This window comes from Hakea prostrata, chromosome 9 (genome assembly GCF_041222555.1).
Source record: "Hakea prostrata isolate BN-2017 chromosome 9, UWA_Hpros_2, whole genome shotgun sequence".
NCBI lineage: Eukaryota > Viridiplantae > Streptophyta > Magnoliopsida > Proteales > Proteaceae > Hakea > Hakea prostrata.
In genome coordinates, this window is record NC_142608.1 from 7,835,069 (window position 1) to 7,979,247 (window position 144,179).

At 37.4% G+C, this 144,179-nt stretch overlaps 8 protein-coding genes, 2 non-coding genes and 2 pseudogenes across 14 annotated transcripts; 9 read left to right on the plus strand and 3 right to left on the minus strand.

Moving 5' to 3' along the window:
* Positions 1-1,953: 1,953 nt before the first annotated feature.
* Positions 1,954-9,189, plus strand: LOC149004442 (G-type lectin S-receptor-like serine/threonine-protein kinase At2g19130 pseudogene; annotated as a pseudogene). The gene is made up of 2 exons (XR_016175589.1): positions 1,954-4,585; positions 9,062-9,189. The product of XR_016175589.1 is annotated as a G-type lectin S-receptor-like serine/threonine-protein kinase At2g19130 pseudogene (transcript).
* Positions 9,190-15,007: 5,818 nt separating this feature from the next.
* LOC149004443 (G-type lectin S-receptor-like serine/threonine-protein kinase At2g19130 pseudogene) lies at positions 15,008-18,072 on the plus strand (annotated as a pseudogene).
* A 9,475-nt stretch (positions 18,073-27,547) lies between these two features.
* LOC149004444 (phosphoinositide binding protein) lies at positions 27,548-35,878 on the plus strand. The gene is made up of 2 exons (XM_089168676.1): positions 27,548-27,938; positions 34,947-35,878. The coding sequence occupies exons 1-2, from the start codon at positions 27,700-27,702 to the stop codon at positions 35,620-35,622; spliced, it is 915 nt and encodes a 304-aa protein (XP_089024802.1). The 5' UTR covers positions 27,548-27,699; the 3' UTR covers positions 35,623-35,878.
* A 3,324-nt stretch (positions 35,879-39,202) lies between these two features.
* Positions 39,203-45,344, plus strand: LOC149004445 (PLAC8 family protein). Of its 2 annotated transcripts, XM_089169413.1 has the most exons (6): positions 39,203-39,405; positions 39,639-39,919; positions 40,389-40,452; positions 41,046-41,210; positions 44,484-44,549; positions 44,724-45,344. In XM_089169413.1, the coding sequence occupies exons 2-6, from the start codon at positions 39,654-39,656 to the stop codon at positions 44,964-44,966; spliced, it is 804 nt and encodes a 267-aa protein (XP_089025539.1). In that variant the 5' UTR covers positions 39,203-39,405; positions 39,639-39,653; the 3' UTR covers positions 44,967-45,344. The 2 variants fall into 2 exon arrangements, with proteins under 2 accessions (XP_089025539.1, XP_089025538.1); XM_089169412.1 differs by having other exon boundaries at positions 39,204-39,919.
* Positions 45,345-48,458: 3,114 nt separating this feature from the next.
* LOC149004446 (uncharacterized) lies at positions 48,459-49,091 on the minus strand. Its single transcript, XM_089168661.1, has one exon. The coding sequence runs from the start codon at positions 49,089-49,091 to the stop codon at positions 48,459-48,461; it is 633 nt and encodes a 210-aa protein (XP_089024787.1).
* Positions 49,092-52,778: 3,687 nt separating this feature from the next.
* Positions 52,779-52,860, plus strand: TRNAS-AGA (transfer RNA serine (anticodon AGA)). The gene has a single exon. It is a non-coding gene; the product is annotated as a tRNA-Ser (tRNA).
* An 8,417-nt stretch (positions 52,861-61,277) lies between these two features.
* On the minus strand, positions 61,278-70,820 carry LOC149004448 (Met-10+ like family protein). 2 transcript variants are annotated; one of them, XR_016175546.1, is made up of 10 exons: positions 69,904-70,820; positions 69,672-69,767; positions 69,235-69,354; positions 68,963-69,129; positions 67,309-67,379; positions 65,193-65,335; positions 64,113-64,224; positions 62,821-62,933; positions 62,472-62,729; positions 61,278-62,097 (listed from the first exon to the last, which is right to left on the minus strand). XR_016175546.1 is itself a non-coding variant. In XM_089168395.1 (9 exons), the coding sequence occupies exons 1-9, from the start codon at positions 70,777-70,779 to the stop codon at positions 62,595-62,597; spliced, it is 1,833 nt and encodes a 610-aa protein (XP_089024521.1). In that variant the 5' UTR covers positions 70,780-70,820; the 3' UTR covers positions 62,106-62,594. The 2 variants fall into 2 exon arrangements, 1 of the variants encoding a protein (XP_089024521.1); XM_089168395.1 differs by lacking the exon at positions 61,278-62,097 and having other exon boundaries at positions 62,106-62,729.
* Positions 70,821-74,244: 3,424 nt separating this feature from the next.
* Positions 74,245-74,327, plus strand: TRNAL-UAA (transfer RNA leucine (anticodon UAA)). Its single transcript has one exon. It is a non-coding gene; the product is annotated as a tRNA-Leu (tRNA).
* Positions 74,328-89,938: 15,611 nt separating this feature from the next.
* On the plus strand, positions 89,939-112,366 carry UBP14 (ubiquitin-specific protease 14). The gene is made up of 19 exons (XM_089167696.1): positions 89,939-90,351; positions 90,466-90,637; positions 91,366-91,478; positions 91,573-91,909; positions 98,190-98,284; positions 99,706-99,839; positions 99,915-99,971; positions 100,082-100,159; positions 102,540-102,594; positions 104,339-104,419; positions 107,870-108,068; positions 108,147-108,204; positions 108,285-108,407; positions 108,820-108,908; positions 108,998-109,087; positions 110,181-110,351; positions 110,469-110,602; positions 110,736-110,865; positions 111,225-112,366. Exons 1-19 carry the CDS (start codon positions 90,244-90,246, stop codon positions 111,401-111,403), a joined length of 2,403 nt encoding a protein of 800 aa, XP_089023822.1. The 5' UTR covers positions 89,939-90,243; the 3' UTR covers positions 111,404-112,366.
* A 1,922-nt stretch (positions 112,367-114,288) lies between these two features.
* On the plus strand, positions 114,289-115,762 carry LOC149004451 (transcription factor MYB14-like). Its single transcript, XM_089169447.1, has 3 exons — positions 114,289-114,490; positions 114,784-114,913; positions 115,009-115,762. The coding sequence occupies exons 1-3, from the start codon at positions 114,358-114,360 to the stop codon at positions 115,493-115,495; spliced, it is 750 nt and encodes a 249-aa protein (XP_089025573.1). The 5' UTR covers positions 114,289-114,357; the 3' UTR covers positions 115,496-115,762.
* Positions 115,763-118,703: 2,941 nt separating this feature from the next.
* Positions 118,704-120,151, plus strand: LOC149004452 (transcription factor MYB15-like). Its single transcript, XM_089169600.1, has 3 exons — positions 118,704-118,981; positions 119,130-119,259; positions 119,392-120,151. Exons 1-3 carry the CDS (start codon positions 118,849-118,851, stop codon positions 119,837-119,839), a joined length of 711 nt encoding a protein of 236 aa, XP_089025726.1. The 5' UTR covers positions 118,704-118,848; the 3' UTR covers positions 119,840-120,151.
* A 5,251-nt stretch (positions 120,152-125,402) lies between these two features.
* LOC149004453 (putative cyclin-D6-1) lies at positions 125,403-128,448 on the minus strand. 2 transcript variants are annotated; one of them, XM_089169693.1, is made up of 7 exons: positions 127,969-128,448; positions 127,785-127,871; positions 127,610-127,705; positions 127,306-127,507; positions 127,078-127,208; positions 126,773-126,961; positions 125,403-126,668 (listed from the first exon to the last, which is right to left on the minus strand). In XM_089169693.1, the coding sequence occupies exons 1-7, from the start codon at positions 128,146-128,148 to the stop codon at positions 126,621-126,623; spliced, it is 933 nt and encodes a 310-aa protein (XP_089025819.1). In that variant the 5' UTR covers positions 128,149-128,448; the 3' UTR covers positions 125,403-126,620. The 2 variants fall into 2 exon arrangements, with proteins under 2 accessions (XP_089025819.1, XP_089025818.1); XM_089169692.1 differs by having other exon boundaries at positions 125,403-126,961.
* Between the last annotated feature and the right edge of the window lie 15,731 nt (positions 128,449-144,179).

Here is a 144,179-nt window from a genome sequence, read left to right on the forward strand (position 1 = left end):
AAACCATTCCACACAATTAAGGGTGTCAAAAGACTCAAAACCTAACCTAAACCGTTAAAACCGGCCCAAATCGAAGCTTAATGGGTTGTGTTTGGGCTAAACAACTTTAGCCCGCACTGGTAGTGCGGGCTGGTCCTGGGCCCGCCCGTGTGTAGCTCGCTCGAACCATTTGGCCCGAAACTAGCCCGAACTTGAACCACGTTATAAATTAATAAATTAAATTTAAATGTAAAAGAAAAGAAAATTCCTAAGTGTCCATTTGTTTTCCTTAATTATTTTGTTTTGGAATATGCAAACAACAAGCCTATCAAAGCCTTCGCCATTTGGAAGATGGGCTCAGTAAATATTTAGCAAGTGTATTATCATTTGAAAATCTTGTAATGCTTTATTTTATCCATTTTTATAAGTGTCAGGAAGGGAGAGGAGAATAACTAGAGACAACCCACTAAAATTCATAAAGATGCTAGCGTTCTTTCGTATATTGTTCTATATTTTTACTTATTTGTGGGGAAAAAAATTTGGTTTTGAACACCCAACACGAGAGACTTGGAGAGAATTTAATGCTTATATGTGTTTACATGCTCTTGATAAATTCCACATATTAACAAGGTACTCAAAACATACCATTAGTAAACCCAAACCCAATTCTAAACCGTTAGCCCAAACCGTTAGTCAGCTAGAACCCAAACTGCACCGGCCTGGCCCGAAACAATTATTTTCTTAATGGGGCGTGTTTGGGCTGATTGTTTTTCAGACTGAAACCAGCCCAACCCGAACCATTGACACCCCCACACACAATAGACCAATCATCAACAAAAACAAATTAATGTTATATACTAATTAAGAAGTAAATCAAATATCATGGATCTCAGAAGGATCTCAAAACCAAATGAGAGTGCGGAAGTGATGACAAAAGTTAATCTAACTTATGGAAAGGGAAAAGTATAATCTCTGGATTCATGAATGCGAGATTTATACCTGTTTGGTTGTGAAAATTTCTAGATTCATAAAATTTAGAGATTCATCTTTTTATACTAAAAATGTAAATCTGTAGGTTTATGTATAAATGGTGAAATCCAAAGATTTCATCTCTATTATAAAAATGCTAAACATTTGTGCATTCACAAAAATCATAGATGAATCCACAGATTTCATTCTACATATTCGATTAACCAAACAGTTAATTTTATAAATTATGACTCCATAGATTTGAAATCTCTAAATATTTGAAATCTCCATACTTATATAACCAAATAGGCTCTCAACTCATCCATAAATTTGAATTTTATTTAAACTCTTGTTTGAATTGGTGACCGTTGGATTACTTATGAGGAAATTGTAGGGAATTATACGGAAAGAAATTAAGAGGATGTGGATCAAGAAAAAAACAAAAAAACAAAAAAAAGGTTAAATTCTTTACATTCGCAAATACAAGCTTTGCTTCAAGTAACGGTGCAAGCCGGGCAACCTTCATGATTGAAGATCATTTCAAAGTTTCCCCATCAATGTGGTCGGCTTTTTCAGTTATCACTCTTCTTACAGTCACGCAACACGATTTTTCTCCAGAAGTCTTTTCTTTCTTTCATAAACACACATCTTTTGGCACTACTTCACATGTTTCTGTCTTTCTAGTTTTTCCTAAGGCCACAATTTTTAATTGCAGCTGAGACTGGGAAAGTGGAATTCTGACTTATCTGGGCTCTCTATAAGAAAGAGGACCTGCGAAGAAGATGACAGCTTCACTGTTCTTCCCCACCGGCTATTTATTATGATATCTATTGAAAACGAGTGAAATGTTGGCATGTATTTCCAAAGCCTAGTACTCAATGGGTATTCTCTCTTGAGTTCTTGTTCAAATATCCACTTTGGGCAGCCGAGAAATTAATGCTAGTGGTCGTTATGATGCCAAGCACTTGTGTTCATCTTGACCAATTCTACTAGAAAAATCTAGCTCATCTCTCCTTGCTTCTGCGAAGATGATGGATGCAAGAGCTAGAGCATCGTTCTGCCTCTGTGTTCTGTTTTTCTGCTTTTCTATCGACACCCGCATCTGTACACGACCTGAAACTAGAGTTGGAGTTCTGTCGGTGGGCGACTCTATTTCTGGAGATCAGACCTTAGTCTCTGAAAAAGGTGGGAACTTCAAATTGGGTTTCTTCAACCCAGGTAAGACTCAGAAGTACTATGTTGGCATCACGTACCATAATATAGCTGACCAAACCATCGTTTGGGTAGCAAATAGAGATAAACCCCTCATCGATAAGTATGCCTCACAACTGAAGCTTTTAGATGATGGGAATTTAGTCATTCTCGATCCCTCCAAAACCGTTGTATGGTCGACCAAATTGAGTTCCACAGCCACGAATTCTGTCGAGGCAGCACTTCTCGATTCTGGAAACTTTGTTTTGAGAAATTCGTCAAACTCCTCTGTTTTAGTTTGGCAGAGCTTTGATCACCCCACTAATACTTGGTTGCCTGGTGGGAAACTTGGGCGTAATAAACGCACTAATGAATCACAGCTCCTCACGTCATGGAAGAACTCAGAGAATCCTGCAACAGGTCTCTTCTTTCTTGAGGCAGATCCTGCTGGAACCAGTCAGTATTTCATATTTTGGAATATGTCTTGGAACTACTGGACAAGTGGAACTTGGGATGGTCATATTTTCAGCTTAGTTCCTGAGATGAGTATTAATTTATTCTACGATTTCAGTTATGTTTCAAACGAGAATGAGAGTTATTTCACTTATAATGTAAAAAATTCCAGTCTTATCTCTAGATTTGTCATGGATGTGTCGGGGCAGATCAAGCAGCTTAGTTGGATTGATGGTGTTGGTTGGAATTTATTTTGGTCCCAACCGAAAGAGCAATGTGGGGTTCATAATCTTTGTGGAGCTTTTGGAGCTTGTAATCAGCAGGCTTCGAGTTCTTGTGGGTGTTTGAAAGGTTTCATTCCTCATCATGCGGCAGATTACACATATCTTAGTGATTGGTCTGGTGGATGCGTGAGAAACACCGAGTTGCAGTGTGTTAAGAATGGTAATGTAAATGGGAAGAAAGACGGGTTCTTGATGATAACCAATGTATCATTGCCCATAAATCCACAATCTTTGGCAGTAGAGAGTGCTCGAGACTGTGAACAGGCTTGCATGGACAACTGTTCTTGTAATGCTTATGCATATGATGGAGACTGCTCTGTCTGGGTAGGAGATCTCATGAATATGGAGCAATTCTCAGATAGCAATCCTAGAGCAAGGAACATGTACGTCAAACTTGCTGCCTCCGAACTTCTGAACTCGACTTCTCAAGATACAAAAAAGCGATCGTCTACCGGTGTTATTGCTGGGGCTACTTCAGGGGCTGTAGCCCTATTAGGTCTTGTGGTAATGCTAATATGCATGAAACACAGAGGGAACTTCTTTCGACATTCAAAGGCAGTGGAGGGTTCTTTGGTTTCATTTTCTTACAAAGATTTACAGAGTGCAACCAAGAACTTCTCTGAAAAGCTAGGGGGAGGAGGATTTGGTTATGTTTTCAAAGGAACATTGCCAGAATCCACTGTTGTAGCTGTGAAGAAGCTTGAAAGCATCAGACAAGGAGAGAAGCAGTTCCGAACTGAAGTGAGCACAATTGGGACCATTCAACATGTTAATCTTGTTCGCCTCCATGGCTTCTGCTCTGAAGGTACTAAAAGGTTGTTGGTCTATGACTTTATGCCAAAGGGCTCCTTAGATTCTCATGTTTTTAAGCAGTCAAGGGACTCTGAGGTTTTGGACTGGAAAACAAGATACCAGATTGCAACTGGGGTAGCTAGAGGATTAACTTATCTGCATGAGAAATGCAGAGAGAGAATCATACACTGTGACATCAAACCTGAGAACATTCTTTTAGATGTTGAATTCTGTCCCAAGGTGTCTGACTTTGGCCTAGCAAAGCTTGTTGGTCGGGAATTCAGTCGGGTTCTGACAACCATAAGAGGAACCAGAGGGTACCTTGCACCAGAGTGGATTTCGGGTGTGGCCATCACAACTAAAGCTGATGTTTACAGCTATGGTATGATGCTATTTGAGATCATATCAGGGAGGAGAAACTCTGATCAACCTGATGGTGAGAGGGTTGGTTTCTTTCCATCTTGGGCAGCAACTAAAATCAATGAAGATGGAGACATTCTTAGCCTTTTGGACAGCAGACTAAAAGGTAATGTTGATCTTGCAGAATTGACAAGAGCTTGTAAAGTTGCTTGTTGGTGTGTGCAGGATGAAGAAATTCATAGGCCATCAATGGGGCTGGTGGTTCAGATACTTGAGGGGGTGGTGGATGTTAGCCCACCTCCAATTCCCAGAACTCTTCAATGTCTCGCCGAGAACCATGAACACGTAGTTTTCTTTGCCAAGCCTAATTCAGACCAGAGTCCACAAGCACAGAGTGCCTCCTCTGGTACTCCCTCTCCGGACAGGAGCACTCCATCATCCACAAGTTGCGAAGCATGAAATTCTGAAACTGGGAAGGAGTTCTTAAGCTGTTACTTCAGTCCAGAGAACAAAATATTTCTGTAGTTTTACATTGAAGTGTAGAACTTTAGTCTTAGGCTCCTGTTAGAAATCATTAAATGGGCAGCAAGTATAAGACTATAGAATTGATGAAATAGAACTTATCTGATTCGAAGAGATATCCAAGTCTTTGTTGAAGTGAAGAAGAAATCGATAACATCACTAAGCATTCGTATGTCATCGAGGAAACAATATGATAACAACAAGAAGAACTTGATCACGGTGAGTTGAGGCGTACATATCAGTACTTTTCCTTAAGGTATTTGAATGCCCCCTATAGTGCAGACTGGGTTTGACCATGGCATCCTCACCTCCAAGATACAACAACTCCTTAGTTCCAATGGCATGCACCCCAATGGAATCTACTTGCAAAGAACGTCCGAAGGTAGTACTCACAAACTCATAAAAAACGCTCACACCTTAATAGAAAATCAAGATACTAATATTTGTGTTAAAATTGTTAGCGTTACTAGGGATCAACTCCTCTCTTTATATAGAAGAGGAAGAGACACCTATAAAGGGTATCTCTAAAACATACCTCTCAGATCATGTCTTTTCCCTTAAGTCTTGTTTGTTAGCCATTCAAACAAGACTTCCATAGACTACCCACTGGCTATTTAGGTATCTAAATAGGGAATAACATTACCTCTAACCCTTCATAGTAGAACACAAAAAATATTTTGAATCTTATAATTTAAAAATAAATTTAAAATTCCAACAATCCCCCACAGATTCAAAATGTTAACAAAACAAAAACATTGAGTTCGTGAGTAAATTTAGACTTAGCAGGACACGTCGTTGGAGGTGTCTTCTGGACTTGAACCTACACTAGGTCTAATGAACTACGCTCGAGTACGGTGAAGTCGGACTTCTTGAACCTTTCCTCTTCAGTGTAGCTGGCTAGCTCACTATCCATATCCCACTTGTCGACGTCCGGACATTCTGAATAATTAATTGGGACATTCTAGGCCTTATCCCCTATCTTGGTCTCATGAGTGTTTAAAGAGTTCACCTTAAGACTCTTATCGAGGGCGGCCACACCCTCTACACTCACTTAGGTTAGCCCGATGTGCACCACAGTTAACACACCCCCACATTTCGTAGGATTTGGCTAATTAAGAGCCCACTGCTCAACCTCTTTCATTGTGGTGGTACTACTTTACCATCTAACCAAAATGAGCAACACAATAGTAGTACTAAACAGGTCCCCTCGTGACTTCGTTTTTACCCTTTGAACCTAATTCAGGATTAAAACCTCTTCACATAGGTAGGGTGTCCATCACAAGACCTATGACACAGGCCTTATAAGCTCATTCCTTCAGATGATATCCTTCAGATGATATCACGTTAGTGATCCAAGGCTTTACATAACTTTTAGTCAAACTATTTCTTTGACTAAACATTTATAGCGATACTTTGTAAGCCTCTCTAGACATATGTATTCAAATATAATGTCACTTCATTGAAGTTTATATGTATCTAAGACATAATGACCATGTCATTTACTTCCATGTAAACAGTTTTTCTAATTCAGACATGGGCATCACCTCACATATAGCATAGAAAGCCATAACCTAGTTAGTAACACTTGGTGGAACTTATAATATTGATTCAAAATCAACCCCCACTACAAGTGTATATACATTTTACCTTTGAGTGGTGGTGCCTCAAAAGCATATGAAACATCTAGTATTTTCTTTCCAATAGACCATATAGTGTTTTCTTCCATGCAAAACTCATTGATTTTACTAGAATTGTCTCTTTCAAGAAGAGATCAACATGAAAATATATATGTGTTCTCAAGAGGAATATAAACCCTTAGAATTTAGGTTTATCACATAAATATATTAGCAGTATGTCTTTCTGGGTAATTACAATCCCACATTTTCATACTAATTTATCCATATCATCTTATAAAACATTGGCATCCATCATGTAGCATGCATCACATGGAAAGAAGAAACTCTTATAAACAAAATCAGATTGATAAACCAAGTAACAACTATCTGATTTGCACACTTTCCAAACGAAGTGAAAGAAAAATCTATATAAAAGATTTCTTGAGAAAGATGATTTTAATTATATATCTCAATGATCTATTGACAACATCATAGATCCCATCCGGATTATATGAATCTGTGTTATATTACCCGATTTTTCAACCATGATTACCATCCTGTAATACTAGCAGCCATGGAAGAACAAGCCCAACATTGTTGCTGCAGGCAGTGGATTTTTACTAGAATTGTCAATCCAGGACCAACAACTTGAACAATGTAACCTATAGACCCATGAAGCAAAACGAAAAACAATGCTAATGCTCTCCCCCTTCCATTGAATTAGACTAAACTGCATGTCCAGGCATGATGATGCTTCTTTTGTATGCTTGCATGGGCCATATGACCAGGCAGTAATCTCTTGCCCAAAATAAAAGAGGCACTTAGTTTAGAGTTTCTGGACCAACAAAAAATACAGACTTCAAGAACTCTTGCTGCTAGGTCATTGGCTTCATCTGACAGATTGGAACATCAAACTATGAAATCAAGGACAATATACCTAAATGTAAGGTATTAATATATAGATGAAAATGTAAGTCACATGCTCCTCATCAGAACGCATACAACAAAATAAACCAAGAAAATTGACTTCTTACTAATGACAACATTGACATTGATCAAGAGTCTATGACACAAGAAATGAGGATTAGTACTGTGGATCCTTGGAGACTCCCTTTTTCTAGAATAATAGAAACAAGAGTACTTTTGCAATCTTAATGGGCCAGCATTAAAGAAAGTTCGTTGGCAAGAGCCACACAGTCCGACCCTTACCAAGTGAGATGGCTCAGATTTTACACCATCATGCAATCATGCACAAAAGGATCGAGCGATGTCTTGCAGAGTTCATGTTCTAAGTTTCTAATGCTGTTTGCTCAGTAATACACATTAATAAAAGAAAACCTTGAATGAAAAATGATTATGACTAAGAGTTTTTACATCTTTGAAACGATGCTACTCAACAAGGACCAACCAACAAACCACTGTTTCTAGAAGAGACCCGGGGAAGGAATCCTTAATGAACTAGTTTAGTGTTGCATTACCGCAACACATGTTAATTCATACAATAAATTCAAAGTATCCACCGATACTACCCGCAAGAAACATCCGAATCCCAGAGAATGTCTCATAGAAGTGGCACCTCTTCCTCCTTTTGGGAAACAGTGGCGCCTCTTCCTCGGAAAGCCCTTTTTCTCTTCGTGTTGTTTCTTGGGCTGCAACACCCTACCGCAACAACAGCAGAGAGGTGGACTTAAAACCAACGAGAACTATCCAACCCTTTGGAGAACCGGCACAAGAGATGGCCCATTCATCGATAAAGAATTCGGCGAGAGCCGAGGCATTCTTCTTGTATGTAGATTACCTTATTTTTCTCTCTGTTTCTATGACCATTTCTTGAGGTTGGATCGCCAATAAATCGTAGAGACAATGCTTATCTAACAGTTAAATCCTTCCTTAATTCGAGATGCCACGATGTTCACTACTAAATAACTTGAACAGAGATCTACCAAAAGGAAAATAACTTAAACAGAGGTCCAATTGGGTGTTGGAATATACATATGACACGGCAGAACCAGCCCTATCTTGAAATTGTTAGAAATCTGATACGGGGTAGTGTCATCCTCCTCAAACACAAACCTTTTTTAGACTTAAAAATCTCTCTTAAATGACTTGGTTAAAGTACCCCATCAGAACATATCTTCCACCAAAGTTCATAGATTCGGGAAGGTATGTGATTAGATAACAATTCTACGGTCCTATACTCATACAAATACCTTAAGCTGTTAGAAATCATTAAATGGGCAGCAAGTATAAGACTATAGAATTGATGAAATAGAACTTATCTGATTCGAAGAGATATCCAAGTCTTTGTTGAAGTGAAGAAGAAATCGATAACATCACTAAGCATTCGTATGTCATCGAGGAAACAATATGATAACAACAAGAAGAACTTGATCACGGTGAGTTGAGGCGTACATATCAGTACTTTTCCTTAAGGTATTTGAATGCCCCCTATAGTGCAGACTGGGTTTGACCATGGCATCCTCACCTCCAAGATACAACAACTCCTTAGTTCCAATGGCATGCACCCCAATGGAATCTACTTGCAAAGAACGTCCGAAGGTAGTACTCACAAACTCATAAAAAACGCTCACACCTTAATAGAAAATCAAGATACTAATATTTGTGTTAAAATTGTTAGCGTTACTAGGGATCAACTCCTCTCTTTATATAGAAGAGGAAGAGACACCTATAAAGGGTATCTCTAAAACATACCTCTCAGATCATGTCTTTTCCCTTAAGTCTTGTTTGTTAGCCATTCAAACAAGACTTCCATAGACTACCCATTGGCTATTTAGGTATCTAAATAGGGAATAACATTACCTCTAACCCTTCATAGTAGAACACAAAAAATATTTTGAATCTTATAATTTAAAAATAAATTTAAAATTCCAACAGGCTCTGAGCTATTTCCTTTATTTTCTATTCACTCTCTATTTTCTTCACTTAAGGGCTTTGCTATGTTCTTTTTAATTCTCTGCTATTTCATGACTATAAATACTAGCTGGAAGTACAACAAAATCACTTTCCTTTCGTTACCTCTTTTCAGGGCTTACTTTATACTCTCAAGTGAATCAAAGTGACGTTCTTTCTGGTTGTTGATTGATATCTAATACATATTTCTATTTAGAAACAAAATCACTTTGTTAATTGGATGCTGAAATACTTAACACCAATCCAGTGGTTTCTCAGTCTAAAATTCAAATATCATATGTAAACTAGTCCATATGGTAGCCAACCTTTCTTGTCCACTTCGAGGGCTTATTTTAGCCGGGACAATCTAGTCACCGAAAAGGAGAAGATCACATGAAGAGGAAGGAAATCTACAATTATTCAAGAACAACAAAAGCCAAAAAGAAATCTAAATCCTCTAGGACACCTTCATTCTTTTACAGGGAAACCCCACTTGCATCCATGCACAGAACAATCTATAAGGCAATGAGGAAAGCTCCTTAAATAGCAAATCTAATAGAACACACGTTACCCATAAGAAAACAAAAATTACATTCAAGTAGTGAGGTCCAAGATACAACAAGAAGCTCTTAACTACAAAAGTCATTGACACAAAATCAACCATCAAAGCAACCCAGAATTGGGAAATCATCATAAACCCATCACCATCAATAGCAAAATCGCTGCTGCTAGCGACCGCCAAAGTCAACAGCAAAGAAAGGGAGGTTTTTTAGGTAAGATGCCAACGGACCAAAGCCTTGGTTGGTTTGAATCTAGGTCTGCAATACATCCCAATTTCATTTGGACAAAAACCGTTTTGCAATTGGTTTGCAAGGGTGCAAGTTTGGCCCTGGCGGCCTGTAAGCCCGAATAGGGCTTGGGCTAAAGATTTTGGTCCTAAGGGAGGGTTAGGGCCAAAATATTCTAGCCCTGAACTAAGGCCAAGGGCGGGCTTGGGATTACCCTTTGGCCCGCCCGACCAGTCCCTACCTATCCCTTATTTTTGGCCCTAGCCTAGGCTTTGATTTTGGACCTAATTCCGGCCCTGATTTTGGCCCTTATTGTGGCCTTGATCATAGCCTTGATTTTGGCCCTAATTTTGATCATGATTTGAGTCTAGATCCTCCACCCACATGGAGATGAATTAATTCCAATCCACACATGTGTAGATGCTTGACACGTGTCAAATTTTAAAAATATGATCCTTAGGAATCATTTTTTTCACTTACCATCATTAGAAGTTGTTGACCAAAAATCTTGATTAATTGGTGTTTTGTGATTGAGATAGTCCGTCTTCTTATCATTCTTTTTGTGGTAAATCATCATCCATCATTCATGCCAAAGCCCTTGTGTATTCTTTTTTGGTCATCTAACCGTTTGAAATTTTATGTGCGAGTTGAACAAAGAAATATTATGAATTTGTTTTCTGTTGAAATATAAAGGACATGTCAATGGCCATATGCATTAATAGGAGGACCATCGTTGTTTGGATTTTTGGGTGAGGTGACAGATGTTGTAGATCTCAAAAACCTTAAAACTATTGGTTATGCATTTCAGATGGGTAATTACAAGTTTGAATTGGAGCATGATATTACATGATTTTCTATTATGCTTTGAAGGTAAGAATTATAGTAAAGATGCAATAAAACTTTTCTTCATTTTAATGGTAACAACAACACTTTTTTGTGATTTCTTTAAATTTATTGTTGATTGAAAATTTAAAACTTTGTGTGGGGTTTTCAATTTCCATCACCAAGGCAATGGCAGACTTTCATAGCTCAATATGGAATTATGAAGTGTGTACTTATTTATGTTTAAAAGTAACACTATGAATTTATTGATTATTTATCATTTTGTAGGAGCTTGAATCATGTTATATTTCTATGAATTTCATTTTTTATTTTACTTGTGATACTAATATGTATTATATTGGCTCAAAAGAAGGACATTCAGGTAAATGGTTGGATTTCAATGGGTTACCAATTTGCCTCGTGAATTGTTTCATCCATTGTTCATTACTTTTGATCCTTTCTAAATTGATGTTGATGAGGGCAGATAGGCGTTTGGTGCCTTCGGTAGTTGAGGGCCAGAAAGGAGAAGGATGAAATTGCAGGGAAAAGGGAAAGATATCACAAAATCACACATTCTCACAGAGTAAAACTCAATAAGGTTCTATTCAATTCACTGTGGGTAATAGTGCAAGTTTGGGTCACTTGTTCAGATGCAATTGTCCAGTTTGATTTAAATGGAAGATGAATAAGCCACTCATATATTTGCTCCTAGTGGATGTGAGAGATGTTCCTCTAATTCTCAAATAGATGTACCTATTCTCCTCTATGCGTTAGAATGAGTCGGGATCACCTCCCCAATGGGAGAGCTGTAAAGTGCTCCCCGAATACTTTTTTACCACACAAAATGATATGGGACCCACATCTGAAATAGTTATATAAAATTTTAATGGTGAATCCAAAATGGGTCCTCTATGGCGCCCCATTTTTGTGATAAAAAAGCGTAGGAGTAGTAGTACAATAGGGAGGTGATCCGGATTCCAGTAGAATTTCTTGACATTTTATCTCTGCATCAGGAAGCCTTGGCCATTGATGTCACCTCAAGCAATACATTTTGAATCCTCAATTTAGGTCATCTTTCGGCTGTCTGTTACCCTCCTGTTGTCAAGTATGGACTTTGTAGAGGTTCAAGTTAGAGTTTATTTGACTTCCAAATGGCAGAGTAATTATGGAACAATCGAGTTTATGTACATCTAAATATGAAGTGGGAAAAAAGCCTAACACACTATTCATGTAAACAGTATTGTAGCAATATTTGCCTTGTGTGACGATGCTTTTTAGAAAATCTTCTTGCCCCATCAAGGGAGAAAGCTTCTACTTAATGGCTATCGAGGTTGTAGTTTCTATTTTCAGTTTTAAAAAAGTAAATTCAATCATAATGGAAACGTAGGTAGTCTCTAATTCCTTTTTGTTATTGTTTTGCTAGATTTATAGGAAACTTCTTTCTTAGTTTTCATAGCTTTTACTTTTTTTCTTTTTTTTTTTGGTACAAAGTATTCTCATTCAAACAAGAGAAGGGGCCGTGAAGAAACCGAGGAAACAGGAAAGCATAAGTTCTTAGTTTTCATACACGGAATAAACGCGGCACTTCGAGCAAGAGCATCAGCTACACAATTGATGCCTCTAGGAATGTAAGAGAAAGAAACATTTAACAGCAAAGTCCCTAGCCTTCTGATGTCTGATATCAACACTATCAGAACAGAAGGAATAATCTTCTCTGGATGTAGGAGGTAATGAATTATCGATTTACAATCACTTTCCACATTCAGATGATCAAAGCCTTCACCAATAGCATGGAGCATTCCATTACGAATCGCCATTGCTTCTCCAATTTCAGCAGAGGGGAAAGATAAAGGATCGAAACTGCCTGCTATTGGGTTGCCAAAGTGATCACGTATGATGAAACCAATCCCACTTTTCATTGATTGGGGGTGAAGGGAAGTATTAGTGTTTAGCTTGTAATATCCCAATGGAGGAGGTTCCCAATGCCTTTCATCGTGTGATGCTGATTGATGTGGAAGAATAATGCAATCCTTCTTGACAGCCGGATCAGTTCGGGCTATAACAAACCGGTGTGGTTCAGTTTTAACGGTTTGGGCTACAAATTGACACCCCTAGTTCTAGGGTTGATTTAGAGATGATGGGGAGGGTTATTGCGTTCAAACAACGGGTTTTGTATTGGTTCTAGACTGAAAAAAGACTCCATTTTCTTTGAATATTTTAATTTCAACAATTTCAGTCCTAGGGTTAGGAATTATTGGCTAATATAAGTGGAGAGTCTTTTAGGGTTTAGGGGTATGGAAGTAGGGTTCAGTGAGGCTGACTTAGGGATGGAAATTGAGAGTTTTAAGTCTGTTTTATTGTTTTGTAATTATAAAAACTAGGTTCCCAAATTGGTTTAGGACTCTTGGTTGGGGTTAGGGTTTAGAAGGGAAGATCATCAAGGTTAGGGGAAAATGCTCCTAAAGTTTGGGACTGGTTTATCGGTTAGGTTGTCATAGATCTAACCTTGAATTTTAGGCCTTAGAAGAAGTCCTAAATCCCAGAAAAATTCCAAAAAGAGAAAAGAGGGTGACTTGGGTTTATGGTTATGGTTTGGATTTTGGGGGATGATGGAGGAAGGAAGAAGGATAAAGGCAAGGGTAGGGTTGCATTTGTTGTTGTAGGAGACTTGAATTGCAGAGTACTTGAAGAAGGAATGCGGCCGCAGGCTTGCAGGTAGGGAAATGATGAAGAAAATGGCAGAAATTAGTTCACACTCAGCTGTGGGATTCCTTCAAGGAACCCACAACTCACTCTTCCTTCAAATCGGTATTTTATTCAATTATTCAAGTCTGAATTGTTACATGGTGCAAGAGGCTATTTATAGCCTTGTTACATTGAAGGAAACTAACTAGAACTTAACAAAGAGAACCTAGTTGGACTCAACTAATGAATCCTATTTGGATTAGAATTACTTTTAATACTATTAGATTTCACTTCTAAATGAGAGAAAATACTCTTAAGTAAGAGTTCCTATAAAAGTAACTTGAAAAATAAGATATCAACTTTATAAAGGAATCCTACTTGAAATTGGATTCCAATTAGATTCCTAATCCACGCCAGCACTCTTAACCATAGATAAAAATAGATTCCAACTCCTAACAGCATAGACAAACAAACTAAACCACTTCAGCCTCAAGGGGATGGTAAAGTGACCAAAGCACCCCTTGGGGAATTCAGCAAGCTCTTGGTGCTACATGATTTGTGTGATGTTTTAGGCCCAAATTATGGGGGTGCCCCATACTTGTCAATCCTAGTTCCATTGACCACCCCCCTCTCCGGATTCACATCCTCTGTAATTCATTTCCCTACAATTCCTTTCTAGGATTGTGTCATATGGCATTAAGTAATCCAACAGTTATCCAATTCAAACTAAATTTAAATGTTATTTAAGGGTCTGTTTGGTTACATGAATCAGAGATTTGAAATCTCTGGATTCATGAATGCGAGATTTGAAATCTCTGGATTCATGAATGCGAGATTTATACTTGTTTGGTTGTGAAAATCTCTAGATTCATGAAATCTAGAGATTCATCTTTTTACACTAAAAATATGAATCTGTAGATTTATGGGAAAATGGTGAAATCCAAAGATTTCATCTCTACTATAAAAATACTAAACATTTGTGCATTCACAAAAATTATACTTATGAATTCCACATATTCGGTTAACCAAACAATTAATTTTATAAATTATAACTCCATAGATTTGAAATCTCCATACTTTATGTAACCAAACAAGCCCTAAACTCATTCATAAATTTGAATTTTATTTAAACACTAATTTGAATTGGGTGATTGTTGGATTACTTAAATGTCACTTGGCATAATCCTATGAAGAAATTGTAGGGAATTATAGGGAAAATAATTAAGTGGATGTAGATCCAACCAAAAAAAAAAGGGTTAAATTCTTTACTTCCACAAACACAAGCTTTGCTTCCGTCTTCCAATCGAGAAAAGGTGTTGATTTTCATATAGCACTTCACATCACATAAGTAAAAGGTTGAAGTAACCGGGCTACTCCCCAAGTAACGGTGCAAGCCGGGCAACCCTTCGTGATTTAAGATCATTTCAAAGTTTCCCCATCACTGTGGTCGGCTTTTGCTGTTATCAGTCTTCTTCCTGTCACGCGACACGATTTTTCTCCAGAAGTCTTTTCTTTCTTTCACAAACACACATCTTTTGGCCCTACTTCACATGTTTCTGTCTTTCTAGTTTTTCTTAAGGCCACAATTTTTTAATTGCAGCCTAGACTGGGAAAGTGGAATTCTGACTTATCTGGGCTCTCTATAAGAAAGAGGACCTGCGAAGAAGATGACAGCTTCACTGTTCTTCCCCACCGCCTATTTACTATGATATCTATTGAAAGCCAGTGAAGGGTTGGCATGTGTTTCCAAAGCCTAGTACTCAATGGGTGTTCTCTCTTGAGTTCTTGTGCAAATATCCACTTTGGGCAGCTGAGAAATTAATGCTAGTGGTTGTTATGATGCCAAGCACTTGTGTTCTTCTTGACCAATTCTACTATAAAAATCTAGTTTATCTCTCCTTGCTTCTGCGAAGATGATGGATGCAATAGCTAGAGCATCGTTCTGCATCTGTGTTCTGTTTTTCTGCTTTTCTATCGACACCCGCATCTGTACACGACCTGAAACTAGAATTGGAGTTCTGTTAGTGGGCGACTCTATTTCTGGCGATCAGACCTTAGTCTCTGAAAAAGGAGGGAACTTCAAATTGGGTTTCTTCAACCCAGGTAAGACTCAGAATTACTATGTTGGTATCACGTACCATAACATAGCTGACCAAACCATCGTCTGGGTAGCAAATAGGGATAAACCCCTCACTGATAAGTATGCCTCACAACTGAAGCTTTTAGATGATGGGAATTTAGTTATTCTCGACCCATCCAAAACCGTCATATGGTCGACTAAATTGAGCCCCACAACCACGAATTCTGTCGAGGCAGCACTTCTGGATTCTGGAAACTTTGTTTTGAGAACTTCGTCAAATTCCTCTGTTTTAGTTTGGCAGAGCTTTGATCACCCCACTAATACTTGGTTGCCTGGTGGGAAACTTGGGCGTAATAAACGCACCAATGAATCACAGCTCCTCACGTCATGGAAGAATTCAGAGAATCCTGCAACAGGTCTCTTCTTTCTTGAGGCAGATCCTGCTGGAACCAGTCAGTATTTCATATTGTGGAATAGGTCTTGGAACTACTGGACAAGTGGAATTTGGGATGGTCATATTTTCAGCTTAGTTCCTGAGATGAATAGTAATTTATTCTACGATTTCAGTTATGTTTCAAACGAGAATGAAAGCTATTTCACTTATAGTTTAAAAAATTCCAGTCTTATCTCTAGATTTGTCATGGATGTGTCGGGGCAGATCAAGCAGCTTAGTTGGATTGATGGGGTTGGTTGGAATTTATTTTGGTCTCAACCGAAACAGCAATGTGAGGTTCATAATCTTTGTGGAGCTTTTGGAGCTTGTAATCAGCAGGCTTCGAGTTCTTGTGGGTGTTTGAAAGGTTTCAGTCCTAGTCATGCGTACACATATCTTAGTGATTGGTCTGGTGGATGCGTGAGAAATACCGAGTTGCAGTGTCTTAAGAATGGTAATGTAAATGGGAAGAAAGACGGGTTCTTGATGATAAGCAATGTATCATTGCCCATAAATCCACAATCTTTGGCAGTAGAGAGTGCTCGAGACTGTGAACAGGCTTGCTTGAACAACTGTTCTTGTAATGCTTATGCATATGATGGAGACTGCACTGTCTGGGTAGGAGATCTCATGAATATGGAGCAATTCTCAGACAGCAATCCAAGAGCAAGGAACATATACCTCAAACTTGCTGCCTCTGAACTTCTGAACTCGACTTCTCAAGATACAAAAAAGCAATCGTCTACCGGTGTTATTGTTGGGGCTATTTCAGGGACTGTAGCCCTCTTAGGTCTTGTGGTAATGCTAATATGCATGACACAAAGAGGGAACTTCTTTCGACGTTCAAAAGCAGTGGAGGGTTCTTTGGTTTCATTTTCTTACAAAGATTTACAGAGTGCAACCAAGAACTTCTCTGAAAAGCTAGGCGGAGGAGGATTTGGTTCCGTTTTCAAAGGTTCATTGCCAGATTCCACTGTTGTAGCTGTGAAGAAGCTTGAAAGTATGAGACAAGGAGAGAAGCAGTTTCGAACTGAAGTGAGCACAATTGGGACCATTCAACATGTTAATCTTGTTCGCCTCCTTGGCTTCTGCTCTGAAGGTACTAAAAGGTTGTTGGTCTATGACTTTATGCCAAAGGGCTCCTTAGATTCTCATATTTTTAATGAGTCAAGGGACTCTGAGGTTTTGGACTGGAAAACAAGATACCAAATTGCAACTGGGGCAGCTAGAGGACTAACTTATCTGCATGAGAAATGCAGAGAGAGAATCATACACTGTGACATCAAACCTGAGAACATTCTTTTAGATGTTGGATTCGGTCCCAAGGTGGCTGACTTTGGCCTAGCAAAGCTTGTTGGTCGGGAATTCAGTCGGGTTCTGACAACCATGAGAGGAACCAGAGGATACCTTGCACCAGAGTGGATTTCAGGTGTGGCCATCACAACTAAAGCTGATGTTTACAGCTATGGTATGATGTTATTTGAGATCATATCAGGGAGGAGAAACTCTGATCAACCTGATGGTGAGAGGGTTGGTTTCTTTCCATCTTGGGCAGCAACCAAAATCAATGAAGATGGAGACATTCTTAGCCTTTTGGACAGCAGACTAGAAGGTAATGTTGATCTTGCAGAATTGACAAGAGCTTGTAAAGTTGCTTGTTGGTGTGTGCAGGATGAAGAAATTCATAGGCCATCAATGGGGCTGGTGGTTCAGATACTTGAGGGGGTGGTGGATGTTAGCCCACCTCCAATTCCCAGAACTCTTCAATATCTTGCCAAGAACCATGAACATGTAGTTTTCTTTGCCGAGCCTAATTTAGACCAGAGTCCACAAGCACGGAGTGCCTCCTCTGGTACTCCCTCTCAGGCCAAGAGCACTCCATCATCCACAAGTTGCAAAGCATGAAATTCTGAAAGTGGGAAGGAGTTCTTAAGCTGTTACTTCATTCAGTCCAGAGAACAAAATATTTCAGCAGTTTTACATTGAAGTGTAGAACTATAGTCTCAGGCTCTCCAGCTATTTCCTTTATTTTCTATTCACTCTCTATTTTCTTCACTTAAAGGCTTTGCTATGTTCTTCTTTTTAATTTTCTGCTATGTCACTGACCATAAATACTAGCTGTAAGTACAATAAGATCACTTTCCTTTTCGTACCTCTTTTCGAGGCTTACTCTATACTCTCAAGTGAATCAAAGTGAAGTTCTTTCTGGTTGTTGATTAATATCTAATACATATTCCTATTTAGAAACAAAATCACTTTGTTAATTGGATGCTAAAATACTTAACACCAATCCAATGGTTTCTCAATCTAAAATTGAAACATCATATGTAAACCAAACCAGTCCATATGGTAGCCAACCTTTCTTGTCCACTTCGAGGGTTTATTTTAGCCGAGACAATCTAGTCACCGAAAAGGAGAAGATCACATGAAGAAGATGGAAATCAACAATCATTCAAGAACAACAAAAGCCAAAAGAAATCTAAACCCTCTAGGACACTTTCGTTCTTTTACAGGGAAACCCCACTTGCATCCATGCACAGAACAATCTATAAGGCAATGAGGAAAGCTCCTTAAATAGCAAATCTGATAGAACACCAGTTACCCATAAGAAAACAAAGATTTACATTCAAGCAGTGAGGTCCAAGATACAGCAAGAAGCTCTAATTGCAAAAGTCATTGACACAGAATAAACCATCAAAGCAACCCAAAATCGGGAACTCATCATAAACCCATTACCACCAACAACAAAATTGCCACTGCTAGGGACCGCCAAAGTCAACAGCAAAGAGAGGGAGGTTTTTAGGTTGAAGATGCCAAGGGATCAATCCCTCACTAGGTCTAGGTCTAGGTCTAGGTCTAGGTCTAGGTCTGCAATACATCCCATTTTTGTTTGGACAAAAACGGTTTTGACATTGGTTTGTAGGGGTGAAAGTTTGGCCCTAACGGCCATGACTGGCCCTAAACTCAAATAAGGCTTGAGCTAAAGATTTTGGTCCTAAAGGAGGGTTAGGGGGATAAAATATTTTAGCTTTGAACTAAGGCCAAGGGCGGGCTTGGGATTACTCTTTGGCCCGCCCGGCTAGTCCCTACTTGTCCCTAATTTTTTGCCTGGCTCAGGCTTTGATTTTGGCCTAATTTTGGCCCTGATCTTGGCGCTGATCCTGACCTTGATTTTGGCCCTGATCCTAACCCTGATTTTGGCCCTGATCTTGATCATGTTTTGAGTTTGTATCCTCCACCCATATGGAGATGAATTAATTATAATCCACACATGTGGATGCTTGACACATGTCAAATTTTAAAAATATGATCCTTAGGAATCACTTTTTTCACTTACCATCATTAGAAGTTGTTGACCAAAAATCTTGATTAATTGGTGTTTTGTGATTGGAGATACTCCATCTTCTTATCATTCTTATCATTCTTTTTGTGCTAAATCATCATCCATCATTCATGCCAAAGCCCTTGTCTATTATTTTCTAGTCATTTAACCGTTTGAGATTTTATGTGCCTATTGGACAAAAGAAAAATCATGAATTTGTTTTCTATTGATATATAATGGAGGCATGTCAAGGGCCATATGCATTAGTAGGAGGACCATCGTTGTTGGGATTTTTGGGTGAGGTGATTAATGTTGTAACTCTCAAAAATCTTACAACTATTGATTATGCATTTCAGATGAGTAGTTACAAATTGGAGCATGATATTGCTTGGTTTCCTATTTTTCATTTGAAGGTAAGGACTATAGTAAGGATGCAATAGAACTTTTCTTCATTTTAATGGTAACACCAACACTTTTTGGTGATTTCTTTTAATTTATTGTTGACCGAAAACTTAAAACTTTATGTAGGGTTTTCAATTCCATCACTAAGGCAATGGCAGACTTTCACAACTCAATATGGAATTATGGAGTGTGCAGTTATTTATGTTTACGGCAACACTATGAATTTATTTATTATTTTATCATTTTGTAGGAACTTGAATCATGTTATATATTTCAATGAATTTTATTTTTAGTTTACTTGTGATACTTATATGTATTATTTTTATGAATTTATTTTTGATATTTTAGGACCAAGGATAGGGTTACTCAAGGCCAAGGCCAGGATATGGCTAATCAGGGCCAACCCATCCCGACCCAGCCCAATTAGGGCCAATCAGGGCAGGAATAGGTTTGGCTTGACCCTATAGGGATTAGGGCTAGGGACAATAATATCATTGGCCCTAAATTAGGGACATGGCGGAAATGAGCTCAAATTAGAAAATATAGGGTTGTGCTTGGGATTGCAAAAGTCCAACCTGGTTGCAACCCTATTGATTTGGTTTTGTCTTGCTATAATTTTTTTTTTCTTTTCCTTAAAGTATGAGAGTTTTATACATAGTAGATGAAATATTACATATATGGTATAACTTTTCAGTTTTTAAGGAGAAAACAATTGGATTGTTATTTTAATAGGCATGGGGCAATCTTATGTACTAGACATAATTGCTTACATATAAACAGGCATCTCTCAAGTCGCAACACTCAATCACCTCTTTGGTATAGATTCGGATCCAACATAATCTTCTTGAGGTCTCATAGTGATTTTCGTGCGCTATTTTTTCTTTACTCTAGTTTTCCTCTTTGTCGGTGTCCCTTTGAGAATTTGTCTTAATCGTAGTGCTTAGGGTTTCAAAGATGCCGCAACAACATTCAAAGAATAACAATGATCTTGCTTTCTTTACTTACGATGAGAAGCGGAAGCTCCGTTACGGAACTTAGAAGGAGAAACTCGGCAAGGATTCAATAGAGCCCTTCAAGGCCTTGACCTCTATCTAAAGCCCTTAATCGATCCTCTGTGCTGCAAAAAATTTCATGTCTTTTTTTGTAAGAAATGCATAGTTGAGTGCCTCTTGGCTCAAAAGAATGACATTCAAAGGTCGGTTTTTTGCTTTTAGGGGTCAACGGTTGGATTGGATTTCAATGGGTTTGACAGTTTGCCTCATCGATTGTTTCATCCATTGTCATTACTTATGATTCTTTCTGAATTGATGTTGATGAGGGGAAATAGGCGTTTAGTGCTGTTGGTGCAAGAAATGTTATCTTGGCTCCTTGGTTTGCTCCAGATCCAGCCCTTGTTCCTGAGACCAAAGCAATGTGAAAGTGGGAAGCCTCTGAGGACGGGAAGCCACCTCCGACGATCTAATTAGCTCAAGCCAGTAATTAAGGGACTTTGTTGAGGAGTCAAGACCCCAAGAGATGATGAAGATCATCCTCTTGAAGGGTTAGAAAGCTAAGGGAAATGGTGGCTAGAGTTTGTGTATAGAGCTTACCTCCTTCTCCCCCGTGAAGGGAGACTAAATCATAGATCCTTACCCCTCCTTCCTAACCTTTGGACGACTGCGCTAGACAAGGGTCCTGGCAGCCGCCACCGTCCTTCGGCATGCAGGATTCAACAGAGATCTTGTCATCCCTGGGCTCGAGGAGACTTCAAATCATACCCATCGCTGAGGTTGCCTGGATATCTAGCTCAAATATGTGGGCCCCTTGCCACATAAGCCCTTTGCAAAGAATGAGCTGGCCCGAGGTTTCTTTAGCTGTCTAGATCTGGTTCCAGAACTTATCTCTCTGGATCAACGATATCCGTGACCACAACAGGTGCCTAGCAAGATGTGTTAGATGCCTTCGGTGGTTGAGAGAATGATGAAACTGCAGGGAAAAGGGAAAGATATATTATAAAATCACACATTCTCAGAGAGTAAAACTCAATAAGGTTCTATTCAATTCATTGTGGGTAATAGTGCTAGTTTGTGTCACTTGTTGAGATGCAATTGTCCTGTTTGATTTAAATGGAAGATAAATAAGCCACTCATAGATTTGCTTCCAGTGGATGTGAAAGATGTTCTTCTAATTCTCAAATTGATGTACCTATTCTAATTTGCTCCCGAGTGCTTTTTGACCACAAAAAATGATATAAGATCCACACCTAAATAGTTATATAAAAATTTAAAGGTGAACCCACAGTGGGTCTTCCATGGCCCCCCATTTTTGTGATAAAAAAAAGCGTACGAACAAGAAGGTAATCCGAACTCCACTAGAATTCTTTGACATTTCATTTCTACATCAAGAAGCCCTAACCTCTTAATGTCACCTCAAGAAATACATTTTGAATCTTCTAATTCAGGTCATCTTTCAGCTGTATGCCACCCTCTTGTTGTGGCACCCAAGTATCAACTTGGAAGAGGTTCAGGTTAGAGTTTATTTGACTTCCAAATGGCAGAGTAATTATGGAACAATCGAGTTTATGTACATTTACATATGAAGTTTGAAAAAGCCAAACACACTGTTCATGTAAACAGTATTGTACAATATTTGCCTTGTGATGATGCTTTTTAGAAAATCTTCTTGGCCCATCCAGTGGAGAAAGCTTCAACCTAATGGCTATCGAAGTTGTAGTTTCTATTTTCAGTTTTAAAAAAGTAAATTTTTTTTTTTTTTCCATAATGGAAACGTAGGTAGTCTCTAATTCCGTTTTGTTATTTGTTTGGCATTCATATTTGGATATATATAGATTTATAGGAAACTTCTTTCTTAGTTTTCTTAGCTTTTACTTAGAAGTCTTTATTTTCCTTTATCCAACAACAATTGTTGCATACCAAGGTTTGCATGGGGTTTGGTCGGTATGCTGATGCAGGAGGAGCACCAAATTAGGTATTCAAGAAAAGCTTGAGACGATTCATATAGGAGCACCAAATTAGGTTACTTGAGATGAGTATGAAAAATTCCCAATATTTAGGTCGCGTTTGATAACATTCTTAAAAAACGTTTTTGGCGTTCTTGTGTTCTTTGAGAACTGAAGAACTGCTTAGAGGCGTTTGATAAAACAGTTTGTTCTTCCGTTCTTTAAGAACAGATCAGTCAGAAAAGGGTTCTAAAGAACGCTTTTTGCATAACAACAAAAAGATGTTCTGCAATAAGAACAGAAATTGAAGTGATAAAATTTGTTCAAATTGAAGCCTTAGAACAAATTTATCAAACACCAACTTATTTTTTCAACAAAAAAAAAACACCAACTTATTATATTAGTGTTTTGAAAATATTTTCAAAACGGATTTATCAAACGCCCATTTTCTAGCAAAGAACAGTCTTTCAACACAAAAACATTAAAAAACGGTTTTGCATAAGAACTAGTTTCTCAGAACGAAAACGTTACCAAACACATACTTAGTGTTATTTCGATATTTCTTGTATTTTTTTAATAAAACCATGGTTCAATTGGGTTGGTTGTTTTAATTTCTGATCCAATTTAAGCGTAGATAGATCTTTTCATATTTTAATTAGCTTTTAGTTATTAGAATGTGTTTTCCCAGTTAAGTTCAAGTGTCGGAGTTCTATTTCAGGCAGGAGTCCTTGTTTTATACTAAGTTTTAAGTTCAAATTTTAGTTGGATTTTAAGTCGAATGTCAAGGACTAGTAATATTACGAAAAAAAAAAAAAGTCAAGGACCGCTATCCGATGAGTGCCATGTAGACAAAAATCTATTTTAATCATTGATTTTTAAATACCCATTTAAAATTTTAAACCAAGAAAAGTGAATTGGTTCATTGGGCAAATCCTCAACCTCGACTGAAAAACAATATCGTCAATACACTCTTTTTCCTCCTCATCATCGTCAGCGTTGTTTCTCTCCTACCCCACCCAAACCACCCTCGTTGCTTCCCTGGCCTAGAGATTCTTGTAAAGGTTCCAATTGCCTTGCCACTTCAATCACAAATTGGGTTTTGAAATTTTATGTTATAATCCATATCTATCAATTACATAATTGAAAGGGAAAGATTCTTACTTAGATTTGTTTTTCTAAATATAGAATATCTGCAGTGGAAGTAATTTGGATTCACGTCATCGTTCCTCCACCAAAGCTCCACCGGTTTGATTCTACAATCTCTAGGAAAGGAATAAATTTCACAACCCAAATACCATGGGAGGATGATATAAAGATCTAAAACAAGGAGAAGGAAAATCTACACAAAGAAGACCCTTCCTGCGTTTTCTTGGAGAGGGAGAGAGAGAAAGGGAGCTACCTTTTTCTGGAAAAAATTTCATGCACGAATAATTCACTCTCAAGTGATGCGGTGGTTACAAATATATAACCCTATATTTTGTAACCGCCTAAAAGTGATTTTTTGTGCCCCCCCTAACGGTCCCCCCACCCAACGATGGTCAGACTCGATCACCTGCACATCAAGTCTCCCGTTGTTATTGTATTCTGCCCTTACCAAGGGGCAAGGCTAAGCTCTCCTTGATTCGCTATCCATTAATTCGATTCACCTCTTCTCCTCAACCCCTTTTTTTGTCAATTGATCATCTACTCCCAAGGATACTACTTGATTTGTTTGTTGTTTGGGCATATATTTAAATTAATAAATATTAAATCCCAACATCTCCCACTTGCATAAGGGCAAGTGTTAATCTCTCTATCATAGTGTGTCCCAGACACACATGTATATTCCAGATATACACATTCGACTTCTTTGCTATGTATCCTAGATACATAGACCTCTTATGTCCCAGACACTAACATCCACAAGTCATACTGGCAAATGGGTTGTGCGATCGGTGATATACATGCACGCATGAGCCCCAAATTAAAAACATTCCCAAAAGGCCAAAATGGCACATCACTCAAAGAAACACATCAATAAGCATTAGTATATACTAATAACTAATAAATGTATTTTGATGTGTGCAGGGGTTCCTAATCAACAACTAGGGATCGTAGAATGGAGCGTGGGAATATACAAAGACAGACATATACAATATGTCAATTTTGGAAAGCGGAAGGCGAAAGGTGTCGTGGAGACTATGCTTGATGGACTTCAGATAGGAATGACAACAACTTCATAGTGTGGGCTAAGTATAGATGAGATATGGACAAACAATCCAAAAATTATTCATCTGTTACTTATGCCCACAAAACTCACGTGGCCTATGACAGAATTAACAATTCTTTTGGATTTGGCTAAAGCCACAAAAACGGTTAAATTTGATATTTTCCCAAACAGTTCACTCCAGATGCATTTTGAATATTATGCTAATTTAGCAGCTAACCAAGAGGATTACTGTAATAACACTATATGTAGTCCTTGTAAGTGCTTCCAGACTTAACCTTTAATATTAAGTTTTTTTTCTTCGATAAAAAATAATAATAATAATAAGCATTAGTATAGCACAGTGTTTTAGGTTTATTCAAACTCACCAAACTAAAAGTATTTTGATCTCTCTGAGAGATCACATTCTTGTCATTAAAATGTTCACTACTGTAACACATACAGTTGGCGCCAGCAAACACTTTTAGGGTGCAGTTGAATCAAACATTTCATTTCACCCCAGACCATCATTACACTTAGGATTGACTCCTTTCCCGGTAATACCCATTTAAGTCGAATCAATCATGACCATAGGTAATACCTCAAAATAGCCACATCAACCATTCGTTTTCTGATGTCATCGAAAGTCACTAAGAACACTAGTGGACCATAAGGTCCAAGACTCACACAATGAAATGAGCAGAGATCCATCCTCTCATTTTCGATGACCGTTAATCACACATAGTATGACATACGTGCTATGGTGGAGCGTGCCGAAATGCAGATAGCAAGGATAATCACGTGTGGAGGTAATAAAACTCCTTTCAACTATCCTTTTGAGATATTTAAGGTGGTCGGTGGTATTGATGATGGTGAATGTTGGTAAATGAGTTAGTTGACTACTATTAAATGTTTGTTGAGGTTTGCTAGCATGTCTTTCAACCCCATTAAGTGGTGATTGGTATTATTTCTTCCATTTGAGGCTAATTGATCATCTCAAAGATGCCTGCAAGCAACACTCTATTAACCAATTTTGGGGTTTTTGTAATGAGATTTTATTGAATATTTTGAGGGTGTTTTTGGGACATAAACATTGTTCCATTGAAACCTCAAAAGCCCACAAAATATGGAGTTTTGAAATGAGCAAGATGAGGCCATCTTGGTTCGCAACCCAAAGGTGGTAGACCAGTCCTGAAGGGATTGGACTAACAGCCCCTACTCTGATGTGTGCTTTTTTATCTTGTTGATGCCTAGTCTTGTCTCCAACTTAAACCTAATTCAACTTACATGTTTTTTTAGGGTTTGTGTAGTTTTTTAACACTTTGATTTTGTAGATCTTATTGAATTCTTGGAGACATTTCCGTCGTTGACAAGTGAGGGATACATCATTACGTATTTTGAGTATTTCATTAATATTTCATTTCATGTTATTATAATCATTGTGTGTGTTCTTATGATTGGTACATGCATGTATGGGTGGAATATGATTTTCAATGTTGATGTTATTCGTTATCCATTTAAGATATTTCAAATTAGAATTGTGAATGTGATATGTTGGGAATTGAGTGGTGATGCATTACATGTATATCCACTAGGGTTGTAGGTCCACACTTTATCTCTAGTGCCGCCTTTACATTCATTTAGTCATTTATATGCATTATGTAAGTGTTTATATGCATTGCTAGATTACCCTTTTTGCATGTTACTACTTGATACGGAGGAATATGATCGAACCGGGTTCATACTAGGTTTGACCCTCAACCCATTCAACGATGGGCATCGTCCAAAAGAAGCCTTCGAGGAAGAAAACTAAATCAGCTACAGCACGCCCTAATCCGCATGGATTAGGTAATGACCCTAATGAGGGCTCAAATTGGCGGCCGTCACTATCATTACGAAGGGATAATCATCGGATGACTGAAGGTTATCTCGGAGTCCTCACTAGTTCAAATTAATAGAAGTCTAGAACGGATCAAGCTCATTCTTATCATGCAATGGTAAGAGGGCGCTTGCATCGAGGTGAGGGGGACGCGTTTGTAGACGCTCGTAGGTAGTCTAGTAACAAAAGATTAAGCATCAATTGACTTAGCCTTGTGAGTGGACTCCCGACACAAGAGCCTTCGTTTGCAGCATCACAAGGAGTCATATGTGTCACAACCATCCATGGGCATTAAAGCCCGTGATAGTAATGATTGAGTCCTGGAAGTCCAAGAGGTAACCGCTGCAAACACAAGCTCATTCTTATCATGCAGGAAGAGCATAACATCTCTAGGCTGGAGGAAGCAACAAATGTGACTAGGTTGTGAGGAGACACGAGAACATTCGCCAAAGCATATGTGTACAACCATAGGATTACAAAATGGCAATCTAGACATGAGGGAGCCACCCATGAAGAATAACATCTCTAGGTGGAGGAAGATAAATGGACTAGCAGGGCACTAGACATGAGGGAAGGTATTTGACCACCAGTATGAAAAATAGTTGACCTTCCACTGGGATGAGCTTATCCTTGACATGCACTAGTATTTATACCAATGATGTAATGAAAGAATAGTGACCTAATCCCCTAGCCATGGTGTGATCCTACCAAAGATAACCAATCTTTGAGGGATCAAAGTGACGAGACTTCTCAAACTGGTGTTACGACTTAATGTGCGTCCACCATAGAGACTAGTATCGTCGGATTGGATTGGTTTGGTTTGGTCTACGTATGGTATCATGAGAAAATCGTTGGATTGAAATTTTACACACGTGGGAAAATCTTATCTACCGCATCTATGACAAAATTCCTTACATAAACCGGCGTCTCGCAAGAACTTGATCTCCTCTTCGGTATAGATTCGGATCCGACCAGCTCTTCTCGGAGGTCGCGTCCTGTGAAACGTTCTGTGTTTCCCTTTTCTGGTCTGTTTTTGTGCCCCTTTTACAGTCGTCTTGCTCGTCGGCGTAGTATTTAGGGTTTTCGGAGATGCCGCAGAGACATTCGAAGAATAACAATGATCTCGCTTTCTTTACGTACGATGAGAAGCGGAAACTTGGTTACGGAACTCAGAAGGAGAGGCTCGGCAGGGATTCAATTAAGCCCTTCGACGCCTGTGGCCTCTGTCTGAAGCCCTTAATGGATCCTCTGTGCTGTCAGAAAGGTCATGTCTTTTGCAAGGAATGCATTCTTGAGTGCCTATTGGCCCAAAAGAAGCACATTCAAAGGTCGGTTTTTCTTCCTTTTCATCTTCCTTTTTTTTTTGCGGTTATGTAAACGGTTGGATTTCAATGGTTTTGCCAGTTTGCCTTGTCAATTGTTTCATCCACTGTTCATTAATTATGAGCTTTTCTGAATTGATGACGATGTTACTATAGGGGAAATAGGGGTTTGGTCTCTCTGAATTGGATTGCCGAGATTAGGGTGGAACTTCATATATGGGATACTTGCCTATCAAGATGTGTTATGGATTGCAGGGGGAAGGGAAAGATATCACATAATCACACATTCTCACGGAGTAAAACTCAATTGTTGGGTTACGTGCAAGTATTTAAAGATAAAATAGCTGGACTCCTAGTTAACTCTGAAACTGAAATGACCACTTGAAATTCAAATTATCTAGTTCCTACTTGCTCACCTAAAACCTAAATAAGCCAACCCAACCCTTTTTGGGGAAACTGCATCGTTTGGGCTATACAAAGTTTTGGCTAAAAAGTGATACTTTTGTTCCAAATTGAATCGTAGATGCAAAGTTGCAGTCTCCATCTTTTCTTTGAAAACAACTAGGAGTGTACTATAGCTGACCCTAAAACAATTAGTGGTTGACCCTTAAGCTGCTTACGAGCTTAATTGATATTCGGTTCTAGGAGCTGACCTTAGGACATTTGTGTGGTACAAATTTGAGTTATTTGTTGATATGCAATTATTTGGTTTGATTTGAATAGAAGATAAATAAGCCACTGGTATACTTCCTCCCATTGGATATTCTTCTAATTCTCAAATTGATGTACCTTTTCTCCTCTACGCACTAGAGTTCCTTGACATTTCATCTCTCCATTAAGAACCCTACCCTGTTAATGTCACCTCAAGACATGCAATTTGAATCTTCTAATTCAGGATATCTTTCAGCTCTGCACGACCCTTCTTTGTGGTACCCAAGTATTACCTTGGTAGCGGTTCAGGGTAGAGTTTATTTAACTTCCAAATTGTCAGAGTGATTAAGGGACAATCCAGTTGATGTACATCTAAATATGGAGGAAAACCCAACTGACTGTTCATGTAAACTGTATTACAGCAATATTTGCCCTGTGCTGATGCTTTATAGAAGATCTTGTTGGCTCATCACGTGGAGAAAGCTTCTACCCTAATGGCTGTCAAAGTTTTTGTTTCTATTTTCAGTCTTAAACAGTAAATTTAATTCTAATGGAAACATACGTAGTCTCTAATTCCTGTCTGTTACTAATTTGCTCTTTGGGAGTTCCTATTTTGATACATGACAGCTAGATTTATAGGAAGTTTCTATGTTTGTTTTCTTGGCTTTTACTTGGGAGTCTTTATTTTCCTTCATCCAACAACTGATTGTTCTGTCAAACAAGGTTTGCATGGGGTTTGGTCAGTATGCTGATGCAGATCCAGCACCAGGTTAAGTTATTTTTCCTAGGAAAAAGCCCACAGCTGAGTCATATAGGTATTGGGCCATCATTCAATGGCTTCCCCTTGTAGTCGGCCAACTTAATGGATCTAAAACACAGATTTTGAGATGACTGTCTGGAGTATATTGCTCGATGATGTTAGGCACGATGTCGTGAAATTCAACATGTTTCACTGATCAGTTTAATACACCGTGGATGGTTATGAGGTTAGATTATTTGTGACCTCTTAAAACTTAGAATTAGGGTTCAAAATAGTAGGAACTTGAAAGGGTGGAAATCTTGGGACCCACTAGAGTTGTGAGATTTTGGTTTCTGCTTTAAAAGAGGCATTGCAAAAGGCAGACTTGTGATTACATGATCTCTTTCCCCAGCTTTCACCAACTTAATGGACCTAAACATGGGTACTTGAGGGAGCTTGAGATTCCCAATATTTAGTTTGTTTCAGTAGAACTCTGGTCAGTTTGTACCAGATCAGAGTGAATATAATATATTATCTTTTATCCAATTTTAGTTAAGGGCAGATGGGTCTTTTTATATTTTAATTAGCTATTAGGATTTATTTTCCTATTTAAGTTGAATTGTCTGAGTTCCAGTTGCAGGGAGAAGTCCTTCTTTTATCCTAAGTTTTAAGTCCAAATTTTAGGTGGGTTTTAAGTTCAATATCAAGGACACATACCAGTCAGTTGGGATGAACGCAGACCAATGATTTGCTTCAACCTTTGTTGCTACTCTTTTGAGTGTATTGATCCAACTGCTGGATGTTGTTAATCCTAGCTAATGAACCTCCAAGGTGGAAGTTATCTAGCGCTCTTGGTGCAAGCCAGATCTTGTTGTCACTGAAACTTCAGCCTTCCAGAAGCCATTCCAACTCCTCCACAAGCATGTACTTGGCCACTTCAATCCTCCATCAAGGTAATCTTGAGGCCTACTGATGTGAAGCAAAATTCTGCCCCTGGCTGAAACCCTGGAGTGGGCCCCAAGGTCACTCCAAAGTGGCACATCAGGGCTGGCCAAACCCTCATGGAAGGGTATTTTAGTCAATTCAGCCCTGATTATCTGGTGATTTAATTTTCAGAATTTAATTTTTATTTTTCAGAAGAGTTCTAGTCAGTTAGGAGTCAAGTTTAAGTCAAAGATGTGTTCTTGAGTCTTTGGGATTTTTTTAAGTAGACTCTTGTTAGTCTTTATTTACAGGAGGAGTTCTTTCAGTATTTAAGTCTTAGGGGGAAATCTATTTTCAAGGAGATTCTATTAGATATTTTATTATTTATTTGGACGGTTGAGATTAATTGTGATGGGATTCTAATTTATAAAGAAACCCCACTTAGGTTTAAGAGTCTTTTATAGGCTGTAAATAGCCTGTTCTTTCTTTTTAATTGTTAGGTCTGATTATTTGAACAGGAGTTATTGAGTTGAGGACCGTGGTTCCTGTTGAGGGGGCCATGGTGGTTTTTTAGTCAAGTTTCTTCTTCAAAGATCAGCAGACTCTGTCTAGCACTCTTCTTCCAGAAATTCCAGCAAGTTCCAAGTTAGTACGAGCAAGCCCTAATCCCACTCTCCTCTCTCAATCTCCATCGCAGGTCATCCCCACCCCTTTCCCTTCAATCGTAGAAACCCCCAGCCCCTCCCTCACCTTCCCCTCTTCTGCGCAAGCATCCCCAGCCCCTCTTACTGCCACACCTGGCCAGCAGCATCCTCACCCCCCCCCCCCACCCCTAACCCCTCCCTTACCCCCTACGATCCACTTAGATCCTTCCCCCATTCCTCCCCTAACCTACAACACCCCCTTCCCTCCTAACCCTCTGGGCTTCTCTCTCTGTGTCTCCTCTTCCTTGCAGCAACCAGAAAACAGAAAAGAAGTAAGAAAGAAAGAAGAAAGAAAAGAGAAGGAAGAGAAGATAGGAAAGATCCTTTTCCCTTTCCAAGATTCAACCTGTAGAGAATTTGTTAAGCCTCAAACTTTATCCCCTTCCATCCCATCTAGTTTTGTTAAACCCATACCTTACCCATAACCTCCACATTTATATCCTCATCTTTATTTAACAAGATTATCCACCCCATATCTGCATCCCATATTGATACCCTACTACCAAATAATCCGTCCCATCTTAGGTTTTGTTAAAACCCTAACCTTCCCATATATTTGTGTTAATCAAATTCTTCAACCCAAATTTAACCATACTATTCATTTGATTGCTGGAAGATTCTGTGCAACCCTTAATTTTAGGGTAATAATCAAGAAACCCTAACCCTAAAATTGGGTTTTACATTACCTACACTCCATACACTTAACGTAGCAGTAATGTGAATAATAGAAGAAGAGCACCATCTTCAACTATGATAGCCTTGAATCCACAAGGAGGAGATAGAGAATTGATGAAGCTTAATAACAGAATTTCTGATACGTAGGTGCATTTCCCTCTAGAATATTATTGTTCGGGTACGACCGGACAACTACCGATATCTAAAAAGATCTTTTATTAGAATGTTGTTAAATTGTTAGATATTAGAAATATCGTAAACTATCGAATCGGGTATTATTTAGATGTGAAACTTGTAGACCTCTTTGGTTGTGTATTGATCTTACAGGGGGAGAGAAATAAAAGAATATATAGACTTATAGAGACCCTCTATGTACTTGTCTATCTAGGACGATCAATCTACATCCTTCCCCATAGCCCTAGGGCTATGTCTCGATCTCCTACGCGCAAAATTTGAGGGACTAGTTCCGATGGAAATTCCCCTGGGTCTAATTCCATGACGGAGAGTCGGTGTGGCGTAAAGTGAAGATTGGGGGGAGCAAAGCGAAAATTGCTTGTGGGGTATTCCGAAGGTGTAACCTAGGCAATGAAAAGGGGAACGATACTTCAACTAGAGGAGCGACCAGTTGGTTCACCAAACCACGACCCAACTTCACACATTCTCCAAGTCCGAAGGGATCCAGTGCCCTTATACCGACTCCTCTCGGAATTGCGTTATTGGAGCCGAGCCAGGAATGGCCGTTAATGGACACCCACCACTTTTCACCGGTTAGAGAGGCCCTCTTTAATACATTAAGAAAAGATGTTCACAAGGGCCAGAAAGACTCGGTCATAGGAATTTAGACTGCCTACGTGCTGGTAAACAAAAACCACCTCGACCAGATCTACCAAACGAATCAGGCCGCTCCCTGCCTTGAAAGAATTCACACGCGGCCACCAGCTTTCCCAAAATAAGGGGAGATCTGCTGCTTACTGCTCACAGAAAGATCCGACCTATACAATAGTCAAGTCACCCGCCTATCTTTCTGATATCCTTTCCTTCTATTCATCAGATTTTTTCAAATGACCAAAACAACATTTGCTTCAAGGATTACATATAATTTATCGACTTCTTAGACCCTTGATTCTCCAACCAAATTTACTCATGGTAATTAATTTCCAACTACCTTGACTTTAGGAAAATGGAAAGTACCTAGAACCAATTAATTTGACTCTATAAAAATGAAAATCTAACTAGGGATTTAAAAAATTCAATAACTCCTTATAGGAAACTAGGATGAACCCTTTCAAGGTTGACTCCACATAAGCCAAGATTATATGCTCAATGTCAATTCAATTCTCCTCTTGATCTTTCATATTCCAATGTAGGTTCATCTTACATCAAAGTTTAACCATACCATCCATTTGATTGCTGGAAGATTCTGTGCATTTAGGGTAATCATCAACAAACCATAACCCTAAAATTGGGTTTTGCATTATCTATGGCCCATCCCCCTTCCTATCATTATCACCTTCCCCCCCCCCCTTTTTTTCTGAATCTTTGGATGCCCGAAAACCCCCAAAACAAGTAGCCTCATATGTTCGAAACTTCCAATTTGTAACTTCCAATTTGATTCAACTATGTCCTTATATTATTACCTACATTGTAACCTTAGATTCCATCAAGTCTTGATCGAAACCCTAAATCTTAATCTTGATTTGAAAATCAAGAAATCTCATATCTTCAATTCACCCTATCCAAATTCAGACTTTGAGAATGTCTTCTCTCCACATAACCCACATTCTATCTAAGTCTCAACCCTTTCTGAGATCCCTAAGCCCCCCCCCCCCCCAAGCAGTCACTCTCAGTCACCCCATTCCATTTCAGGAATAAATCTAACCTAGCCTAACCTATTCAATATGAAACCATCTCCTTATCTACATCATTAGCCACAGGCCCACAGAGAGGAGCCAATTTGAGATTACACCTCGAAGACTTCTGCAGGTACTATGAGTGAAATCTCCCTAACCCACTAAATTTTGGCTTTAAAGTTAGTTGATCAAGATTTTGGAAGACTGGCCCTCGGTTACCTGACGCTACATCTTATACTACCTGGATTCCCTACATTTTGTGTGGCTGTTTTGTAGTTAGCCTTGTAGTTGTTATATTACTTTATGGCTGTGGTATTAGTAGTTACTGGAGCTGTATGTAATGGGTAGAAGTTATCATAGTAATGGGTTCTGGAGCTATATATAAGGGGTAGAAGTTATCATAGTATGCGTGTTAAGTCATTGCAACTAATCTAAAGCCTATCAAACTTATGACAGAACACAAAGGAGCAACCTCGCAGTTGCATGGCCTGCCCTCTGTGAAAGTAGGTTATCTCTGTACATGCAGTGGTGGGAGACTTGTGCACTGGATACAACCCCCCCCCCCCCCCCACACACACACCACCACCACCCAAAAAAAAAAAAAGAACAAGAAAAAAAGAAGGAAGGAATGGCAAGGAATCTTAGGCTTCCTCTCTTAACCGATGACACAAGGTTTCGTCCATCAAGTGAAGACTCTTTTGATATTATCTCTACCATCTGATTTTATCTTCCTTATCTGATTTTCTCTTCCTCATCCTCAAACATTTTTCATTATATTTTATCCTCACACGTATTCTCATCTACCAACCCTATGAGCCTAATTCTTCTTATACCCTACCTGAACTCTTGCATGTTTCACTGATTGTGCTGCTACATTTAGCTGCATTTTGTCAGTTCCTACCCTCTTCCCAAACCAGAAAGTTGCATATAAGCAATGTGGAACATTTAGTGGGTCTGCACTGGTCCATGAATGTTTCTGCTTCGTCACCTGCCGAAGTATTTATCTGAAAAAAAGGCAGTTCTCTCTGTCATGTGCTCAAACAGATGGAGAAGTGTAATAACCATCTTGAAATACTGTATCGTGCTGTCCCCACGTTCTAATTGTTGAATGTGCCAAAAAGTTATGGTGGCTGGTGTCCATTTATTTGTTAGTAATTATATTTGGGTCAATGCAGAAGGGGGAAATCCTACGTTTGGGAGAATCTTTGTAGCAGATAGGAATTTTAATCAAAATGAATGCATGCTTCCCAAGTTGAGAAACTGGTAACACCTCCCTCATGATTTTTCTTGCAGTTTCAGTGGAACCTGTACTTAAAATTTTGTGCTAAAAGTTTACAATACTGCCTCATATGAGACTGATTCCTCTGGGTGTGCCGTAAGGGAGCTGAATTCCCATGTGCTTCTTAGTTGGCTCCATGCAACACCCGTATAACTAGTTATGTCCTAATCAATGATACTTTAACTCTTGCAGAAAGCTAGCAGCCCATGCTGCTCAACAGAAACAAGAGGAGGAGGAAGAGGATGAGAAGTTAATGCTGCAGAAGGCCAGAGAGCTTGATGCCTTTGATCAGCAAAATCATGGTGCAGTGCCTCAATACAACGACAGGAATCATACCAGGGATAAAAATGGTTTCCATGGAGCAAACAGTGTAAAGGTCACATCATATGAAGAGGAAGCCCTACGCAACATGAAGGCATTTTGGCTGCCGTCTGCAACACCAGAAGCTCCAGTCAAAGTAGAGGCCCCCTCCACTGAAACTGTCTGTCCAGAAGGCAATGAGAAGCTCAGGCTTAAAACGCTATTTCCCATCCACTTCACAGAGGAGAGCAGTGAGCAGAAGTCTTCCAGTCCTTTGGACCGGAGCTTCATTTGTCCTAGCTGCAAGGTTACTTTGACCAACACACTGACACTTGTGGTTCTCAATACATGTGGGCATGTCTTCTGCAAGAAATGTGCGGATAGGTTTATGGCTGTCGATAAGGTCTGTTTAGTGTGCAACAGAGGGTGCAAAGAGAAGAATCTAGTGCGCCTAGAGAAAGGAGGGACAGGGTTTGCTGGCCATGGGGATCGGTTGGAGGCAACAGATTTTAAGCATTTGGGTAGTGGTTCGGGGTTGGGACTAGTGAGACCTGCAGCAAAGACCTGAATTTAGCTAAAATAACCATTACAGATGTATGTGCCAGTGACAATTCTCTGTAGCTTAACCTCTGCAGCTAATCAGCATTGTTTTTCTTTTCTTTTCTGTTCTTTTGCAAGGTTGTACTAAAGGAAGTCAAGACATTCTTATATGGGAATGCATGGTTACCAGAGGTTTGTTACCAAGTAGATGAATTAAGAAATTATAACTTGTTTTCTTTAACGCTATCTTGTGCCCAGAAGTTGGTCAGCATGGGGATTATCACATCGTATTTATTGATAAGGATAGCTGTTGAGAATGTTTAACGAAAAGTATCACCTAATTTAGTTGGATTAACACCTCCACCAGCAGGTATCTATTCAGATATAGTTGAGCGATTTTTCAACAAAGAATGATTTTTACAAAAGCAGGAGGTGATGTGCACGGTGCACCCATCTTAGAAAGCTTGAAAGATAAATCCCCTTTATCTAGAAAACGGGCTTTTCCCTATTTACAATTATAAGAATATATAGGAAAGAAACAGCAACAAAGAAAGAGCATAAAGCGGCAATGTCACAAGCAATCGAGCACACAGCTTAGTGCCTTAGTAGATCTGTCTAACTAGTTTATCCAAAAACAGGTAGATTTGTCCAAGCAAGAAACAACGTTATAGAATTTAATAATATAAGGATATTAAGCAAATTTAAGCTTCAAAAGTCAGTGAATTTGACTTATCGTCTTTCTTTCTAAACGTAGTGGAAAGTTTTAATTATAGATAAAAGATCCTAAGATTTTGTTTTTATCGTTTAGTGGGTGTCAAAGAAACCTCAATTCAACTTCAGCACTGTGCATTTACTGTGCTGCGCATTTTATGTACAATATTCAAGTCTCGCCCAAGAAACTTAGAGAGTAGCAAATAAAAAATAATGAAAAACATCCATGTAATGGCTGCTGCAAGTCTATAAGTTTGCCACCTGGGTCAAAATAGAATTTAGGTGAAATAATTTGGCTGTGATAGCAAATCAGGGCTGAAAATCTTTTAACCTAGGTTTAGGCTAGCTAGGGTCAAGGCCTTTGACAAAGCTCGACCTGTTCTAACAAGTTTGTTTGATCGACTCTCCTTTAGGGAAAGAACATATTGCTTTCCAATACTTCTTTGCTACACAATAAGGGTAAGATTCATGTGGGGCTTACTGAGGTCCCACCTGTGAATTATTTTATTAGTAGTCAAACGTGATCCAACCGAGAAGCTTCATGAGAATAGTATGTGCTCTTCTAACGAAGAGGTGATTTGAACTCTGGTCTAGCCTCTAATCCTCCTCACCCTCACACCCCTCTTCTAATTACGAAATAAAACATAAAAGATGACATCTGCTTTATCAATGTACATATCTAAAATCAATAATGGTCAGCTCTTTTTGTCCAATTTGGACCACAAACTTGGGACTGTTTTGGATTTTAGAAAGCCTAACTCAATCAAGATTCGAGCTAGTGTACATATTTGAATTCAGATATGTATGAAAGGGATCTGTGATTGCAACTAGGAAGTGGCAAACTAAGTAAAATCACATGAACCATGCAGGCAAGGAATTGTGTCAAAATTCCCTTAAAGTCCAAGCTGACTTCAGTTCACAAAGGCATATACGGCAGTGAAAGGCGTCCAACAACCTCTAAGGTCTGCTTGGTATTACAATTTTTTTTCTCTTTTGAAACTTAAAGATGAATTTTGATAACGATTTTAAAGACCAACTTTGATGTTCTTTTATTTTCTGAGAATAGAAGAATCTATAAAAAAAGTCTTCAATAATAATGATGTGAACATACATTTGAAACATGATTGATGGGCAGTTGTTGCGTCTCTGTATAGGAAGTTTACTTTGCTAAATTCGAATGGTCCTCTGTTGTTGACATTTTGTGGCAACAAAGAAGGACATGACAACTAATAATAAACTAGAAGCTCACTCCTCAATCTCATCACCATATGAAAACAATTCAAGTGCAAAGTATGTGCTAGATGAGCACTTATTCATCATTCATTGAATGGCTAGTTGTTAATGATTTATCATAGTCACAAGGGCAGTCAACAATCATTATCCATTACAGAAGGGATTCCTTCTGGATAACCACTTTTAAAGTATGAAAAAAACAAAAGCTTCATTGCATTGAGTAACATGCAACAAGGAATATAAAAAAGCATGGAAGAAACCCTAGGTCTTTAGGTCAGTGATGAGAAGATGGGTAAGGGGGTACCCTAGGTCTTTAGGACATTCATTAGGAGATGGGTAAGGGGAGGTGGGAGGTGTAGAGGAATGAAGGTTCAAATTCAAATCCTTCTTGGCCATGTAGTCTTATTATCTCAAATCGGCCGATGTTGCACCTTGGTATTTTCAATCCCTATCACCTAGCCTGAATTTCTAGGTTGCCTGAAGGATTATGCCATCCTAAATCACCATGAAGGAACTCACTAACCTCAGTATTCACATGCTATCCAAGTGTAGTTGAGAGAAGGCACATCTAGAACAAATCGGACCATCCTCCAACCAAGGTTCATGCCAAAGCTATGTGTGTCTACCATCTTTGATAAGATATAAAATACCCTTCACAGTGACATCCCTCAGGTTGAGTATGGCTTAGAAGGAATAAAAACACTTGTTTGGCAATTGCAACAACCAAATAGAATTTGTCCTTAACCATATGCATTTGATATGTTTCACCTAGCAAGAATTGTGCTTTAAAGAAGTGCCATATGTGTCCAATAAGGGTAGTTGAGTTCCAATTTTCAATTCTCAAGTTGGCAAAGACCTAAACTGCCCTCTACTTTGTTTTGGCAGATCATGTTTCGAGACACTTTCTAGGAACCTTGTTGTCACCAACTTTACAAAGGAAGGATGCTATATTGCTATCAACCCCTCAATGCCTTGAAGAACTGCTTTTGATATCTTCAAAACATTCATCCAATACGAGACCACCCCCATAAGAATAAAGCGGATAAAAATTAATTTTCCAAAGAGACTGACTCCAAGCATTTACTTGCCCTTTAATCTTCTCCACCACAACCGAGAAATCCGGCACATAGAGGGCTTTGATAGATAAGGGTACTCCCAAATATTTGGGGGGAAAATCCACATAGAGGGTTTGTTAGTCATTTTTCAATATGGTTCTTACCCAAAAATTTTATTTTCCAATACGGCAAGAAATAAAAAATTGTCCATTTTAGGATCTCCATTTTAGGGTTGGGAAACCAGGGCGGCGGATGCATTGGAGAGTGTGTGGGGCCATTAATACCACCGTCCCCGTGCCACTAGACCCAAGAAAGGAACAGGAAAAACAAAGGTGGAAGGGCACCTAATAAAGCGCAACAGCAAGGACGGTGGGCGGCGCGTTCATCGCCAGTTTCTGATGAAATTTGGTTCAAAATTTTAGGTTGGGACTTGGGAGGTCTAAGTGGAAAAAAAAAAATTCCAAGATAAAGAAAAATTTAAACAAGTGATGGCGTCACAGGCACCTCAGCACGTGATACCCAATTTAAAAAATCTTGTTTTTTTTTTGTGCGCCAACCTAATTCCCACCCACCACTTGCTCTCTGAGGTGTTTTTATGACAGCAGAATCCTCATCTATTTCTCTCATCCCTCCTCTTTTGAAGGGAAAAAAATCTTTAAAAAAAACCTAAAGATTAGTTCTCCAAAACAGAGTTTACTGTAAATGCAATTAATTAAATATTGGATGGGGATTAGACCGTATCGTAGAAAGAGGGAAGAAGAATGGATATATTTCAGAAAACCAAAAAAAAAAATTAAAGCAAGCAACAAACGGTATCCTTTCGTAGATGGAATGTCTTTCTTCTCTGTCGATTTAGTTCTGAATCCTAAAACCAATAACAAAGTTCCCGTTCAGAACAAGTTAAAGCTCTGTACCGTCCCTCCTGTCTCTGTTTTTAAAGCAAGCAAGAGAAGGGAGAGGGCAGTTTTGGGTAGTCTTTAATTTTTTTCTTTCTTCTTCTTCTTCTTTTTGTGTTGTCTTGTATTTTTTTTTTTTTCTGCAAAAGCTCTTGGACAAGGTGATGATGGCGGATTCTGAGGAGAAGCCCATTAATGGAGTGGAAGAGAAAGGAGAGGATGCATTCGTGGAAGGAATAACTGTGTTGGATTTTGACATGCTTTGTGCAACTGTGGCGTTACAGACACAAGGGTTTTCTAAGGAGAAATGGGATAAATTGGGGGAGGATATTCAAGGAGACGGTGTGGAGATGGGTGGAGTTCAAAGGATGTGGGAAGGTGAAGTTCTTGATTGCTTCGTCGACCGTCGAATCGCCATCGAAACAGCTTGGTTAGCTTTTCCCCTTTTCTTCCTTGTTTTCTCTTTTTCCTTGCATATCTATAGCAGTTCGTGCTCGGCTCCTCCTTGCCTTCTGGGTTTGAAAACCATTTTAAATTCGGGAGCTGGGATTTCAAGGATGAGGTTTTAGCGATAGGATTTATTTCCCCTGGTAATGGAAATCAAGGCAATTTGTCCTTCTGTATTAGTTCCCCTTTACAAGGATTAACTTGTCTATGAGAAACCTTGCAATTTTGGTAGTGTCCTTCTGTATTATGAATGTCGCATATTTTGGCTTCAAAGATGTAATTTTTCCAAGCGAGAATTTCCCTATCTTAAAGGCACTTTTAGCGTGACACAACATTTCTTTCTACCCAGGGACGAGGATTTCGATGAAAAGATGAATACCATTCTGTGCACATTTAAATAATCTTATTTTGCGATTTTTATGCACCATTGATTTTATATTTTGTTCTTGCAGCTGCCCATGCTACAGATTCGGGAAGAACATGGGAAGAGCCGGTTTTGGTTACTGTTTTATTCATGTAAATAAATTCTCTTTGAACCCATATTATTGCTTCTTTTCCATGATTCTATTTCCAGTTTCGTGATTTCAGGAAGTTAAAGAATTTGGACTTAATTCCGTTTTATTATTGCCATGTGTCTGCATAGGAGTAATCTCATAGGCAATTAAGTTCAAAATTTTGACATATGCAGTATAGTATCTCATTTGCTGTATCAAATTATCTAAAAGCGAGTCCTGACTGACACCTAGACATGATATACGGATGTGTAAATGGTCAAACTGGGTTTGGAAAAAAAGAAAAAGAATAGTCAAACTGGGCATGTTTATTTCAAGTCAGTCAACCTGGTCATCATCTAATAACCAACTTATTTTTTTCTCTCAACCACAGACTCTCCTCGCTTAATCTGGTCAACCTAGATCAGCTATTGTTTGTTCTTGACATGCAAATCCAACTTAACATTGCAGTAAAACAACTAGTTGATATGGCAATTGTTATTACAATCACCATAAAATACATAATTTACAATTGCACTAATCGGAGACAAATCTTTCACCAGAAATACTAGTACATGTTCTTCTTGAGCAAATAGTGAATTAGTTTTCTTTTGGCAGGGTACTGTTTATTTTATTCTGGCTGTCGCTGCTCTTTTCAACTTGATTACCTTCGCTGTTACCTTGCGGCGTTGCTTCCTGTATTTGGGACTTGCTTTCATAGTTTTGGCTGGAACATATTTGGGTTTCTTCCGCACACAGATCAGGAAACAACTCCACATCAAGGTAAGCACCATTAGTCCTAAGTACATTATTTTTATCTATTTATTATAGGGTCAATATGTATGCAGAGTCTTACATGTGCATCGCTGGCTCCTGGTGTAGTCAGATGAGCATAAATGCCATCCAAAATGACAATAATGACCTTGCACCTTTCTGTTGTTTTAGTTGGCAGTCTACATGATATGATTTAGTGCTGATTGAGCTGAGTCCCTTTTTTTTCTTCTGGGTTTCTGTTTATGCTTAATTGTTTTCTTTTCCAATTGTATCCCATATGGATGAATTTGGTTATGGAACTTTGTGATGGCTTTCCAATTATTTACTTGAAAACATATATGCATAGCTCTAAGGTGAGCTCATAACTTCAGTGGATGACCCTCATTCTTCACAGAGGCCTTGGGATGCTTCAGTTCAAACTTCAAGGAGTGATTTGATTCAGATTGAAGGAGCTAAAAGAGCCAGGGGAAGATATATATTTAATCCTAAGTGAAGTAATGAGGAGAGAAAGATATTCACAGCTTAGGTCTTGTACCTTGTATGATATCGAACAGATCTGATTAGAAAAAGGGACCTTTGTTGCTGATGCCATTTAGTTGAAAATGGCTATGCTGTTGTTGTTGACCTGATGGTGCTTTTGAAAGTTTTTAAGAGTATGCTCATAACTCTTGATAATATATCATAAGAAGCTTTTCGAAACAAATCCCCCCCCCCCCCCCCTAAACAAAAAAAAAACAAAACAAAACCTCCCTGGTATAAAAAAGGAAATACTATTGGAAGACCAAATGATAAAAAATGATCAGCTTGTTTTGGATAATTATGGGAACATTGTTCTTCTCTGCATCCTTTGGGACATCTACATTTTGGCACCTTTTTCTATCCTCTTCATTTTACATCAAAATTCAATTTAAATATTTCTATGGAGATTTCTTTTTTTCAACTCAAATTGTGGTTGTGTTTGCCCTGCTACCCTGAGGAACATGATCCCTGGCCAACTTGTGATAAGCATCAAGAATGTCCCAGCTTGCTTCTGACCCATGATTTCGACATTACCTTAATCCACTTCAAAGCTCTCTTCTGAGTTCCAACTCCACCCACCTGTTCTATTATTTCTTTTTCTTTTTCTTTTTCTTTTTGTTTTTCTTTTTTTTTTTTTTTTTTTTTGGCTTGCCGGGGGGGGGGGAGGTTGGATTTATATTGTTTGTGTATCTTATATTGGTTGTATTCATCAAACCAAAAATGATAACGATATATTTGCTGATGCGGCGCCATAGTTTCAGTTTTATTCTTGGTTTCCATGTATTTAAATTCCAGCACCAGCCCCTTGTCTCTCAGGTGACTGCATGTTGAGAGTTGCAATACTCTGATAATCCCAACTGGTCAGCATACATGTGTTATAAAACACAATAGAACTTTCAATTTGGCATGATGTTAGAACTTCGGTTTTATATATTTTTATCATCCATATAAGAACTATCATCTTTTCTTCAATTGGTATATATACATGCTGAGATTACTCTCTCAGAATTTTCTTAATGTTTCTTCTGTGGAAAGAGATGACTAGACTAGTGGCTTGTGCATTAGGTGAGCACCCACACACATTTAACATGTGTGGCTTTAACAGTGTGACTTTGTTGAAGTTGTATGTGTTTTATATATTGAAAAAAGAAAGATAGCTCTGAATGGCTACCGATAGGTGTAACTCGTATATGTGTTTCATGCTGACTTTCAAGTAATGAGCATCTGTTGCCATCCTCACAACTGTGAATCCATTGCATATGTCTAGATTCTTAGGGTGGGAAAGTAGTGATTGATTTATTTGTTTGTTTAGGGTTGCCGAATGTTTTCTGGTGAACAACATGAAATTTTAGCTCTTTATGGAGTAACCATCATTTGTTTGAGATATTTACTTGCAGATGTTGTTTCACGACTGAGGGAAGTATTAGATTAATAATGTTAAAGCTCATTTAGTTGCAACAAACTTAGCTTTTACCAGTATGAGCCTCGCTATTAGAGACTACCTAGAAAAAAAAAGCCATTTCATGTTTCCTGGGTCTTCGAGTGACCTCAGGCTAGCTGCTGAGGATGTAAGGAGTTCTAGAGATCCTTATTTTCAATGTTTGTTTCTTCAAGCTTCCCAGATGCCTGATTTTACTGGAATTGCTTCACATCAGGAAATCATTGGAATATACATTTCATGCATTGAAATCTTGGATAGAAGTTTCCAAACCATATAGACCCATTGCTGAGCTTATTTTGCTATGTTTAACCTTCATCTTACAGTCTTTCCCATTGTTATTTAGAAAGTAGCTTTATAGCTATGTTAAGACTACTTATTGCCAATGAAATGAAATTTCTTTTAACCTACGAAGTTCATTTCAACTGATAAAACTTACTCTATTCATTCTTGTCCAGACTTGCATGAAATATGTGGATATACATGTATTGGTTTCATCCACAAATAATATTTAACTGACAGAAAACAGAATTAATACCCTTCCTCTCAAGCCTCCCTAAAAATGTAAAAAGAAGTAAAATGAATTACTTATTTCTTTCCAATCAATGATAGAGATCCTAATCTGGGGGGTGTTGAGAACCATGCTAACAATGGTTGCATGACTTGACTGAATAGGTTTTAGGACCTCAAAAGTATCGTTGTCATGATGCCTAGGCAACTTAATGTGGGACAAAGGGGAAAAATGATGTGGCAGCGCCAAAAGGCAAGGCACTAACGAAACTCCTGGACACAAAGACACTGCCTTGATTAACTATGCTCAAAAGTTCCACTACAATCGCCATGGGTGGGAGGGAGGGACTTTGGGAACAGTGGAGTATGGAAAATCAGCATGGACAAGGTAGAAGTGCATGTGGGGAAAACTGGAAAGAAATCAACTGAAACACTACATGTGGTGGTAAAGACACTTCAACCAGGAAATTATAAACTTACTCAAACAAGGCCAAAGGCAGATTCTTATGATCAGAGTTACTGACTCATACAGAGAGAGATGCTGTCATTGTTTTCCAATTTTCTTCACTACCATCATTGTTTTCAATTTTCTTCACTACTTGTGTGGGCATTATACCGAGAATAGCTGTAATTATTAGGACATCATGGTTTAGTAGTTTTTTTGTGCTTGTACTTTTTATCTGTATTCTGGCTTTCAGAGAAATTGGCTTAGGAGAGATGCCATCTCTTTACATGCTGCTGTAATCTCAATGCTTGTATTTATTTTGTTATGTTGGTTATCTCTTGCTTGACATGTACATTCTTCTTGTTTTCAGGGTAGTGGCAGTTGTTTGGATGACTGTGTAAACCATCTGGTCTGCCCCTGCTGCACATTATGCCAGGTTTTAATCTATCTCATGTTGTGATTACAGAACCAGAACAACTCAATTTAAAAACTGAGAATGGAAATTTCAAGATCCTGCTTTATGGAACTGTCATTTGAATCAAGTAGAAATGGTGATGCTTTCCTTCAGCTAGAAAATAATCAACATCCTCTTCTTTTTGTTTTGGGACAGGAGTCCAGAACGTTAGAGATCAACAACGTCCAAGATGGCATCTGGCGAGGTCGGGGGGACACTATATGTGTTGGCAGCTATGGCGAAGGGAGCAAAGGCTTCTTTGAGCTTCGCCAGCCTTCTCTAATCCCAACCAAATCCCCCGACTCTTGCAGCATGCAGAGAACGATAAATAGTGATGAACACTCGTGGATCCCTGATACCAGCCATTCAAAGCCACTGGTTCCTCAACCACAAGAGTAGCTACACACCATTCATACAGTTCTCCATTTCGATTGCAAGGTTGGAATGGAATTGGTAGCTCAGTGTATCTATACTGTTACTTATGGCCTTGGCTACAACTTCTGGCTTCAAGGCAAAGCTTTGTAGTCAATCTTGATAGACTGGAGAAAATCTTAGGCACTCCATACCTTCTGTTGGATTATTAGTAGTTACAGAACTTGGGAATCTTTCTCTTTGCCCTGAATGACCTGATGATCTTCTGTCAATTAGTTAGATGGAATGAAATCATACAAACATGAAGGGTGAATGGCCTTTTCAACTGTGTATATGCTACCCCAGTGACCCAAGGTATGTTTTCATAATTTAGGAGATGCAAATATTTCAACAGTTTTTTTTTTTTCCTATTGATTCTTTTGATTTTCCGATGTAAACATGTATGATGCTTCAGATTACTATCTAAAATAGAGACCTTTTATATCCATGAGAAAATAAAGATCTCTAAGGAGAGACCCTTTTTATATTAGGAATTAGGATAAGAAAGTCACGATCAGATCAAGGATTTTATAAAAATAAATAAAATCAAGGGCGATCTGCAACGTTTTTAAGAAAAAAATTGAACACAATTTCTTTAGAAAAACACAGTTTTTTCACTTTTGGCTTTCTTGGTAAACATTGAATACATTTATGGACTAAACGATCAATCAACGAGAGAGAGAGAGAGAAAAGAGAAGACTGAATATTTAGAAAGAGACTGTATATAGAAACCTAATCTTCAACTAGTAATACCCAAAAAAGTATGATATCTTCAAAAGATTATGTAAATTCTAGATGCAATTGGAAATTTAAACTTTTAACATTTTAATTCAAGAATAAAATTTTATTAAATTATATATTAATTGATTTTAAAATGTAAATTAGATCTAAGATTAGCATGGAAGATCCTAAACATATGATTTCAATGTGATAACATGAGATACACATCCTCTGACATGCCCCAAGCCCGCCTTGAGCCTGAATAAGGCTTGAGCTCAAGATTTTGGCCCTAAGAGCGGATTAGAGCTAAAATATTCTAGCCCTAACTAGGGCCAAGGGCAAACGTAGGATTACTCTTTGGCCCCTCCTAGCATATCCCAACCCGTCCCTGGTTTTTTGCCCCAACCCTAGCCTTGATTCTAGCCCTAATCCTGGCCCTAATTTTGTCCCTAATGTTTGATCTCAATGAATTAGGAATAGAACCAAATATAGGGCCAGGGGGCTAGGGACAGTGCCATTTAGAGTGGGAATGGGCTTGGCTTGGCCCCATAGGGCTTAGGGTTAGAGATAATAATCGTTGGCCCTAAATTAGAGTCAGGACGAGAATGGGTTTAGATTATAATATATAGAGCTGGGCTTAGAATTGCAAAAGCCTGATTGAGTCCGCCCTGTTGCAACCCTTGCTTCAAGTGATTGCATAACTCATTCAAAATTTCATACTATATTTGGTAATTAATATATTTTATGTTTATTGTATAAAATCAAAGTGAGAACTGGATAAAAAGCAAAAGCAAATTTTGATTACCAAACGTGGAATGGCATAGAGTTAGTCATATTTTTGCATTGAAAAATAATCACAAAAATTTATTTCAAGTCAGGAAATTTCACTTCTTTTCCTTTTGATTCTCGTTTGCAACCAAAAAAAACCTAAAAAGATAATTTTAATGGTCTATTACAGTAGTCAACTGTGGGATTGCATTTTTTTTTATTTATAGAAATTTGTACCTTTTGTATTACCATCTCCTCTTGTTATAACTTATAAGGGAAACGAAATGAACGAAAAATGAAGTTTCTAAAACTAAAAAATATTATCGTATGTTGTTCAATTAGTGAAGAGGTTGTGGGTTTGACTGAGCCTAATATTATGTAATAATAAATAAAGTTTTAAAAAAATTGTAATTATTATCTCATATGATTATAGAGTTATTTCATAATTAATAATGATAAATTTTACATCTTATTTTAGTGTACTTCTTAAAATCCAAGGAGTTCTTCCCTTTTATTTTCTTTTTTTTTAAATCAAAATTTTATAAGCCATGGAGTGAAAATAGGGCAAACAATGAGAATAGAAGTACAATCTTCAAAGTAAGTAGGTAAGTGCTTGATGTCTTCTACAATGAACACAACCTCGAGCAAGGCCAGCTTCGACTTGCAATTGACCATATCGATTAACCCTTTGTTGTCCGATTGTAAAATTACTTTCCCTATCCCCTCAGAAAATGCATGGAATTTTATTAGGTCCATTTCTTGGATCATCCATTTTCTTTTAGATGAAGGACACATGCTTTCCCCAAGGTCCATATATATTATTATATATATATATATATATATATATATATATATAAATAACTATCTTCTTAATTTTTCTTCAACTTGTGAATGAAACTGATGGACATGTGTTCTTCATCCAGAGAGAAATGGATGGACCTGAAAATATTCTAAAAAGACAGACCAAACCTTTTGGCATCACCAGGGCTTCACCACTCAAAGCTGAAGTAAACTTGGCCGGTTCGAAAACAACATTAATAGCCCACCCTCTAAGAGTTTATGATTATGACACCGAACCCACCTCTCTCCTTATCTGGGACAAGGAGCGCATCAACATTTTAGAAATTTGAATCATCTTTTAGATTTAGGGCATTCTTGAGAGATACTGATCGTAAATATATTTTTTTGGAAGAAGTAGCTGATAATATTAATAAAAGAAGAGACTATACATGAGATTACGATGGTAATAAGTTTTGCCGGAGGCGCACTATAAACAAGCTCGCCAACCTAGGCGGAAGAAGGTTACAATCAAAGACCACCTCCCCGGCACGGAAGAAATCCAGCCAAAAATCAACACAAGTATTGACCTCCGAAAATTATGCTTGAATAAACATCCTGAAATTGCATTGCTATCCCCCGATGTCTTCCACAATGTCACCGCCTTCCACGGCCGAGGACTTCCCAACACCATCGCCCGGAGTCGAACAGATAATCACACGGAAATGTGAAGTTAGATAGCTTGTAGCCCAAGCCCCCTCCAAGCCTCCATCGAAGAATATTGCCCTCCACCAAGCAACCGGAAATAGCAAAAATACATCGACCTTGCAAATCCCTACCTATAGTACCATAGCCGCCCATCTCATTCCTCACGGAACCATCACAACAAATTGATGTCCACCCAAGAGGCGGCTTCTTCCAAAACATTGCAAGAGCCTTTTTAAAAGTAAAACTAACCTTGATTTTCCATCAATGGAAGAAGCTTCTAGAGATGGCATCATCAAGAATCGACCGTTGTGGAAAAGAGATTTTTTTTTTTCTGGTATCAGCAACCACTTGATGTAGCACTTTCTTAGGACATACAGTGGTTCCATTGAATATCCTCGAGTTTCTCTCTTCCCAAACCCGATAAATCAAAGCACTCAAGCTAAACTTCCGAACCTGCTGTATGAGAGAATTCCCTTTGAATTTGGAAATTATCCAATTGCGCTCCTCCTACCAAAAAATTCGACCATGAAATCTGAGACCATTTAGAGTAAGGAAATCACGCCACAGGTGCATTGTATATGGGCATTTAAAGAATAAATGGTCATGGCTTTCTTCATGAATACCACAGAAAGAGCACAAAGAATCAATGACACCACCCCATGCAACCATACGGTTTTTGGTGGTTAATCTCTCAAGGAAGGCCAGCCAAGTGATAAAAGCAAACCTAGGTTGAGCTGAGGAAAACCAAACAATGTTGTTCCAAGTAACTTTCTCACCACGTCGCCGAATGGCTTCATACACACTGCTAAGGGAGAACACACCATCAGTGGAAGGCAACCAAATAGGAGTGTCAACAGCGAGGCGAGGGTAAACCTTGCAAGACACAATCTCCGGCCATCTGTTGGCAATGTCTAAGTCATTTCTTTTATTTCTCCAAGATGCATCCCCACTCCTCAACAAAGCCACCCGATCAAGCTTGTTCCTCCCAAGGGCTGCAACCAAGAGGATACCATTGGTGGCAATGGGGCCACCGTGCAACCATGGATCCACCCAAAGAAGAGTGTCATTCCCATCTTTAATCATGTACTTAATACAAGAACTAGTAACAAATCGGGCTTTAAGAATGGTTTTGAAAGTCATCGAGCAGTGGGGAGGTTCCTTCAAAGACCAAATAGAATCTTCTTTGAGCCATCTCTTATAAATATATCGAACCCAACAAGTCTCCCTTTTAATTGATAAGGACCAAATATGCCTAGACATAGCAACAAGATTCCAGTCATCCAACTTCGCAACACCGAGGCCGCCCTCCTCAATAGGTTTACATATCGCAAGCCAAGAGACTTTGTAAGAACCTAAGTCAGACCCCCCCTCTCCAAAGGAACTTTGCCATCATACTCTCAAGATGATTGATGACCAAGGTTGGGATTTTTACTGCGTTAATCCAATAAGCTACAACCCCAATGAGGACAGACTTTATAAGGGAGAGTCTTCCAGCATAAGATAAACATTGATTCTTCCAAGCTGAGAGGCGACGATCAACTTTATTTAAAAGAGGAGAGAAATCACCGGCAGTCAAGGCTTTAGAAGAAATTGGGATCCCAAGATATGTGACTGGGAGAGCTTCAAGAGAGAAACCCACCTTTTGCTCATAAACATTCACCATCTCTGGAGAGACATTGGCAAAGAATATGTTAGATTTTGCATTGTTTATAGTCAGATCAGATTGAGAAGAGAACTCCCGAAAAGCTTGCCCAAAGTATCGCATTCTTGATAGAGGCTTCACCAAAAACAAACAAGCACTCGAAACAAATCGAAGTGATCTCCGGCTCTTCACAATGAAGGTGATAGTCAAAAAGTCTATTCTTCGCAGCCACACCAAGAGAATCGGAAGATTTGAAGAACCATATTGAACAACATAGGTGACATGGGCAGCCCGCTAAGCCCCCGTGGCATAGAAGCGAACGAGTGCCATTAGAAAGATCACATAGCTTGGGTGCCACACACTGACCACCCAATGGATGAAGGTGGCCGGGAAATTCAGCTTGCTAAGTAAGGAAAAAGAAAACTCCATTGTACAGTCAAAAGCCCTAAGTCAACTTTGCGAGAAAAACGAGGTTGTCCCCGGAATATGGTAGTCCCGAAGAATCTCGGCAGGAGGATATATCGGTGCGCGCCCTCCAAAAGGCCACCGATATCCCCACCACCTTAAGAAGGACCCCAAGCGATTAGCTAGTAACTAGCAATAAAACGGTAAATAAAGTACTAACCGCAATTGGCGAAAATCACTAAAGGTAGATTGAGCATCGCCAGGAATCGAGTGAGCTAGACAACTTTAGTTCATCGGGCATCCTAAAGATGGCAAAGAAATCCATGATAGCATGACAAACAGACTCTCGACCTCCCGGATCTCTTGAAAAAGGTTGCATTGAAACCATCCGGAGAAGAATCTTTATAAGCACTAAAAATCACCCCTGATCTCCGACAATGAAGGCACGAGTGAAGAAGGCACCCCACGGAGGAGATAGATCGTCAATGGGGAGATCCAAATTTGTACAAACCACCCGAGACGAGCCATTGTAGGCTTGTCGAAGTGAGTAACGCCATGACGAATTGCTCATCGGATCCAAACCAAAAGAGGACCGAATGGTGAAGACCCAATCCTAGATCTTCTAGTCTTGACGATCGATGGAAGAATAGTGTACCGCACCATCTTGGAGCCAACGAGCGCGAGCTTGCAGCGACCAATAGCATGGAGAAGGAATCGAGGTGGTCCGCCCTCTCGCCTCTTTGGTGAAGATCGAATTATCCGGATCATCTTGAATGAGAGACGATAGCATTTAAGGAGGATTCGATGCAAGAGATTTGGGAGTCTAAGTAAGAAAACGGCGCTCCAATGTTAAGCCAATCTAAGAAGAAGCCCCAAGACCGCAAAAAGAGGAGAGCCACCACCGAAGAGACCACACGCAAACCAAAGGAGGAAATCCAGGTCAGCCCAAAAAGAGCAAAATAAAATGTTACCTCGAATGGCGGGCGGGAACCCAAATGGATAAGCATGGGGCAATGATCAGAAACTCCTCGATTTTGAAACACTGCATGAGAATTAGCAAAAGAGTCTAACCACTGATGGTTAACAAGAACATGGTCAATTTTGGACATATGTCTACCCTCTCCGCTGCCATAATTACTCCAAGTGAATTGATGGCCACTCCATCGAAGCTCCATTAAATCACAATCAGAGATACATCGCCGCATAGGATCGTATCTTCTTCTATTATCGTAAAATTTTTCTTCCATTAGAAATTGAATCATCTTTTAGATTCATTTGGTAATGTAATGCGTCATATAAGTGTGTGAACTTTCTGGATTATCTTTAAGCCTAAATCTTCTCCGATGACATCTAACCACTAAAGACAATCCCCCATCATCCATGAGTTATGAGAGATCACACCCATAGATGGTAAGAGATCTATTATTCGGGAGAATCCAAGCTTTAATTAATTTGTCATATTTATTCTTATTTCTTGATAGATGTCAATTAATCATTAGGATAATTACATTAATAAAACCTACGGATGAGTATATAAATCCCTTCTGATATCACTTGCAAACTTGTTGTGATGAAAAGATTTGAATTGTCAAAGCAGGGTTAGTAGAGTAGTAAGATTCATATTTCTCAGTGGAGATGTCATGGGTTCGACCATTGCAGACAACAAAGCTCCCCCTGAGGATTTAATCGAGGTGCACGCAAGCTAGCCCGGATGAACTTCAACTACCAAAAAAAAGAATTGTATTAAAAATTACATTAATAGAATATGTTGTGACGGGAAAGAATAATTTATATAAAATTATCGTATTGACTATATAATTATAGGGCAAGAGAGTGTTGTTTTGCCTTTTAGTCCTACACTAGTGTGGGGGCAAAAAATGTAAGATGTCAAAGCATGGCTGTTGAGCCAACATCACTGATTGTATTAATGAGGAAGCAAGAGTTCATACTATATTAAAATAAAATTAAGAATAAAAATTATAGTCCTTTAAGATTTCTACATTAGAACATAAGTTGGATATAACTCAAATATCTCAATAGTTATATCTTCCTAGTGAGTGTGTAATCCCGAACAAGGATAAGTGAACCACAAGATTAATTGACTATTTTTCCTTCTCAAATGTTAAATTGTGATATAATCCTACGATAGTGGTGTACTAATTTTTTTTTATTTTTGTAGGTACATGCTAATGTCAAATGCTGATAAGAAAGAATCATGGACTTTGTATAGATATTCAAGGCAATTTTGTATATTGGGCAGTGCTTTGTCATTGGCCTCGAATGTATTTGAACTCTGACCTTCTACATAGAAGTGTTGGTTTATTACCAATTGAGCCACCCCTCAGAGTAGGGTCATAATAGAATTGAAAGGATACAATTCAAAGTTAGTTCAAAACACCACTTACTATTTGACATTTATGAATTTATTATCTAACAATTCAAGCTTTTGGGTTGAAATTAAACATGGTAAGAAGGTCATAGGTCTTCTTCTCCTTTTATGCACATATCGGTTCATAAGATTTGAGTATATCATATCTAGATTGAATTAGGCTGACACAATGAGAACTCAAATAATTTCAAGTCTGTTCAACTAATTCCTAGATGAATCTGATAGATTTTAGGATGACCCAACATGTAAATTGTAATCAACCTGGCTTGAAGCTTTAGAGCCTTCTATGTGGAGGGCCATTTCTTTTGACATACAATGTCCCATAAGGGTATGTGATAAGAATCTTTAAAGTTACATAGTCAATTATGTTAAGTATCTTTTCAAACACAAGGTGGACGTGCCGGAGTGGTTATCGGGCATGACTAGAAATCATGTGGGCTCTGCCCGCGCAGGTTCGAATCCTGCCGTTCACGATTTTAGATTTTTTTCCCCTTTTCTCATTAGACCCAAAAAGGAAATGTCCTTATTATCAACTGCCTCTTCAGAAACCTTTGAATTTTTCCCTCCATTTTGAAATGGAGATCTTTTTGAAATTGAGGTCCATACTTTCTTCTCAACACGCGATGAAGAATCAATCAATCAATCTCTTTCATGCATTTTATGGTTTTATCCCACTATCCCATGCATTGCATGGATGGATGGGTGAACATGGACCTCCAATTAATTGGATGTGGGACCCACCACTGTCCATAATTGTCCCCACAAAAACTCATAATTCCCACGGCCATCCCTCAATGGACTTGTTTTGGTTTGTAAAAATTGTGATTTACTAGAGAGGAGACAGGAGAGGAAATTAAAAGAGAAGATCAAGTATGAGATCAGAAGGCTTTCTTATCTCATCAACCAAAAATAAAGAGAAAATGGAAAACCAAAAGCTGTTTCTCTTCCAGCAAAGGCTGGAACTAATTGACCATCCAATCACTGTGCAAGTTCAAAAGCTCTCACTGTGCTTTGTCTCCCTTTTCAGCTACTACTTGTTTCTGCACTGCCAATATATACTTCTATTTAAACTACTAGTAAGTAGTAACCCTAGCGTTTCTCTTCTCCATTTGTGGTCCTTCCTTCTCCTTCACAGTTTTTTTGCCCATACCATTCTGAGTTAGAAAACAGTAACGCACAGAGAGGTAGAGACTACCTGCTTTCCTATCTCTTTTCCTCTTGGGTAGAGTTCCTGTGATTCCAACCTTCAATGAAAGAGCATATAATTAACACAGAAATGGAATGAATGATGGGATCCATCAGTAAGTAGATTCCAATCCAACTTCAAGGAGAGGTGTATGCCTTTAACCCTTTGAAGAGTTCTCTCACGTAGTCAGTGATGGGGGTCCTTCACTTCTTTATAGAGTAATGGAATAGATACCTCCCTTGTCTTCTAGACCATTAAAGATTGAACCCAAGTCGATATAAGTAACCAGAAACCTCTCCGTTTTGGCTTCTCCCTCTTTTTCTTCTTTTAAATTAATCATACAGAGATGCTTTGGGTTTTTACTTTTTAGCTCTGCTATAATAAATACTCAAATTTATCTTTGCTCATCTTTAATCAATTTACTTGGATTTCTTGCCAGCTTTGAATCTGTGGTAATCCATTAAAACGGCGTGTGTTTTACGAGGAGGGTTGGTTCATAAAGTTTCTAAGCTCTATATATATATATATATCTCTTCTCTATCCTTGTGCTCCGTGTTGACTATGAACTAGTTGGATTATGATTTGGTTCCGATATCCAACCCAAGAGAGAAGAAAAAAGCTCCTAAATCAATGAATGGTAATGAGATTTTCTTCATAGATTTGTAGATAATGTATTTCTTTCTTGACTTCTGGTGTTTCCAAATTCCAATGCAAATTCCATGCCACCCATGTAATTAAAGCAACAAACCAACATAATCTTGTGTTAATAATTTTCATGAAATAAAGGATTAATCGATGAATTGTTAATATGACAATGAGATAGATTTCATATCAAGGATTTGTGGTAGTTCTCTTTTTTTCTTTATGGGTAACGAAGAAAGATGTGATTGATTGGATTATCATCTGGACTCAAACGCAAACGAATTCAGTAAAGAAGATCCGAGTGTATTCATCATTGCAAAAGGAATCTATGCATATTTCCCACTTCAGAGAATTCCATAGAATGAAAATTAATTGAAAGATCATGGCAGTTCATAAGTTGTGCTAACTAAAATGGAATGTAGTTCCATGGCAGAATTGTAGGACAGCTCATGAATCCAAAAGTCCATGCAAATCGAAAGAAAGAAGCTATTGGATTAGGACCCATAGTTCTGCAATGAAGACAAGCTTTGGAGTTCGACACTTACAAAATGGGACCCCCCATGCATATATGAGATTTCATTTGGGATTCAGATTTGTTGCAGAGTCATGTGTAAAGCATTTTAATGAGATTTGGCTTTTCGGTTCAGTTGCTAGTTACACAGAAGCAAGGGAGACAGGTGAGGACTGATCTGGAAGAGAGAGGAAAAAGATGAAAAGCAAGAAATGGAAAAGCCTTAAAGTTGCTTTCTGGTTCTAACAGGAAAGCTTGAGAGACAAATCAAGCGAATTAGTAGTAGAAGCTTCACCCGCTACTGCAGCACCTGTTGCAGAAACTCCAGTATTGAAGAAGTCAGTATAAGAAGAGCATCCACCAGCTCCACTGTTGCAGCTGCAACCACTGTCTGGGTCAACTTTCTGGGGGAAAAACTGATACTCCATCAATACGCTGCAGCTTCCTACTGCCTTATTTCCCCATGAATGAATCTCTGAGGCTTCTTCTTCCTGTCACCAACCACATAAATGAATTGTCAATGGTAATGGAAGGCAAACTGGAAAGGTCTGAATCAATTACATCGAAACAGAAAGAAAGAAATGGATTTTGAATATTGAAGGCGTCGGATTCACTTTGCCGATGTGTTGCTGTTTCTCTGCATTTATAGACTTGACTCCCAGATTCCAACCGAGAAAATCGCGTTTGTCTCCAATAGACATGATTGTCTCAGGAAATTTTCTTGGCGCTATATGGTTTGGATTTCCGCCATGGATGATGTGCTTCTTTTTCTTCTGCGTTAATGGAACAAGCAAAGAGAGAGAAGAGGCGATCAATGCAAGAAACTAATTAATACTTAAATGAAAATGAAAAGCATTTTTGAAGATCAACAAAAGGTAAGGTAAGGTAAGGTTTACTGGTAAGCATGGAAACCCTAGCTACTGAGATACGGGGAAAAGCAGAAGCGTCACAAGCACCGCACCTTACACATTTCGCACTGATCGGAGCAGCATTGGCTTTGAGTTTGAATTGAAGAGAGCTCTTTACTGGTCTCGTACAGATTTAGGTTCCCGGTCTGAAACCTCGTTCGATCCATCTGAAAGTGGTCAGGATACACAGATCGGGCGGCGGAAGGAGATCCGGCAGTTGCTGAGAAAGCTCCATCAGAGAGCCTGGAAGGGTGAAGAAGAGAAGGCTCCATGTTAGAGTACTGGCCATCATCACCTGTGAATCCTCTAAAATTGAGAGGAGTAACGAACCTCGGGTGTGGCTGGTGATCGGCGAGAGGAAAGGGGAACTGATATTGCTGGTAAAGGAATTGATGATCATGGATGTTGCTGGGAGGTGACTTTTGAGCATTGTCGAACTCGGTTATTTTCTTCCATCGCTCCTGCAACCTAAGCCTTTCGAGCTGCGCAACTCCAAGTCCTCTTTGAGGTAGTTTCTTGGGCGCAGGAGCGCTTGATTTCCCGCTCTTCCTTGCTCTTTGTTTCATCGTCTCATGCCCCCTCTCCTGCTGCTGCTGCTGCTGCTCATTTTGAATCTTAGTTTCACGGTCTGCAACACCAACTCCTCCTGCTCCAGTTGCTGCTCCATTCATCATTTCCATACGAGGATTCCATTGTAGAAAAGAATTCGCCATTGAAAGAGCTCTAGAGAGAGAGATGTGAATGAGGGTTTCAAACGATGGAGAAGAGAAGATTGGCCAGGCGAAATGCCAAAAGCTTCATGATGAAGGCGTTTGCTTGTGCTGTCCTTATCTATATATATACGCCCACATTCTTTAACGCCTCAGCAGAAGAGAGAGAGAAACAGAAAAAAATGAGAAATCTCAATTAAATACTAATTAATGAATTATTTCAAAAACGTATTTACCTATAAAGGAAAAGGATTTGACTGTTTATATCTAACAAAATGGAAATATTTATTAATTGACTACCTTCAAAAGTACATAATTTATTGGAATCTCCTAATTATCTATTAATAAAAATTTTTGGTCGAATATCTGTAATAAATTTCTAAATTAATGTATGTTTCAATTACAATGAATTTATATAGAAAATATGGTATATAATTAAGTATAGAAATGATTTAGAGTTAGTTGTGTATTAATGTTTTTTTTTTTTAAATCAAAATTTTTTTTATTTTCTTTCTTTTTTTTGGCTAGAATTAATTTTCCTTCCTTTATTTCAAACATATTAAATATAGTTAAGTTCAAAGCATCAAAACCATCTCTCTTGCGAAATTCTTGTGGCAAAGTTATATATGAAAACTACCACTACCATCGAACTCTACTTGTACGAGAGCATTTGGCACAAGGTTCGTGAATCTAGCTTTCTTTGGTTTCACATTATAATGTATAATAAGATGGGTAAGCTCTTGTTTGAGTGTTGATGATCTAATTATGAGAGTTATGTGTTATATATATATATATATGGTAGAATGTGCCTCATATATTATGAAGGTGGAAGTCTACTTATATGCATAAGAAATAAGAAATTATTTTAGTATATGAAAATTTGACATGTAGATGATGGATGATATGGCAGGTGGGGAGTACCATTAATGGATAAAAATTAGAAAACCAATTAAGGGTTGAGGTGTAGGGGCTAACCTTTTAAAATGTAAGATTTGGCCATCAATGTGAGAGGATCCCCTATGATATATAGCCCAATAGTAAATGTCTATATAAGGCAACTTAGAAAAGCTGAGTCGAAGGGTTTCCTTGTTCTCACTAGTAGTGGATGTATAAATGGCGAACCAACAACTCCTGCCTCGAGACTAATTTAAAGCCTTCCCTATTTCCCTATTCATTCTTCTTTTGGGAAATTATTATTCCTTGATTATTTTTTATTTATCAATTAATTTAGTAGCTAAAAAATGTTAGAAAAAATGATGGTGGGCCAGTGGTGGTGGTGTACGTAATGAAGGCATATGAATCCAATGCGAGATGTAACATGATAGTTTCATGCATAAAGGACAATCCAGGCATTTTAAATGATGTGGGAAGAGAGAGAGAGAGAGAAGCGAAGGTGGCATGGTGGTGGTGGTGTTTAAGGTTTCATAGGGTAGAAGAAGAAGACAATGATGAGCAACGAGAGGCAAGCGTTGAAGGTGGAAGGAAGCTAATGAGGGTTGGGAAATCCAGTTCGCGTGACCAAACCGCCAATTCCTGTGGGTGGATAATGCTGGGACACAACACACAGAAACCGCGGGGGTTGTGAGAAAGACTGTTTTACCCCCTTGAGAAATGAATAACTAAAATATTAGCATCCCCTGCAGAGGGGAGGGGATATCGTTGATTTCCATTTCCATTTCCACTCTGATACCTACTGAAGCCTGAAGGTGAAGAAGAAGAAGGTATGGAAAGTGGTCCCCAGACGTGGCATGTATCCGACGTGGTACATTAGTGTTGGAAACTTGGAATCTGGAACGTACGATAAAGTTATTGTGCGAGGAGAGAGAGAGAGAGAGAGTATTGATTGGATCATGAGAAGAAGCAAAGAGAGGGTGGCGATGATTTCGGGGTACGGATGGTGGCGGCTGAGGAGGAAAGAAAAAGACGTGGAGGAAGTGGGAGCTGCGAAGGGAAGGGAAGGGTACGAAACGGGAGTGAAAAGTCTGACACGTGGAGGGAGTTGTTTACATAGTGTGCCGCTTATGGGCAGACAAGTGTGGATTCTTACCTTCTGACTCCCAGATATCGCCCTGCTCGGAATGATTGGTCCCCCAGAGACTCTCTCTCACTGATTCCACACCCACTCGCAGCACTACAAAGCCAGACTTTGCTACTGCTGCTGTTGCTGTTGCTGTCACTGTTACCAACACAGAGTTCTGGTTTTGAGTTGATTGCTATGATCCGGTTCTCAATTTTCAATTTTCAATTTTCAAAACAAACCCACTCGATCACTTCGGTTTGATTTAGTTTTAACCGGTTTAATTTATGTAATATTGAGTGAAATTGGAGTCTAGATTCTCTCCACTCAGTTTTCCTATACACATATACTCACATGTCTACTTGTATTAGGACAGTACAAAATAATTTGAGTCTCACACTCATGTGAATATAGGTCTATAGTTGTATAGAAGATTAAAATTCATTAAATTATTTTAATATAGCAAAACAAAAACTTTTTAAATATTTAGAACTCACATTATCTTTTAAAGACAATACAAGTATTCCAATTCCATTAGAATGATTCCAATTCCATTAGAATGATTAGAAGTACAACTATAAAGACCATTCCATACCTTTATGCAGAGTGCAACATTCCAACTAGATTGGTCAGTTCACCCTTTGGCTAAATCTGGTGAATTTTGTCGATTGTTCGCCGACATATTTAAGTGGAGTACTACATTTTCAGAGGTGCAATCCAAGGTGCGATTGTCAAGTTTAAGGAGAAGATTGAAAGAACTCGAGCGAGAAAAAAAGGATGAAGCAACAACGGCCATGAATTCCGGCAATTTTCATGAAGTACCAGGCGATTTTTGCCTATATTTCGTCAATTCTCGGGAAAATTGGTGATATATAGCATAAATAGGTTTCACCCCCATTTTCTTTTCACTCCTCACTGAATCGGATGAATTTTGGTCAAATTTCATCATATGTTACTTTGCTTTTATGTATAATGGGATGAAAAGACTTCATCAACCATTCTCCAACAATGTTTCATGATTTCCCTCCCAGGTACCCCAAACTCTTTCTTTGCCTCTACTCTTTATGAGGGGTATTCAAATAATCTCATACAACCCAAAGGATAATTTCCGACTTAGTAAAAAAAACTAATCAATTACTAACAAAACCAGCACCATCAAATTGTTTTGAACCAAAAAACAAAAACAAAAAAAAACCCATTAAATTATGATGTGTCATGTGGGGGAGGAAAATGGATTTCTAATAAGAAACAAAGTGTAAGGTAACTATTGCCTCAGGCTGGATGCAGCTTGTATTAAAGCGTATCTATTTTGGGTTTGGCTTGAATAATGATTCTTCACATTCACAGCACTTTTTGTGTGTTTTACATGAGAGACAGAAGAGAGAGAGAGAGAGAGATTTAGGCAGATCTGAACTGAGATATGGTAAAATCTGTTATAAAAACGGATAGAAGAACACAAAAGAGAAGGTGAAGTTAGGTGGTAGTGTGGTCCTCTTTTCCATTTGCGGTAACCAGATAAAAGATAACTGCATCGTTAATTTTGTTACTTAAAACAGAATTTGAAAATCATATAAATGATTGTGTATCTGTACGTACATGTTGTAGTAGAGTTTGGAGTACATCAGATGGTTATTAATTCTCATGATTTGGTGGGCCCAATAGGATCTCTAACTTGTTCAATATGGAGCGAGGATGATTTAGATTATTAATCGGAAGGCCTGTGCCGGACAAGGAGCTGCTGTGTGTGTCGGTCGTGTCGGATTCTGATTTCTGAGTAAAGTAGTAGCAGAGCAGAGCAGTACACAACCAACCCAGAAACCCTACCAACCTTTTTCCTTTTCTCTCGCCCAGAAACCAGCTTTTTGGGCAAAACTGTGACTTACAGATACTGTATTCCACCACTTGGAAAGTCTCAGTTCAATGGAACCAATTGATAAATCCTCAGATCATCGCTTTTGGTGCAATCAATAACAATGACTCCATTGATGCCGTGATAAATTAAACCCCAGAGCATTGTGTTGGTACTCACATTTCTCAAGTAGTTTAGTTTTACTAGGGAACATAGGATGATTTTGATAAAATCCAATCTTGTTAAGCCGGTGTGTCCTACATGGTGGTGTGCCTAATATGCACCGCTAGGATTGCGCCACCTGAGTTCCATTTAATTCCGGTGGCACAATGAACACTTGCACAATTATAATCAAACCATGTTAGGTTTAACTTGAACCAAGCCAACAAAACCTGCATTTCAAAGTGAATGAAATCCATCTTTGTTTGCTTCGTGGGTAAGAAGGAAAAAGTCAAAAATAAGAGAGACGACATCGCAATAATCTATATTGCTGCACCAACCTTAGGTCGAGAGTCCCTTCAACAAAGGTAAATAAAGTTGCCACTAGCCTAGTAGTGCAACTGCAAGCTTTTTAGTTGGTACGTATTGTCTATTAATTTACCTCTTTTTTCTTTTTGGGATTTAGGTTGTAACTACTAGATCCTCAAAGGAATGATTCATTTCAATAAGCTCATTAAGGAGCTTTTGGTTTGATGCTCCAATGTCAACTAGTTATTAAGGAGCTTGGGCCGCTTGGCAATGGACAGTGACAACCTTTTTCAGAAGCTAAGGATACATTATGTTTCATTGATGCCGTGAAAATCTGCCCTAAAAATACTCAAACGAGTTAATGTATGGGTTGGTTTAGATGATGTTTGTAGTTCTTTAAGAGTTATAAAAAGAAAAATCAAACGGATCTTACAGAGGGGATTTCAGATCGATAACCACTTACAGAGGATGAAGAGTTTCTGCCCTTCCACTTCGGGACACATGAAACAAGGGTTTTTTATCTTCCACATGAAAATGAAGCTGTGAAATTAGAGGCGTGGAAACTCTTAATTTCAAACAAGTTCTTTTTTTTCCCCTCCAGTTGGTAAGCAACGGATCTTACTAGTTGATAACCCAAAGAAATCGTGAATATTGCTAGTGGAGACATGAAGATGAAGCTGTAAAATTAGAGACATGCAACTCTCTTTTTTCCCCCAAGAAATTACGATCACACAGATCACACACAAATCCTGCAAAATTGTTAATCCATAAAATGCCAGGTGATGGGAATACACTTTACACACCAGCCACTATACACAAGAGTCATGTCACACTAAACCCACACACCTGACGCAGAGTGCAATATTTCTTTTTGATGGGAAGTTATGCAGAGCTCTTGTTCAGCATAAAATGAAACTCTACAGGATATGATCCAGTTCGAATAGAGTACTGATGCATTAAATGTGGACAATTGGAATCAGTAGAGCATATTTGCTGTGTTAATCCGCAGTCGGAGGGAGTTCCCAGACTTGCACCAGAAGGAAGGTCAGGACCTCGTTACATTCATGATAACCGTGTGTTGGTTCATTTGGAAAGCTCGCAATGAGCTTGTATTTGGAAGAGATACTGGACACTGAATGAGGTTATAACTGCTACTGTGCATTCTTATAAAGAGAATACAGCTACTATGCTACCTGTAGGTCCGAAAAGGGTGGTCAAAACCAAAGAGAGCAGCAATGGACTCCTACGGTATTTCAGCAATAAACTGTGAAGCCTCCTCGAACCCAGACTTGAATAGACGCCGCATCAGAGACAATTATCAACAACTGCAGGGGAGACATTCTACCAGCCAAGTCCTTAAACCAAGAATCCAACATTTTAGCACCCAGGTCTTCATCCAGAACAGAGGCAACCCTCCTCCTGCGGAAATAAGTCAATTGCTGATATCTGTATCTTGTATACCTTGTGCTGATCTCACGCTAATAGGTAGATCAGTTATTACCAAAAGAAAAAGGGTTGGGGAGGAGGGGAGGTATGGAGAAGAGCTCAGAAATGACAACAAGGGTGGAAACATTGACTAATAATTGTATTTACCATTATAACTGTTACCATAATTCTAGAAAGTTATAGAACTGAGGATGCTGAGAGAAAGGGTGCCCTAATTACAGGCTAAGATAAGGAGCATGCTTGGTTAAAAACTGATTATAAAAAACTGCAGGGGAAATAAGTATATTGAACCCATACAAGGGCGTAATTTACATGTACTTCCTCTTCAATTCAAGAACTGCACATACCATGAAGTGTTCTGTGTCGGTAACTTGAAACCTACAGAAGTGCCCCTGTATATAGTCTCCATGACACTGCAGCTGCAGGTAACTCCAGAACCACCCACATCAATCCGAGTTGTACAAACAAACTCAAAACCGCTTCGCAAAGGCAACACTTTGTGGGAGAGAAAATGATGCACACAGCATCCATTTTCCGGGTGCAACAAGACGAACCCTATGCATTTCTACCATAACTGCTACCTCTGAAAGTGCAGTTCTTATCCTCTGCAATCGCAAAAGCAAAGCAGCCACAACCAGTTAGAACTGTATGAAACTGCAGTTGTATAATACTGTCAAAATAAGTTGGATATATGACCTCATGGAAATCAAATTCAGGATCTCGTGCTTTGGAGAATCCATAAACATGAATAATTGGCAAAGTAGTTTCTTTCTTCTCAGTTCTCCCTCGAAGTATGCCCCTAAATGCATCTGCACCCAACAAAGAAATGTCAACTGGAAGGAATGAGGAATCTGTCCATGCTACTTGACCCAGCAGGCCCCATGTAAATTTTTTTTTTTGTGGCAGGAGAGGTAGAGTATGCTGATTTGTGGAGTCTTCAAAATTGACGGTGAAAATGAATTACCCTATAGAACCAGAAAAGATTGTGCTGTGACTCTCACATTAAATCTAAGGCCAACAGAGTTTTAACCTACTTGACCCAGCACGTCCCATGTAAGACATTGTTTTGTGGCAAGAAAAGAGTCCGCTAATTTTTTAGAGTCCCATGCAAGACAATGCCTTATGACAGGAAAAGTAGGCATCTGCTAATTTGTACAAGTCTTCAAGATTAATGGCAACATGCGTAACCCTATAGAATCAGAAATGCCATGGTTTCGACAATAAAGCTAAGGCCAACAAAATCTTCTTAACTCTACAAACATAAAATGACCACCCCTCTGCCATCAACAAAACAAGGTGAAACCAATATATCAAACAAGTGAACACCTTGGAAGGTAATCACTTAATAAAGCGAATACCACTGAAGCCAAAATTGAACTGGCAAAAGACCCAAGTCGATAAGGTCAGCCACAAGGCAAGTATGAAAAAGATCACATTGAACTGGACAGCCCAACAGATTTTAAAAGGCCTGGATGAAATAATGCTTAAGAAGCTCATTTCAATTATCACTAAGCCATCAGATACACTGAAAATGAATCAAACCAGATTGAATAGTTCCAGACTTTGTCAAGTTCAATTCCAAGATGCTTCAAATAATAATGACTAACATCCATTTCAACAAACTACGAAATGCAACTTTTCGTATTAATGCCCCCATGTTCACATTTTCGTATAAAACAACTGAACCATAAATCAGTAACCAACACAAAACTAATAACAGTATGCAGTATCAGATAACTGATCCAAGCTGCTATTATAATGAAGTTCCTTGGTGCCAAAAATGTAACTGAAACATTTTACCAGTAAACATCTATCCATAAACAGAAAATGAGACAAACGAGGAGTTTCTTTGATAGAAGTGAAACAGAGAATGAATAAGAGAAATGCCCGTTAAACAAATGGTGAAATAAGATAATGATTTCAATAGCAATAATTTCCAAATATGGAGTTCCATAGAACTTGAGGTAAAACGTCCAAGATTAACAAACCTAGATACTCGGTTGCATCATTTGGCAGATTCATAACCACTTGGGTGATGGAGTCTGCCTTTTCACTTGCAAACATAGCTTTTATGAACCTCCTACCATCCATGTTATATACCTGGCAATATGAACAGAAATTTGCTTCAGTGGAAGCAGCTCTAACAGACCATCAATGTCATATAATATGTACACCACTAGTATCAATTGCTAAACCCTCCCACCCTTCACATTTATCTAAAGCACAAGAAGAACCTGCAGGTTTGATTGGAGAGAAAAAGATTCACTAGTGCAATAAAAAAAAATAGGACCTAAAACCATTCATAGCACTGAAGTGTTCACTAGAAAACCTTTTACCAGGCTCTTGTACCAAAATGACAAAAGTAAAACCTTCCACAGGAGTCCGGCACCAAAAAGCTTCCATATCATGTCAACAGACTGTATGGTATGCACAATACATATACACCAAATGAGTCCAACTTCCTCACTGTATCTCATTCAGTGCATCTGATACTTCCAAGATGCAAATCGAACCTTATTTAACAATCCAAGGACCAGGCAATCCAATGGTCGTTACATTCACATACAGCCAAGCCCACATAGTTCAGGTTTAATGACAGCATAACTAAAGCAACAAGAGCAGCTGAAAGACAATCACATGCACAACCTCACACCAGACCATACCCTGCCACCCCACACGTGAAGCCGGGGGGAGAATAAAAAAACAAGCACAGCAAGAGTGTTTTGATGGATATGCCCCCAAGAAGAATAAGCATAAAATGACAAATGCTTCCTATAACTACATTTTTCTTCATCAATTAGCAACTTCAGATGGCCCATACTTCATATAAAAATGGAAAAATGTAATAACCACTTGAAAACAGAACTCAAAGGGTTTCACAATGAAAATAGTATACAGCATAGTTGGAACAGCAACCACACTAGCCAAGGCGATGGAGGAGGGCCTAGACACAAGGGAAAAAAGGTATCCCCTGGCAACTATGGCATTCAGGAATTGCCTCTGATTTCCCTCTTGAAAAATTAACGATTAGATTCAAATAATCTAACCTGGCTTGGATAAGCCCATACCTCAATTTTCCTCTCAAGTTTGTTGAGGACACAATTCCTTTCAAGATATTCAACTGCAGATGGGTTAATATCATTGGCATATACACGCTTTACTTTCTTTGCTGCAGCTATTGCAAAAGGACCAACCCCAGAGAAAACATCACCTGCTCATTACAGGGAGAATAAAAGATAAATGTGCATGGGATAACCAAAAACAACAATATCAATCATGAAAATGTAAAGGACTAAAGGAAGTTCATAAAACGAGTATCAAATATATTGTCCCTGACAATCCCAATCAAGAAATTGCATGCTTGATTGGCATAACATGGCAATGCTCCTGATGGCAGGAGTTTCAACATCCTAGATTAAGCTTTGATGATTGCAATGTGTTCTCAGGAATATGAATCAGCTTACTTCGGTATCCTCTGAATAAGTCAAAATCCATCGACAGTAGGGGCAAAGAGGATAGAATAAAAATGGCAAACCCGGTGCCAAAGGCTTCCACACAAGCATAGTCCAGGAGGGGGCAATTTTACATGCAGTCATGCCCCCAACATTTTTTGCCCGGAGGCTGTTTCAACAGAGAATGATTAAAAATAAAAATAAAACAGAGGAATTTACAAAAAGTCTCAGGCTCATTTCAGAGACGCATAAATATTTTGCAGATCTAACAGCAACAACATCCAATGCAACTTCTCATGCTTTTTGCCCAGAAGATTTTGTGCTCCACGTTTCTCCCTCTAAATCCATTAACTGGTGTTTGAACCTGCTTATCTATAAGGAAGACTACATACTAAGCAGAGATTTCTTGTACAAGGAATGATATTGAATGATCTTATATTCAATACGTATTTTCCCATATCCCCTGATGACAGTTAATAATAGAAGTAATTTGTTATAATCTTGAGAGATTTTAGTCGATACAAACTACTGATCCTCAAGAAACGGAAAAAAAAGACTTGAAGGTATGGGACAGAACTTTTCATACAAAGTGATTGTTGCTGAATTTGAGACTGGGAAGAGGTTGGTGGTACAGTGACAGAATCAACAAATTATGACAGAAAAGGAAACTGCATGTAAGAGATCACTAAGAGATTGCGGGTGTCTACTAGCAATAGGTAAAACCAACAGATAAAAATTATAGCCATCACAAATACCTTGCATTCTTGAAAACAACCACCTCTACATTTCAGGATATTCCCTTATCCTAATGCAATTAGGATTACTACCAAATGAACATAAAACTGAGAAATCATAAACAGTATTTAAGCCTTTAAAGGAGCTATCAAAAAATAAAATAAAATAATATATATATATATATATACACACACACACACACACCCACACCCTATATGGTAGCCCAAGACCAGTTGTTGTGGTGAACCACAACACCCCACCAACAGACCAATTCACAGAGTCAATCGAACAGTAACATTACCCGAGCTGAGTTTTCCTTCTCCTCCTGTGATACCTTTTGTAAGTACCTACCCTGCTGATCTGCCCTTACCTGACACAACATCTCTAACTACAAAACTTTCTCTCACATCTTTGCATTGACTTAGTGGGCAGGCCTTGATGCAATAATTTAGTTTAACTATTGGGTTCGAAACTTGGAAATAACCTCTTCCATTAATCGGGGGTAAGCCTGACACATTTGCTCATCCCAGTCCCTGCAGTAGTGAGAGCTTTGTGCTTGGGTTGCTCTTCATCTTTGTAATGACTTGCTAACTAGCCTATAACTGTAATTTCAGGAAATCCTACTTGAATATTATACAAGAGGTTATCTTCTACTACCTAAATGAAGGTGTTCGTTAAAAAAAAATTAAAAAAAGGAGGTTTTTCAAATTTGTGATCTGTTCTACCCCTAGGATCAATCCTAACTTCCCGAAAGCCAACCTAACATCATATTTGAACGAGTGAAGGCACACATCCTAAGGCATAGATAATGGAGATTTAAAATATATGTACTAAACCATGCTTTAGTCTTTTACTTCTAGTCTAGAAACTAAAAAGGTGCTTTCAAGTTTCAACCAATGCTAATAAGACATTTATCAACAACAGCATAAAGCAAAGAAAGAAGCATAACTAGATCAATCAATAGCACACAACCAAAATGAAAAAGAGAGACACATACAAATAACGTCTTTGCTTGTGAAGAAGCTGACAAGTCTTTGCCTTTCAGTTGCCAATCTTGAATTCCAATAACTGTATTGAAAAAAAAAGTGGACATTCTCATTAATTCACCTTGCAGGAAACCTAAACGGCGGAGTTGTTATAAAATAAATAAATTAAAAGGCCTGCTCGACAATTAGAAACTCTTAATACTTTATGTCCAGGGATGAAACCGCACAGGTGTTCTCCTGAACTAATGAAAATGGAAGTTTAATAGGAACCAACACACTGAAATATAAATTATAGGATTAATGGTCTTTCAATAAAATCATTTAATAAAAGATAAGAACTTTGAGATTTCAGATTTGGGAAAAAATTATTTTCACCAATGTCAAAAGCAATAAAGCAAGGATCTTAAGCAATCAATGCTTGATACTCCCCCTTCCCCCATCTTTTGGTGTCCCAACTCCCAACTCCCAACAGCCAGGACTGCTATGCCAAAAAGGCAGTTCCTCATTTAAAGGTATGCAGCAGTATCAAGCTCTGTGAATGAGAATTTCATGCTGTGCCCCAACTGCAACATATTTCAAAGCTATGCCAATTAGATACCAGCGTGATATCCATCACAAAGGTGAAGATCCTCCAATTTTGTAGGAAAATGAAAAGAAAATTATGACAAGGATTGTCTCAAGTATACACCCAGGGAATATAGCCAAATAGGTTTCTATTTGTGCCGACCAAACCAATAAAGACTCCAATGTTGTCCCATTCGTTCCAACCTTAGGGGCATAAATTGACACCCCTTAGATTCTGGACCTCTAACCGTGCTCCAAAGAAACAAAAAAGGTGCCAACCTTGCATGGCTGGATGTCACCATTCCTGCCTTTGGAACCTTAAGTACATATCTAAGCTACTAGCATGTATATGACAACAACAAGCCTTCTCCCAACTAGATTGGGTTGACTAAATGGATCCTTGCATTCCAATCAGCTCTATTTGAAGTCATACAAAATACAAGCCCTAAGCTATGCATATCCTTTCTCCCGACTTCTTCTAAGGTTATCATAGGTCTGCCCCTAGCTCTTTTATTTCCTTTTGATCTAGATTAAATTACTTCTTTGCACAGGTGCATTTAAAGGCCTTCATTGAACGTGGTCGTGCCACATCAATCAACTTTTTCATAGCTTATCATTTAACTCTACTATATTATTATCATTCCTAGTTATGCCACTCATCCATCTTAACATCCTCATATTTGTTACACTGAGTTTATCTATAAGATACTTCTTAATAGGCCAACACTACTCTACACCATACTTCATAGTTGGTCGCATGATAGTCCTGTAGAGTTTTTCTATGAGTTTTAAAGGTATAAATCAATCACACAACACCCGAACACACCCCTCCACTTCATCCACCCTAATTGAATTCTTTGGGGAACATCATCCTATATCACCTTTTCTATTACTTTGCATCATGTAATGCACAATAATGCAGATTCTTAGGAAACTACAATGCATCAAACTAACTGAAAGGTTCCAAATCACATACAATGACATGTCACAAAGAACATGCAATAAATCCTGAATAAAAATTGATGAACAACATCTGCTTGTAAGCATTAATTCCAACAGATTTTTGTCATGATATCTTTTTCAGGTAAGGGAGGAGCATACACTGTTGCCAAATTGACATTGAAATGAATCCCATTCTCAACAACAGTAGTGACAAGGGAATGATTGCCAGAAAGAACTTCAAGCTGCATTGTTCTGTACTCATTCTGGATCGCATCAACCTTATTGACAACTGTTTGTATCTTTGGTTTATTTTTATCCAAGACAACCTGAAAGGAACAACACCTTTTACCACTGCATACTGCTTAATTGAACCATTTTCAGGAATGACATCCATTGTCCCAATATCAAGTAATAGTGCTGAGTATATGCACCTGAGCAATGACTTTCTTGTATGGCAAATGTTCGTCTCTAAGGTTCAGGTGTGCAATGCTTCCAACTGTTTCAAAAGCTGAAGGAACAATAACTCCCTTTGGTAGCAAGGCCTCTAAGATCTGCAGGAATAAATAAAACCTCAAACACACTGAAACTCGCAACTTCCAACTGGAGTTAATTCAAGACAGATAAATGGAAAAGGAAAAGCATTAGTTTCTAATTGTAATTGTAATTGTAACTTCTAGGAAACACTCAAAGGCTAACCACTATGAGCTTCTTCGAACAGAATGCGGGAACCTACTTCAAGTATCTAACACGACACTCATGAATGAGAATTATATAAAAAATACTCCGGTAGGATACCAAAAATCTTAAGGACCTTAGATAAGATTAATTGAGAAGAATCATAAAAATTACGACCAAATAGGTTGAATACCTCATGCATTTGCCAATAATCGTACAACAATGTCAGTTTGCATCGAACAAGTTCACATTTTGATGAAGTTATCGTGGAATCTCCTTTTAATACAGCCTGAATAGCATTTCACCAGGTCACCCACAGAACAAATACCCCATAAATGCATAAAATCTTGACTTCCGAACATGAAAAATAGAAGATAAATAAATAAAAAGCACCTCAAAGAAGGTCACAGTGTGGGAACAGCCACCTTTACAGCCTCGGGGAGCTCTTCGACTCCTTTATTAGCATACCGCTCGTCCAGAAGCAGCAATCTTGTGGAACCTCTCCACCTTACCATTTTAAAATCCTCTCCTAGAAGACCGCTCATATCGTCTTCTTCGTCAATGTCTTCAATAACCTCAACCACGGCAAAATCTTTCTTCCCAGTTCTCTTCTTCTCTTGAATTCCCTCTCCTTTTCTCTTGTTACTCCTTTTCGGTCTCGAAATCTTAGCAAGGTTCCGGAATTTGACAAAACCCCGGGAATTAAACGTCTTTGCTAACTTATCCCTATACAAAATTGGGCTCAGATTCTCGCCATCACCTTCGGCTTTCCCATGGATACGCCGGTCCAGATCAACGAACCTTTCTTCTTCTCCGTCACCGTTTTCTTTGCGGGACTGCTCTCCCAAAAGCTTCTTGAATTCATCGTCCATTTCATCACCGGGAACCCTAGCGATGTTTCGAACTCGAGGCCAGTTTAACAAATGACCTCTCAAACCATTTTCGAGAGCAAAACAATCCTCTGCAGGGACTCTAACAGCAGCTACGTCGAAGATACGAGAGAAGCTCTCCTTGTTGACAAGACTCTCTTGTTCTTCCTCGTCTTCATTCGGGATTCTCGCAGTGGACTCGAGGAGCTGGTGCTGGTTTCCTTGATCTTGAAGACATGGTCTTCCACCCTTATGAAGAGAAGGTCCGTAAGCGAGGTCCTTGTCTAGGGTTAGCACCAAGTTCGACGTTTTGATGCAGAACGACGGAAGCAGCGAGGTTCTTGAATGCAATAGCATCTGAGGTAGATGCCTCGCACAGAGAATGCCAAGACGAAGATACTTGCATCGAAGAACAGTCTCCATTACTATCATGGGAATAACTCGAACAGCACCATCAGTTCTCTTTTCTAAAAATCTTCCCTAGGTCTAGATGTTCTATGTTTTTTTAAAACAAAGATTTTCATTTTTGTCATCAAGAATCCAGTCACGCTAACCGAGGGCCCATGGGCTCAGGGAAGGGGCGGGGGGAAAGGAAGGCCCATGGGCTCAAGAGAAGAGGGAAAGGAAGGCCCAAGACCGACTTTGTCTGACGGGGAGCACAAAATGCTCTCCCGATAGCGTTACAACCACAAATTATATAGGGTCTACATAAAAAATAATAAAATATTTTTAAAAAATCTCATCACTCTAATCCTGTGGGTCCCCCTATAATTCATGGTCAACAGTTGTCAAGGGAGCACTCTGTGCTCCCCATTTGGGGAGACAATCCGGACTCGTCTAAAGGTCCCTCTATGTGGGGCTACCGCCATCGTGCAAGAAGTTTGATCACATTTTGTATAATTTTTTTTGGGTAATAATAATTTGATTAATTTCTATGATTTGGAAAAAGCATCATATATGAAAACAACATAACGCATAGATTGTTTAGACCTGATTTTGAGAACATGAATTTTCAAAATCTTCCTTTTACATTTACTTGAACTTGAGGTAATTTTTTTTTTAACCGATAATATATTATATATTGAGGATGGAGATATTACATAATATGCTATTAGGCAAAATTGATCCTTGTGGCAAAAATGTATTGGTCTTACAAACCAAACAACCCTATAATGTCTATCATATTTTGGTCAGTTTAGCATCTCTTAGCCTAGATAATGCATGCAATTTGGCATGACAGCATACTTGACGATAAACAATGAACCAATAATATATATATATATATATATATATCACACACACTAGTAAGGACATATGCACGTGTGGTTGTTCACATGGATTTAGCATTCATTCGTAAACGTAGTGGTATTTTTTATTATAGTTTTGTTGTATTTTTTGGGGTTCGGTATTGTTCTTTTGTTTGCTATGAAATTTTGGTATTTGGGGATTAATTTAGTAAGGTTTTTATTTAAAGTAATACCACTAATTTGGTTTGTTTGTTTGAGGCATGGAAAGAAATTTCGGCGAAATTCGCCGGTTTCGCAGAAGGCGAAATAAAAATGCCGCCGAAACCGATATTACAATATGTCGCCGACATTTTCCGGCGAAACCAAGATTTTCTCGGCGAAACCTCCAAATTTCGCCGGAAAATCGACTAAACTTCAAAACTTTTTTTTTTTTTTTTTTTTTTTTTTTTCTACTGCTCTTAGAGTCGTGGGTAGCAGGCTAACAGCCGCTGCTATTTCTGCCGGAGAAGAAGAAGACGAAGAAAGAGAGAGAGAGAGAGAGAAAGAGACCGATCTGTTTTGCCGAAGAAGAAGAAGAGAGAAGGAGAAAAGGGAAAGAGACACGAACGACTTCGAACTACCGAGATCTCGGCAATTATTGCATCCTCGCCGGCGTGAACCGAGTGAAACCATCAAAGCATCGTTCCCTGGTTTGAGGTGGAATTTGTACTGAAAATAAGTGATTTGCAGTTAATTTGTTTATATACGAAAAACAAGGAGAATCATAATTTTTAGTGAATGTGTTTAATTTTACAATTATAACAATGAGAAATGTTGTTTAAAGGAAAGTAGAGTTTGTATAATAATTGTCTCTCCAGATGGGGCTCGGCGTTATCCATGCTGAAATGTATAGATAACAATGCTAAACTAAATTTTAACATACCTATAAACTGATGTAGCTGATTCAGGACTGAAAATTTTCTTAGAATAGCCATGTTACAGAATAATAGTAAAATCTATAAGTTAAAATATGGGTAAGTGCCTATGGAATTATTGTTAAAGAGTTTTATATTTTACCCAAAAAAAAAAAAAGTGAAATAGTTTTATATGAACATACTTATTTGATCTTTGGATAGGGTTAACTATTATGAATACTAAATTTTATAGATAATGATGATAAAATGAATTTTAACATATCTTTACAACTATTGTAGCTGATTCGAGGGTGAAGAACCTTTCAAAATGGCCGTCAAATGTTCATTATTTTGCTCAAAATATGATATTGCAAGATATTAACATATACGTTTAAAACTGAGATGCAAGTGATTCAAGGGTGAAGAATTTCTCAGATGAACAATTATGTTGAAAATGTAAACAAAAAATATGGTGTATGGGATTAGTCTGAAACCTTTTTGAATTAAGGTGGTTTAAATTTTGGACGTATAGTATATGTTTGAAAAACTCAATAATTACATTGGAAAAGGTCCACTATGGGAAGTTTAATAGAGATGAAGAATTTATCATATGAACAATTATGTTAGAAATGTGAATAAAAAATATGGTGTATGGAATTAGTATGAAATCTTTTCGATTTCAGGTGCTTTAAATTTTAGACAAATGGTGTATGATGTTTATGATGTTTAGAAAACTCAACAATTACATTGAAAAATGTCCTTTATGAAAAGTTCAACAATCTATGTTGTGTATTATTATTAGTAATATATTCCATGTAATTTATTCGATATGATGTAATTAAATAACTTGCTTCATGCCATGTAATCAGAGATAGTAATATAATGTTGTTATTGGTAAGTGACTTTATTTATTGTTTATTGTCATTGTGTATTAATGATAAGTCACTTACTTTATTATTATCATGAGAAAACAAAAAAAGTTGATTTTCATTAATTAAAATTAAATTTGTTGAATAAATAATAACTTGAATTCTTAAATTTACAGAATCCCATCTTTTTTTTTTTTTTTTTGAGAGATTAAAAATGTCACTGGTGTATGGCATTGAGATTTGAGACCCCAAATACGAACAAGCCTGCTGCCTGCCTGCCTACCTAGCAATTAAGCAAAGTAAAATAAAATGGACATGAATCAGAAATCCGCTTATGTACATTTAACGTACTAAATTAAATTAAAGTAAAGTAAAGAAATGCGGCTCCAATGCAATTAATTAATTAATTACTCGATTGATCGGTCTTTTCCTCTCGATCGGTTTGGTCGAGCCTATTCATGATTGTTCGGTCCAACCAACTACTTATGAATCGACCGTATTAATCACATATAAAAGATGATATATAATTTCTGAAGTTAAATGTAAAATGAGAGATGAGATGAAAATACATGGTTTATCAATATCCATAGTTTTTTTTTGGATGAGGTCATCCGGCACGGCACCAGATACTCCGGAGATTTTATATATATAATTAGCCAGCGGAACCCGACCTCCCCGGGAGTTGAGCCTTTAACCGCTTTAGTAACCTGTCATTGGCTTATCAATATCCATAGTTGGTGAAGCTTGTGCCCCTCAATCAAAATTTCGTTTATTGATTTTTCTTATGCATCTTTTCTTCTTTTAATTTCACCTGGTTAAGAAATCTGGTGTGAAATCGAAAAGTCGTTATTTGTTCCTATAAATAATAATTATTATAAAACCTCAACAGCTGGTTTGCCCGAGAGGTTAAGGGGGAAGACTTAAGATCTTCTGCACATAAGTGCGCGTGGGTTCGAACCCCACAGCCAGCATTTTATATTTATTTTTATATTTTATATAATTATTCTTTTTTTGTTTTTTTTAGAAAGAAAGGCGCCATATATTTCATTTGTTGTTTTTTTTTTTTTTTGGTAAGTTTCATATGTCATTTTAGTTGAAGCATAGTAATGCCATGTTCCACTTCACCTTATATTATATTTGGAAAAACTATAACAGCTGTGGTGCTTTATATATCTTAATGTTTGCATTATATACATGATTATGCTATTTTTAGTTTTTTAATAATTAATTTGGCTGGATTCTCATCGAATGAGATGATAATTATTCTACTTTTGAACTAAGACAATTTAAATCAATTCATGTTAAAAAGTCTTTTGTATATATATATATTCTTTTTTTAGTGACTCTTTTCGTATTCATGCATAAAGAGGGTACTTAGCAAGATTTGGGCACCATGTATTTCACATAGCTTTTTAGTCTGAAATATGTAAAGCATGGTATGCCATGTTCCACTTTACCTTATGTTGTCATCAAAATTCGATCTCCTAGTCTCAAGTTTCCAATTTATCTAGAAAAAAAAATTCAACATAAAATAAATCTTACTATTAATGCTTCATGGATGAAATCAATAGTTCGAATTTCTTCGAAGCTAGGGGCAACAATCCGCCTTATATCTAAATTCTACGTAAAAGCTACATACCCTTTGAGGATATAGTCACTGTGTGCTTAAGCTGGCTCAAGTAATCTTTGGTTCCACCCCCCCCCCCCCCAACCCACCCTACAAAGAAAGGATCCAAAACTAATAAGAGCAAATTTTACGTTTTATGTACAACTGATTTATTTGCATTGTAGGGACCAAAATATTCAAATGTTACACAAATTTTCAAATTGTTGACTTCAACACAACTGGTACAAAATCACATTCAAGAGCACCCTTAGAAGAGTTTACCGAAAAAGAACATTTTTAAAGTAGATTAAAAAAGTTTATTTGATCATGGCTTTGGATAAAGAAACCTTTTCTTTTAAATTTAGAATTACTTATGAAAATCACTATCTTTTAAGCTTGTGTATTCAATTTTAAATTAATTAATAATAATTTTATAAGCAATTATTTGGCTTCAAGAACAAGCCCACAACACCCCCCCCTCCCATAGAAAAAAAATATCTCAACTCACATTCAAAGAGACTATTTAGCAAGATTGGGTGCCATGTATTTCACATGACATTTTAGTTGAAATATGAGAAGCATAGTTATACTTAAAAAAGTATATCTATTTTATCTTAATGTTTGCATATTAGGAAAAGTACAACAATTGTTGTGCTTTATATATTTTAATGTTTGCATTATACATGATTGTATTGCTTTTTAGTTTCTTAGTAATTGATTTGGATAGATTCTCATGAAATAAGATGATAATTATTCTAATTCGAACTAAGACAATTTAAATCAATTCAAATTAAAAGGTCTTCTATTTTTGGTAAACAGATTCTTTTTTTTTTTTTGGGTAAACATATTCTTTTCTTTGTAAACGGATGTTTCGTATTCATGCACAACGTGGGTATTTAGGAAGATTGGACGCCTTTCTAATTGAAATATGAGAAGCATGGTAATGTCATATTCCCCTTACCGTATGTTGTGATCAACTTCAATCTTCTAGTCCTTCACGTTTTAAAAGTAAAAGGTTCTTTTGTTAGTGTGTGGGACCCGGTATGAGGTCAAGGGTGGTATCTATTAGAGGTTCGGACAAAGTTTTGCTTTATATCTAAATTATATGTAAAAACTACTCCTGAAGATGTAGTCAAGGTACGCATAAGCTGCCTAAGAGAACCTCATTTCCAAGCCTGCTCTCCTGGAAGACCTCTACCATTGTAATTGAACCAATTAAAGGTTCAAATATAATAAGAGCAAGGTTTCCATTTTATGTAGAACTGGTTTATTCTACTTAATGCAATGTTGGGACTAAAGTAAGAGACTTTCAAATATTGCACACATTATAAGATTGTTAAGTTTAGCAAACCGGTTCAAAATCATATCCAACCATCAAAATACAAGCTTAGTACAATGACTTCTAGAATATTAGAGGAGATCATGACTCCAAGAAACATTTTCTTTAAAATTTAGGATTACTTTACCTAATGAAAAAAGTAGGATACATGAAAATCAATCTCTTTATGCTTTTGTACCTAATAAAGTTTTAATTATTCAATTTCAAGATTAGTTAATAATGATTTTATTAAAAATTGTTTGGCTTCAAGAATAATGAGATTTATCTTGGGGGGGGGGAAAACTTGAGAATGCTAAAATCACATTCGCTACAGATTTTGCTAACAAATATCTATTGCAACTAAATATCTTTTTATTAAAGTTAGAGTTTTCCTTGAACCACAACGAAGGGAGTTCTTTAAAAATAATCATACTAGAAAGACATACAGGAACAACAAAAAAACATCTTTGACCTTCAACATTGCCAGTTTACCATTGTTCAGCATCTTTAAAAGAAGGACAAAAACCTCTCGACCTCAAAATCTCTTGTTGCTTATGGTTTAATCAATTATCAACCATTTGTTTAAGGTTCATATTTCCCTGAAACCACAACAAAACTGATTCTATATACTGTGAGGCTGTAGATGTGATGCTAAATAAAAATATTAATAGAGAATGTTAGAGAACATATTAAAACCCAATTAAGAGTTTGTGAATCTAAATTGATGCTAAATCTTCTCTTCTCTTTTTTTTTTAAATGAATAACAACTTCCTACAAAATACTATTTCATCTAGAGATTGAGAATGACTAAATTGATATATCAAGATTGTTCATGACTTTCATGTAAAAAAAAACTAGCTAGCTATAAAACATTTAAATAATCATGTCTCTTTCGTCTCTACTAATAGATCTTGAACACGAACATAAAAAGTTGCTTCAAAAGGAAAAGCTAAGAGATCAGATGAACTTTACTAGATTTACCCTACTCTTCTTTTCCATTCTTTCTTTGCCTCTAAATATATTTGACTTCAACAACCAAACTTATAAGCACTAAACATGCTTTATGAGGTTGCCTATGAAAATGGAAACCCTAATATTCACATGAAAATGCCCTTGCCTTCACGTTGAAGAAAACCATAAAGTCATATATGTGAAGCTGCACTCATGCATAATATCACCGATGGGAATTATTGAAAATTATTATTCATTTTTAATTAAAAGATTATTTATTAACTTATGCAAGGTTGAATAAATATTTTTAACTTATCCTAAAATGTGTGATGAAGATGCATGAGGAAAGTATAGTTATCTACCTCTACAGGTAGAGAATTTGGACTCGTCCATCACACGCACTTTGGTGCATCAAATGGTTATCAAACTTAGTTCTCTCTCTCTCCCCTCTCTCCCTCTCCTTTTCCTTTTTAGTCAAAGGTGATTCAATTAAAAGCCTCCCAAACAAGTCATTAGGAGAAAAGAAAGAACCAACTCACAAGAAACTCAGAGGAAAAGATGTCCAAGTCCTAAAGAAATGGAGCTTGGCACACCCACGTGCTAAAAAGTCAGCCTCATAATTTTGTTGATGTCTTACAAAACGAAAGGAAATATCAAAGAAAGATTAACTGAGCTTTAAAATCTCAAAAGATAGAACTAGCGTTGCCCAATAAAACGAGCATTTGAAGGATTTTGCTTCCATTCATTGCCACACCGAGACTAATGTTTAACGGTTCAGCACATTAATGGTGCAAAATCCGCCTTTGAGTGTATGGTAAGAATGTATGCTATCATCTAGCGTACATACCTCCACACACGCTTAGATGAAACTGAACCCCTTTTTTTAATGAAAGGAAGTAATTCTATACATTAATTAAATACCACAAGTACATAACTCCTTTACTTTTACATTAAACATTGTTTCACAACTTTGTGATGAATCTACTGCATGCAATATTGGTTAACCAATTTAACATCCTTAGTGCTACTCATAATATCCAACAAAAAAAGGGTAAGACTCAAAGGCCTATGCATGATTCTTAGGTTTGGTTAATAGATCAAAGATTGCTTTCTCGTAGCACTAAATTTTTCCTATCTAAAGGTTGATTGGTTAATATATCACAAGCACTTTGGTGCACTAAATTCTATGCAGGATCCTTTTATTTTAAAGAGACAGGGGCAAGACCCCCAACCCAAAAAAGCCACACAACCCGGGCGGAGCCCGCGCGAGGGCGCGCCCACGCGACTCGCCTCTTACACTAAAAACATTAACAGAGCGATACATTATGAAACCTCTTAAAATCACCTGATCGATACGACCATCAACGGCCGGGGTCAAGGGTTGTTTGTTGAAAACCAAACTGAAGCCCCGTAACGTACCTATAACAGCCATCCGGAAGTCTTATCCAAAGTAGAGGTAATAATAAAAGATTTGTAGAGTTAGAAGCATAAAACTCTAAGTAAGAAACTTAGTTCTCAATCCCAAAGGTCCCGCCACCTAGACCATCTTAGGACAAATTTTATTTACGGTAGCAGTGGATGCCAATTGTGAGCTGTTATAATGATGACACATTTACAATGAAAAACCTAACGACTTAAAAGAAGGTTTAGGTTTAGCATTTCAAGTTAGGATTTGAGATTGAGGATTCTCAGTTTAGAGTTTAAGATTTTAGATTTTGGCTTTGGTAGAGATTTGGATCAAGATTCAATACTCATGGTTTAGGTTTAGCATTTCAAGTTTAGGATTAAGACTTGGAATAAGAAAAAGATGGAATGACAATCACTTGAGTAGGAATAAAGGATCGATGAAGGTTTAGTTGCCATGAGAAAGAAGACAGGATTGAATATCAGAATGATACGATATTAAGTTGAGAATTAGCTGAATATGGTTTTTGTATAATTGAGAATTGATGCATATAAATACATCAATATGAGATAGACTTTCTTTATAAAATAACCTATATAAGATAGAAGATTAAAATAAATGAGAGATATACCTTAAATAAAAGATTACATTAAGAAAAATACTTATAATATAATATTACAATAAGAAATATTCTAAGATTAATAATATGGCTGCCGATTGGATGTCTAAAATGACACTTAGTCCTGAGTGTTCTTCGATGTTCATTCAAAATGCTCCCTCAACTTTGGAGGAAATTCTCATGGCAGATCATATTTCTTGTTGTTCTTAGTGCTCTTTTTGGATCTTTGACCTCGTTTAATGTAACAAAAAAAACATAATAAGATGGTAATAAAAATCTACCTTATACACTCCAATATTTTGCCACACAAACAAGTGAAAAAACGGAGAAAAAAATAGAATCCAATCTCCTACTACACAGATAAGTAAAGAAAAGGAGAAAAATTGGAGACTCAGAACAAGTTTTGGAAAAGGGCTTGAAAATGTAAATTTGAAAAATAGAAAATCCCATGATGTAAATTGAAAAACTTCTACTTACATTTAAAACCCGCACTTTTATTATAAGCCATTAAAATTTTCATTATATCGTATATCTTCATTATCATAATGGCTCACAGCTAGCAACTGTTACTGCTGCAAATAAAAATTCATCATTTTAATTTATTCACAAGTAATAAAAATATGCGAGATAGAATTTAACTTGAGGTGATCAAGATCCCAAAAATGTGAACCATTGAAATTTTTTTTTCTTTTTCTTAAGCGTTTGACTTTGATGCACATATGATATGATAGGTGGGTAAACTGCAATCTCTAACTTGAAAAGCATTCAAAGAATTACTAATAACAACTCACAATTGGCACTGAATCAATACTTTGAACAACCCAGCAGAAATATCTTCTTCCAGTGCCTCAACACTGCTCTCATAAAGTGCAGAGTCTTCATGACCAAATTACCAACACTACTTTCTTTTGGGGAGAAAACTGGTTATTTTATTTACTTTTGGAGACACAGCACTGAAATGATTCCTGGTTTCTTTCTTTTAGCATAAAAACATTTTTACTTTTAAAACAAAGAAAGTACTTTGCACCACATACAAGCAAAAAGTCATCTTCAATTGCTTCACGCCTATTCAGAATTTTTTTTCGTAGTTCAAAATAATTTCTTTTAATTTAACTAGTAAAACGAAGCCTCCCTGGAAACAGTCTTGAAAGAGCAAAATTTTAAAAAACCCAGAATCTATTCTGGTAACAGTCTCCATCAAGATTTATTCGAATTGTCTAAGAATCGGTGAGATTCAACTCGGTTCTGGGATTTTGCTTATTAGATGGGAATCTTCCCTGGTCAAACCGAATTGAATGGCAACAATAGTATTAAGACCGATTTGCAATACTTAGTATTAAAACAAATCAACTATGTGCATTTAAGATAACTCATTTAATGAACTTCTATTTTTAATCCAGGCAAAATGGTCCAAGGGAATATGATACAATCAATTTATATTGGGAAAACATCATCTGCTGTACAATCAATTTATATCGAAAAAACATCATCTGCTGGACACAGTAGGGCACATATATACTAAATGATGGGGTGAAAAAACAAAATAAATAAAATACTATTGAGGATTTAAAATTAAGTTTTTAATCTTAGTCAATCATTTGCTACAAAAATGCACTGTTGTGCACAGCAGAGAGATCTGCATAGCAAATTATTTTTTTCCTTTATATTGGTGTTAGTATTGATATCGTAAGGGGTGTAAATTTGGTCTTGACGATCTAAACCTAAATAAGATATGGATTGAGGCCTGGGTGCTTAGCTTGGCTTCGCTTTATTGTCTTTCTCTTCCTTCACCTCCTCTTTTGCCAAAGCTTAATTGTAAAAGTATAGTAATTTTTTTAAATATGGATTTTTTTTTTTTTGTACAAAGGGGCTTTATTAAATCGGGGGTGAATTTGCAGATCGAACTGTACTTATTCCTCAGGTGTTTGTTTCAATCCTGCCATATGTTGGCCAAGTATGGATCTTCTACCATGCTTATTTTATATTTTTCCACCATATATTACGGGATTCAGATCCTCCGCACCCAAAAAGGCTGTCACCCCAAGTCCCCCACTCTCACAAAGACCTAGATTTGGGGGATGGGAGGCTGGGCATTTTGGTTGAAAATATCTGTGCAACATAGTAGGAGGGGAACCTACTGGGAAACTCACTTCCATTTTTCAAATGTACAAGGGAACCATTTCTGATTTTTCATGTCAAAATTCAAAAGTGGGTCCTAATTTTACTGTTTGATGGAAAGATGTAAAAAAAACACAGATTTCTATTTGTCTGAAGCCGGCCAAACAACGCCAGATTCTTGCCAAATAATTTTCAATTTTAATTTCAATTTCCCTCTTGAACGTGCAAGGTTCTCACTTCTCACCTTCTTTGGTTTGAATTTGTCTATAGGAGTACATGACAGAATAAGACTATTGTAAGAGAAGGGAGAGAGAGAGTAAAAAAAAAAAATTCAAATGTATCATATAACCACTCCCATTAAAAAAAATCTCCAACGGAGATGAACTCTCTTCAGATTACTACTTAAAAAAAAAATAAAAAAATTTAAGCTTTCACATGTTATGATACAAACAAAGAACTTTGGCTGCTTCATTAAGATCAAAGGAAGGGAAAAGCAAAAGTGTTTTTGGTAGTTGAAATTTTTAAATTTTAATTACACAGCAGGGAGATGGGATTGAAGACGTAAAAATTTAATGGCTGAGAAAGCTCGCTTCTCACTCAACTCTCTAACAATTAGAACGGTGCTTCCTTCCGAAGAACTCCAGCAATCCTTTTATGATTACTTTCTTCTTTAACTGTGGAGAATCAGTATTCGCCGATTTTACTTCTTCCGATAGATATCTTTTGGGATCTTGACGAGGAGCTAAGTAGAACAAAGTCGATGTGAAGAAAATCGCATAAAGCTTACCCGAGAAGATAACAAGGAAAATGCTTATAAGAAGCAGAAGCAATCCATAACAAGAACTGGAAAATCCAATTCCATGTCTCTTCCGTCTAGGCTCCTCTTTGAAATTGTTCGAAGCAACAAAACGCCCGTTCTGTTCTAAGACCAAGGAATTGAAACCACACGAACTTTTGCGTGTCAATTCACACGATCTCTCATCCATCGATGAACCAGAAGAAGAAGTAGATGACCTTGATATAAAAGTGGAAGTCGAAGAAGATGAAGATGATGATGTCAATGAAAACAACGACACCGAAAAATCGGGATCCGTATCGTCGACATCCGATTTTTTAGTAAATCGGGTTACATAAGGAAATTTGGAGGTTTTCGGCAATTTGCCACCGTCCGGCAGAGAAGGATCTTGCCGGACTTTTCTGTTTCGAAGCTTTTTCTTCTGCAAAAAGGAAACCAAAACCAAATCAAAATCAAATCAAAATCAAAATCGCTAAAACTATAGAAACGACGAGACTTAAAACTATAAGAGAAATGAATAAAGACTAACCAGTTTGGTGTCGAAGAAGGCGGCATTGAGCAGAGTTGAGAAGATCCGGCCAGCACTTTTCCGTGGAGGACGAGAGGATTTCTCGTGTTCAGAGATCTTAGAACTATCCTGTAGTGGCACTGCAGTTGCTGAGATCCTGGAATCGAGTTCATTTGAGAAAACCTGGTCACCGGAAGTTCGAAGATCGAATGAAGGCGAAGAAGGTCCATCCATGGCGACAGGTCGAAAACACATGAAGATCTTGTTTACTGTTTTGATCTTCGTGGTTTCAGTTGCCATGGCGGACTTGTATAGTGTCGATTATTGTGGTTTTTAGGGTCTTTGGCTGTTGCGATTGTGAGGAAGAAAGAGATCCAAACAAGAAAAATGATAAATATTGAATTTGATTTTGGTGGCGTTTCGGCTTCTGTGGCCGCCAAAACCGCTGTTTCGTTTACTCCTCAGTCCAAAACACCAGAAATGCATCGTTCGCTCTTCCTTTATATAGACTTCGAAATCTTATTTACTTTTCTACCATTCTATAAAAAAATAACAATAATAATAATAAAGAAATCTTATGTATTTTTTATTAATATTTGATTGGAAATCTAATTAAATATTGAAAACGAGAGTTTCCATTTAAAAAGAAAAAAGAAAAAGTTAAAACATCACTAACCGGTCGACCCATTCACGACTTGTTTGACCCGTCAACCTTTTGAATCAGTCAAATAAAACCCTTCAACTTCACGGGTCAACCCACTCGTTTTGATTGACTGGGTAGTCGGGTTACCGTCGGAAGCCCGTGGATCCCACCGTTGGCAACTTTGGCATTGAATTGTTCTTCTTCGTGATTCTTTTTGAATCCACCTCAAGAATTGAAGGAGATCCTATGGCAGATAAGATTTGCATGCTTAAATAGTTTTTTTTCCAGGATTGTTAAATTCCATTTAAAAAAAATAGAGTAAATTACACTGACACCCCAAAACGGAAGCCTTATAGCACTGACACTCCACTTTATGTTTAAAAAGCACTAAGACCCCAAAATTGGATTTTCATTTGATATATTTGTCAAATTTATCACTAAAAACAGTAAAATTACTATTTATTTTCAAAGATATCTCTATAATAAACAATGTCTGAAAAGTTTTCAGTGATAAATTTGACAAATATGTCCAATGAAAATTCAGTTTTGGGGTCTCTGTGCTTTTTAAACATAAAGTGGGGTGTCAGTCTTTAAAGGCCTCCATTTTGATGTGCAAGTGCAATTTGCTCAAAAAAATATATATTAAACAACACCTTAACTCAGACATTGAGACTTACTACAATTTTTTTTCCATGATTAATGGGATTGGTTACATATTTCAAAATTTAGATTCCTAATTTTAAAATATTAGAAAATAAAATAAATTCTTATTTATATGATTTAGACATATTTTACAAATCTAAACCAACTTAAAAAAGGCATCATCTAGACAATCGAAAACTTAATTGTTAAGTTCTATAGGGTTGATTTAAATAATCTCAGTTGTCAATTTTTAAATACATCAATGAAAGCATCAGCTGGATACTCTAGATTGAGTTCTCAATTCTATTATTGACAAAGTTTATATTAAAAAAGAAAAGAAAAAATAACATGTGATTTGATTTTTCATCATTGAAAATGACAAGTATATTTTAAAATATCATGAAATAAAGGAAGTAATTCGAGGCATGAACTGGATATCTTCGAATTTTATATTTTTTGGTCAACAAATAAAAGTCATAACATTAAGAAAAGGAGTGTAAGTTAGGAAACTTGGACGCCAACAAAGAGACATCAACCATGAATAAAGGTGGGATATTCCACCAACATCGAGATAAGAAAAAGACAACGTGCCCCCCTAACAAGAAAATCAGCAAAAACATTGTTAATCCTAGGAACAAAATTAAACAGAACCACATTAAAGTCTATGACAAAGTTTTCGGTTAAAACAATGGGAATAGAGTTCTTCGTGTGCAATGTACAAATCATGTCTTGATTTAAAAGAGACAGAGATTGACAGGACCATTTACCATAATGAAATAACCATCAGTACATCCACAAGTAACGAAAAAAGACACAGACTCATATACAAATAACCCATGTTTCTACTAACTTGTTTATGAGAGATATGGATACAAGGAAGCACAGATGAGCGCGATTTTAGTTATCCATAGGGTTTATAAGTGACGTTAAAATATATATAAAAAAAATTAACACTAATTCGACTCTTTAACCTTTTGATGAAGTCTCTTGGATCGACAACAAACTATAAGTTTTGTTAAGAGCATAGCGATGGAGAGTGATAACCAAGCATTAATTACTATCATCTAAAAGTAACCTCAGGAGATGCCCTGGAAACTTTATCTCATCATAATAGATATTAGTATTTTGACAATAATCTTTGACTCTATTTCCTTCCAACATGTTCCAAGGGAAGCAAATTTTGTCGCTGATGATTTGGCCAAAGAGGGAGCGCTCACTTAGAATGATATTTTATATGTACACACACCCCCTCCCTCTATTCGACTTTTTATGTTATTTGATGCTCTAGCCATAGCATGTAGTCGTGGTTTTCCTTCTAATAAAGTATCTCATTATACAAAATAATAATAATAATAAAAGATAAAATAAAAATAATAATAATAAAAAACAAAAAAAACACTAAGTTTTGTTGTAACCCCAAACTTTACTTGGTTGTCTTGTACCTTGTATGTTTGAACTTTGTGTTTGGTTTTCCTTTTATATATATCAATAAATATTTCTTTTGCCTCAAAAATAAAAAAAAAAATCAACTAAAAGTTTCATAAAAGAATAAAATAAAATGAAAATTGTAAAGTAAAAATTGATCATGAACATGCAATTGAATAATTTATTATACTTATTGTTATCATTTTATGGAGTTGGTGGGGTTGGGGTTTGGGGTTGGTAGAGGAAGCAAGATGTTGGTGCTAAAAAAAACGTAAGTGCTACTTTATTGCTTGAATTTTAATACAAATAAAATATTTTTTTAATATCACATTTTTTCAAATTAATAATGGAAAGGTGGTGGCTGAACGGCCGTATAAATTGCTTGGCTGAACAGTTCTAGAAATCCTACCATTAAATTTAGTGGGATTAAATCTGAATCGTCCATCTTAAACTGTTCAGATTTAATTCGATACATTTAATGGTATAATTTATTTACACAGTCGTTCAGCTACATTTATGCCTTTAATAATCCATACTTGGCAAAGAGCTGAGAAATCCAACTTAAATTTCACAGCTTTACCTCATTAGAACAACATGGCCTAGAACAGTATGGGCCTTAGGCTGGCCCCATAAGGAATGATGTTGGGCCTCATGGTCTATAAATCTTGTTGGGCTCAAATCTGAAATTAGGTTGGTTTGATCTAAGTTTTGTGTGTGGGACCAGAGTAAAGAGTTTTGGACTTGTGGGCCTAACATAAATGATTATGGCTTAGGTTTGGTTCGACTAGTTTAGCCCCAACCCCCTCCACAAATAATAATAATAATAATAATACAAAAAGTGGTTCGATTTGCGAAACTATATTGCCCTAACTTCCGGTATGTTCCAACTAAACCAACTCTTTTAGAGTATGTTTGATTGCAAGGGGAATGGGAAGGGAAGAGGAAAGAATGGAATTCTTTCCCTCTTATGTTGTTTGATTGTAAATAGAATATAGTGAGATTAAGTTTACGAAGTATAAATTGTTTTATTGATTTTGAGATCAATGTAAAATTAAATTAAAAAAAATATGAACGATTTGTTGGGATTGGGTGTCTTGTATTCTATAGGTATGGGTTTATAATTGAAATAGGGTTTTGGTCAATTACTTGTACATGAGTAAAATTGTAATTATATGGAGATTAGGGTTTTATGTTTTCTTATGAATAGCCTCTGTGGAATAAGTTAGATGTAAAAAAACCCATGTAGGGGATTGAAAAACCCATCCCAAAGATAGGGTTCCTAGATAGGAATTGAGAGCAAGCATAGGGGTATTACTTATTCCCATAGAAATACACTATCCAACTAATGAAACACTTTAGAGTATTTTCTTGAAGAAATCAATTTCACTTTACATGAAAAAATTTGCATTTTCCTTATAAACAATAAGGCCCTTTGTTCATCTTATTGCAATTGAAGATGCTATTCAACTCTACACAGGTGGATCATGGTAAAAAGCCACTGGAAAATGAGGAAGGGGTTGCCAATGGTGGGTTAGTTGAGTGGTTAAAAGCTCAGACTCCTGTGGGGAGGTCTTCGGTTTGCACCCATCCAGCGGCATTTCATTCCCGGTATTAAAAAGCACCAGTACCAAAAAAAAAAAAATGAGGAAGGGTTGCCAATGTAGGATGGTAGAGTTGTAAGATCTATACTTTTCAGTGGAGAGGTCGTGTGTTCGACCTTGGCAGACAATATATTAATTGGAACAAATTGCATTGGCACCCCAAAATAGAGGCCTTAAAGCATTGACACCCCAATTTATGTATAAAAAGTAGACCTGTAAACGAGTCGGATTGAGCTCGGATACACCAATATCAGCTCTATCCGAATCCGAATCTGGCAAAAATGTAAAGAAGGCATCCATGCAAATTCGAATCTGAAACTTTATCGGATATCCGATAAATTATCCAATTATTGATTGATAATTGTCACTATTTATATTTTTTATTATAAATTTATAATTTCCGATCATCGATTACTGGTATCTGAATCCGATTATCATATATTTTTAAATAAAAAAATGTTAAATACTTCACTCTATTCGGATAAATTTTTATCCGAATATTATCTGATCCAATAAGCAATTATCTGAATCCGAATCCGATTGTTTAGAGACGGATGCAGATATTTTCCGGTAATAAAAACTCCGGATACGGATACTCTTAAACGAATACAAATGTGAATTTGGAGGTAGATTTCGGCTATCCATTTACAGGTCTAATAAAAAGCACAGAGACTCCAAAATTGAATTTTTATTGGATACATTTGTCAAATTTATCATTATAAACAATTAAATCACTATTTATTTTCAAAAATATTCATATAATAAATGGTGTCTAAAAGGTTTTCAGTGACAAATTGGACAAATATATCCAATGAAAATCAATTTTGGGGTCTCTATGCTTTTTAAATATAAAGTGGGGTTGTCAGTGCTTTAAGACCTCCATTTTGGGGTGCCAGTGCAATTTGCTCTATTAATTAAAGTCTTCCCTTAAAGATGTAGTGAAGGTGTATGCAAGCTAGCTCGGATGAACCTCAATCCCCTCCCCCAACAAAAAAAAAAAAAAAAAAAGGGTGGAAGGGGTAGCTTTTTGACCCAAATGGAGTTTTTATGGCTGCTAGCATTGGGTACTACAGAGGTTTATCTCCTATGGCGATAGAGTTAGAGGCCCTTAGAGATGGGATGACTCTGGCTATATCGATGAATATCACTTGTTCGGTTTTTTTCATTTGATTCAAAAACAGTTGTTACTTATCTAAATGGATATGCTTGCAATTGAGATTGGTCAAGTATGGGTATTTTATAGGAAATTAGTTGTTACCGTCACAATTTATGTCTATAGTTTTTGTTCATGTAAATAGAACATAATCAGAGCCGCAAACTATATAGCTCCAGCAGCTCGGCTACTTTCTTTGACCAGAATTTGATGTATATCTTTGCTGCATTTTTGCTTTCAGATCTTGTTTCTATCCTCAATAGAGTTTACTAAGAAGTTTATCAATGAATTACATTTATCGTTTTTGGATTTTTTTTTTTTTATATAATAAGTTGTCTTGTTATGGGTGTACTTTTTAGCATAGTGGTGATAGCTGCACACGTAGAAGTGGATTTGAATCGGGCTACTATTGGGTGCCACGTGTCCCATCATAAATCTCAATTTTTGGATAATTAAAATGATTATAAAACGGTTCAACCAATTTGATACAACGAACGAACCAAATCCATCTTCCCTCACCCTCCCACGGACCATCTCCTTAAAGCCGTTCCTATCCCTGAACGGTACAACAATGGCGACATTGCCATCGCCATTACTTGTGTACCAGGTGGGTTCAACAGTCAGAACGTCTGATCACCGCTGCATTCTTCCATGGCCACCAACTGCTTTTTCTAACCTTCTCTTCTTTTTCCCCTCCTTATTCATTGTCGTTCCATTATTCTAAAAGAGGAACAAGTGGATAATTCTCTCTGGTTCGATTTGATATGGAGAGCTCTTCTCGTAATTCTATGAGATCCTTCATATTTTTCCAGTTATTGCAGAATATATTTGTTGAGTTTTAATTTTATTTTGGGATTCTATTTTTTATAGTTGAGGGGTTCTTAAACTTCCCATTCCCTGTTGCAAAGAAAGAAAAAGCTTATACCATCTACTTCCGAAAAAGAGAAATGAGAGAAAAGAGACAATTTTGATTCAAAATCAACTCACCTCATGCTTATAGCTGTTGGAGTAGTGTATCTGATAGCGACATTGAAATGGTAATGTTGACCTTAAATCCACTTCAAAAATAATAAAATAAAAGAGAGAGCTTTCCAAAAGATAAAAAAAAAAAATAACCAACTTGTTAATGCAGGGTTGGTAGAGTGGTAAAATCCATACTTCCAAATGTGTTGACCATGCTGGATAACAAAACACCCTCTAATCTTGTAATCAAGATGCGCAAAAAGCTGGCCGGAATGAACCTCAGATACAAAAAAAATGGGTTTGGTTTGTTCGATGTTCCAAATTGTTGAACTGTTTTATATCCATTTTAGTCATTCAAGTAAGTCGAAGTAGGTCCTTAGTTTGAACCTCCGCCCCTACTACACCTTCCCCCTCTCTTGAGTACTCCGGGCCCGTTCCTTACCTTTTCTAATTAACTTTAATTGGGCCGGGCCGGGCCCATTTTAGCCTTGATACTGTTCACCATCAAGGGCAAGCTTTGGTCGTTAAGATTAGTCATAATTAAGTAGGTATTAAGGTCAAATGCAGGATTAATATCAATCTCATATTCAGGATCTGATCAAGCCGGTTCACCCAACTATAACATTCATTTAGGGCTAAAATATTCCAGGCCTAATTTGCCGACATTCCTTGACCGTATTTGGGCTCTAGGGTTGCTGAGGGCACATTCAGGCAATCGGGCCAAAATTGTACCCTAATAGTGACGTTTTGGGTAGCTAATGAAAAGGGTAAACCTGAAGGGTAGTAACGTAATTGTCTGTGGTACTTTATTTTTGTTTTTAATTTCTAGGTGAGGGTATCAACGTCTCCTAGAGCTCTTCCTCCAAGCAAGCAGTCTTCTCAGTTCTTGCGACTCCGTTTGAAACCGAAGTGCCCGACAGAGACCAGAAAAGGAAAAAGCTTCGTTCTTTCTTTCGGCGCTTGATAGTTGAAGTGAGCATAGGGCGAAGAACAGATTCCGCTGCAATAACTCTTTTTCATTTCTCCCCTGTCTTTAGTCCCTAGATTATCCATCTTTTCCATCTTCACCTAATCGAATCTATCCCCTCCCTTTCCCATCTTCGCTTGTTAAATTATAAACCCTATCTGTGTACTGATTGATGTTAACGCCAATGGAGCTGCTCAGATCGAACCTTTCTCGAGTTCGAATTCCAGAGCCCACCAACCGTATTTACAAACAAGAATGCTGTATTTCTTTCGATTCTCCGGTAAGTATAACCTATGCATTCTCTGTTTTTTTCTGAAAACCAGACGCTCTTTCATTCTTTAGGCAGGGATTTCTAAAAGCTTTGTTATGTGATGGCTGTTCTTTTGAGCTTCAGAAATCGGAGGGTGGTTTGTTTATAGATATGAACTCGTTTCTCGCGTTTGGGAAAGATTATGTGGGTTGGAACTACGAGAAGACTGGGAATCCTGTTTATTTGCATATTAAGCAGACGAAGAAATCGGTGCCTGAGGATAGACCTCTCAAGAAGCCGACCCTTCTTGCAATAGGTATATAAAACTCGTGCACCTCTTCCAGTAACGGTATAACTTAATTGGTTATTGCCATCTTGTTAACTGATATTCCAATTGCTTGAAACATGTTAGTGGAAATAGATATACATACTTACACTTTGTGGTTCAACTGGCTTTTCAATTGGTGACTGTTGAGAAAACTATAATTTGTACGTTCTCGTTTTCCATTTCTATTCTTGTCACACCTCTACTATGTTCTGTGTATGGAATATGAAGAACCGGACAGAAAGAGACTAAGAGAGGGAAACTGATCCATTTGACTGAGAAGATGGGGAAGTTTACACCTTTGATGGAAAGTAATATACAAGCTGAAACTACTCTACCAATCTTCCCCCTCTCAATGTGTAAGTTGTATTCATTCTATGCCTGTACCCTGTTATATGTCAACTGTCAAGACTTATATCATACCTGCTTGGTCCTTTAGTGCTTCTTTTGAATGCTCAAGGGTTGACTGCCTATTAACTTTAATGGGGACAAACCTATGAATTTCGTAGCAAGCCAAGCATATGTGCCAGTTCACTACTTAATGATTGTTTGCAGTCAGGTGCACTTAAGAGTTTTAAAATATTATATTTGGCTTTATGGAGGGCAGCTCTGGTAACTGTTGAATTCTGTATATAGTCATTTATCACTGGTGCGATCTTTGATTTCATTGACTGTTTGTATGAAGAAATATCATCTAAGCAACTAGGTATTATTTGCAGGAGTTGAAGGTGGATTTGACAACAATGAACCTGAATATGAAGAAACTAAAAGCATCATCGTATTGCCAGAATTCGTGTCTCTTTCATTTCCTTCTGTTGAATTGCCAGAAAAGGTCTGCTATTTTCAACCTCATTTGGTTCTTAATATTTCAAAGGAGGATTATTCAGATTGTATCTTACCATGGGTACTTTTTATCACAATTACAGGTCAGATTGGCTGTTGATGCTATTTTAATGGCTGAAGGTGCTGAGAGGAAAGAACAAGTAGCATCTTGGACAGCTGATAAGAAACAAGTTAGTGCTTATGCCATGGAACTTCAACAGATTGACAGGGGTGTCATTGTGCCTCCATCTGGGTGGAAATGTTGCAAATGTGACAAGACTGATAATCTTTGGCTAAATTTAACGGATGGAATGATTCTTTGTGGGAGAAAAAACTGGGATGGTAGTGGTGGAAACAACCATGCACTTGAACACTATAAAGAGACTAACTATCCTCTAGCTGTAAAGCTGGGTACCATAACGGCTGATTTGGAAGCAGCAGGTAATGCTATCATCCATCTGGAGTTTTTTAAGTTGGAAAAAATGTGCATCATCATCCTGCTGAATGTGCTCGAGTTGACTGTTTGAATTTCACCAGATACATGTGGCATAAATTGGAAGTTATTTTGTGTGATTGACTGATTGGGTATTGCTAGTTGTGTTGTCATTTCACATTTAATTTACTTTCTATGCTTGGTTAGCTCTTTTCGGTAGACTAATTTTATTTTGATCTTCGAATGCTTTTCTTGCAATCATTGAACAAAGAAACCAAGTTGCATCTGGTTGACAGGATTCTGTAGGCAAGGTCCCTATATGTCCAGAATCTAACTTTTTCTTATCAAAGTTAGAAAAAATTAATTTATTGATGCAGTAGCATTGTCATGGTTGGAGCAGCATGATCTTTTCTGGATACCCATATCTAGTTAAACCCAGTCTAAAGCTAGATTCAGGTCTAATAAAGGTTGATAGCAGATCGCTTCGGAACCTTTATGGTGATAGGTTTAATTTAGGCTGGCTGCGCAGGACTTTAGATTGAGTTGTTAGTTTTCTAGTTGAGTAGGCCTTTGTTTGATTTAAGATTTCCTCTTGTTTCTGCACAGTTAAGTCTTAGATCAAAACTAGAGTGCATATTGGAATGAAAATATAGTTATCAAGGCATTGTCTAGGCAGCATCTATGCGCCTTAACTACTATGGTTGCCTAGGCAGGCATCTTGTTGATGTCACCTTGCATCCTAGCCTTCTACAATGGCTTGAGTTGCTACGCCGTTGACCACTATGAATGGAAATTGAGATAGAGCTGTAGGAACTGTAAGTGGGAAAGCCCTGGTGATCTTTTAATTTATTGTGATATGTTCTATTTTGGGTTGGCCATGTAGGGTATTAGATTGAGTTGTTAGTTTTCTAGTTGAGTTGGCCTTTGTTTGATTTAAGATTGCCTCTTGGTTGTACATAAGTGAGGCTTGGTTTGAGAATAGAGTGCATATTGGACTGCAGACATGGTTGTCACGGCATTGCCTAGGCGGCGTCTGCCTGCCTCAACCATGGTCAAGATATCGAATTTGGTGATCTCGCTAGGCCATAAAACTAAGATCAAGTTGGGAGAATTCTCCCGTCAACTAAATGGCAGCTCAGTGTGCTTTTAAGTGTCTTTTGAAAATGAGATTTGCCGTCCAGCCTACTTCAGACCTTGTAAACATTGGTGGCGTCAGATTTATGAAGAAGTATTGCAAATGTTAGTTCCATGTTGGACCCCAAGTTTGAAACTGCTACCTGAAAATGCACAATAAAATGGCTAATTCTACGCTTTCACGTACTCAAAATTATAAATACATTAATGTTCAAACTGCAAACATGCCTAAAATGTATTACATGACATCTGTTCATCTTCATGGTTCAAATTACAAAGTTCACATGGTCAAATGAAAGAAGAGCAAAGTTCCAATTTGGGACTTGAAGCACCAACCACTATGCCACTAGATGGAGTAGGAGATATTCAATATGTGGAGGAGGTGCTGCAACCATGTTTCCGACAAGAAATCCTGTGGAACTTGAATATTTGAAGTCATAAACGCCAAACCCTCTCACAGGGGAAACCAGTGGAATCTTAGTGAGACTGAGTTGAGTTCTGTTGACTCCATTGAGTTTGAGGACTTTTTGGGTTGAAACCTCAGTTCTACTGAATCTGGTACTGAGATTGCAAACTATGTGCTTAACAACTATGGTTTCCTAGGTTGGTGCCTTGTTGGTCTCTCCTTGCATCCAAGCTCTTTACAATTTGAGTTGCCTAGGCCTTGACAACCATGAATGAAAATTGAATTGGAGTTGAAGTAACAGTAAATGGGAAAGACTTGGCTGTGCGGTCGTCTTCCTTTCCCTCAGCAATCCCTTCTTCCCTATCCATTATGTCCTTGTATTTCTTATCCACTGCTTTTTCTCCTTTCCATCTTCCTTCCTGTTTTATGTTTCTTCTTCCTTCATTCCGTTCTTCTATTTGCTCTTTTTTCCTTTTTTTTTTTTTGGGGGGGGGGGGGGGGTTGAAACCATTTGTTGTTACTGTTCATTTTATCCTGTCCTGGTCAATAGGTGCAACCCATCTGCTGTTTGATGAACCTGTTTAAATTCCGTCCCTTTTGACCTGAAATATCTGACTTAGGATCCCTGGGTGATTCGGACTTCTGAATCTGAAAATGAGAACCCACCAAGTCCATGAGAACCAAGAACTCAGATCTGTTACTATTCTGCTGCTGGCATTGGTTGTAGGAATTAGATTTCTTCTTTTATTCGTTATTCTGGGATTATAGTATGAATGTTTGGTTGGAAGTTCTATTCGTCACTAAAAGTTATTGAACTGATTGGTGCGTCAGGAGAGAGGTTCCCTCCATCAAAGCCACTTTGGTTTGTGCCCTGGTTATTTCGGTTGTGTGTTTAAAAGTAACCTCTTCTCATTCTTATTAAAACATACTTCATTATCTCTACCAAAAAGCCCCAGCTCACAATATGTTTCCACTTTTCAAACATAATTCCAAATAAGCTGTGTGAATCTTAAGTATTAAGGATGCTTCAATCCCAGGGTCTATTTGTCTTCAAAAAGGGGTCTTAAGTTGTCTCTCAAAGTATGGAACTACCACTATGCTTCTATATAATTACCTAGAATTAGGATTTCGAATACCGGGTTTGCATGGTTTATACTTTGAAGGGAAAACTAGTGACCTTCTTTATCTTCTATTCCAAATATCTTTAATTTATGAATTGCTGTTGTCACAAGAGTCTGTAATTTTACAAACGGCACTAGGCACATATGCTGCCTAGTGGACAGATGATATGTCTGTTCTAACCATCAGATAGAGTGGACATGGTCTAGATTAGCCGCTTGCCTAATTTCAGTCTCTAATTCAATCCAATGCCCCCTCTTATCAGGCATGCATGTGTACCAGTATTCTAGACAAAACTGTGCACTCTCTGTTTACATTGTTTTGGAGAGGGTGAAAAATGGATAGTTCAGATTTATCTTTTGATTTCCAGCAGTATCATAATCCTTTGTTGCATTGATAACTACTCTTTTTTATCCTAGATATATTTATTTTCAAGGGAGAGGCTGTGGTTTTTCTTTTCTTAATAAATAACAATAATAAAAGGTAGCAGATCCCCCCCTCTTTTATAATTACAAATTCTATGGAAACTTGTCTTCTCTGATGTGAGTCCCTCTCTTATGCATTTTTTACCATGTAAACCATTAGGAGGAAACTGTTGTTTGACATTCAACTTCCTTTATAACAGAATACTTTTTAATATAGAACCAATACACAACTAGACAATTAGAAACTTATTGCACAATAAGGATTTTCAGTGCTAACAGCAGCATTTATACCCCCATTTCCCAGCAATGGAAATAACATTAGCTCTTAATGGCATATAAAGCAACGAGTTAATAGACTATCCAGACATACAGCTACATCTACTGTGATTCGAATAATGTCCAGCCACAGACAAGATAAGGCAAAACCAGGAGAAGATTATTTGCTGTCAGAAAACAGGCTAAAAGGCAGGGAAAATTAGCAGGTACAGAATTAATCAGCCAGCCATTCACGTGGGGCTGAAATCCCTCTCGAAGATTCGGGTGAACTGGTGCAGTACTTTGAAAGTAGTTTAATTGCTTAAAATCTGACCTCGAACTGATGGCTGAATCAACAGATGTCAAAGAATATCTGAAGTTAGGGGCATGAATTCTCAAATTATTAACTCTCTGCTGTGGTTATACCAGCCTTTGGATCGCCCTAATGCCATTGTTAGGAGGTCAGCAGACTTTCAAATCATGATTAGGATCAGTGGGCTGGAGCTGTAATCACGTGGCGTGAAGTTGCAGGGAAATCTTCAATGCAGTACAGACCCTACAGTCACAAGCTATTCAATAGCGCAGGCGTTGTTGCTCCACTTAAATCATCCAACAGTGAAACTATTCTCTGGGTAACAGTTGCACGAAGAATTAAGTTATTTCCTCGTAAGGAAAGATTATCAGATTTAAGAATGAATTGATTTGTTGGTTGAAAACCTCTTATGGGCTGTGACTGCTCTTGCGATCCCCTTTTCTCCTTCTCTTCATTGTTTCTCTTGATCTTTTAAGTTATTTCCTCCACTGTCAACATTTACAGTTGCAGACGTGTGCAACTGACTGATCTCTACTGTACACCATCTATGTGGGTTTTGGTTTTGGAATTTTTGATCACCCTCTCAGGGTGATTGTAACCTTTGTCCTATCCCAGAAAACATGATCACCCTCTCAGATCATCATCTCCATTGATATTGCCAGATTCGGGTTCAGGTTGAAATTAGGATCTTCAGTGGTTGACTAAGCTAGATGATACTGCCAAGGCTTCATCATTGTGCATTAGTATGCCTAGACCCCCAGTTCATCAGGCTTCTCATGTGGGAGTCTGGGAGACCTCTCTTTCACAGTTGCTGTTTTGGTGTCATGAGCATTCAAGGAAGAAGACAACATCCCTTTCCCATGATTTATTAGTCCTTTTAATCTGTGTTTGCATTGATTGCCCTCACCTTTGCTAAGTAGTCCTTTTTAATGTTTATTTCTCCTTCCAAAGTACTCCTTCCTCATCAAACACATTCTGCTTGCAGGTTTTCTGCTTCATTGAATTGTCTTTTAATTACGACATCGCAATTCTCTACCGTTGTAATTGCAAAACTCTAAAAAGTGTACAGTTTTGTCATGAGTTCTTATGATCTGAGTTGCCCAACAGTTGGTCCTGTAAACAATCTGAGGTATGGGGTTGAGCACTGGAAGTCTGGATCCACGTCATTACATTAAATAGAAAGTACCAAAATAAAAGCTAGATAAGTGGAAAGATTTCAGCATAAATCCACCATGCCTACTCCCAGGTGGGTCCATGCCATTGCGGTAAAAGAACCCCAAAGCTCTTCTAATATCAGAGAACACCCACACAATGGCCAGAAATGCCCCTGCCTGTCTGGAAATATGGAAAATTGCCCTTGGCTAGAGAGGGGCTCCATTGGCACCACAAATCATTACAAAATCTTCCCTTTTGAAGTGCTGTTCAATGGGTCTCTTAAGCAGAAGCCTGGCTTGACCAGTCAGTGGTCTTATTTACACAAATACATGAGAATGTAGTTTAGACTGATGGCCAGAATAGACCTTGTCTTGGGCTTGCCTATAGCCAAACCCCTGTGGGCCAAGAGGCTTGCTTGTACCGGACTTAATACTGCTTTACTTTCCCAACAGCATATAAGTACTTGGAATATAGTATAGAAGTTAGTTTAATAAAAAGAAAAGTCTCTGATGCAGGAGTGGTATTAATCTTGCTGGTAATGGGTAGAACACAGGTGGTATTAATCCTGCTGATAATGGGCAGAACACCCTGAAAGGAAGCTAATTTGGAAGGGGATTTTTTGGGTTTTTTTTTTTTTTTTTGGGGGGGGGGGGGGTTGTTTCAGTAGCACTAGTTGCAATAAAATAAGACTGACGTATGATTAGTGTAAAAAAACTGCAGGTAAAAGATTCACACATTCAGGGGATAACATCCTCCAACTGAAGCCAGTTTTTAAAGCTGAAGTTCTAAAGAACATGGGTGGTTTCAGCTATTAAATTGACTTTGGCACTTGCCACTAAAGCATAAAAGAGGCCCTAGAGAAGTACACCACGACCAATAAGATTACTCCATGTGGGACTGAGATATCATCCCCCATCAACCAAATCTTAGCAACTGACTTTCAATACGTGACTGCTCACACACTGTGTATGGTCGGATTCCTTGAATTCCGTGTTTTGGCTTTGCTAAACCATTCTATTCCATCAGAATAAGTTCCTTTTTATTTTTTTTTTTTTTTTTTTTTTTTTTATTTAAAATGTTCTAGCAAGAAATTGGACATCTCTGATTGCAAAGAACTGCATCCTTTAATTGAGTGAATTTAGATCTTAGGAACATTGCTGCAGACGTGAAAATGTTTTGCAGGCTCATCTTGAACCCCGTCTCTTCATGTCTCCTGTCAGAAGACTTCTTTCAATAGATTGCTTGTCTTATCAATGTAGAAACCTGATTTTCTATATTTATTCTCTGATTCATCACATTGCTGATTAGTAATTATAAGTTTTTCAAAAACATACCAGCTTTCTCTTTGAGATGGTCAACAACGTATAAAATAATGGGGTTTAAATCTTATTGTTTTCTATTAGGCGTTCTGCTCGGTTGTTATTTGATGCTTCTGATACATGTTCTGAATTTAATTATGCTTATCCGTTATGGCAGCTCAGATGTTTTCTCTTATCCGGAAGATGAAATTGTTATGGATCCCCTTTTAGCGCAACATTTGGCATTTTTTGGCATCGACTTCTCATCATTGCAAAAGGTTAGTCATTTCTTTCTTTACGTGCATTTCTGGAGGTGCAATCAAGTTGACTACATAATGGTTAGGCATTTTAGTCTTGGAAGGCGGATTGACAACGAGGTGCTGGGTGTGTAGGTTCCTAGGTGATCGGAGAGCAAGTTTCATTAAAAGTTAATTGTACACATAAAATGATGCAGGACCAGCAGCCCACAGCACTGCCCAGAAGCACTAAAGCGTATTGATGGCACCACGGTTATTTTGGTAATTTGGGGCAGTCCCACTTGAGCCAGCAAGTCCCATAAGGACCGAAAGAAGGCCTAGGGTTGCTGCCCAGCACCTGTGGCCCTGGTCCTATCCTTTTCAATGTTCTTTCATATGCATACTGGGGGGAAAAAGGCAACAAAAATTCCAGTTTTTTCATCGTCATTTTGTTGACTGTTGATCCTGGCTGTGATCAATCCACTGGTTTCCTTGGTTCAAGGACGACTTTTGCATTATTTGGTTCCCTTCATTTATGATGCATTAAGAATTATGAATAGAATACTGAATATGGAAGTAGCTGAAAGTAAATCAATCTAGATAACAGCTAAGACTCACTAACTTAGGATAAGACTCTCCCTCAGTGTGGGGAACATCTCTAAACCCCCCCCTCTTGTGCGCGCGGAAAAGAGGAAAAAAAGAAAAAGAAAGAAGAAGAAGAACAAAGAAAGTGGGGAAAGAAAGAAAACTGTATAATGCACTGCCATAACTCCTATGTAGTCCATGACGTTCCATGACTCTTAAGGGACTGCACTTTGACGATCGAGTGCTTTCTTTGAAACTAAACCAACTAAACTCAGCCTAGTTCCAACTTCCAATTAAATGGGCTTGCCTACATGGATCTTTCTCCAGTCAGCTCTGTTCAGGATATACTTGTTGGTAGTCTTAAGCTATGCATGGTTCTCCTTACTAAACATCCTAGGGTCATTTTAGGCTTGCCCCCGGCTGTTTTTGTTTGTCTAATCTGAATAAAACCTCCGCGATATCCATCCATGCTAACTCAAATGACATTCTCTTGACATATCATTTATCAGAGCTACTCTTAAATTAGCTGCCCTATGTTGTGTAATCCTTATTTATGTTTTAGTAGTTTTACCTCTCTTCCATATCATATCGTTTTCAGCTACACTAAGTTTGATATATGTTGCTTCTTCACTGCTCAAGGATTTAGTTGGATGCATAATTGCTGGTTGTATAACTACCCTATAAAATTCCCCCCTTTTAGGAATGTGTTGATCACATAACTGTCCAAATGCACCTTTTGACTTCTTTCAACCCTGCTCCAATTTTTGTACAACATCATCCTGTTATATGTAGTCGTGTTGCATTATATTGTTGTGGTGGTTATTACCATATTCTTATTTCCACTGCAAAAGGAAATTTAATCTTTCATTTTTTTTCAGACGGAAATGACAACTGCTGAGAAGGAACTTGACCAGAATACCAATTTTGATTGGAACCGCATACAAGAAAGTGGAGAAGAAGTAGAACCGCTTTTTGGGCCTGGTTACACTGGACTAGTCAATCTTGGGAACAGGTAGTTTTGGTGCCTTTCTTTTTTCATTCTCAGATTATTTAATTTTAACTCTTCTTGGTACATTGCTTGTTACAGTTGTTATCTGGCTGCGACAATGCAAGTAGTATTCTCAACAGATAATTTCTCTTCAAGGTTGGTTTTACTTTTCACTGCTTATAGCTATTCACCTTCTTTTTGGAAGCTCAATAGGTTTCCTCATTTATTTAGTTTATTAATTATTAATTATCGAATTCTTCTATCAGGTATTACAAGAAACAGAGCCTGAAGCAGGCATTTGGGAGTGCTCCTGCTGATCCAACTCTAGACCTGAATACACAGTTGTAAGAAAACACTTTCTTTATATTGTGGCTGTCTTAGCTTCATGGTTAATATTGGTGTGAATTATTCTTTGTAACTGAATCTGTGAATCAGAATGGCTTGTTTTGATGATATGGTACGTATTAAGCTGCACAGGCTGATTCATCTCGATCTGTATTGATACATATTAGCACCCATTGAACCCTTCAATGGACTCACAAATGGTAGTGGTGAATGGTAATATGTATTGGTCATATCTTATAGTATCAGACTATCAGTCAATACATTTTATACCATCTGAGATGTACAGTACTGATACCAATATAAAGCAATACCTTAACGCTGGATAGAACCTCTTGACTAATTTATGGTATGAAATTACTTAATTTAGGTGGTAAAGAGGTTTACATGCATGCTTATGGAATGTGCAAAGGTTGGCTAGGGTTTGCTAGCACCCTAGCACCAATTTTAAACACCAAGGCTGTCATAGTATTATAGTTGAGCTGTTATTTAAATCAATAGGTGTAACTCGGGTTTGAATCTCTCTTCCCCCTTCCACCCTTTACCTCATGACCAACCTTTCTGGCTTCCCTTCCCTTCGAGCATCATTTCATCTGCCTCTCGTTGGAACCTTTCCTATTTCCTGGTCAAGTTGTTCCTGGCACCCCCTATTTTGGTTTAAAGGCCATGGCTCCCACCATGCCTTTCATTGTTTGGAAGGCCCTTAACCTCTACCTTCCAACCCAACCTTTCCTGATGTGCTGCCACATCCCTGTTAACCCCAACTGTATTCTTTGCCAGAATTGAATTGAAGATGTGGATTACCTCTGTTTCTCTTGCCCCATCTCCTGCTCCATTTGGGAGAAAGTTGTTGCCTCCAGTTGGCCTCACTTTAGATGTTCATTTGGGTTTGCTTGGGACTGGTTTTGGATCTAAGATCTTGCAGTCTTACTTTGGCTCTCATGGTGGTGACCTTGCGGTAAGTTGGTTTGTTGGTGCTGTTGTCTCTCACTTATGGTGGGAGCGTAACCTAATGAGATGGACCTCCAACTCTTGGGCTTTGGACTCGATTTGGAAAGCCATCTGCTTTGATGTCTTCTCTAAATGTTAGCTTTTTGCTCACCCCCTTATTTTGGATTCCCAAATGAACAGGCTTACTGTTGTTAGCTGGGGTCTTTGCAGCGCCCTGGTTGATTGTTGGTTGCTTCCCCCCCTTGCATTTTCTTCTCCTTTTCTCCCCTTTTGGGGTTTGGTAATGATAACATATTTATCCTAAAAAATAAAAAACCAGTATGTTTGTAGTTTCATGTGATATCATTTCTGAGATCTGTTTTAAATTAAAAAGACTGTCAAATGTCAATGGAGAGATTATCCAGTTCTAGCAGGGCCTCCTGCCCCTGATCTTTTTCTTATTTCGTACCTAGCTTACGGGTAGCCAATGTCAGAGCAGCTGAGTTATGTCCTTCTGAAGCACTCATTCTTGGGCTTGGTAGACTGTAGTAGCTAATGTCTATCACAAATTCAAATAAATAATGGAAATATTTTTGGCAATAATTAAATTAAATAGCTTTAGATGTGGCCTTTTGAACTGGTTCTCCAAGTTGGATCATTTATGGATTATATTTATCCGGTGGGGTTAATAGGACAATTTAAGCTTTCTGCTTAATGATTTGCTATTTTTTAACCAATTTACGTCTTTGTTATTTTGGTAAGATATTCTCTAAATAACACTTATTATTGCATTTAGTACTTGACACCATCTTTAGTTGCCCCTTGTCTTATTATCAAAAAATATTAGGTTAGAAAAGTTTCTAAAATATTTTGAAGCTGAGTTGGCACTATGTCATTTCAAAGCTCTCATTGTCATGCACATTTTTCAAGTGTACATGTGAAATGACATTATTTGTTTGCATTGAAAAAAATGTTTTTTACTAAAAGGGTAAAAAAAGTAAGGTTACAAATTATTTGAAACCTCAAGGTGGCATCAATAAGAAAATCCCTTTTGATTATAAGGTACACAGGGAAGGATTCAATAACTCAAATTGCTGAAATTGCCAAGTATCCTGGCTGCTGCTAAGAGTGAGAATAAAAGAAGCAGAACCAAGCTGCTTTCCTTAAATGACTCAAATAACTCAAACTTACACATAATATGGACTCAATAGCTCAAATTACCAAAACTCCCTGGCTCTTGAAACATAGCATAGTGCGATGTTCTTTAAAATGTGTCAGGCTTAATTTTCTCAACTTGGTGTTGATCATTAATTTTCTTCTCTGTCCTAAATGTTCCTGATTAAGTTTTAAGATTTCAAAGCTGTTGATCACCATGTTACTAGGGTTAGTTGTGCCTTGTGCTGGTTTGATGAAAGTCAGAACTAATTACCATGTTTTTGCATTCAATGGTAGGACAAAACTGGGCCATGGTTTGCTGTCTGGAAAATATTCAGCCCCGGCAGAGGAGGTATGCAGATTAAATTATTCCACCAAAAAAATGCAGTTAAATTGTTGATGTCATGTGCAACATGTCTGTTATAGAGGATGTCACTTTGTCTTTTAACCTAAATGTTGAAATGGCTATGTCTAGATAATCAGATGTAAGTGTTCTAAGTTGTGTGTGTAATGTGTATACTTTGCATACTCTTGGAGTCTAGTACTTTGCTTTTGACAACATGAAATATAGTAGTCAGCTGTTCAATCTGATCTGCAACGTTATTACATAGGACTTCCCTTAGATATTCTCTTAAAATCTGGTTCCGATCTTTGTATTAGTATTAGGTGGTAGAATCTTGTCAAATTCAAATGGGATATAGATCCAATGGAGATCTCGACAGGACTTGACTGTTCCCAACTATCCTGAGGCTAAACTTCACTGATCTGGGCCATCCTAACTAAAATTCAAATTGACATTGGTTGACCCGATTCAGACTGGGTTAACTGAGGCTAGGATTACATATAAACGTTGTTACTGGGCCCAATTTATGTTGTAAAATTGGTCGTGTCTGAACTTGTTATCTTAATTTTCTTCGGTTATATATGGGTTATCTTCTTCTTGGTATTGTTTTGATGTAATCCTAGTTATGCGATGCGGCCAGATAGGGTTTGATTTTTCTTTCCCCATTCAAGTAGACCCAATGGACCCTACTCAGAAGTGAATTTTTAGCTGAAATCAAGTTGGCCAAGTTGAAAAGTTTTAATATCCAAGACTACTGAAAGGTGCATATCAATGCTTAGACTATGAAGAGGGTGCACAGCAGTACCAACACACTGTTTTATTTAGAGTTCATACCAATGTTTATGGCTTCCAAGAGGGTGGATGCTGGTATATGGGATGGCATATTATTCAAATTGAATGTAAAATTCAACTCGGTGGCATTTTCGTATCATTTTGGAGGTGTCAAGCAGCTGGAATTGCTCGTCACCTTTTCATGGGCGTAGGTATATGTGCCTCCCAAAGATTCTATTTGAACATGCCTATCAACAGATGTTTTTGGCTTTTGATGTTCCAAGAAACAAAAACTAAAGATTAGAAAATGAAGGATTCCTATAGAATCTTGAATCCTAGAAGACCTGATGTGCTGACATTTTTCATCTTGCTCTAATACTTATTTTACACCGTGCAATTCATCCAGGTCTCACTTGACAGTTCTTCTTGAAGCTGTAACTAATATTTCACAATTCTTTATTCATAGATATTCATGATATGCTCCCTATGGTAACTGGATTCATGAATTATGGTCAACAAACAGTACTAGCTGCAAGGTACATCGATCAAAGTTTCATGGTTACCTTATCCCATGCCGACCATTTACCCTTAACTATTCAATATCCTTATGAAAAATTGATCACATCAGAGTGTTCCGTGGTTGAATCCATTTTGAATTGGAAAAATACATTGCTTGTGAAGTATGTGTTTGTGTACACCCTATAGATCTACCTGTTGTAGATTGGAGATTGGAAACAGATACAATTGTTTAATTACAGTATTGATTTCGGAATCTGTATATTTTGCGTTAACTTCGTCGAGTATTGGACAACAAATTGTTTATCAATGACTGAAGAATTTCCCTTCTATTTTTTTTTGTTCTCCACTGTTTCACATTGACCATTATGTTCCAATAGAGCATATTTGTCTACTTATCTATTTTTTAAATAGAACTCTCTTTTTCCACACTTGACTACGTTTATCCATTGCTTCTGTTTTCCAGAAACAAGAAGGAATACCTCCTCGCATGTTTAAAGCAGTTATTGCAGCTAGCCATCCTGAGTTTTCTAGTATGCGGCAGCAGGTAATGCAATGAGTGCTCATGTTACTGATGTAGGCCCTGAATTATATTAGTGCTATTAAGATAGATTAATGTCCAGAAATCATATATTTACCCATGTTAGGATTTATTGAGCTGCGCTGTGAAACATACAGTTTTTTTGTCAAATATTTTAGGAAAAAATCAGAACAGTCCACTTTGATAAGCTTACCAAAGTGGCCATCCTTATTATACAATATGTAGTGATGATGTGGCATTTCTGTTTGGGTGGTTAATTTGTCTAGATTAGCCGTTTGTTGGATTTCAAAGTCTAAATGTAGTTGCCTACATCCCCATGTATGTTCTTGCGTGTATATGTTACCGTGACCATTATTTTCAAACATCTATCCTTTTTTCCCTGACTATTTGGTGAACTCTAATTTTACATTTGAGTGTGGTCAATCCACAAAAGTTCTGAAATGATCCCCACTAAGTGATCTTGCCTGTTAGAACCTGTGGTTGCAATATAGGGCTTTTATCTTTTGCTGGAAAAAAGTTTGCTTCTAGGTTGTTGCACACTACTCAAAAACATAAGCAGTTTTGCAGCCTTAACAGGCTCAAACACCCCCAACACCCCCCCCCAAAAAAAAAAAAAAGAAAAAGAAAAGAAAAGGGGGGGGGGGGAGAAAAAAGAAAAAACAAAACTCACGCGTAAACAGACAGCAGGAAGAAGGCACCCGTTGCAGTCCATTGGGATTGTTTCAAGTAAATTGTCTAATTTTCAGCATGTTTTTGTTTGGGACCACAACCTGTCTTCTCTCTACCTACTTTTGCTCAGATTTCATAAATTCCTTAGCCTGTTTGATGATATTGACATTCTCTCATTAGAAAATTTCGAGAAATATCAACAATGTAGCAATGTATCTCTTGCTGCTGCCCTTTTCGCTCCAACCTATGTTGTTGTCTTAGCCCTAATCTGATAACAAGAGTCTTGTGCAAATAATCAGTTTGTTCAATTCCTTTTTACCCAGTTCAAGGGCAGTTTATTCATTTGGTTGTTCGTATCAAAGTCTTGTCGTAATGTTTCTGGAATCATTTGAACATGGTCCATCATAAAAATGATGAGGAACCCCACATAACTAATTTACCATGCTGTTGATATGTGCCACATAACCTAATAAAGCTTTAGCACCTTCATCACATCTGATGAAATGTACTTTAATTCCCCAAGGATTGTGAGGCTTGAAACTATGATCTTGAACTCCAAGAAAGTTAGCACCCATGCTAGGGTTCTCCCTGGAGAGGCAGAACATTATGGCTTCAAAGTTTGTGAGACAGGTAAAGCCATTGGATGATGGCAAATGGGTGAATCTGAAGGCTTAGTTCCAAACAAAAAAATGATTTGGCAGGGTTGGGTTGCAGGGAAGAGAAGCAATGCGAGCAGGAAAGAGGAAAACTGAAAGTGTGCAGGAGAGGAAAGAAGTGCTGGGTGATGAGGGTAGTAGTGATGTGGGTCCTGTTTGCATAAGGGGGGGGGTTCCAGGTCGGGCGGGGTGTCAGGTGAGGGGGAGCGGGTCATTGCAGACTTTGTCGGAGGAAGAAGCAGAGAGTGTGGTTAATTTTAAAAAAAATATAATAATAGAAAGGTTGGATAAGGAAACAAAAAAGAAGGGAAAGAAGGAGAGAGAGATGCTGGGATATTTTTGGTTGTTCAGTAACAACTTCAGTTAGGAACCAAATCATATGGGATTTGGTAAAGCTTTTCAACATCATAGCTGGTGATTTCAGTATGTTAAATCTTTATGCTATCTAGTGTAGCTAGCCAATTTCTCCAGAAATGAATTCAGATAAAGATGAAGAGGGTGGGCCATGGTGCAGTGGTAAAGTTTGCTCTATCGTGACCAAGAGGTCACTGGTTCAAATCTTGGAAACAGCCTCTTTATTAAAGTAGGTTTAAGACTTCACATTATGACCCTCCATAAACGATTCAGTGGCGGTACCCTGATGCACTAGTACACCCTTTTCTTTTTCCCTTTTTTTTTTTTTTTGGGGGGGGGGGGAAGAGAAGATAACTGACAAAGGACATTGCTAGTGCCAGCCTTATGCACTTTTTCTTGTTTGAAATAATTGAAAAGGGACATGCTTACTTTTCTTTCGTGTTGATCGTAAATTAGTTATTATCAAAACTGGTATCCTTTTCAATTAGTTACATTGTTTGCTTCATACTTGCTTTGACTGGTGCTTCGTTCCTCTTTTATTTATTTATTTATTTTTTGACCCACCCTCCCATGACTATCTTTTTTGACCTTCCCAACACCAGCACATTAAGATAAAATATGAAACTGAAAAAAGGAAGAAGAAAATAGGTAGTCTCTCTCAGACTCAGGTCTTACTCCTTATTTTTGTGATTTCTATTCATAATTTGGGCCCATTGAATTTGACCTGTTACAAAGAAAACCGTTGGTTCAGTGGTCTAACACATGCATAACCAATCTAAAGCTTATTCTGACATAATAAACCTTTAGATGATTTATCTGCCTCAGTTGGGTTGTTGGATTACGGATTCATGTCTTTCTTGCATTCAATTGATCGATAAGGGAAAGGTTTTGCTGCTATCCTCAAAAATTCTGTGAATTGAAAATGGTAGTTTGGTATGTCTAATTGGACTTCTTTGTTCATTCAACGGAGGCCAGTAAATGTCCCTGTATGGAAAAAAGATTTAATCCAAATTGAAGGAATTAAAAGAACTAAGGATAGTCCTAAGATAACCTTAAGAGACGTGGGGGAAAGGATTTGCGTGGCTTAGGCCTTGTATCTAGTATGACCTCGAACAGAGCTGATTGGAAGGCAAGAATCCATGTAGCCAACCCATTTAATTGGGATAAGGCTTGCTGCTGTTTATTTTTATATTTTTTTTGGGGAGGGTTGTGGCGGTTGTGTGTTATATAGTTGGTTCTTCCAGACCTGTAAGTATGGGGAATGTCCTGATAGGTCTTTTGCCCAATCTTAGCAAAATTTCTGACTCAGGGAAAAATCATTGTGTTGCGTCATGGTGTATTGGTCCCATGAAGTGCAGGCTTTGGGTTGGACTAGTACTTATCCTGCATAACATGCCACCTGAATCCCATGCTAAAGTGGTACTGACTGAATGGTTGGTTGACATGTATCACATGACTTTCACACATAAAATAAAATTTTTTTGGGGGGAAATTACATATAGATCCCCCCCATGTTTGCAGTCAATTACATCTATTACCCCTGAAAAAAAAAATCAATTATAGATGCCTCCTACTCTTAAGAATTGAAAGCTATAAATGGACAGCTCTGCTGAAGGAGTAAGGTAGTTATTGGTAGTGTTTCTTTTTATTTTTGGTGCATGGCTGTATTCATGATGTGCCTATTTGACTGGGTTTCCAGTATTTTGGCAGAAATTTCACTCTATGATATCTTTTTCAATAGACTATATTTTGGTAATTTGGCATTAACTTCCTTCAGGATGCTTTGGAGTTCTTCCTACATCTGCTTGATCAAGTTGAACGAGTTAATGCTGGAAAACCTGAGCTGGATCCTGCACGGAGTTTCAAGTTTGGCATTGAAGAACGACTTCAGTGTTCTTCTGGAAAAGTTGCTTACAATAAAAGGGTTGACTGCATTCTCTCGTTGAATATTCCTTTGCATGAGGCTGTTAATAAAGGTAAACTCCTACAATAATAGGCATGTACTGGTCACATAATAAAGTTGCTCCTAATGGTCTTATGATTTGTGAATTCAGAACAACTTGAAGCCTTTCACAGGTTGAAAGCAGAAAAGACTTTGGAAGGGAAGGAGTTGTGAGTTACATCAACAAACATCCAATGTAATACTTGATTCCATTTTCCTGTACCCTACTTATTTTATCTTAATCCATCAGATCTGCAGAGGAAATTGTGCGTCCAAGGGTTCCCCTAGAAGCATGTTTGGCAAGCTTTTCAGCTCCAGAGGAGGTTCATGATTTTTACAGTGCTGCCTTGAATTCTAAGACAACCGCAATTAAGTAAGCTTTGTTATTCTATTTATTGTTCATAAACACCATCAACTTGTCTTATCTTGATGTTCTTGTAAAGCTTAGGAGACTTATCGGTTAATGGGTATGTGTGATGCACCTCACGTCATGAATCTTGGTTTTGCCCTGAGTGGCAGCAAACTCATCAATTTGGTCCCTGTTGGGTATGTGACCTCTTGAATTCTTAATATAGAACAAGTCAGAATTTTCTATGTATAAATTCCTTCAAACCAGGCTTTGCTAATGCCCTGCTATTGGTGTAGCAACAAAGATGACCAATGTCTTTACCTTGCTCAACTTTGGCAAATATTTTACTCATTCCCTCTAAAGGTTTTGTGTGTAAGTAGTCCAATTTACCAGAACCTTCAACTAGAACTGTTCTGAGTTACCTTATCTTTTGCAGAACTGCAGGCTTGACTTCATTTCCTGATTATCTAGTGTTGCATATGCGGAAATTTGTTATGGAGGCAGGCTGGGTGCCAAAAAAGCTTGGTATCTTTGATATCAGTTTGTGTTTTCTTGGTTTTTACATATATTTTCTCAAGTTCTGGATTAACAGGTGCCTTGTTCTCTTTTTCCAGATGTCTATATAGATGTTCCTGATATCATAGATATTAGTCACATGCGAAGTGGTGGTCTTCAGCCGGGAGAAGAACTTCTACCTGAAACAGGTCTGTTAACATGGAAAAGTATTACTCACTTCCTGCACAGTTCAAAAATCAGTTTCTTTTCTTGGTATCCCACTGCAACCATGAAACAAAGATTAGGTGTTTGGTTCGGTGGTACTTGGTACTGATGATCCATGTGTTCTACTCGTTGAGTGGAAAAATCTAAGTTTAGTGAGGATCTTAATTCCAAAGTAAACTCCTGTGTTATTTTCTTTAGGATAAGTTGGAATTTCTGTTATTTTCATATATGAGTTGCATTGTTTTGGTTAAATGAATTACATTATTTTGGTTCTGCTGTTTTGGAACGAGGATAATGTTTGGCTTTAATGAGGGATTTTTAAATGAAAAGTGAGGCCTTGGTAGTGTCTCCTTTTGGGTTTTTCGCCTCCCAACCTTTCTCTGGAAGCTGGGAAGAAATGGAAGTACATGAACAGCTTTCTTCTTTGTACATCTTTAACTGAGTACTGATTTTCTTAATCATTGGATATTTTGAACCAAGTCCTAAACTTAACATGAAGGATTTCATCCCCTCTTCCCCCCTCTCCTGTCTGATTGCAATACTGCTTCCTTTTTTTGGTGCATTTTAACAGTTCTCCTTTTCATATAAGGTGAACAGAGTGCATTTGAGATCTTTGATTATTGAAAAAGAGAGAAGGGCCTTTTTTTTTTTTTAAATAAAATAATGTTTACAATTCTTTCATATCTATATGCCAATTATTCCCCCCCCCCCCCCCCCCAAACGGGCTCTCTTGTTGTAGGACTGAGTTCCTCGTCAAGCTTTCAGTTTTTCTGTTTCTTTGTTTTTCCTTCCATTTTTTGGATTTGAGCTTTTAAAATGAGTTGGCGAGGGACCTACACTGGTGAAATCTGAAGACAGGAAAAGGATAACCAGAATAAAACCATGCTTTTAGAGGTTTCTGAAGCAGTCCTTGTTATAGTAGCCTTAGGAGGTTTGTGGTTGGGGCTTGAATTAGATTCATCGCAGTCTCTCCTACCTGGGATGTCTGAGTACTTACCTCTGAAGAGAGGCCCTCATGGTTTCCAACAAGTGATCAAATTAGTCTTTCTTTTTTTTTTTTTTTTTTTTTTTTGGCAGTTGCAGGGAGTGGAGTAGAAGCAAGTAGACCTTTAGCCAATGAAGATATTGTATCCCAGCTTGCAGATATGGGATTTAACTATCTTCACTGTCAGAAAGCTGCCATCAACACCTCTAATACTGGAGTGGAGGAGGCAATGAATTGGTTGCTTTCTCACATGAATGATCCAGGTATCACGGCATTAATACACAGACCACCACATTATTGATTACTTCGGGCATGCAAAAGGATGTGTGATTGCCTAATTTTATGTGGGTAGCTGGTCTGATGTACTTCGTTGTTTACAGATATAGATGATCCTATTTCGCAAGAGGCACAGACTGCTGAGGTGCTGTTATCATTTGTTGATCAATCAAAAGTTGATACATTGGTTTCATTTGGGTTTGAGGACGAGGTTGCTAGAAAAGCATTAAAAGCATCGGTGCGGTTCTCAATATCATTTCAGAAATTTGTCTTTTGTTATTAAGAATTTCTTCTTCCATTCCCTGCTTGTTTCATTTACCTCCCAGTGATATAGCTTACCCTACTGCATCTTGATGTTCAACTATTGACAGGGTGGGGACATTGAGAAGGCCACCGACTGGATATTCAACAACCCCCAGGTTTCTGCTTCAGCAGACATGGATACTACATCTAGCAGTGCGCACAGTATGGCTGATGAGGCACTACCTGATGGAGGAGGAAGTTAGTTTCTTGGACTTCTCGGACTTCTCTTTCTGCAAACCATATAAACATCATGATTCCAAATGGTTCTATTACTTCCATGTGTAACTTACTGTGTTTTTCATAAAGATTTAGGGACTGGGAACTCAGGATTGGATGGATCCCAGCCAATGCCGAGTTGACTAGGCCAATGCAGTTGATATTTTGCAAATTGGAGTTAGGTTGTTTAAGTCAGTGGGAAACATGAATGATTAAAAAATTGAAAGTCGCTTCCTTCTTGGCAGATCCTTTCAGTGATTTGGTTGTCTGAGCTGAATCTGTTAATTGCATCACTTGTTTTGGTCCAGTATGGATGTTGATCTGGTTTCACATTTGTGCAGGGTACAAGCTTATTGGAATAATAAGCCACATAGGTACCTCTACTCAGTGCGGGCACTACGTTGCTCACATTTACAAAGATGGGAGATGGGTAATCTTCAATGACAACAAAGTTGGAGCATCTGTTAATCCCCCGAAAGACATGGGATATCTATACTTCTTTGAGAGACTGAAAAGCTGAAAATGCAGGATGGAGCTGTGACTTGCACTGGTTCTTGTAACTCTTGTGGTTGTCGAACGCTTTGGGGGGTCGTAATGGAGCTGTTTGTGCCTAGTTCTCGCCGAGCTTCATTGCAAATTCCGCAGTTTTCTACCAGAATAAAACATTCTTTTGTCCCTTTTTTATTCATGCTTTCGTAAGTTATTTGTGAATATTAAATTACTTGCTGTGAAGCTGGTTGAGCATGTATTTCTGCATCTTGTTTAGATAGATGATCTGAAAATCTTTTAGAGAGGTTACTGTATACCATTCAAGGATTTAGGGAGGGAAAAAACAACTTTAAAGAGAATTACATCATAGTAGTTTTGTGTGGGCTCTTGAGTCAACATTCACTATTGCTTGTCACTCTTTGATAAAGGAGCTTTGCTTTACAATTCGAGTAGACCCTGATTCTAAAGATGATCATTTCTTAAGTGGTCAACCATTGGACTGTGTGAAGAAGTTACTCTACCTGGACATGGATCATTGGTTTCCTTCCAATGCTTATTGATCATTCGGAAATAGGACCTATACCTTTGGTCATGGATGCCATGATGGTCATTGGTTTCCTTGGTCAATGGTGAAGGAAAACTTTCTCTACATTAATGAGGACAAAGTGTAGTTGCTGTCTCCTACTGGCATCTGGAACGTTTGAGTCAAATTTGGAAGCTGAATTGGAGGCAAATGTAGGGTCTGAGATAGCTGGGTTGGAATGGGATTGAAAAGAGGAAACCTGAAATAGTTACTTTCTGGTGTTGAAAGGTGCATACTTGAAATAGTCTTCATTTCTTCTACCCAAAAGAAAAAGAAAAAAAAAAAAAAGTCTTCATTTCTCTTGAACTTAGTGTCCTACAACAACAGTAGCAACATAATCTCGGAAAATGACAAAATTGGATAAGGGAAGAGAAATGGGATGTGAAACTGAAAGATGAAGGTAAGAGGGAAAAGAATAGTCCAATAGATCTCTTCCTCTCCCCATTAGGCTGCGTTTGTTTGCAAAGGTGGGGTGGGAAAAAAAAACATGTGGATCCCATGTGTAGTGGGGTGAGGGAGAAGAAAAGAAAAGAAAAGGGTTTTGTGGAAAAATAATAGTGGTGGATCTTACTTTTTACTTTTCTCGATTTTTCCACAAAGTCCCGCAGGTTTTAAAATGGCTTGGGGTGGGAAAATTAAACGCCACATTAGCCAGAGGAAACTTGTCTCTCACTTTCCCATTCCAAGCAACTAAACAATTTATCATTTTGGGATTTAAGGGAAAACTAAGAAATTTGCACTATTTTCAAGAATTTTCCCACCTCACTTTTTTTTTGTTTTTTTGGTTGCCAACCCCGGTTCTAAGGCTTTGCCTTGACTAATCTGGTGTTCGACCCGGGTCGCACACCTGGCTGTGGTGGGTGAGTCTCCCAGCGGGGATTTTTTGCATCCACAATGTTTCGATACCGGAACCTTGTTTTAGTGGACCAAGTTGCTTGCTACTTGGACCGACCCCCGTTGGTCTCACCCCACCTTTATTCCAGCAAACAAACACAGCCTTAATGTATTTGTGACGTTGAGAACTGAATTTTAAAATCTCTCTCACTCAATAAATATATATAGAGAGAGAATAACCATTTAAAAAAATAGAGATAACAACATGCATTTGCACGTGTATATACACTGGTTAGAACTTGCACGTGCAAATGCATGTTGTTCTCTCTATTTTTTTAAATGGTTATTGATTAATTAGTTTTTATTTAAGGAATCTTATGTCAGTTTTACATATATTGAGTGTCAAGTGTGAGCTGTCTTTGTTATATATATATATATATATATTAATTTTAACATGTGATTTTAATCTCCAAGAAGTGAGCTATTTGACTTTTTCATGTGAACCTTTATAAAATTGAAAAATTTATCAAGTCCATTTCCTTCTAGATGTGTGATATGTGTTTTCACATCACATCAATTGTTGAAATTCATTTATAAGTTACATAAAAAAATTGATTGATGTGACTTGTAAATGTATTTCTACCATTTGATGTGATGTGTGACATGATATCGTGACACATGTCACACATCACAAGGAAATGGATATAAGAAATGGACCTGATATGATCCTTAAAAGTATCAAATCTTAATCTGTTGGATTTGGATGAGTGGAACTATTACCATTGTTCTCTTCAACAAGTTACCCTCTCCTTCTTCCTGTGGTTTATTATTATTTTTTTGGGTGCAACAATCCTAAGAAACTGCCACGTATTCAAGAAGGAAGTGAACCCAAATGGACGGCTGGGATTACTTGGCCTATTCCGGTTCATCTACCAGATGGGAATCAAATCAAGTCAAGTCCAATTCTTTATCCATTGCTTCTGTAGAAGGTTCAAAGAATCTCTCCTTCAATTTCATTTAAAACTCTCAGAGTAATAAAGCATGTTTGAAAACCCTTCACTGCAAGACCCTTATTTTACAACTTGCCTATTTTTTTAAAGGGTTTTGTCCTTGTATTCTTTTTGTCTGGGTAGAAAATTCTCCTTACATTCAAGTATGGACAAATTAAGGTGACGATGGTTTCTCATGCTAGAGAGAAGGTTACGTGTTGACGTCTTTCTGTTAACAGTGTTAGAAGGGCAAGTAAATAGCAATTACACATGAAATATGTGTAAATAGCAATTCCTTTGCTTTGTTAACTTTCCTAGCAATATCCTTGAACCATGTAAGAAAAGGAAGGAGCCAATCAGATGCTACCCAAGAGTTTTACTTTTGTGAAGACATTTTTATTTAAAAGAAAAAAGATGCACAACTTTTAAAATTTTCTGTTTCTATTGTAACCGAATCCTCTAATATAAATTTTGACGAGCAGTTTTCTTGGTTAATGGCTGAGGAGAATTAGTTGGGGTTCCAGACTTCATCACTGGGTTTCTTTCAGTCTCCGAGTGTTTCTTTCCCACATCGCAGAAATGGTGAGAACTCCTTGTTGTGACAAAAATGGACTAAAGAAGGGGGCTTGGACTTCTGAAGAAGACAAGAAATTGGTAGATTACATTACTAGATATGGCCATTGGAACTGGCGTGAGCTTCCCAAGTTCGCAGGTAGGTTGTTAGCATTTGAAGAAAGGTGTTATTTTCTTCTTCTGAGATCATATTATGAATGTTCTCATCTGGGTTTGTTTCTCTAATCTGGTCAAGTGCAAGCCTCTTTGCTGTCTCAATCCAAGTCAAAGATTCAAGGCTTGGTAGAAGCAAAGAGAAAGAAAATTCCATATCCATTCATCACTAATTTTTGGGTTCAAGTCTCTGATAATGGATTGATGAAGCTTCCTTATTCAGTATATTAGAACTTTTTCCATGTTCATGGACTATAAACTCTTTGGTTCTCTTTGCAGGTCTGTCAAGATGTGGAAAGAGTTGCAGACTCCGATGGATGAATTACCTGCGGCCAAATATCAAAATAGGGAATTTCAACAGAGAAGAAGAGGAAATCATCATCAATATGCATGAGGAGTTGGGAAATAAGTGAGTATGGATTAATAAAGTAGTATATCTTCTTTCTTTCTGGTTTCTTAAGCTGATCACACAGATAGAACTCTGAAAATTTTCCCCCCTTGCAGATGGGCAGCCATCGCAGCTAAATTACCTGGTAGGACAGACAATGAAATCAAGAACTACTGGCACACCAATCTCAAAAAACGCTGCAAACAAAATCTGAACTCGCCAGATTCAAATCCAGAAACCTCATCTGAAAAAGTTTATGAATGCAACAGTGAACAAGAATTCGAGTTTAATTCCCTGCCTCCCACTGTTCTATCAGCCCAAACTTTAGAAAACTCACCACCTTTGTCTCCAGTACCATCTCTGAGTGATTCGTCCACCTCAAGAATTGTTTATGATACTGCTCCATCAGACAAATTTGCAGCAATCAGTGGAGATTTCTGGACAGAACCATATGTTGCTGGGAATTCTTATATCCAAGAGAATATTCAGCAAACTTGGGCTGACCCAGAATTTATATTCTCTCTTGATCCCTTGTTGCTTGAAGAGTATAACTACTGTACTTACGGATCATCTGAAGACAACTACATGGAATGGTTCAACTAAAGGATATGAGATGCCAAGAACTTCAAGAAGTCAGCTGTTAATTCAAGGATGATTTCTGCTTGTCTTTACCATAGAAGGATGAATTCAAGGGATGCATCTCTGGTGGGTTGTATAACATAAAGAAAGAGGGATTGAAAATTAGCAAAAACTTCTACTGCTTCAGAATTTAATGGTGATGTCTATACTAGCATAATTAGAGTCTGTCAGGTTGTTTGTTGTCTTTCTGAAAAGGCTAGAATTGGGGAAGTTACGAAGTTCATATGCCAATTTTATTAGCAGAAGCTCCAGTAGGTCACTGGAATAGATGTTTTCTGTAGTCGTCTGTTTGTATATGTGATTTGGCAGTCTAATTACTGTTATGATGTTTGTTAGTAATCAGTTCAAAATGATTTTATCTACATATTGAAGAAAAACTGATTTATGAGCCAAGATTACCAAGTCCATTGGAAAAATAAGAGAGAGGTCGACATGCAATGCTTCAATATGCAAGTTCCAGGAAAAGGAATGAAAGGGACAGTAAAAAGGAGGGACACAATTTCTAAAGAACAAGGAAAGGAAAAAGGAAATTTTCTCTCTTGGAAAAGGGTGCAGAAAAGCAAATTGAAAGTTGTTTTTTCAAAGCCTTACAGTTCATCTAGCACTGAAACAATTTCCACTTTCTCTGTGAACTTTGTTTATCTCTTCTTCAGTCCATGATGGATTAGTCTCGTACCAATTAGCGCATAAGAAAGAATTAATAAGAATCTCTTATGTGCCTTTAATTTTTCTACCCGTTCTGTAGATTAGTCTATTCAAGTGTTTTAGGTGATGATCTGAATGAGAAGATATGTTTTCTTAGGTTACTGATGGTAGCGGAGGGCTTGGGTTCACTACTCTAGCTTTAATTAAGCACATGAAACTAAATTGTCCAAGGATATTCAAGCTTAGGTGTTCTAGAAGTTCTTGTGCTCTTGTTTTCTTGAGATTACACTGTGAATCATCTTCAGCTTTGATTGTGGATGTAGCAGTAAGACCTAAAACTAATCCCATTTCTCAAATTTTCAGCTTTCTTATTTTGTCTTGATAGGAAAGTTCTCACCCGGCCAAACTGACAGGAGATCATATATTAATGAGATCTGTCATGTTAGATGGCAAGTGATTAAGATAAACCAAATACAAAACACCAATCAACCTAAGGGCAAATGATACTTGAAAGAACATGCATCTACCCGACACTTTCTAGAGAAGTAATGTGAAAAGAATAAATCATCTACTTCTTCTAAGCCTCAAAGGTATCCCAATCAAGACAACGATTTAAAATATATATAACAATTGATTGCAAAGGACATAACTTGGTCGAGACGGAGCAACAGATAGTTTTTTAGGAGATGATGAAGCTATGCCAACCAAAGAATAATCCTTTAATTAAATTTCCTCAAGGAAGGAGGGGATTCTTCACTAGGCAAGGTTCTAGGCAAAGAAGGCGGCAGAACCTTTTGAATTGAATGACCATTAGGTGGATAAGTTGTTTTGAAGACCTTTGATTTTTGACCCTTCTATGTCTCTCTCTCTCTCTCTCTTTTTATAGTCAAGTGACCTGACCAGAATCTCTTAGGGCTCAAGTGACAGAACATGGAGATGGGTTTTCTAATAGCCATGAAAAACTGGTGTTAGAGGACCCAGATTTAGATTCAACACGCAGGCTTGACCAAATACTGGTAGTGATGTGTTCAATGTCCAGGCCAAGTCTTTCTTTATGAGTTTATGTTAGTAGTTTCCTGTATGATTTCCAGCCCTAGTTCTTTTCATATTTAATGAACGTTCCCACCTGCGTTATTTCTAACAATGAAACATGTGGAAGCCTGACTGGAATTTCAACGTAAGATAATGCAACTTAGAATATTCAAAATCAGGTGTGATTCGTGTGAACTCCAAGGTCATATCTATATTATTTTAATATTCTGTAGCAAAAAGATAAAAATTTAACCATCTTATGCTGATGGTTGATGATGATATCATGGAGACCTCACCATGATGACATCAATACTTCATTATTGTAAAGGCATCTCCTCGGAAATTGGGTGCCATCAAACGGCAGGAAGCCTGAGTCATATTTTGAGGGATTACCAATGATTCGTTTGCAGAGATCTGTGGTGGAAGCAGAGGCTTGGGCCGATAGGAGTTTATATATATATATATATCTTATGTTTGCCTACCACATTATAAAGAGATTTGAGATTTTTCGATTAGGGTTTTGGATGAAAGTTCTTGACGATTGGTTGTTAGATCTCTTTATGTTCTTCTTTTACATAGTAGAAAAACTTTTCTTCTTCTTCCATGGACAGTATACCATATTAGTATGTGAATCATGTTAAATCTATGTGTGCTTTTGTTTTTGTTTCTTTTTTGATTCACTATTTCGTGGTGTTTGTTTTAACATGTATGAAATGTATTAAAAAGAAAAAATATTACTACTTGCACTGCTCAATCATTTGAGGAATGGCTCTCAATTGAATTTATTTTCTATCAACAAGTGGAATCTTTTTGTTAAATTATTAACATATAAATTCAAATGAATTCTAAACTTAAATATAATGAAAAACAATATGAAAATAATTTTAGAAGAACAGATTGTAATATTAATGTAGCCTTAGAATCTTGATATTAAGCAAGTATAGGAAATTGAATATCAGTCATGGTCTGAAACCAAAAGCCAAAACCCTTGACCCAACACCTTTGGACTTTCACTCAGTTATTATAAGCACATTTGGCCTTTGTACATGGATTCCTGGATATCAGTCATCGTCTGAAACTAAAACCAAAACCCTTGACCCAAGACCTGTGGACTTTCAGTCAGCTATTATAAGCACATTTGGCCTTTGTACTTGGATTCCACTTGCTTATTTTGAAATGTTTCCACTTGCTTTCTTTTGAAATGCTTTTACTCAGTGATCATTTCCCATGAAATTAAGCAAGCTCTGCGACTTCAAAAAAATAAATAAGAATAACTTATTGACATATTCAATTAGTAACAAACGCGTTGGAACATTTTAAGATTGATTAATTAATCTCCTACAGGTACCTGCAACAATGAATCCGGGCAATGAAGGTCTCCATCATTTCTATATATATCATTTCCTTATTCATGCATATTTACTTCTTTCTTGGCATCTTCTATATATGAAACCTAGAAGAAAGTCAGGAATAGACCAATCAGACATCAGCATGGTTTACTTTGGGATCTGACCTTGACATTGTTAATTTCAAACAATATTTGTTTTGGTCTTTGCTAGTATAAATTTCATCAGCAGTTCTCTGGGTGAGTTACTGTGAAGTGAATCCAGGGTGGAAGTGTTCCTCCCCAGGTTCCAGAAATGGTGAGAACTCCTTGTTGTGATAAAACTGGACTAAAGAAGGGAGCATGGACTCCTGAAGAAGATAAGAAGTTGGTAGCTTACATTACCAGATACGGCCATTGGAACTGGCGTGAGCTTCCCAAGTATGCAGGTAGCTTACCATTTACAGAAAAAAAAAAAAAAAATTTTAAGGTCTCATCATATGAGCTCAGATGGATGATCAATGTTTTCATCTGGGTTTTCTCCATATCCAATTCCTGTTGATGGGTTGCAATTTCCTTGTTTAATTCTCTCTGCAGGTCTATCAAGATGTGGAAAGAGTTGCAGACTTAGATGGATGAACTATCTGCGGCCCAATATCAGAATAGGGAACTTTAGCAGAGAAGAGGAGGAAACCATCATCAAGATGCACCAAGCTCTAGGCAATAAGTATGGATGGAGGAATATTATAGCCTTGTTTTCTATGCTGCTTATCATGTCATTAAATGTTAGATCATGAATTTCTTCTTATGTTGCCTTTTGTGGTTTATTCATCAAAAAGTTTTCATTTTTCACTGGCAGGTGGGCAACAATTGCAGCCAAATTACCAGGCAGGACAGACAATGAAATCAAGAACCAATGGCACTCCAAACTCAAAAAACAGAATCTGGAACTATCAGAATCAAGACCGGACGCCTCAATCGAAAGAGGTTCTGAAGGGGAAGTTAACAGTAAACAAGAATTAGAGCTCAGTCCTTCTGTCCTCAGTGCTCTACCACACCAAATTCTGGAAAGCTCGCCTTTGCCTCCATTTCCACCTCTAAGTGGCACTGATTCTATGTACGGAGAATTCACTGGGGATTTCTGGACAGAACCATATGTGGCAGGGAGTTTTTGTGTTGAAGAGACTTTTGAACAGACCTCCTGGGTTGACCCAGAAATTCAATTTTCTGCTTATCCCATGTTGGTTGAAGACTACCACTGTGCTTACGGATCGTATGAAGACAACTACATGGGATGGTTCAACTAAATGATATGACATGGAACTTGAAGAAGTCGGCAGTTACTTCGTTTTGTACACCTGTTCGTCTTCACCATAGGAGGAATTAGAGAAAGGGGATTTTTAGGGTTTGCATTTCTTGGTGAATTCAGCAAATATTAGAAGGGAAAAAAAAAAAAAAATTTGAAATTGAGTGAGCTGATCTACTGCTTCAGAACCTAACGTAGAGATTTGTGAGTGTATATATTTCCTCTTTAGGTTCATTTGTATTAAATTAAAGAATGGAAAAAAAATAAAAAAAATTATATTTGTAGAACAGTGATCCCTACCTTTTGTCTCACATACTGGTATATATCATTTTAAAAAATTTAAGATAGAAAAGCCCTTTCCCATCAGAAGTTCTAATGATCTAAGTTTGACTGTGCATCCTACTATTTGAGGTTTCTCTTTATTTATCTAGACCTGCAAACACCGAATGAAGTTGATTCTTTTCCCTTGCCAATCAATTGGCTTGATTTTTTTCCCATTGGCTGATCCCATCATTCATACTAGAATATCTTGGCCTCAATGCAACACCCAACCAAACTGTTGGATCAACCTCTAAATCATGAAACACTTTATCAATGATCAATTCATCCTCCACGTATGGAAGAGCCTCCATGAGGACTCTCTCAGTTGAGTCTTGGTAGACTCTAAGTTCTTCCCATAAGCTGAATTCTGAGAACCCCTTTCTCGTGCAAATTACTTTGTGTGTGCCCCTCTTTTAGCAACATGTCTCTTATTCTATCATTTTCAAAATTTTCTAAAATTTTAAAATTTACAACTCTAGAGTGCACTTCTTCATCCATCTTTTCCTGTGAATTATTAGAATCCCTAACAGTCAAACTATCCTCCTCTTTTGGATTAGCATAAATTCTTACCACTGCTAGTTCTCCTTCCATGCCTCTAGGGATGTGTGCCTTTTTACTAAGCAACTGCTCACTCATCTCTGGACATTATTTAAAATTTTAAAGAATTTGAATCACATCCTCAAACTCTTCTTGTGGGACCTAGCTGAATCTGGAGTCCGGATCCTTACCCTTTGATCCCTGTTGCTTGTCGACCACAAACTCCAGGGGGCACAATGTTTTAGTGATGGATCCCACTTTTTATTTTTTATCTGTGAGTACCATATATATATGGTTGTAAAGCCATCCGGGCTGTGTTTCCCGTTAAGGGAGATGATCCACACCCCAAATCTGATGGCTTCTTGTATCAACAGATTTCAAAATAATTGAAGTTTTCACCAAATTCTTTTTTAAAAATTTCATAGTTTTATTTGAAGAGGGCTCCTCCCTATCTATGTCTGAGGAACCTCTTGTCCTGACAGTAGTGTATCAGGTTCATGGGTTGCATACCATATTCATCGAGAGTGATGAAAACTTTCTCTATACTACAAGTCGACAAGTTTTTCTAAAAATCTTTTGGGTCCCAACCCTCACCATGGAAACGATTAAGTTATAATATAGAGATGACCTGAGTGAATTAGAACCGTTTTGATTACTCTATCTATCTGTAGATTCTAGTGACTTCATGATCGGATCTAACCTGTAGCCATACATTTTTAAAAGAAGAAAGATGGGAATGGGTTTTATAATAAATCACGCAAAACTGGGTTACAAAGAAGCCATTTTCTTCACATGCTGGATTTACTTAATACTGTTCCGCCTATTTTAGGCTGGCTGTCTTTCTTCATTAGCTTCTTTCTAAGTCTTTCTTAATTAGGTTTTAGTCCTTCTTTTCTTTTCTTCTGTACTTTTACGTTCCGGATGATGCCACGATCATGAAAATCAAAACAAGGCAACTTTATCTTATCCAAAACCAGCGTGAAACAATATCTCTTTTTTTTTAGTCTGATTTGTTTAAATTATTAACTAGTAACTAGTGCAACTTATCTTAATTCAAGAAACGAATTAAGAACTTTTCGTCGGTATTTGTTGACTTCATTTGGGTAATTAATTAGTAATCTCATTGGAGTTAAAGCAAATTAGAAGGCAAATGCCCACTATTTTGAGCTTTGAGAGTGCAGTGTATTGGGGGAATAAAATATCAGATTGCTTACATTAACATTTAATCGGGGAACTATATATTCAAGCTAATTTAATTTTGATTGAGTTTTTGTATGGGATCCTTTATTATCGGATGAAACTAGTGACTACTGCCGATGCAGGATTGGTAGAGCGGTAGAAATCCATACTTCTCAGTTGAGAGGTCATGGGTTTGATCTTTGCAGATAGTGTCTCGCCCCTTGATTCCTGAGGATGTAATCAAGGTGCGCGCAAGCTGGCTAGGATGAACCTCAACTTTCCAAAAAATAAAAAATAAAAAGAAAATAAAAGAAAAGAAAGAAATAAATAAACTAGTGACCACTCACTATTATGTTCTAAATTAGTCAAAATTACAAGTTATCCACGGTTAAAATTTTATGTTAAGTGATGGGTAAAATGACATAAATATCCTTATCTCATTTAACTAATTTATAATTAAATGCAAATTACTCATGCCCTTTAACTTCAACTTCTCCCGAGGGGCTTAGGGGGCTCTTCAAGACCTCCTGAGGAGGTGATACACACATACCCGAGGGGGTGATATTCACCTACCCGAGTGGGCGTGTGTTTCCTCCCGAAGGGGTTCTCGGGCTACATATCCACAACATTACGCATATTCAGTTTGTTTTGATTGAGTTACTCATTTTTATGTTAGTTTGTCTTGTCCTTGATCCTATATGTTCTGTTTCAAGCTAATCTTTGTGATTTTCTAGGTCCTCATCTAATAATTGGTAATGGGATCGTGTTTGAACCATAGATACTGAACAATGATGTAATGTATGCTGTTCTTGAGGCAAGTATTATTAGTGATATGGTTATTAAGTATTCGTTCTTACAACAATTTAATTTGATCATTCGAAAAACTAATAAGTATGCATTTTGAAACTGTGTAGATCTCCAGCAAAGATGCAGTGAAGATGACAAGTGAGTTGGCTGTGAAGACAGGCCTCAAGATAATAGTTTCCTGTGTCTAACCTTTCATTTCTTTAAAGAAATGCTTTCAGTCATGGTTGCATATGCCACTAGAATACCTCTAACGTTCTTCTTGAGATGTTAATCTTCTAGCTAATCATATGCAAATGTCGTAATCTTTTCTAAGTCACGGAGATGCTTATGGTTGCGTCTTAATAAGTAAATATTCTAATGTATTGCCTTGTTGAAGTTAGTTTTTTTCATGTGTTCCTAATTTAAATTTGGTCTATGAGATTTTACTCCCTTCCCAATAGATTTATTTCATGTCCATGTATCATGTTTCCCCTTAGTAACAGGGGAAATTTATGAGATCAAGGTCCAACTCGGCTAACCAATTAGAGACCCATTTTGTGGAGTGGTATTATAGGGGAGGAAAAAAAATTACTAACATAAAGCACGGGAGGGTTTGCCATGGTAGGATACTCAAGATCACTCCCACAATGATAGGGTCAAAACTCCTAGCCTAAAAAATAAAATAAAAAAAAAGTGGGGGGGGGGGTTCTGAGTGACATAACAGTGTAACCTAAAACAAGAAAATGAATGATGAAATTGGCAATTGACCATTGAATGTTGTTCTTGATTTACTTTGTCCAATCATCGAATTGAATGAAGTATACGCGAAGTCCAAATTCCAATGTTAAAAGATCATACATTGCTTTTAATTGACCATAAGCTATGATTGATGTGCAGTGCAAGTTTTTGAGGTGCAAGGGCTTGCAGGAATTAGACTGAACTAGAAGGAGAAGAGAGAAATGGCAACATGGAAGTTGGGGGAAGGTGCAGGTTTAAATGGTTGGCCAACGTGCGTATGGTCTCGATCTTAGCCCATGACTCTCCTTCATGAACACCACAACCCACAGTAGTAATTCACAGAGGCATAATTGCGGAGTAGAAGGCACACCCCTAGACCAGACTCTCAAGTTCCAGACACTCGGCCATGAGAACTTACCCAAACACAAAAGCCAAAATACAAAATAATAATATATTTGGAGGAAAATATACACGATTATAGGACCAGATTCAACAGTTCAACCCAATTCCTCTCAACAGGAACTACAAGCCTCCCAGAGAACACAATTCTCCGGGGGTCAAGCGAAACAAAATTAGCGTTCAGAGTGGAGGGTACGGATAAAGGGAAGAAGATGCCATGAGAAATCCTCCAAGATACACCCAGATCTCGCGAAGTGCAGAAATCTTCCGGATAACTCAAGAGAGTCGTATAGAGACGGCAGAAATCCGTTCATGAAACGCTTACAAACGAAACAAAAACACCAAATGATCTGCAGAAATCCTGCAACAAACTTCAAGAACGGAGTTGAAAACGGAAGCAAACCCAGGAAGAAAGATCAATCAGCAGAAAAAAAAATCTGAGAAATCGGATCTACAAAGCTGCTCATGTTTGGATGGGAGAAATCAGATCTGGGAAGGCTTTGATACCATGTAAAGTAATGAAATAAAATGATCTATGTTGATTTATTATTGAAGCATACACTTTATAGTGTTTACAAGGCAAGACATACACGTGTCTATATCCTACACATGTGGTTAACTATATATGCTTAACACTTATTATCTGTGTTCGATCAAATGCCTCTTTCATCAATATTTTTAAGGGCATGTTGCTGGCACTCTCACGCTAGAAAACGTAGTTTTTGTTTCTAAATGTGAGTCTACAAGACCTCCAGCTCTTTACAAATCTAAGGTCTCCCCGTGTATAAACTCCATGCAAATTAATCAAAGTTGTGTTTTAAAAAACTAAGGTTCCTGTTGACTTATTTATCAAGTCTGCATCTCATAATTTAATATTTCCTTTGTTTTTGTGTATTAATTCCTTGATTCTAACTCTAACATAGAAACAATCTTCTAATCAATCAAGAATTTTTAAACAACTAAGATTTTGTGTCTCTCAACTGTCCACTGTTAATCAGGAAATGGTCCCCCAACATGTGTCTCTAGTCCATCTGGTCCATGCCTTCAAATTCGCCCAGAGCATGTGTTTCCAGTCAGTTTCCTGGATACCCAATGACAGCCTCGTTAATATTGCTGCGTTACATGGTCCATGGGTTCATATTATCACAGTAAGAGTTCAAAAAAGAAGTCTCTAAGCTTAGAATCATGAGCCCTTAACTTTTTCCCCTTCTCGTGTTCACAAGAAGTTCTTTACGTGGAGGGATGCTAGGGTTTATGGTTACCACAAATATGGTGAACTGATGAAAGGACAAAAGGGATTTTTATTTTTTGCTTTGGCTGGGTATAGGACAGAAATGGGTTTGGAGGGAAGATCTGAATCGTTTTTAATGAATAGGGTCACAGTTGCAGGATTCAAGAAAGTGACTTGACCGTATATACCAATGGAATGTCTTTTTCTGTATCTAAAATTTCCCCTCTTCCAGTTAAAACTCCTGGGATTAATCAATCCTACAGTGAAACATTGAAAGTAGAAGAAGATAAAAAATAATGTAACAAAGGAAGAAACGAATTGAACCACTCAGTTCTACCAAAAAAAAAAGAATTGAACCACTCAGGGGAGAATAATGCACCCACCAACTTCAATCAGTCTAAGATTTTCAGAGAGTCATTGCTATTCTCTTACTGATAAGATTGATTATGAACTTATCTAAATCTGCAGAGTAAGTAGTTCATGACCTAGGCGATAAAACCCATTTTGGAGTCTCAAATCTATCAAGAAATTTCAACACTTAACAGCAGGAAGAAAAACTACCCCAAATGATACCACTGGTTTATGTGGTTTACCAAGAAATTGTACACTATCTTACCAATGAAAAATCCCTAATTCAAGTAATGTAAAAGAGTTTCCAAGAAATGTCAAGAGGCAACAACAGTGAAGAGGAGAGAAAACAAGAGAATGATACCAAAGCAACAAACAGAACTAGTCAAAGCATAGGGCCCATTATACAGCTGTTGTGCCGTTTTCGTCAGGTATTCCTTAACTACTTCATTAAAAGACCTGACTCCCCTACGCTTTCTTGTCCTATTTTCGGTCACCTTCCCCAGTACCGTCTCATTGCTTTCTGTATCGGATCCGATACGACTATCTATTGATAGAATCAGACAAGTTTACCCGAAACTAAGTTATTTAGTCAATTCAAAACCGTTGCCCTCACAATGCAACTGATCCGATACTGATTTGTCGGCCACCTACGGAACTTTATCGCGTTCCTTGGTTCCGTTGCACCATCACTTCACCACGTTAAATGCTACATCTCTTCGATAAAGATATCACAATCTTTTCTGAAAGCTACGTTACGCAAATCTACAGTATCTCTTTTCTTTTTCTTGTTTTCTATTTTTGAATACAATCATTTTCTTTTTGGGTTTGACCCTTGACCATGGCAAAGAAAGAGAGAGTACACTCAGCATTTTTTTTTTTATTATTTCGTTTTTTTTTTCCTTCAAACCAGCAAAACCCGGAAACGACGGGGAAAACCCGACCGAGAAACCAGTCGGGTCCAAAGCTTTGTTTTGTCTATACGAGCAGTTCAAAGCTTTGTCTTGTCCTTCATTCGCAGACTACAGAATCCAGGTTTCCTTCTCAGAAAAGTCTCAAAATAAAAATAATGGCTTTGGATCGATGAAAAACTACATTTAAAAAAAAAAAAAAATGAAAGAAGGTAAAGGGTTGGATAGATGGACCGTTGGATGTAAGAAAAGCTCGCTTTGTACGCTTTGATGGATTTGTGCTGTCTTGGTCTCGGTCTCAGTCTCAGTCACAGCTTTTGTTTTGTTTGCTCTTAATCTTCCTGCTTTCGGCTTTGTGTTGTTGCTGGTGTCGTCGTCCTCTGTGACAGTTGTAGTTTTGTATCAATATCAGAGAAGGTTGTCAAATTCAGCACTGTTGAATCTGCGAAAGCTGGAAAGATTTCTCACTGCAGAAGTCGCTGACCTTTCGCCGTCTGAGGTCCTTCTCTGCTCTTACGGTAGTGGTTGCTGTGATAGTATCACTATCACAGCTCGAGCAATGAAGGTCAAGAACATTGGCTGGCGTGTCCGAACTCGATACAATATCAAACACAGACTCGTAGCCGTCCATCACTATGCCCTGCATGACATTAAAGCAATCGAACAGGCTTTCCTGCGAGGAATCGGTGGTATTAAATATTATCGGTAACAACAATCTGTAATAATCCAAACGGAATTAATGAAAGAACAAAAAAAAAAAAAAAAGAAGAAAAAAATGATAATACTCACTTTGTTTACATATTCACAACAGCATATATCTTTTCTGAAACAAGGAAATTGTATGGGAAATAGCTCATGAGAAGCAGAGAGAAGCGCTGAAGCTGCTATTATGGATGGTTTAAACTCAAAAAGCTTCGTTTCTGCAATTACAATGAGATTAGCTAGTAAGTCTCTAATAAAGAGACTTGGAAGGATACTAATTATGTTATGTATTCGATACTGTTTTGGGAGATTTACCGTTTTGAGCTTTAAAGATTATCTCTTTAGCCCTGGTTTTGAGAGCATCTCTTAATGGCGGATCTTTCAGCTTGAATAAAGACAGGAAGAAATGTACGAACGCGAAAGGAGTTATTGAACGCGTTCGCCACTTCAGACCTCCTAGAATCAGGAGTTCCATTCTCTGTATAGAATGCGTATCGAAGATGAAACCTTCTTCTCTCTGTTCCGAGTTCCAAGGAATACAAGAACATTTCAGAATATCTAAGGAGCGCAGTTCTGAAAGAAAATATCAGAAAGAAGAGGAGAACTTGCAGTTTCTCACCTGGAAATCCATCAAAGAGAAGTCCGCTTTCATCATCTTCGCCGCCAAAGAGAGGCAAGACATAGCAATCAGCTTCAGTATCCACGGCTTCCCTTGCTGAAATGCCAAGATCTGTTAGATCTTTAATAGAAAGCCAAAACAGAAACGGCGACAGCCGACAAGGTTCTACTTTTACCGGAATTCGTTGTGTGGCGATGAACCGATCGAGGTAATTAACGGCCAGATACGATATTAACGGATCGAAGAGACAAGATAGCTGTGCCTGAAGAACAAACATTCGTTCTTAACACATGGAAAAACAAAGATCAAGAAATCAAACGACGAGAAACAGCTTTTTTTTTTATGAATCCTATATATACCTGTAGAATCAAAGAAACGGACTCGTGCCGAAGCGAGACATCTAAATCCCTTACTTCGATGTTCCGACTGTAGTAACCACATGGCATATGATCTGATTCTGCAGCGAAAAGTGCTGGAATCTTCTCGGTTTGATGTTCTTGAGAGCTTATCAGTGGATTCACAAGATCGAAATCCGCCATTTTTCGTTCCTCTGATTAATTATGAGACAACTCTGAGACTCAGAAACATGGATGACGATGAAGATTACAGAGGAAGAAGGAAGCCAAAACGAAGAGACTTGGCTAGCCTGCTTAAAAGAAGCTGAAAAGCCTTAATCTTCACTCCACTCCACTCCACTCCACTCCATCAGTCCCCGCAAAGTCGCATCTCTCTCTCTCTCTCTCTTATCTGAGCCTTCTTTGGCCTTCTGATCTCTCTCACTTTCTCTCTCTCTCCTTATTGGGAAGAAAAATCGAAAATTGAGAAATTTAAATACGTTGGTCTGGAGTCTGGTTTTGAGTTTGTTTTTTTGGTTTGGATTTATTTATATATCTTCGTCAATGGCATGGACCATTGGGCATATCTCGGGAATTTATCTTCTTCGGAGAAATTGATTGCGAGTGACATTAGCCATTTAGCCATCACCATGGGCGTGGGAGTTTGTTCGTCACGAAGGTTAGGGTGGTCATTCTCACTTATGTCTAGATACAGTCATACAACCGTACAAAATCTCTTGACTGGATTCCATTTCAATGAGCCAGCCAACCAATGAATGACAGTTGGGAAGCTTACAGACTTCGATAAATCCTTGACAAGATGTAGTTATAGCCTTATAGGTAACCGTAGGGGAGAAGGTGTGCTGAGTGAGTTCTGAATGTGAAACACATTGTCCCATTCAGTTCAAGTTCTTTTCTTAAAACTCCAACAAATCTTGAATCAACCACAAGAAACCAAGAAATCAGGCAGCTTGGGCCAAATCCAAACCATTAGGAAATTAAATTAGATTTTTATTCAATTTCTTGTTAGGTTAATTAACAATTGGATTAGAGATGCGGTTTTATTGTAAGCCCTAACCATCATATCATTATGATGTTTTCATAATTTTTTTTTCAAACATATTAATCTCTTTAACCTCTTCAAATAGTAAAATAAACCCAAGATTCTAATAAGGACAAATTAAAATACATCAAAGATAAATATAAAAACATAAGTTGGCATATTACCGTCCGAATTTGGGGAAACAAATCTTGTCACCCTATAGATCATAAATAAATGGTACCCAAATGAAAATGATAAGTTATCTACAGCTAAGTTTGTTGTTAAAATAAATTATAAAATTACTTAAATGCCCTTTGATGCCATACCCTACCCTTAGGTGGGTGAATGGATTCTCCTTTCATCCATCTTCTTTCTATGTCAGAGACTGCTCTCTCCCATTGGAAATCGCCAATGACCAAACACCGCCGGCAACCACAGCCCCCCCCCCCCCCCCCATTCTCTTGACCCATCATCCTACAACGTTTCTAGGAACCCAAGTCTGTGGTGGTGCCTGCAATGTCTTGGTGGTTGTTGCTCCTCATTCGTCCAAACCAAGACGTAACCATTCCTTTGATATTATCCACCATTGTCTTTCCATCCTCATTACTTCACTTAATTCCCTCCGGTGCTTTATCTTCGTTCAATCACTTAACTACCTCGGGCAACTCGGTGATCTGATCCTGCCTCTCCAACACCTTCTTTGGCTTTTCTCCCTTGTTCACATGCAATGTCTCCATTATAACCTTAGAAAGTGGTTTATCTTCCTCACTTGGTCTCAGCTTCTCTACCAAGAATTCCTTCTAATGGTAGAGAGTAGTTTTCAGCATAAGAAGAAAGATGGGTAAAGGGACCCACCTAGGGATTGGGTATGGCATCAAAGGGCATTTAGATAATTTTATAATCTATTTTAATAGTAAACTCAACTGTGGATAACTTGTAATTTACGTATAAGTGCCATGTAATTTATGAAATAATAATCGGTGGTTAAGAGTTTTGTCCCAAATATAGCGGGTGCCGTGTAATTTGCTTAAAAATGTATCATTTTGACACAGTTAATAATTTCATAAAATCCTATAATGGTTTGGTCCAACTAATTTGGATTAACTAATGGATTGGATTAAGGTTGCTTCAAATTTGGTCTTAAAGAAAAGAAAACGGCATCAACATTTATGGTTGAAATTTCAAAAATGATTCCCTGAAAAATAAAAACCTAAAATCTCACCAGATGCTCAATGGACTTTTGTCCAGATGTTCTTTTATAACCGAACCGAGAGACACTGGCAAGTCGTTGGCTGAACGGAAGTATACAGGAATGACCAAATAATGACTCACCTACTCAATGACTTGAGAGGATTCACTTTCAGTAATAAATAACAGAGAATGAGATAGTTTTTATTTTTATTTTTTTTAGCTAAGAAAAGTCAATAACCATGAAGCTCGTGTGCTGATCAATGAAGACTCACCATGATTACTAAATATTTAAGGACCCAACATTATTTGCCCATCATTGTTTGATTTTTACATGAGACGATAACATCTGTACTAGGATGGCTATTATGATCAGCACGATCGCGGTGAAGAGATTTTTTATTCATCACAAAAAAGACAGGAGAAGGGATATATCTTTGGAAAGATTACTTGATTAGCTGCTTTTAGATTTTCTCTTACAAAAATAGCCACTCAATGTTTTACTTTACAAAACTAGCTAAAAATGAATTTTTATTTATGAAACTAGTCAAAATAGTGCTTTTTCACCTATTTGGATATTTTTACTTCTAAAATTGATCATACTAACATAACGGTGAAAATGTCCAAAGGATATAAAAATAATGACTTTACCCTTTTGGACAAAATAGTGATTTTTTTGCTCGATGTGATCATTTTAGAAGTAAAAAAATCCAAAAAGGTGAAAAATCAATATTTTGACTAGTTTTGTAAATGCAAACTCAGTTTTGACTAATTTTGTAAAGTGAAACATTGAGTGGTTATTTTTGTAAAGAAAAACTAGAAGCAGTTAATCACGTAATTTTCCAATATATCTTTGTGCACTACTAGTCGGTGGATCACAATTGTAGCAGACTAGTAATGTTAAGGTCAAGATATCAAAATAGTTGTTGATGCAGAATTCGGTCCCTCCTGGTCAAACTCTCAAACCTGCAAAAACGTGCTCGACCTGTGTGGTCGAGTTTCGTCTCCGACGAACAAGTTAGTTCAGACGAACAAAGGAAGCCAGCTCAACCTCTCAATGTATTCAATAACTTAAGAGTGCATACCTCATAATGATGAATATGTGAGTATTTATAGATCTTAGGAGAGGTTATCTTAATTGTGCAGTAATAGAGTTCGAATAGAACTCTGTAATTGTTGCTAGTTTCCTGGGAGAGGAATTTTATCCGCCAATACAATATTACTTGGATTGTAGTCGTGGAGTCTGATTTAGATTCTAAGAGTGACCCGACTTGATCGGAATCCTTATCCCTATCTTTAAGGAGGTTGGATATGATTCAAATTGTATATCTTGCTTAGTGCCTTCGTTTTATTCGTGGTCCGGCCAAGGTTTGATCGGTCCGGTTCTTCTTAATTTGGTCGACCCAGACAAGTCTATTATAAAATATCCATAACAACAGTCTTTTATATAAATTATTTATGACTTTTTACTCCCACATCTCTTTTGGACTCTACTGGGAAAGAAGCCTTCAATTTTGAATTTAGTATAAAAAGAAAGGAAGAAGCACCCATTGTTTAGTAATAACTTTTAAAACAAGTAGGAGTAGCTGTACCAACTGTTTGTTAGGTATAAGAAAGAACATTTGTGGCTAAAGATTGATATTCATTAAATTTGAGAAAGATTCTTGTTGAACTGATCATTAATGGATTGCCCATTTTATAAGCACATTTCAAGTTTGTGACCCATATCACTCAGATAACTAGCATGTATTGATTTAATTAGATTTCTTATATGTACTTTTAATCTTTAGACTTCCAATTTCGACCTCTCTCTCTAGTCTTATCTATATTGCTCTATGAAAAGTGTGAAAAGTTTAGGCACAAAGTTGAAGTATGGTCTGCTATGTCTATATCATTCTTCTTCCCGCTAAAACAATCGATTTGTCTCTTCCAAAATGCCACGGTGTTGTTTCGTGTTAATTTTCGTACTCTCATTGGTCCCCCCACTTTAAAGTAAATGACATTTGAGGTAGAACTAGCATTTTCTCTCATTTTTCTCCTCTTTACGTCGTTCGTTATTTGTACCATAAGTGTATATAATTTGTCCCTTCTATTTTAAAGCATATTGAAAAATACACAGAGTTTGGCACAATCCTTTCCTTGTAGTGGCTTTCTCAATGAGTGTCCAATGAGTTATAAGATTCATGCATGTTGAACATTCCAGTTGAAAGACTAAGGTAAATATAATGAGTACTTTAGATTAGAAAATTACACATGACTAAATCCTAGAACTTATTAGATACCCATTGGGAGATTTCTTCCGGAGTGAGGTTTTGTTTAAAAATCAAACATTTTTGGCGTGCATGTGATCCTCATTACATTGCATGCGTATAGTTACAAATTTATAAGATTTTCAAACTTTTCTATGCATCGAAATAAAAATTTTGGACGAGTATGATTTTGATGGCTTCACAGACTACAGATATAGATGTTGTAGACTTCTTTGAAGATAATAATTAAAGATTTGGTTATGTTACTAGAGTTCAAATAAAAATAAAATTGATATTATGTTAGTTTGTTGATCTTAAATGTAATTCTTTTTTCCTTTCAATTTTATTCATTTTTTTATGTTGATTTTTTTACATATCTTTTGATGTATTTTATGTCATTTTAATGAAGAATATGAATATTCTCTTTATACTACAACACATATTGTACTAAGAAATAAAAAATGTTTTTCTTATTTGATGATAAAGAAATTAATATTCATACAATAATTGGTAGTACAAAATTGATTGAAGGATTCGGAAGAGCTAATCTATTATTCACTAGGAGACCAAATTGACTATAAATAATGTATTATTTTTTAATGAGTTTCAATAAAACTTATTAAAATTTGAAGATATTTGTCAAAATAATTATCATATTCAGATTACAAATGATGGTAAAAATGAATATGCACTACTACAAAAATGTTAGAATTTTTTCTTATAGTTTATACTACACAAACATTCGTATAGTTGAAACACATGCTTTAGTAAATTAAAATACTATTAATTTCAATAGCTTTCTTATTTGGGATGACTAGATGGACCATTCCGGATCAAGTATGATGAAAAAAATTATTAAAAATTCATTTATTATTTATTGAAGAATCATAAGATTCTAATTCTTCAATTAAGTGAATTCTTGTGCTACTTGTTTTCAAGGAAAATTTGTGATTAGACGATTATCAGTTAAAGTTGGAATTGAACCTTTTGCATTTTTAAGATGAAATATATGGAAGGGTCTATTCTCCCAATATATATATATATCATTCAAATAGTGTATGATTTTAGTAGATGCATCTATAAAATGATCATATGTGATGCATCTATAAAATGATCATATGTATGTTCATTATGAACTTGCAATTGGTATTGCGAGATTACTTGCTCAAAATAATTAGATTAAGAGCACAATTTATAGATTATATGGTAAAGACAATTTTTTTTGATAATAGTAGTGAATTTATATCTCAGGCTTTCTGATTTATATATAACAATTGAAATCATAATTGAATAGCATGTTGCTCATTTTTATACCTAGAAACGGTTTGATAAAATTATTTATTAAATGTTACCAATTAATAGTTAAATTATTGCTTATGAGAACAAAATCCATGTGTTGGCATGAAGATATGTCATTTTATATGCAACATCATTTGTACGCATCAGGCCAACAAGTTATCAGCAATTCTCCTTATTACAATTGATTTATGGTTAGAAGCCAATTATTTCTCATCTAATAATTTTTGGATATGCAGTTTATGTTGCAATTGCTTTGCCACAATGCACAAAGATGAATCCCCAAAGAAAGTTGGGAATATATATTGGATATGACTCTCCTTATATAATTCAATATCTTGCCAATGACTAGAGATTAATTTAAAGCAAGACTTGCTGATTATAATTTTGATGAATTAATTTTTTCAACATGAAAGGGAGAGAGAATAAACAATTAGAAAAAAAAATTGATTAGAATGCATTATCATTATCTCATTTAGATTCTTGTACTAAGCAATGTGAATCTGAAGTTCAAAAGATAATGCATTTATAAACTATTACGAATCAACTGTTAGATTTACTGACTTGCTAGGAGTTACTAAATCTCATATTTCACTTGTAAATGCTTCAATTTAGATTAATATCCTAGTAGAAGTATCACACCCCACCCGTCGGTCTCGGTTATCCACCCGACAACTCGTGGGTGCGATCAGTCACAGGATCCACGGTCTTACCTATCAATAATAATAAATGCAAGTATAGATAAATCAAGAGCACGAGCAAGTTCAAATAATTAATCAAAGGATTATAGGAGTCCAAATACTCCAATAAAAAAATCAAACAAAGAATTAATGTTTAAAAGGATTAATGAGTTCAACGGAAACAATCAAAATAAACTAATTGAGTTTCTTTATCTAAAGTTAAGTAATGCGCTTCATGAATAACAAGAAAAAGAGTTCTCCAGTTCTTCTCCATACGATCCTCAAAATGTCTGGCAATCTGCCTCCTTCGGCCATCAATGGGTGCTATAAATGCACTCCTAGCATCCGTAGGAGGCTTCATGGAAGCTATCTCCATCTCCCATTGACGGTGCCACATCCTCTTCATACGAGAGGGTTCGATCATGCGAATTCTCTCCAATTTCTGAAGTTGTGTAACCATCTATACAGTTAGTATAACATACAAAGAAAGGAATGAGTTCTGACGAACTGAACAAGGATAACACATTTCTCATCCATATGTTAACACAATCAGAAATGCATATATGATATGAATGATGCAATAATATGAATGCTACTAATTAAGATCTAACTATGCAAGTCATTACATAGTTGACATGCTTTAAGATATTACACTAGCCCTCCTCTGGGTAGGTCTAGTCACTTTGATCTTTCACGGACTGGTTACCTCTGTTGGAATCCTGGGTAAAGGGGTAAAGTCCTCATCAGGCATCCATGGCTGGGGTTTAAGTCAACCTTCTTACCACGACCATTGGCATAAGTACTAGCGCATGTTGGGGTTTCTAATCCAATGCAAGGTCATACTGGTAACACACTATATGGAGTCCAGATACTTCCCCTATGACACCAACCAACTCGGTTCCGTATCCTTTGCAACCTAGGAATGAGAACCCTCACGGACGGGGTACCGCTGTTGGACTCCACTCCTTAACCCTATGGTCATCCACATATTATTGGGGAGAAAAGCTCTCATGACTTCTCATGACACCTATGCCGCTCCTTGGACGTTCATGAGCCCAACCCTACCATTGCATGAACAACAATGAACCACTGAGTCTTCGCACAGACTGGTTACCATTGTATGATGAAACAGAGTCATGTCACTATTGTCATGGGTCATTCGGCTTCAATTCCCTACCGAAAGGGTAATAGCATGTAGGGTACCTAGCCATGCAATTCTAGACTCCCTAGGTATGTCATCCAGCAGTCATGATAGTGCTAGAGGCATCAGTGAGCATGTGTTCCATACCACAACCCTTTGATATCTCAAACAAAGATACTCGATTGGATACCCTTTCCATCACAACTACATTATATCAAACAAGATCATATCATGACCGTTCAATCAATATCATGAAGTAACAAGCTATACAAATATAACATAAACAACAAGTATATAATAGTATTAAAGTAAATTAAACAACTACAACAATGTACATGATTAATGAATAATAAAAGAAACATCTGATTCATCATATACATGTCATTGCATATAAACAAGATAGTGTGTTCTTACCTGTAATTAAGTAAAAGATTCCTAGAGTGCAATCCAATTACAATTATAAGATTTTCAGCAAAGTCAGAGAACACCTAAACATAGGGTTACAAGATTATATAAGAGACATGAGTTAAATCAAGTAAAAATCGAAAGTCACATTGCTACTGTGACCTAGCCAGTCGCTTGGGTCAAGTGACCGCCTTGAGCAACCACCCCAAATACAGACTATTTCCAATTCCAAAATTCAAACTTTTGATCATCCGATTTCAATCCGGTTTGGGATGATCTCAATCCGAATTCCAAACTTAATAAGTCTATAACCAAGGAGCAAATCAGAAACCTAAAATTACCACAGATCTATCACCCAAATCCTCTCCCTTGATTAGATCCATAATTTATTTGAATGCAGGGATTCGTTATCAGACAGGATCTTCTCAAACACATTGATTAGGGTAACCCACCAATCATAATTAGGTCACCCCAACATGATGGAGATGGATCCATCACCAATCCAAAGTTGAAAGAAGAGAAAGGAGTGAAAGGGTTTTACTTACCTCAACAAGGGTGCTTTGTTCAAGGGGTTGACTCCTAACTTCAACTTAACCCTAAACAACACATGGGGGAGGTCTTACCTTCATTATAGACATCTTCAAACACCTCTTACCTTCTACTAGAGATCCAACTTCCCAGCAAGGCAGGTTCTTCATCAAGAGAATCCAGATCCATGGGTTTAGGGTATGGATTGTGGACTTTTATCCGAACACTCCACAACTTAAACCGCCTTGACCTTCGGGTTATTTGACCTGCAATAAGGATTTCGGGTTAGAATTACGGGGGTTGTTACAAGAATAATCTATCAGTGCAAATGTAACTAAATCATGTTTAAAACATAGAAGATCAGTCGGTTCCAATAATAAAATCCTAGAAAAGAAAAATGGAACAAATGATCAAGATGGTCATAATACGGAGATAATTGATTATGAAAATCTTGAAGACATAACTTTTCAAAAAACTCGAGAAGAGGTTCAGGTACCTATAATTAAGAGATCTCGATTAGTTATGTCACTACAGGAAAGAGATGGAGACAAAAAGATATAGTTGTCGACAATATTTTTTTATATAATGTTATTAAAAAAATAATAATAAAACGAACGAGGATCTTGAACCTAAATTTACTGATGAATATAAATGAAGAAATAACTAGACAAAATGTAAAGATGTAATTCAAATAGAACTGAATTCACTTGAAAAGTAAACTTTTTGGGCTTTTAGTCAAAATATCTGAAGGTATAAAGCTAGTGGGGTACAAATGAATTTTTGTGCAAAAATGAAATGAGAAAAAGAATGAAATCATTGTATATATAAAGCATGAATTATGTCACAAGAATTTTTGCAAAGGCCTGACATTGATTATATGTAAACATATTTTGTTGTGGTACATATAAAATTACCTTCAAATATCTTATTATTTTGGCAGTACATGAAAATGGATATTATTATAACATATTTATATGGCTCACTCGAGTGTCAAATTTATATAAAAATCTATGAAAGATTCAAAATACTTGAAGCAAATAAAATTTTTGGAAAAATAGTTCAATAAGGCTTCAAGGATCATTATATGGATTAAAACAATTAGGGCATATATGATATAATCGCCTTAGTGAATATTTATATAATGAAGGGTATAAAATGATCCAATTTATTATTGTGTTTTTATTAAAGAATATATATCTAACTTTGTTATAATAAGTGCATATGTTAATGACTTAAATATCATCAGAATTCTTGAAGATCTTTCAAACGCAGTAGATTATTTGAAGAAAGTTAAAATGAAAAATATTGGAAAGATAAACTTTTGTCTAAGCTTGCAATTAATCATTTGGCGGATAAAATATTCGTTCATCAATCAACTTCTATAGAGAAGGTTTTGAAGCGATTTTATGTAAATTAAACACATCCATTGAGTAACCTAATGGTTTGAAGATCACTCGATATAAAGAAATATTCATTTCAACCCATAAAAACAATGAAGAATTTTTTGGTTCTAAAGTATCATATCTAAGTTGAATTAGAACACCAATGTATCTTATTAATAGTACACAACTTGTCACACTCCACCCAACTGGATCAGGTCATACCTGAATACCCATGGGGGTGATACACTACATGATCAAAGTTAAGTGACAAATTCATACAATTATATGACATAACATAATCAAAGGACAAGAATCAATCAGTGATCAATATTTAAAGTTATAAAAAATGAATTATCAATGAGGTTACAATTATCAATTAACTAAAATTAAAAAAAAAATATATAAAGTTAATCAAAACTGAACATTAGAATTTAAAGGAAATAATTGTTTGCAACGAAATTCTAGGTTCTTCGATGGAAGACGGCATCATCTCTCTCTATATAATTAAGGATGAAGATAAAACATAAGGCTACGAGGGACACTATTGTCTCCAAAGATATCGTCGGATCTCCATTAGTACCTAGCTCCATAGGAGCAATTCAGGCTCGGGCACGAAGCTCCATGCTAGTCCACCTCCTTGCAAGTTGCTCCCTCAAAATATTCTGCCAACAACGGATCCTCCATTTGAATGGAGTCCTCATAACTTATAGCAAGATCTAACAGAATATACACATAAAGGAGTGAGTTCAACAGAACTCAGTAAGGTCTACTCAACTACATATCAAGCATTCATTTACAATTTCTCACATCAAACATATGTGATTTATGATAATAATATGAAGAATAAAATGTATATGAAATCATGAGGTTTCTATGGTAGACACACATTAAACTATACACCAACCTCCTCTGGGTGGTCTCAATCACTTTCCCTCAACAAAAGACGTTTGTTCGGGTTCTCCGCGATTATTGGATCAATCACATCAATCCATGGTTGGGGATATAAGTCACTACTCTCACATCACCGGTTGGTATGAGAACTAGCACATGTCAAGGACAACTCTAGGCCCAATGCATAATCATATGGTCTCGTACTACATATGATATTGATATCATTTCTCAATGGGAGGCATCTGTTAATCTGATATCCTTATCTACATAGAAATGGGATTTTTAATGGGAGGCATCTGTTGAATTTCACTTCTCAACCCTATGGTCATCCACATATATATAGGCAGACACTCTCGTGGCTTCCCTATGAAAATCGCACATCGCGCTGAAAGTGACACGAGCCCAAACTCTATAAATATGCAACCCTACAATCTCATGATGGCAGTGGGCATGCTTAATGTTCACAGTTCATAAGACCCAACCACTGACATTACGGGTTAACCGGCTTCAATACCCTTACTGGAAGAGTAGTAGTACTCATGTGATTACTTAGCTAAACACATCTAAACACCTAGTATCCATGTACTTAGGTCTAAGTGCATAAATATATAGGGTCACTGGGATAATGGGCGATCCCATAACCCTAGTTTGCATATAAGTACAAGAGGACAAAGTCCCAAAATCAAATCCACACATTCACACCATTCTCATATAAACAATTCATGAAATTTGAAAATAGAAACAAATATAAATAACATTACCTTTTATTCATGCAAAGTCACACACAACTTATAACAGAACACATGATATCAAAATAATACAAGATTTCAATTGAAGAATATTTAAATAACATCATCAATCATACATATATGATTAAATATATTCCTCACCTTTCAAACCTATATCAATCTCCGAGTCCCAAAGAAATCCACAAAAAGAGAGTGCAATTGACCCAAAATAACTCTAGAAACATAAGAAATTAGATAAAAAATAATTTGGGATCGTTTAGAATCAAGGGGGTAAAATACACACCCGAACAGGGGATGTGAGAGAGGGGGGGGGGGGTGAGCCACACAAGGCATGTCGACCGCCTAGTCTAGGGCTCTGACCATTATGCTCGATTTTGTCCCCAATTTGAAATCAACTTGCAATGGGACTTTGGGGTCTTCAATTTGACAACATTAGGGTCCCAAACTACCTTTCAAACATCCCAATTGATTTTCAAACGAAAAACCCCAATTTGGACTCTCAGAGTTTGCTTGTGGGCATCTTTGAGAGGTTCGAATTGGTTTCAAATGCAAGGGATTGCACAAAAAACAACTCTCACAAAGGTTTGGGAAACATTAGTGCAATAAGAAGCATTCAATGTTGCCAACAACAATAACCACCACAATAATGCAAATATCTCATCATAAATGCATCAAAAGAGAGGGTGTGAAGGGGTTTTCGAGTCTCCTTACCTTATTGTGCAATTTTCTTTCTATCTCACACTTTAGCACCACCAAATGAATGAAGAAGCTTCAAAATCATGAGCTCTCCTTATCTCTCTCGTTCTCAGCCTCCCTTATACATAACAATGCGTTTGTGGGGTTGGAGAAACATAAAATAGGGTTTTAAACTTGAAATTCCGAATATGCCCTGAAACTGGGCAGGGGTGGTCGACCTAGCTAGTCAACTGCCTCTGACCAAACGGCTTTATATCTCATTCATGAGAAAGCCGATTATGACGGTCTTCGGAGGGTAAAAAGGTCATTTCAAGGCATGATCAATGGTATAGTTTACCTCAAATTTTGAGTCCTCTAGCATTGGTTTAAAGACATGCCAAAACCTTTTTTTTATGCCTTCTAGACTGACATTTTCTCTTATAAAATCTTAGAATGATTGGGTCTTCATCATGGTCATTTACCTCCGTAGGTTCGATTTTCGAACACCCGCGCTCAAGTCATAAGGTCCAGAGTTGTCGTTTACTTGCACTATAGGTCTGAGGTCCTGAAACCAATGGGTTAAAGGGTCAGAAATTTGAGAGTTTCACACAGCCATATATAACATTTTCTGTAAGTGTATTAGTAAGATTTATTATTCTCTAACACGAAGAATTAAAATGATATTAAACATATATTTTTAATACCTTTGAAGTATTATTGAAATGAGGTTATTTTATTCAAATGAATATGAAATCAACTTACTTGTTATGCAGATGCAACATATTTATCTGAGCCACAAAAAGCTAGATCTCACATAAGCTATTTATTTACAAGTGAAAGTATAGTTACTTTATGGCATTCTACAAAACAAACTATAGCTGCTATTTCTTTAAGTCATGCAAAGATAATAACGATTCATAAAATAAGTTAATAACTTATTTGGTTATGATCAATGACCCAATACATTTAAGAAACATGCAGTTTTTCATTAAAAAAAAAGAGTTTCAACAATATTATATGAAGATAATATTGCATGCATAACTCAATTGAAGGGAGGATACATTTAAAAGAGATAGAACGAAACATATTTCGTCAAAATTCTTTTTTACTCAGGATATTCAACGAAATGGTGAAATCGATGTTCAACAAATTTGTTCAAGTGATAATTTGACAGATTATTTATTGAGAAGTTGCTTAATTAAAATTTTGAGAAGCTAGTACATGAAATTGAGATGTACATACTTAAAGATATTCAATAATGTTATCATTAGAGGGAGAAAATTACGTACTGCCCTTTTTTTTTTTTCTCTTCATCAAGGTTTTGTCCCATTGGATTTTCTTGGCAATGTTTTTAAAGATGCAGCTAGTAAGATGTATTATTTAGATATGTGTATTTTTTTCATTCACTAAAATTTTTTCCACACAATTTTCTCTTAGTAAGGTTTTAACGAGGTACATTATTTATTGATGGACATCCAATGACGAGTGTTATAAATAATATTAGGATGTACATCACCGCCAAATAGATCATATCAAAAGATGTTTCAAAGTGAATCTTAGCCACCTTAGCGCGCAATCTTGTTGATTTACATTCACATATTAATTGAAGATCACAACAATATATTATTCCATATCAAGACCATCTTATTGTGTGCAAGAATCGTATATTATATTTCCTTGTAGACTCTAATATCTCTATATTAGAGAACATGTTACTTCTATTATAAATATATAATGTACATAACTCAATAGAAGAGTTCAATTCATATTGTCCAAAATTTTCTTCTTAGGTGGAAACTTGGGAAATTTCGAGGAAACTGAGGACTTTTCCGTACAAGTTCGACATCAAGTTTCGACAGGTTTTAGAGAGTATTTTGGGGTGGGATTCAGTATTTAAGCTAATTAGAGTATAAATAATACATTTGTTGTATTTTACTAAAAAAATCAATGTAGAGTTGTCAAAAAAGTACATTATAAACTTAACTACTTAAGCACATCACATTCAATATATAATTTGTAACTTCAAAATAGTTGACAATAAAAGGAAAATACAACTTCGTGTTAAGAGGAGTGCCAAGACTGGATTCATCTTGTGAGCTGAGTAGTACTATGCCTGTAATATCTTCTCTTCCAACCAACGAACATAGACATCCCATGACATTTTATGCCTATGGTTGTCAAGTTAATCGACAACTATAACTTTATGAGTCTGATCATCAATATGCTTAAGATAACCAGCTTGAAGGAATACGCACTTTGGATAGGGGAAGTCCGATGGAGGGGGTGTTTGTCGTGGTATTTGGGGAAATATGAAATAAACAAAAAAATTGAAAATTTGGGAAAGCTATAATATTTATAAGAAAAAATCAAGTTTCCACAAAACTTCTCAGGTTTTCAAGAAACTTCTCAGGTTTCCACGAAATTATATAAATATTGTGTATATCCATTATTTAGTGGTGAAACCAACACCTCTCAATGAAGAGGTCATGGGTTCGACTCTTGCTGAGGCGTATTATTATCCCAATTCCCCGGCTTAATAGCCCTTTTATACCAAAAAATAAAAATAAAAATTGGATGTGGAGTGTTTGTATTTATATCAATACCAGAAAAAAATAATAAAAAAAATAATCTTATTATAGGTTGTGAATGAAACCTGTTCTTTATAAATTATTAAAAAAAAAAAACCCCGACATGTCAGGTGTGATCCGAATTCTAATATCTTAGTTTACATATTTTGGCAAACGACCCAAATGACCCTTTTTTCTCAAACCAAAGGGCTTGGAGACAAGTTTAAATGATTAAAATTTTAGACTTTTGCACCTCACGTTCTCTTGTTGTGATTTGCCTTTGAGGCTCAGCTTGGTGAGCACAAAGTTCCCTTGTTAGCCTGACCTTCATGCATGAAAATTAGCATGAATGTGTTTCTTTCCTTGAAGATCTAAGATCGAGAGAGCCCAGCTCTCTCCTTCCCTATTCATATCACATGTCTTGAGGGTGTGATTATGGCCATATGAGGGTGTCCTCTTTCTCTCTCTCTTTCTCTCTCTCTGCAAAGCTCATTTCTCACCCCATGTATGGAGCCCAATGAAGCCAAATGTCATAAAACAAATTCAGACTTTGTCTTAAAGCTCCTTTAACTTAGTTGTTTTAGCCTATCACAGCTCATTTCTCAGACCTTGGTTTCTTCTAACCAAACCTTTTGGTACATTTTCATACCCTACCTGTCACAACTTTTATTTTAATGCTACTGTATGCGTGTGACATGTGATCCCCTATGCACGCGTGAGTTGCTCTTAAGACTTCTTAGTATATATTATTTGAGCAGATTAATTATCTTGTTATCATCGCTTTGGTGTAGTGTTTCCATCTGTTTATAGTTCTGCAAGCATGCATGATCTGCACATGATATATGCCAAGCTCCGATCGAGGAGGCTTCATGAAATCCAAAAACTTGACTCCAACTTCATTTGTTCGCCTGGTCAAGTTTCCTTGGTAACTCTGCAAGTCAAATTAAATCATACTTTCAGATATCAAGTCATGTTTCTAAATCTTTTCTTCTAGCTTCACTTGTTAAATTAACTAGGAAAACATACAAATAACATTTGGAGATTCAACCCAGAAGTTTTAAGGCATCAAGTATTGATTCTCAGGCAGTCAATAACCTGGGAACTGGATATTTGTTCTTGGCGCCCTGTGGGAATTGGGGATTCTGAATGTTGTGGTGAAGGCCAATTTTCACTATATAAAATGTTTCAAGGCATATTTCGGGGCCTAAACATGGCCGGATGACCGTATTTTGTAGTTGTCCATCGTCTGGCAAGGGAATAGGTCATGTTCAAATTCTGCGCGCCTTCTACAAAATGATTGGTTGTGGTCCTGAAACTATTTGGAGGTCTTGTATTGCTGTTTTGGACAATTTTGTGTACGAGGACATTCATGTTGCATGTTTTCTTTGAAGTAGAGTTTTTACTATACTTATAGCCTCTTAAAGGGTTGAGAAAGGTAGAAA

Excerpts from the sequence above, each read along its gene's own strand:
- LOC149004452 (XM_089169600.1), top strand. The coding sequence starts at position 118,849 with ATGGTGAGAACTCCTTGTTGTGATAAAACTGGACTAAAGAAGGGAGCA. Across the intron at positions 118,982-119,129 it reads TGAGCTTCCCAAGTATGCAG|GTCTATCAAGATGTGGAAAG; the intron begins GTAGCTTACCAT and ends TTCTCTCTGCAG. Across the intron at positions 119,260-119,391 it reads CACCAAGCTCTAGGCAATAA|GTGGGCAACAATTGCAGCCA; the intron begins GTATGGATGGAG and ends TTTCACTGGCAG.
- LOC149004451 (XM_089169447.1), top strand. The coding sequence starts at position 114,358 with ATGGTGAGAACTCCTTGTTGTGACAAAAATGGACTAAAGAAGGGGGCT. Across the intron at positions 114,491-114,783 it reads TGAGCTTCCCAAGTTCGCAG|GTCTGTCAAGATGTGGAAAG; the intron begins GTAGGTTGTTAG and ends TTCTCTTTGCAG. Across the intron at positions 114,914-115,008 it reads CATGAGGAGTTGGGAAATAA|ATGGGCAGCCATCGCAGCTA; the intron begins GTGAGTATGGAT and ends CCCCCCTTGCAG.
- LOC149004445 (XM_089169413.1), top strand. The coding sequence starts at position 39,654 with ATGATGGCGGATTCTGAGGAGAAGCCCATTAATGGAGTGGAAGAGAAA. Across the intron at positions 39,920-40,388 it reads ATCGCCATCGAAACAGCTTG|CTGCCCATGCTACAGATTCG; the intron begins GTTAGCTTTTCC and ends TTGTTCTTGCAG. Across the intron at positions 41,211-44,483 it reads GGAAACAACTCCACATCAAG|GGTAGTGGCAGTTGTTTGGA; the intron begins GTAAGCACCATT and ends TCTTGTTTTCAG.
- LOC149004448 (XM_089168395.1), bottom strand. The coding sequence starts at position 70,779 with ATGATAGTAATGGAGACTGTTCTTCGATGCAAGTATCTTCGTCTTGGC. Across the intron at positions 69,130-69,234 it reads ACAAGAAAGTCATTGCTCAG|GTTGTCTTGGATAAAAATAA; the intron begins GTGCATATACTC and ends TGTTCCTTTCAG. Across the intron at positions 65,336-67,308 it reads CACAAGCAAAGACGTTATTT|GTGATGTTTTCTCTGGGGTT; the intron begins GTATGTGTCTCT and ends TGTAATGAGCAG.
- UBP14 (XM_089167696.1), top strand. The coding sequence starts at position 90,244 with ATGTTAACGCCAATGGAGCTGCTCAGATCGAACCTTTCTCGAGTTCGA. Across the intron at positions 90,638-91,365 it reads GCCGACCCTTCTTGCAATAG|GAGTTGAAGGTGGATTTGAC; the intron begins GTATATAAAACT and ends TATTATTTGCAG. Across the intron at positions 108,408-108,819 it reads TCTAAGACAACCGCAATTAA|AACTGCAGGCTTGACTTCAT; the intron begins GTAAGCTTTGTT and ends TATCTTTTGCAG.
- LOC149004444 (XM_089168676.1), top strand. The coding sequence starts at position 27,700 with ATGCCGCAGAGACATTCGAAGAATAACAATGATCTCGCTTTCTTTACG. Across the intron at positions 27,939-34,946 it reads CAAAAGAAGCACATTCAAAG|AAAGCTAGCAGCCCATGCTG; the intron begins GTCGGTTTTTCT and ends TAACTCTTGCAG.
- LOC149004453 (XM_089169692.1), bottom strand. The coding sequence starts at position 128,148 with ATGGCGGATTTCGATCTTGTGAATCCACTGATAAGCTCTCAAGAACAT. Across the intron at positions 127,706-127,784 it reads TCGCCACACAACGAATTCCG|CAAGGGAAGCCGTGGATACT; the intron begins GTAAAAGTAGAA and ends TTGGCATTTCAG. Across the intron at positions 127,209-127,305 it reads AATCTTTAAAGCTCAAAACG|AAACGAAGCTTTTTGAGTTT; the intron begins GTAAATCTCCCA and ends TTGTAATTGCAG.
- LOC149004446 (XM_089168661.1), bottom strand. The coding sequence starts at position 49,091 with ATGACTTTCAAAACCATTCTTAAAGCCCGATTTGTTACTAGTTCTTGT.